The sequence below is a fragment of the Nothobranchius furzeri genome, chromosome 4 (assembly GCF_043380555.1).
Source record: "Nothobranchius furzeri strain GRZ-AD chromosome 4, NfurGRZ-RIMD1, whole genome shotgun sequence".
Taxonomy (NCBI): domain Eukaryota; kingdom Metazoa; phylum Chordata; class Actinopteri; order Cyprinodontiformes; family Nothobranchiidae; genus Nothobranchius; species Nothobranchius furzeri.
Window position 1 is genome coordinate 72929014 of NC_091744.1, and position 109789 is coordinate 73038802.

The 109789-nt window shown below is 41.7% G+C and overlaps 8 protein-coding genes and 1 long non-coding RNA gene across 13 annotated transcripts in view; 3 read left to right on the top strand and 6 right to left on the bottom strand.

Moving 5' to 3' along the window:
• The window catches only part of wwox (WW domain containing oxidoreductase), a 173700-nt gene extending 168134 nt beyond the window's left edge, over positions 1 to 5566 (bottom strand). The window contains exons 1-4 of the mRNA XM_015964707.3: positions 5336 to 5566; positions 2951 to 3015; positions 2467 to 2524; positions 2178 to 2347 (exon numbers count right to left, since the gene is read on the bottom strand). Of these exons, the coding sequence (XP_015820193.1) occupies positions 2178 to 2347; positions 2467 to 2524; positions 2951 to 3015; positions 5336 to 5442 (400 nt within the window). The 5' untranslated portion in view covers positions 5443 to 5566. The remainder of the gene's footprint in view (positions 1 to 2177; positions 2348 to 2466; positions 2525 to 2950; positions 3016 to 5335) is intronic.
• A 1046-nt stretch (positions 5567 to 6612) lies between these two features.
• On the bottom strand, positions 6613 to 17845 carry LOC139069767 (uncharacterized). Its single transcript, XR_011520471.1, has 3 exons — positions 17712 to 17845; positions 6844 to 6955; positions 6613 to 6751 (listed from the first exon to the last, which is right to left on the bottom strand). It is a non-coding gene; the product is annotated as an uncharacterized lncRNA (long non-coding RNA).
• Positions 11003 to 27753, top strand: nfat5a (nuclear factor of activated T cells 5a). Of its 2 annotated transcripts, XM_015964709.3 has the most exons (12): positions 11003 to 11292; positions 17724 to 17852; positions 20842 to 21463; positions 21550 to 21733; positions 21834 to 22024; positions 22129 to 22301; positions 22414 to 22548; positions 22630 to 22682; positions 22787 to 22919; positions 24500 to 24684; positions 24765 to 26844; positions 27169 to 27753. In XM_015964709.3, exons 1-12 carry the CDS (start codon positions 11220 to 11222, stop codon positions 27525 to 27527), a joined length of 4317 nt encoding a protein of 1438 aa, XP_015820195.1. In that variant the 5' UTR covers positions 11003 to 11219; the 3' UTR covers positions 27528 to 27753. The 2 variants fall into 2 exon arrangements, with proteins under 2 accessions (XP_015820195.1, XP_015820196.1); XM_015964710.3 differs by lacking the exons at positions 11003 to 11292; positions 17724 to 17852 and adding an exon at positions 20233 to 20295.
• Positions 27754 to 31159: 3406 nt separating this feature from the next.
• On the bottom strand, positions 31160 to 32261 carry nudt7 (nudix (nucleoside diphosphate linked moiety X)-type motif 7). The gene is made up of 3 exons (XM_015964713.3): positions 31962 to 32261; positions 31722 to 31880; positions 31160 to 31654 (listed from the first exon to the last, which is right to left on the bottom strand). Exons 1-3 carry the CDS (start codon positions 32115 to 32117, stop codon positions 31301 to 31303), a joined length of 669 nt encoding a protein of 222 aa, XP_015820199.1. The 5' UTR covers positions 32118 to 32261; the 3' UTR covers positions 31160 to 31300.
• Positions 32262 to 33478: 1217 nt separating this feature from the next.
• Positions 33479 to 38861, bottom strand: hprt1l (hypoxanthine phosphoribosyltransferase 1, like). Its single transcript, XM_015964712.3, has 9 exons — positions 38698 to 38861; positions 38307 to 38413; positions 37435 to 37618; positions 37182 to 37247; positions 37088 to 37105; positions 36802 to 36884; positions 36029 to 36075; positions 35611 to 35687; positions 33479 to 33980 (listed from the first exon to the last, which is right to left on the bottom strand). The coding sequence occupies exons 1-9, from the start codon at positions 38713 to 38715 to the stop codon at positions 33933 to 33935; spliced, it is 648 nt and encodes a 215-aa protein (XP_015820198.3). The 5' UTR covers positions 38716 to 38861; the 3' UTR covers positions 33479 to 33932.
• A 1244-nt stretch (positions 38862 to 40105) lies between these two features.
• On the bottom strand, positions 40106 to 43641 carry psmd7 (proteasome 26S subunit, non-ATPase 7). Its single transcript, XM_015964715.3, has 8 exons — positions 43484 to 43641; positions 43043 to 43134; positions 41657 to 41749; positions 41483 to 41580; positions 41295 to 41375; positions 41097 to 41188; positions 40802 to 41000; positions 40106 to 40714 (listed from the first exon to the last, which is right to left on the bottom strand). The coding sequence occupies exons 1-8, from the start codon at positions 43555 to 43557 to the stop codon at positions 40457 to 40459; spliced, it is 987 nt and encodes a 328-aa protein (XP_015820201.1). The 5' UTR covers positions 43558 to 43641; the 3' UTR covers positions 40106 to 40456.
• On the top strand, positions 43632 to 44444 carry LOC107388914 (dynein light chain roadblock-type 2). 2 transcript variants are annotated; one of them, XM_015964716.3, is made up of 4 exons: positions 43632 to 43745; positions 43821 to 43896; positions 43991 to 44167; positions 44252 to 44444. In XM_015964716.3, exons 1-4 carry the CDS (start codon positions 43743 to 43745, stop codon positions 44290 to 44292), a joined length of 297 nt encoding a protein of 98 aa, XP_015820202.3. In that variant the 5' UTR covers positions 43632 to 43742; the 3' UTR covers positions 44293 to 44444. The 2 variants fall into 2 exon arrangements, with proteins under 2 accessions (XP_015820202.3, XP_015820203.3); XM_015964717.3 differs by having other exon boundaries at positions 43991 to 44157.
• Positions 44445 to 44888: 444 nt separating this feature from the next.
• Positions 44889 to 104502, bottom strand: LOC107388524 (genetic suppressor element 1). Of its 3 annotated transcripts, none has more exons than XM_054733148.2 (16): positions 103858 to 104502; positions 56511 to 56690; positions 55284 to 55483; positions 53205 to 53368; positions 52920 to 53123; positions 51597 to 51752; positions 50317 to 50582; positions 49544 to 49856; positions 48870 to 49450; positions 48622 to 48734; positions 48261 to 48540; positions 47373 to 47486; positions 46937 to 47290; positions 46543 to 46800; positions 46054 to 46157; positions 44889 to 45947 (listed from the first exon to the last, which is right to left on the bottom strand). In XM_054733148.2, the coding sequence occupies exons 1-16, from the start codon at positions 103892 to 103894 to the stop codon at positions 45810 to 45812; spliced, it is 3462 nt and encodes a 1153-aa protein (XP_054589123.2). In that variant the 5' UTR covers positions 103895 to 104502; the 3' UTR covers positions 44889 to 45809. The 3 variants fall into 3 exon arrangements, with proteins under 3 accessions (XP_054589123.2, XP_054589124.2, XP_054589125.2); XM_054733149.2 differs by lacking the exon at positions 103858 to 104502 and adding an exon at positions 68923 to 69075; XM_054733150.2 differs by lacking the exon at positions 103858 to 104502 and adding an exon at positions 58225 to 58626.
• LOC139069725 (uncharacterized) lies at positions 84552 to 101176 on the top strand. The gene is made up of 17 exons (XM_070550611.1): positions 84552 to 84625; positions 85056 to 85228; positions 88008 to 88170; positions 88258 to 88450; positions 89044 to 89088; positions 89791 to 89835; positions 93162 to 93206; positions 93907 to 93951; positions 94634 to 94678; positions 95356 to 95400; positions 96103 to 96147; positions 96823 to 96867; positions 97545 to 97589; positions 98287 to 98331; positions 99034 to 99078; positions 100210 to 100410; positions 100981 to 101176. Exons 1-17 carry the CDS (start codon positions 84552 to 84554, stop codon positions 101050 to 101052), a joined length of 1371 nt encoding a protein of 456 aa, XP_070406712.1. The 3' UTR covers positions 101053 to 101176.
• Positions 104503 to 109789: the final 5287 nt, after the last annotated feature.

A 109789-nucleotide genomic window follows, 5' to 3' on the forward strand; every position in this document is an offset into this window, starting at 1 on the left:
TGTGGGGGCTGGGGGGTGCGTCGACATGGTCGGGACATAGAAGGGGGTGCGCGGCTAAATAAGTTTGGGAACCACTGTCCTACACCTATCTCCTGCATTCATTTTTATAGGAAATAAGTGGTGAAACTCTAAGATTTGAAAATCCTGACATCACACTGTCACTTAACATTCTTGGACTCGCCCATCTTGATTCACAATGGGAAAGGCTTGGTTTAGCGCCCAGGAAACAGCAGGGAACGTCTCTGCAGAAGCTAACCGTTAGCATCAGCAACTTCACCACACAGCAGAAGCTCTTCCAGGCTTGTGTTATTTATGGAAATAAAGCATCCACGTTGCAAAGCAAACAGAGTTGGTGGTAGAGTTGCATTGTAGTTAGCCAATCAGAGGCGAGATGTCCAAATACCAGGAAACAAGACGCCAAACCCTGCCATCTGAAGCTACTTTCTCCTCCAGCTGAATTATTTGTGCTGACACTGGCCCTTCTGGACTTTTTTACCCTGAGTTCGACTTACAAGGCCTTCATTCCAACTAGAGACCACTGCAAATGTAGTGGTTAAACGAGTGTTCAACACCTTTAAACAATCTTTGCAGGAATTATTCTGTGAATAATGTTTGTTCCGTGCTTCCAGACCGTGCCTTTAATTTATGGCGGACATACTTCCGGTTTAACGTTGTGTATGTTGTGCGTGACGGATATAAAAGTGAGTACTAAAGGCGAATATTGATGTTATATTTATGTTCGCTAGTTTGTTTCATGTTTGGTAGCCCATCAGCCGCAGTTGTTATTCGTTAGAATGTTTAATAGTGTTTAAATGACTGCCGTTAGTTGCTAATGCTAAAGCTAGCCTATGAGTTCCATGCTAAGTTGGTAACGTACCTTCAGTTACACAAGTATCGGTTTATAATTTTAGTTAGCAGTGGGTGTTGGCTATGTCTTTGTTACGGAAGTCACTTTGTTTCTTCCTAGAAACCACAAATATACATACATGTATCCAACTCCAGCCACAAGAGTCTGCTGTTTAATGTCAACGCCAGTAAATTCACTGAAGATACTTCTAGTCCGCCTGGTTCTCTGATCGGAACCTCCTGTCCATATCGACTGCCTCAACCAGTCTGTATCCCTTTACTAGTGTAGTGCTACTACACACACACAGACACAATCTCTCTCTTTCTCCACTCCCATCCCTCTATAAATAAATTCTGTGACCGGATGTTCAGTGCATTTTGCCACGTGCACCTTGCCACAGTTATAACTGTTTGACTTGTTGTTCATTGTCTCCCTTTTCTCTCCGACTATAGGAAATGGGTTATTGATAAACATATTGATAAAATCCAAGACAGGGATTATTACAGCAAGATCAGTTCTCTAACTGTTAACCAATAGGTTATAAAGGTATTTACAAAATAAGTAAATAAAACAATGACACAGTTTATTAAATTTAGAAATTGTGTTGCATCAGTTTAAAGTTTAAAAAGGGGGAAAAATAACAATGCTGCATCTTAAATAGTGTTTTTATCAATTTTTTTAAGACTGCAAACAAAGATAAAAATAGAGGAGCATCGAGTTTAAGACGGTATTAAAGTTCACAAGTTTCTTTGCTCCATCACGGTCCCTGGTCGGCTGTAAATCTATATATTATAGTTCTGCCTTGCATCATCCCATAATACCCCACACAGCAATTACACTGCAGTGACTTTCCTGGTGGCAAAGAATTTGAATATAAAGACAATTAACAATTTTATGTTTATTTGATTTTCCTCACGCTGTCATTATCTATCTTGAACAAAGAAGAGAGTCTGAACAAATGGCCAGTACTTGTGCTAATTTAAACTAAAGCAAAAAGGAAATACATTTGTTTCCAGACCATTATATAGTGAGCCGTGCATTTGCTGGGTACAAATGGACTCCATTCATTACGGTTAACAATGACATCCAATTCAGTCCTGCTAATGAACTTCAATACAGTCATGTTCTGTATTAAGGAGTGATTTGTTGTGTCTAAGTGTATCATTTTGGAGGCTAATGTTGATGAATGCCTGGTTGTGAAAGGATGGGGACATGCAGGGAGTAAGGACACTTAGGAGTGATGCTCTTCTACAAAAGAGCACTATCTCCACCTAGTGGCAATGAGGTGGAATCACACTTTTCAAGGTGTGAAACAGAAAGTCACGCTCACCAATACCAGAGTTTCCTCCAGTGATGAGGACAACCCTGTCAGAAAGATCTCGTCCCTGCAGAATCTCCAGAGCTGATGTGTTCCCGTCGTAGCGTTTGGGTTTCACCACCACATCCTCTACTGTAAACGCCTGGCGCGGGTCAAAATACGTGGTCCGCTTGTTGATGTGGCTGAAAGAAACACATTAAACAGGAACTACAATAAAACACCATTCCAGGATTTCATCATCTAAAATGTCCCACTAAAGAACAATAAAAATACCTAAATAAAAACAAATCAATCAACTTACTCAACATAAATTGTCTGTCCCTTTTCATCCGTCTCCTGCTCCCAACCGTATGGTAAATCTGTGAGAAAATACAGATGCTGTGATTCTTAGAGAGCAACAAACTAATGCATACATCTGCTACACTTAAACTTAAATCCCCAGATCATTTTTACCCAAAACAAAACGTAATGTTAAGAAAAGTAACAACTAGAGGCTGACCGATATTGGTTTTTCTATTGACGATACCGATGCCGATATGTAAGAGTTTAGAGTATTTATCATGCAGATGTTATTGGTGAACGTAAAAATACATTTAAATTAAATTCTGCAATGGCACCGGGCTGCCCAAGGATGTGCCTGACTTTGAAATGGTTTTACAAAAGACAAAAATCAGCCGATGCCGATAAAAAACAGTAAATATCGGCCCAATATATTGGTCTACCCTAATTAGGATCATACATTTAAATCTAAACTTCGAGCCACAAAGTGATGGTTTAAAGCAAACCTCCAGCACAACGTTTTTTCTTTCCAGTCTTGGGATGTTCCCACTGTGTTTTCATCTCTTCATGGCTGTCGGTACAAAGAGACAGATTCAGAGAGAAGAAATCAAAATGCATTTTGTCTTTGCATCATTTTTAATTTAAATGGGTCTAAAATAAGGCTGATTTTAATCAGAGGTTTATTTTTTGTAAATCTGATCATTAAAGAACGAATAACGGATAATGAAAATCCCACTCTATGTGTGTAATAAATCTGTTTATTGTGAGTAGGAAAATATTGAACTTTTTCATGATAATCTAATGTTTGATATATCTCCATATTTTCCTCATTTCTTCTCAATTCACAAAAACTGAAACCTGAATGAGGTGATTAATCTTCTGCGTGTTGCTTTACCAGAACTTCCCCAATGAGGGACAATAAAGGGCTTTATTATTATTAGTAGTAGTAGTAGTAGTAGTAGTAGTAGTAGTAGTAGTAGTAGTAGTAGTAGTAGTAGTAGAAGAAGAAGAAGAGGAGGAAGAAAATATCATTTCTATAGTGCTTCTCAAGATAAAAATCACGAGGCGCTTCACAAAAACAAAAAATGTAAAAATATAAAAAAGCATTTAGAACATGTTTAAAAATATATTTAAAAAATATTTAAATTAATTAATTTAATTAATTTAAACAATTTAATAAATTTATTATTATTATTATTATTTACGCCCGCATGTGAAAAAAAGTCTTTGTCTCCTTATAGAGTTCCCGAGTTTGAATTTCTCCCTTATTTTTTTACTTAAATGTTTCAGTAACACTTCCTTTTACAGTCCATTAATTACTAAGTACTTGCATGGTAATTACATAGTAAGTTAAAGTATATTATTGTGTGTGTGTGTGTGTGTGTGTGTGTGTGTGTGTGTGTGTGTGTGTGTGTGTGTGTGTGTGTGTAATTGTAATAAAGTGTAATTATTATGTAAAGCAGTATATACTGGGAATGATTAAGAAAAATAAAAACTAGAATTGAACCAGAGTTACATGGTAATAACTGTTTAAGAACTCAGAAATAATTTTACACTTTAATTTGCTATGTAATTACCATGTAGGTACATAGTAATTAGGGGACTGTAAAAGGAGGTGTTACCAATGTTTCAGATCTGCAAACAGATTTCTATAACAAAGATAACCTGAGTAAATACAAAATGCAGTTTACATTGGATGTTTTCATTCACTAAGAGGACAAAAATGATCCAAACCACCAAGGTCTTAGGTGTAAAAGCATCAGTCCACCAAACAAAGCAGCCCCGCACCAACACACTACCACCACCATGTTTGACTGTTGCTATGATGTTCAGCTTCTGAAACGTAGCGTTAACTTTACACCAAATGTAAGAGGACACACACCTTACAAAATGTTCTACAAAATTTCTTTAAAGCTTTTGGCAAATCATCAAGATGATTTTTGGTAAATGTCAAATGAGATGTTGTGTTTTTTATGATAAATTATATCAAAAATAGCAGGCCTGGTCTTCCTGTCATTGACTTCTTGGAAGTGATAACACAGGAAAAATGAAGGCCATCAGTCTTTTTCAAGATCAACAGGCAATATCCACACACACACACACACACACACAATAGGTTGCAGGTTCAAATCCTGATAGTGGCCTTTCTGCGTGGGGTTTGCATGTTTTCCACCTGCATGAGTGGGTTGTCTCCAGACTAAAGACCAGGGGTGTGAATCTCACAACTGATGATTCAATTATTGGCTTATCGGGGTGAAGAACTGATTCAGAATTGATACTCGATTCAAATGGATTCACAATCAATACTTCGAAACAAAGAGTAGCAACTCCAGGATTAACTGCTTTCTTCTGCAAGTTTTCTCATGGAAAGTGAATATTTTCTGAAAGTATTTGAGATTTTCACAATGATTTTCATTCAGCTTGGGACGGGCCTTTGTGTTCGTTTTGTCCAGCACAGGTTTTGGTCTATGAATGCTCCCATTTTAACCTCGGTTCCCTCAACTCTGAACCAAGTAATGACTGCAGTGCTTCTGATGTTGATCTGGGTTCTTATGAGAATTGTTTTTTTTTTAGCACTGAGCATGCTTTTTGAGATCTTTTAGCCTATCGTTTTTTCCCCTTTACTGACGTTATCATTCAAGAAATTAATTTTGCATTTACTCAAGTAGATGTTTGTATGGTTGTCTGCTGGTATTAGTTTCACTGAAACATTTAGGGACGTTTCAATGGCCAAGTACCTTTGATGAAATACAGAAGACATGCCACCATGAGTTTGCAGGACTGCACTCTATACCTCTAAAGTCTGAGTAAATATGTAGATGATGCGTTTTGTTTAAGAACATAAACTCATGCTGATAGAAAAACTGTTTAATTTTAGGATTTCTACTTACTTCGCATAATAAACCCAACCGTCCTTAGTAGATCTCTCCTCCCAGCCGGGTGGAAGCTCATCCTCGCTGTCTGTATCGTCCATGCCCGCGTACCTTAGAGCTGACATGGTTCACACGGAAAAAACACGATGCGCACAAACAAAATCACAAAATGTTATGCTATGAGATATGAACGCTGCTGTCAGACGCGTTCTCCCGGAACTTCCGCAACACGGTGACGACAGCCGAAATGCCCTATGGGAGACGTAGGCGGAAGTTAAGCGGTGGTTGGAGTATGGTTTTCTGTCACGTGCACAAATTTTCAAAATTATCATTTGAGTGAAAAATATTTGGCAAGGATGATCAGATTAATAAAGGTAATTAAAAACATTAATGATCAGATTATTGATCATAAATTCCAAATTTGTACCCACACAGTTAAGGCCAAGTTTAATATTATTTATGTCAAGGATGATTTAGAAGTAAGTAGATAATTTTTATTTATATAGCACTTATCACAGACCTATATATCACAAAGTGCTTCACATAGATCAAAACAAAATAAAACTAAGTCATAAAACCATAATGACCTCAAAACAGAATCAGATTATGAAATCTTATAATTTAATGACTTAATTTTTTCTGATAAACTGATTACAAGTTTGAGTTAAAAATAAGAAAATACAAGATTTAAGTAAAAGCAGCTTTAAATAAAAGGGTCTTTAGCTGTTCTTTTTTAAATGTGTCCAGACTGTCAATGCTACTTAAAAATTCTGTTATGAAACTCTAAAGTTTAAATTAAAAACTACCAATAAGAACTACCAATAAAAATAATAAATGATTATTTTTGTGATAGCAAAATTACAATATTTAAATTATTTAATTAATTACTTATTTACTTATTTACTTAATTACTTATTAAAACATTAATTACATAATTATATAATAGTGTTTAATTATTGCATTTCCCTCCTAGATTTCTAAAGTACCTTTGAACTGAATGGAATTTTAAATATTCCTTACATGTAGGCTACAGACGTCATGTTGTGTGATAGTTATCTAACCCACGACATACAGAATCAGTACGGAGGCGTTGGTAAGAGTTGTTAAACAATAATTTATTAAAAGGGGTAACCAAGGGAGCAGCATAAAACGTAGCTGAGATCGTCCAACAGGGATTAGGTGTGGGGAATAGTCTGGAGAGGGGGAAGAGCTCGGAGGGGAAGTGGTCCGGTCTGGGTTGAGAGGTATCCAGGGGCGGAGATCCGAGGGTGAGATGTGGAGGGAGCTGAGCTAGAGGAAGTGCAGATCCAGAAGAGCACAGGTGGGCTACCGGAGGTGGTATCTGACCAGGGAGGGACTGAGAGACGAGCAGGGTTGGAGATCAAGGGGGTAGGGGTTCCAAAGTACTGCCAGTCAGAGGTGATGGTGATTTGTCTGGGGAACAAGAAGCAAATATGTAAAATCATCAAATACTCAAAAGGTTCAGGAGCTCGAATATAATCCGCTAGGTGGCTGTTAGAAGGTACCCAGGTAGAGTAATCATCCAGTAAAGTGAAAGTGTCTCTCAGCTGCTTAAATTCTCCCTGGCCAGCTGATGAGCAGATAGACTGCAGCTTGGTGACCGCCGGACACGCCCACCTGCAGCAGGAGACAAACCCAAAAGTGGGAATGGTAGAAATAACCCAGACCGTGACAACAGATCTTAAATGCACATTTTAACACAGGAATTTTAAATGGCCTAACTGCATTTGATTTTCTTTCAAACACTAGAACAGAATTATTCAAGTCTTGAACGTAGTTGTGTCTGGAGTTATTTTGTATTTTCCAAATGGAAAATGCAGCAGATTTGCTCCTTTAAAAGCTGTAGGTATGTTGTCTCGGATCTCTGATTAAACACTATGAAAACATGTTGGAAATGCTCAAGTAAAATGCAAGCAGAAGTGGACTGACGTGTTGACAGTGTTTCAGAAAAATTGAGAAATTTGGGGGGGAAATTTGGAGAAAAATAATAATTAATATTATATATAATATTAAAGGAGGGTGTTGGTCAGGGTTAGGGTTAGACCAGTCTGTTGCGGTGAAGAGAGAGCTGACCCAGAAGGCAAAGTTCTCGATTTACGAGTTGATCTACATTCCAGCCCTCACTTGTGGTCAAAGCTTGCTTAGTATGGGGATTGCTGTAAAGTCACTGACAGTAGTCAGTGACTCGATGCAATTTGCTGGGTTCCTTATATAGGAAACTTTTTACTGACTGGCTTAATGAACTGACCTGTATTGGAATGTTTACTATGTCAAGTGCCTTGAGACGACTCTTGTCGTGATTTGGCGCTATATAAATAAACTTGAATTGAATTGATCGAAATAATTAGATTGCAGATACAAGTGGCCGAACAAGCGAGTTCACAAAGCTAACTCGGTTCTGAGCTGCCCACTGGATTCAGTTGAAGAGACGTGTGAAAGGAAGATACTGGGGAAGATGACCCCCATCAAAAAAAATAAACCATTGCATTCCACTGTGCAGACGATGGACAGCTCCTTCAGAGGCAGACTGAGACATCCCAGATGTAAAACTGAATGCTACTGTAGGTCATTCATCTCCTCTGCAGTAACAGTGTGTAACTCCTCAGTTTAAGCTGTACCGGCATTATCATGTTACACAATAACACCAATGCAATACTCAGTATGTGTTCAATACTCGTTCAATACCGGATTTCTATAGTATGCCGTTGTCTCTTGCAGTATGCTGCACAGTGTTGGAACCCAAGTTTTTTCCTTTTTTATTCAAGGTTTTTAGTGGTCGAAGGTTACAATTCTAAACTACTGCCTGTGTGTATACATGTACCGTTGCTATTATTTTTTCTTCAAATTATTCTCTTAAATATTGGTGCTGCTTTAACAAGCAAATGTCCCCACTGTGGGATCAATAAATATATTTTCCTGACGCCTCCCTGGTGAGGTTTTCCGGGAACGACCAACTGAGAACAGACCTAAAGGAGGACCCATGGATACGCTGGAGGGACTATGTTTCTCAGCTGGATTCTTCCAGAGGAGCTGGCCCAAGTGGCTGCGGAGAGGGAAGTCTGGAAATCCCAGGCTACCGCCCGACCACGGATAAGCAGACAAAACTGGACGAATCGATGCATAATGATTAATAAAAACCAGCAGCATCAACGTGAGTTATCTTACTGCTTACTAACCAATATATCGTTAAATCAAATACTTAAACTTACACAAAAACCATCATGGACCACTGGTTCATAAGACAACTACTAAAACACATTTAATTACCCAATAATCACAAATCCTCCAAACGAGGAAATAATCATGACACTGGGAAATCCATAAAGATTAACTTGAATGCATAACTAAATTAAACAAATCAAGGCTTCCTGCTTTGTGTGTCATTTTCCTCATCTTTGTGTTGCACGTCTGTGCCCTGCCCTGCCCTGCACTGACATTAGCTCAGGAGCTCTTTTGAATGCAAAACCTGCCATTAACCACACTGTTCTCCTGTTTCAAGAGTCCAGCTTGTCTGTGAAGTCTACAAAATACTAAAAAGGCTGCAAGAGACGAAAAACAAGGAGCATGGCCCAATCTTCATACAACAGGAGAATTATTGCAAATACGGCAGCAAATCTGCTACTGAATGACTGAAAATATAAAAATTCAAGGTGTCATAATAGCTCAGTCAAAGTCAACCAGATTAAAGTGGTGCAGCAGGAGTGTAGGAGATGTGGATACAGTTTTATTTTTATTTTTTTGACAGGCTAGTAAGTCATAAGGTCAGCTGAGCTTAGTATATTCACACACTGCTTTTGAATGCCATGTGTTCCAGGATTCATCAGGATGTATTCACCTCATTGTGTGCATGCATGAACGTGTGTCTGCTCTGTCTTCTCTAACACCCAGTGAGCAGCGGTGAATGGCTGCTCGTGCGGAGCAAGGTTCTGTAACTGAACAATAGAACTTCTGTTGGAGATTTTTTCCTGTTAAAGGGGAGTTTTCCTCTCCACTGGTATTACATGCTTGCTTAGAATGGTGGTCTCTGACACAACAAGTCAGTGACTCGATGCAATTTGCTGAGTTTCCCTACTTTTAACTAACTAGCATGATGAACTGAACTCAGTTTAATGTTTACTTTGTGAAGTGCCTTGGGACGCCTCTGGGCCTTTGGCATTATATAAATAAACTGAATTGAATTGTTTGTAATGTGCCCTGATGCTAAGAAAAAAAAGTATTTCTGTTGTGACTGTGTGAAGTGAATGCTTGAACAAAGAGTATTACTCCTATTCTGATGTATGTTTCTGATTGCAGATTAAAGCACCGTTTCTCTAATGTAGGGTCTTCATTCACATTTTGTAGAGTACAAAAAAAATGTGTCTTCAGATAAGTTAATTTTCACAATGAATCATTAAGTAGAAAAGTATCATAAAATACATTTTTGATGGCTAAAGTTCAACGATAGGCTCCTAATTATGAAGTATCATGCCTGTCATTAGCTAAAAAAAGGAAATAGGTGGAGGATAATGTGTTCATGTGTTTGTTTCCAAAATATCTCAAGAACTATTGAAGGATTGTAATGAGACCCAGAAGGCAATTATTGCCCATGCAATAATTAGGGTTACCCATTCAGGGCAAGCAACTAAAACACAAAACTGGCCAAAACTTGGTCATTTTTACAGATATTGAGCTAAACTTGAGTCACAAGGCGGCAGCCAAGAATCATTCACAACACATACACTAGATCGGGTGAGCTCTTGCAAAATTTGCATGAGGTAATAGTTTGTTTTGTTCAAGATGTAATCAAAACGACTCAATGACTTCTCTATGTGATATGATTGTAGTTTAAACCTATAGCATCAAAAGCAGCAGGTAATTTACATCCCTTTAAAAATGCTATGCCAAATTTGGAAGGAGTTAGAATATTTGACTTCCTTATTCAAATCATTTCCTTTTTTGTCTGACTAAATATTTGGATCAGAAGTAGTTAAAGGTGCATTGTGTAGATATGAAGTAAAAATGACATTCTGTGGTAAAATTTGGTTACTACAACCACTTAAACAACTCTGGAGCTTTTTGCCGGCCGTTGTCAAATTTCAATTGTCGGTGCTGCAGTATTAGCTCGCAGGACACACGACAACCCCACACTTACTGATGGTAAACAGTAGTTACGTCCCTCTTTCCTTTGTTTTGTAAGGAGAAAAACGGGATATGTTTCAGTGTAACCGTCCTTCCAAAACGACTGAAACAGTTGACTCTTTTGGGTTTTTCTCACTGTAAATTCTCACTATATTCTTACATACTGCACCTTTAAATTTCTTTCAGATGCTGCAAGTTCAGGAGGGCGAGATGTGCATGAGGACAAAGTGACTTTTGACATTTAATGACTAAAACCTTATTAGATCATCCTTGATGGAGCAAAATGCCAACGTGCAGAAATCCCCTCCAGGCTCTTTTAAAATGTCACATTTAGGGAAATAAATAAAATAAAGAGAACTAATGCAATAAATAATCTATTGGGCTGCCGGATGATTTGAAACGACAAATGATAGACCCATTTCCTTTCCACTGCTGTCTCGAGGTGCAGCTACTGCGCATGCGCCACGCTGTTTCGAAGGAGGTGGGCCTACCAACTGTATCCAAGTGGGTGCGTGTGTTTGTGTGTATTAGTGTGTGTGTGTTCGTCTCGACGTAGCTCGAAACGTGTCTGTCTGCAGACAAACACACACACACAAACGTCAGACGTGGTAGTTGACGGTTTTTGTTCAATTGAAAGTTTTTTTGTTGCCCTCAGACTGGTTCGATGCTGTACCACGCGCCACTCCGCGTAACGCAGGAGTTACTGATTCTGTTTTTACTAAAGACTGTCCGCTCCTCCTCGTCCTCTCGATGAAGCGCTGCGATGCCCTCTGATTTTATATCCCTCCTCACCTCGGAGATCGACCTCAATTCCCCTAAATCTCTCTACTCTAAAGGTAAGCTCCTACATCCAGTTAGGTCACCACTAATTCACCTTCCCGTTTTATTATTATTAACAGGAAACAGAATGAACGTTTGGATGGCTCACGTTAAGCTGCTAGCTAGCGATGGTTAGCTTCTTTTTTGCTCTTAGCAAGACTAGCTAGCTTAGTTAGTTGGGTTGCCTTCGTCGAGCGACTAACGGCATGCGAGCAAAATATATTTTTTCATCTAAAGTCATACTAGTGGGGTGCATTTTAAGATGCTAGCTCACTGCTTATATAATATTAATAGAAAAAATGCGAGTTAACCTAGTTGGAGCTAGGTGAGAGGTGGATTTACATTCCTGCTACCACATTTGTTCGTCGATGAGTCGTGCTCGGATTCTGCAGAGAGGGGTGTGTGTTTTGTGTGTAAATGCGGGCACGTGTACTAAAGGGTGGTTGTGCTCATTCACATCGCTTAAATGTGTTACCTTCACTTCAATTAGAATGACAGTCTTTTGTTTTGACTTGTTTAGTGGAGTCGAGCCAGATCTGCCCTTTCCACGTTCATTCCCTGGGAGTGTTCATTCACTGCTACTTCTAGAGGAAGTCTCTGGTTCTGAAATACACTCCTAATACTGTTGCACACGTGTCAACGGCGCTCTGTTATTATTAGGAGGGCGTTGCAGCATGAGCCAAGAGCATTTATCTTCATCTCATTGTGTGATTAGCTTGTTAAGTAGCTGAGCGTTGGCACTTGCTGGGTCTTCTTCTCAAGGTCATTTCACTTCCTGCAACCATTGTGTTATCTGTATCACGTCTAAATTTACCGTATCTGATGGTTATTTTGATCAGTGGCTCCTCCGCTCCTGCTGCATATTCATTTGGTAGACTTGCATGTAGTGGATTGGTCAGTTATAAACATTGAAATTAATATTAGTTATTTGTCATCGTTCAGATCAAGGAAGTGAAATGCTAAACTAAACCTTTAACTAACTGATGTCTCAATTCCGTCATTCATACATTTCCAAACAAAACTTGGAGGCACACATATTTTTGCTTATGTTTACATTGGATATTAGTCACTGCAATGTGGATTAATCCTTAAAGCATATCGTCCTTTGGAGCAACATTAACCTAGACTGCCTCTGGACAGGGATGCACAACAAAGTGTATTTTCATCTGTTTGGGTTTCAGATGTTTAATTGGCCTTTAGCTTTTTCCTATTATTATTTTATATAGATAATGACCTTTTTGCAAGTGCAGGGTTTCCCCCTGCGATTTATAAGCCTGGCAGCCCACCAGGCTAAGCGTCATGCCTTGCCCCCCTCCCCGACCCTACCGTGTCCGCTGACATGAATGGCGCAACGGAACTAGAGCCCTCCATCAGTTGATACTGGTAAGAAACAGCAGTGGAACGTGTGCAGAACGTGTGCAAACCCCCGCACTCACGGAGGAGCGCTGCGGGACGGAGTGCGCGACCCACCCACCCACCTGATGGCTGAATCCGACAGGCATAACTCAGTTTCTGGAGGAAACCCTGAAGTGGTAGGGAAGGATGAATATGCAATCAACATTGTGATCTTTTTAGGAAAAATCTTGTCTTAAAGATGCAACGTGTAAGAATGGCATCCTGTGGTCAAATTTGGTTACTGCAGGCCATTTTTCTAAGCAAAAAGTTCTCACTCCCGTTCTGTTGGTTGTCAGTTACGTCAGTTACGGATCAGCGCTAGAACATTCAAGATGATAGTAGGTAAATACATTTGTCATATTTTATGTTAGTACTCTTGGGTGTTGTTGTTTGCATCCTACTTTTAGCTTGCTGTTGTAGTTCTGAACAACTCAAAATGTCACAACGTCATTATTCACTTCAAATATACATTTCAGTTTAATGTTGAGTTTTTGGTTTTTGAATTAGTTTGAGATATTTTTAGAGCCGACTATTTGCTTCTAAATTGCCCATAGCATTGTTAACTTACAGTTAGCTTCTAGCCTGCTTTACCTATTATTAGAGTAAAGCAAAATGATGTTGTGACTTCTTAGGGGTACAAGAATTAACTTGTGGGTTGCTTCAGTTTACTGGTTTCAGTTTCTATAAACAACTTGTAAGTTTTTTGCCTGCTGGTGTTAAATTGCAAATGCACGGCACTGCAGCATTAGCTCGATGCAGACTCAACAACCCCACAGGCTCATAGATTGTAAACAGTAACTATGTCCCTCTTTCATTTTTAACGGAGAAAAACCGACTCTCCAGCTGGCTGAGAATGAAATCTGTTTCAATGTAACCTCCTTTTAACCATGACTAAAACATCAGACTGGTCATTATTTCCCCGTAGAATTCTTGCATATTACTCCTTTAAAATATTGACTCATTAGTTCTCAGGACAGAATTAACTACAACCTCTGGAAATAGGATGTAATCACCTTCTTGTTGATTCATTCCTTCATGTTTTGTCAACCTGATGTGATACAGAAATAATTCGTTATTAGCTGAAAATTCAGGCTTTGTAAAATGAACCTTACATAACTTACACATCTAAAGTATTATTTCCTAAGAGTCAAAACAAATGGATGGACATCACCAGAGGTTAGGTTTTGTTCTATGAAGTAAAATACAGGGACCTCATTTATCAAACCTACTTTCGTGCGTAGTAACAATTCTATGCATTTTGTGGTATTTATCATTTTGTACTTGTGTGTAGAAATGTTCCTGAATTTAAGAACATCTCTGACCATGCGTACGCACAGCATCTAGTGGCAGAACGGGGAAGCACAATACTGAATGTCTCTGTCATCCAATAGTTTCTCATCCACAAATTTTATTTTTCCAGTATGTAATTCTGTCAGTGGAAAATGGCTTTTTCGCACATTTGATGCTAAAACCAAAAAAGGACATCTGTGACAGATGGGAATCTGACATTATATCATGAATGTTCTGTGTTATTGGAGGATTTACCAGAACGTAAACACTGGAGGGAACGCGTTCTCAGTGAATGCACTGATCTCAAAGGAAATCCTTCTGCTATGCTGTGATTTGGGACCCTTTGTAGAGCAACAGATAAACCGCACAAATCCTATTCCAGTTCGTGTTTTATTTTACAACTACGAGAACCTCCTCTGCTCCCCGATCGTACACGCAACCAGCCTGAATGACAGCTCAGAAGAGGCCGAGGCTGCGCTCTCAGACAACATTTCCAAATAAAACTAGCTCAACGCAGAAAGACTCCTTAACAACCCGTTACTCTACGATTTATCATATTCATTTTTATTTATTTCTGACAGGAACCTCTCCTCTGTCCCAACTGCGTTTATAACCTCTGCAACTTGTTTGGTTCTTTTGCGCTTCGGCAGCCAGTGTTTCGATCTTGCTGTCAATAACGCTTTTCTTATTTTTTCGGGGGGGAAAACGGGGAATCCCCTCACGTGCTGAGGACATAGCATGACCAAATATGGTTAATTGGGGACGTTTCTTTATGTAAATGACGGACACAAGCACCTGGGTATGCACAGGTGGGATTTATCATCAGACGATTGCGGAGGAAAGTGCGTAGGAGAGGCCGCCGCATGTTTCATATATCAGTCTTTTGACTTCGTTCACACATTCTAAATTTCAATCGTAGGAGGGAATATAGGACAGTTTCTACGAACATTTGATAAATGAGGCCCCTGTTCTTAGAAACCCAGTGAAACTTTAGCCTGCTTGCTGTTACCACATCTGTCCTGACTGTAATGGGGATGCCAACAGAAAGCTTTGCTCTGTGACTCTGAAATGCTTAAGAGAGACTGCCATATGGTCACACTAGATAACATAGTTGTTTATTTATATCTCAGTAACTGGGTGTGAGTGTGTGCTGGAATCTAGGTAGCAAAAGTGTTCCTCGAAAATCTACGAGAAGTGACCACTAATGTACCTTTCAGTTAGTTGATAGGTCGGTGGTGCTTCTTGCTCAGAATTAGACAATCAAGGAATCTTAAAACCATTTACACGTACCTTCATGTTTTTTATTTTATTTTTTTGTATTTTACACATTTACAAGTTATCAGATCTGTCAACAGAGTAATACGATATTTGGATTCCATTGAATTTGACACTAGCCAATAAAAGTGAATGTGGGGACTAAAAAAGTGCATAGTGTTAAGTTTAAATTGGATACACACGTGTGTTGGCTGAATGTGTACTTAACCATAGAAACCACCAACACTGCACCAAAGTTTTAGACAGCGGGATTATTTTGATGCTCAGCTCTTAAGCTACACTTAAAACCTGAAACGGGAAGGAAAATAAACCGAAAGCCTTTGCTGGAGCATTGCAAAACATTTTTTCTTTTTGCTTCTTCTCATGAGTGTTGCTGTAGTTTAGCTTGGAGTGCAGTGTGTGGACTATTCAGAAAACTTGGCTGTGCTGGTTTGATGCTTCTCAGTGTGTAGAAACAAAACACCCATACTTCCTGTGCATAAGCACAAATCTCAGAGATTACCGTTTCAATAACCAAAAGATTTAATGTACAGCTACAAGGCAAATGTTAGGAAGTGTTTGTGACTCAGCCAAATAGAGGCAATTGTCTCTGTTGTTCTGGTCAACAGCATGTCCTTTGTTCCTCAAAACAATGACATTGAAATAAAACAATCTCACATGTGCAAGACATTTGTGTTGCTATTAAAGTAATCTGCAGAAAGAGGTGGAATGGGCCATGAAATAATTTCTATAAATAATTTAGTGTAAAGAACGAAAACTGTATTTTTCTGTGGTTTGACTGCAGTGAAAAGCTCTTTTGTCTGTAATCTGGTTCGAACATATTGTGTGTTCAAAACTGTAAATAAAGCCGCCATTGTTTCGCTCGGAGATAAATTCTTGGGATTCGTATGTTTTGGGATTTTGCAACAAAAAGTAGCACTCATAGATCGCTGTTCTTCTACCATCCCCCCGTGTTAGCCCTAATCCAGCTGCAGAGAATATAAAGGGACCAGTGCCCTTGTAACTTGGCATAACCTCTAAAGCATGTGTAACGTGAGCGGTGCATAACTGTAAGGTGATGTAATTTAATTGTTCTTAGTGTAAATTAAAGTCAGTCGTCCTCTCGGCTAACTTGTGTGTTGTAGGAGAGGGTTGTTAAAATTGTATATTCTGTATGTTTGGCTTCTGCACGGCAGATTGTGCACATCACCAAATTCATTGGCGTAGCATCATCACTCGTCAGCAATCATTGGTAACTGTTGATTTTTGTCATATGAGCCCCATCTGTGGTGCAACATTTAAAGGTGTGGTTCACTGAACAAATTTTTTTTATGATTATTTGTGATTAATCAGTCACTGTGAGTTTCATGCAGGCTGAACATGTAAATAGTCTCCTACACCTATCCTGCATTGGCTTCTGAGAGAAAATAGACAAAGAAAATCTTGGTTTGAAAAGCCTAACAGCCCTATGTCACACTAGCCTCTTTTAGAAAATAATGCCGACAATTTGTTGCAACACTGAGCCGGCATCTGGTAGTCATAGGTTGTTTATTAATGGTTAGACCGTAGCGGTAATGTGGCGCAACTGTGTCCTTTTTACAAAAGATTACGTGATAGCAGTATAAAGTGGTATGGGGTCGGTCTCTGCGCTGCCGCAAACTTCCGTTTAACTTACTTTGGTTTGCGCATTAAGGCTATTTTCAAGTTCCTTTCTACTCTAAAAAACTTTATTATTGACCTCTCTTTGTATTCGCTAGAACTGTGTACATTTTCATATTGTATGTTTATTAATAGCAATTCCAGATAACAAATTGTAAATCTATATTCTTAGTAAGAAAATGTTAATACATTTTCCTACTCCGAGCACCACATAATGAATGCCTTTCTGCTCTGCTATAATGAAAGCATCCGTGCACATGCATCCATGTTTCCTGTGATGTGATGAACTGTGTGGCTCTTTCCGTAAACTCTGGGGATGTGTTGTTGCTCCCTTGGCCGCATGGTTTACGTCACAAAAGTGCGAGATCATGTGTCCCGTCAGCTTTATCGCTCCTCTGGTGCCAAGTGTCAGATGACTACTACACATGCTGGTTGCTGCCAATAACAGCTGAAATATCCGTGTCAGAGTTTTGATAGGTGCTTGTTTCTTAGCAACCAACTTGCCTACTGATATGTTTATCAGCCATCAGATGTGGTTTATTCCAGTGTTGCTGCAGTGGTTACATATTTCAGCCAGGAATCATCTTACCACCAAACATCACCGTGCCTCTTAGGATTTCATTACATCAAACCCCATAGCAGGGGCTAGCTTAGTTTATTATAAAGACGCCTTTAGTGGTTAGGGTATTTATTTTCTAAGAAAACACACACACTCACCCATAATGAAATAGAGCAGTTTTGTTACTGCCAAGAAAATTAAATTCATGGAAGAGAAATGAACTGCTGAATGTTTCTCGGTTATTTACAGTTGGATTCTACTAATACGTCTTCTGCTCACCTTTTATGGCAGAGTCGGTATATGACCTCCTTCCCAAAGAGCTCCAGCTGCAGCCATCGTCCGCACAGACAGACCCACCCACCATGAGCCAGAAGAGTGGGGGAGAGGGGGGACCGCCCCCGTCTGACGCCTTGGCCTCAGGTGAGCCATCTATTCAGGGTATGAAAACAATGATCTGGGATCAGTTACCCTGTAACAAACTATCCCCCAGGTCAGCAGGGGGCAAAGAATCATGTATGGCCTTTTGATTGTCTGGGGGCAACTTCATCTGTTAATCGGTGTCTGAGCTAATACTTAATGATAACTAAGATAATTTGGGTTAAAACCAGGGACCTGCCAAAATTGAAGCCACCTGGAAGTGGCAAAATTGTAGTACCCCCCTCATCCACTAGGTCTCCAGAAAGGGCCGAGTTCCCATTAACTTCCATGTTAAAAATGCCAACTTCGCAGCAGAAATAAACATGTTTGCAGTCTTGTACAAAAAACTGTTTAATAGGTCAAGTTGGGGGTGAATTATTTTGTTACTCATCCATTTAGCTGTATTTAAAGCTCGAATCATGAATACTTTGGGGGGGGGGGGGGGTCTATTTGATTGACTGGTAGCAGGTTGGCTGTCAGCTTGCCCTCCTGCTTGCTCCAGGGAAGACCTCAGCTTCACGTTAAATGTGTTACAGCCTTGAAGGCAGAGGGTAGCAGGGTAGCTCAACCGCAGTTTTCTGGCTAAAAGCCGCCAACCTTCGATAGCTCAGTTAGCCTGTAGCTACATCTGCTCAGAGTTTGATGCATGTTAGTCAACTGCCTCCACCCTCACAGCCCCGCTCTCAACTCTGTTTCTGTATTTTAAAGAAAATGCGACCAAGGTGGGAACCGTCCGCTGCGCTTCAATTCAGCTCTTCCGAAACCTATGGGTGGCAGCGCGGAGGGCTTATCCGTCTTATATATATATGCAGTGAATGGTTAAAATGGCTTTTCCATTTGGACTCTGGTCTAAATTTGAAGATAATTTATTTAGTTTAATCAGTTTATTTTATTGCAATACAATTGTCGTTTAAAGAAATGTTTAATCCAGAATGACAGATGGGTTTCCTGTTCAAGCTCCACCTCCCCCTTGTGAAATAATTAAATGGGATTTTCTTGACTAAAACTAAAACTGGAAGTAGCTTTCCTGATATCATTCATGACGACACTTGCATAAGACAGTGAAGCCGTTTGGTGATGCTTATAACCTGACTGGACAGCTGTACTAGGTTTCTTCAAGGCTCATAATTCACCCATGTGTGTAATACATTTTAAATAACCACCAAAGTTAGAATCCTTTGACAGAAGTTGTTTCAGGAAGACCCCCACTTTGACAACCACCTAACCAATTAACTAAATAAAGCTCCCACTAAAAATAGTTCTTATTATTTTAAAAATAAATATATTTTTTTTATTTAACTAACTTGAGTCATAGCCGTTGCTTTAATATGCTGATGCCTACTGTGTAAGAAGTTCTAGACTATTGTTTTCACGAATTACAGCTCCAGAAGAGGCCGACTTTAACAGCATGCTAACAAACTTAACCTTTTTTTTTTCCAGCTGCATTTTTTGATGCTTTTGCTTCATGCTTTATGGTACCAAGCACGTTAGGCACTAGAATGAAGATAATCAAGAAATATTTTCCTAAAGATGCAGCTAAAGAAGTCACTTCTGACCATATTTATTATGACTTTATTTAGACTTGATATGTTTTCTGATCATATTAGCTTACTTTTTGAACAGGGTACTCACTAATGATGTTCTCTTCATTGTTTCTGCTTTTAAAATGTTATTTTGTTAAGCATCTAACACATTTTAGTATGATTAGACTATGAAGTTGCCCCGTAGCAATCATTTGAGTCTATTTTTAATGACTTTAGCACAATATTCCTCAGTCCTGGTCCTTGACACCACCTTCCTGCATATTTTAGATGCTTCACTGCTCTAACACTTCTGATTGAAACAACTTGAAACACCTACTAATATTAGAGCCCTGTTAATAGTGCATTTAGTAGTTTAAAGCAGGTGTGTTGATGTCAGGAAACCCCTAAAACATCGAGGCCAGCGAGTCCTGAGAACCAGGACTGGGGAGCAGACTTCGAATACAAAAAACATCTAGTCTGATCTTAGATCACGGTTTGGGGCTGCTGACATCAGCTGTATACACTGTTACAGTGAGGGGTCCTCTTCTATAGTTTGATCTAAAGAGCAAACTTACTGGTCAGCAGTCGTGTGGGGGTGGGGGCTGCTTTTGTTAACGCTACCGTTTCGTTGTCCCGTCTGACCCAGCTGGCCCTTAAGCAGTGCTGATCAAAGCATGATGGTCATAATGTTCTTCAGATCATCATTAATGCTTTAAAGTGTCTCTAAATGATGAACTTCCAACGTTACTCCTTCCTCCAGTGCATTAACTCATAACTCATCCAATTTACTGATTGACAGAAGTTGAGTCTTGAATGATCAGCTCTCTTGTTGCTCATTGGCTGTCTCGTTTTTATTGCAGGAAGTTCCCTCTGAGGCAGGGAGTGTCTGCATATAAAATGGTCTGCAGTTCACTGCTCCATAGGTCAGAGGCTTGTTTATTCTGTCTCCATGGCTACGCTCAGTCCCAGCCAAATCTTCCAATTGGCATGCGCAAACTACTGTTTTTCTACTGAATGCACATTGCACAAACTGTGATGTAACTCTGGCTACTTTAATTTGGCGCCACATTATCAGCTTGCAAAATTTGGCTGTAGAAGAAAGTTTGACCAGATTTTGTTATGTTTCTTTCTGGCAATGTGTATGTAACAATTTGTAGCTTGCTTTTGTTTTCGTAAACAAAGCATGTCAGTTTTGTCACATTAATTTTAATTGAGAGGTTTTGTAGGAATCAAACCTTTGTGGGACCTACAGTACCCTTCTCAACTTTAACTTCAGATTATTTGATCAATGCTTGAAAGCTCTCGCATGCCCAGTGAGAGTGTTTAACACACACCAGTCTATTGAAATTAGAGTTGGGAAGAGGGGAAATCAATCCAAATCATGCACAAATTCAGCTGCTTGAATGGGACTGCTAGCCTGCTCTGTGCTGAACATCCATTCTAACTCCTATCTATGTATGCTACTGCAGATGCCACCTCTTCCACCTCCAGTCCTTCTGCTTCTTCGTCCCTGGCCTTGGGACTTTCATCCAGCGGCGCCTCTACCTCATCATCAGACCATCTCAAGGTTGCTCCACATCTCCACTCCACTGGAGGGGATGGCGTTGGAGCTTCAGAGATGCAAGGTACGGAGGCTGCCGGGTCTGTCCCCAGCAGAGACAACAGTGGAGCAAACGCCACCACAGCGGGAGACATGGGGTCAGGAGTGCTGTTGGGGCTAGCTGTGCAGCAGCTTCAGAACACCCCGTCAAAACGAAGACCCGTGTTGAGCATATCCCCACCACCTGAGGACCTGTTTGACGACAGTCAAATGTCCTGCCAAGAGGAGCCTACCACGTCTGGTGCGCTAGGTCCAGACTCTGAGCACAGCAGCAGCATGTGGGCCGACGATTCCGTCTCCAACTTCAGCCTGGTCAGCACCGTTTCCTACAATGACAACACAGAAGTGCCACGCAAGTCCAGAAAACGCACCCCCCGCCAGCGACCTGGTCCCAAGCACACTCCGCCTGAGGACAGCATGGACGTCTTTGATGCCGACAGCGCCAAGGGTCCTCATTTTGTCCTGTCACAGCTTGGCACAGACAAGGCCAGGTGGGGGTAACTTTTGTTTAAACTTTATTACGCTGCTCTTTCTAATTTTGCACACTGTTACTATTGTTGTTTATGTTTTTGTGCAGCCCTCTGGATTCAGGGACTGCAGTGAAAGGAGGGTCACTGTCAGCTCAGTTCCCCCAGAGGAGTGATGGAAAGGAGCTGAAGATCCTGGTGCAGCCAGAGACCCAGCACAGAGCTCGCTATCTAACTGAGGGCAGCAGAGGTTCAGTTAAAGATCGCACCCAGCAGGGATTCCCCACTATCAAGGTCTGACCCTAAACGCCACCAATTCGCCGTTCATCTAGTAATGATTTATGAAGCTTTTGTATAACTGGGTTTGATGAGTAATTATATATTTTGCTCACAGTTGGAAGGCGTTCATGAATCAGTCGTGCTGCAGGTGTTTGTGGCAAATGATGCAGGCAGAGTGAAACCTCACGGTTTCTATCAGGCGTGCAGAGTGACGGGACGCAACACCACCGCCTGCAAGGAGGTGGACATAGAGGGAACCACGGTCATAGAGATCTCCCTGGAGCCCAGCAGCGACATGACACTCGCGTAAGAATCAGGTTTTCTGTTCTTATATCATGTGGATCAGAATGTGCTGTCGATGTTTCAGAAGTTTGTCGTGTTTTTTCATCCATCTTGTTTTGTGTCTGCAGGGTGGACTGTGTAGGGATTCTGAAGCTACGTAACGCGGACGTGGAGGCCCGTATTGGTGTGGCGGGATCTAAAAAGAAGAGTACACGCGCCAGACTGGCCTTCAGAGTCTGCATTCCCCAACCTGATGGATCCATGCTTACTTTACAGGTCCCCTCATCACCCATCCTTTGCAGTGAGTCATTCAGACTGTTTTAAGTGATTTTTGCTATATTTTGTCAGTTTGAAATGTTTGGTTTTGGTCCCGTTATGCTGAGGGTTTGTAACTTTTTACTGTCTTCCTGCAGCCCAGCCTGCTGGAGTGCCAGAGATCCTGAAGAAGAGTCTTCACAGCTGCTCAGTGAGAGGAGGAGAGGAGGTTTTTATTATTGGAAAGAATTTCCTTAAAGGAACCAAAGTCATATTTCAGGAAAACATTGCAGGTGAAGATAGTTTTGTGTTGCAGTATTTTTATTGGGTTTCTGCAAACGTAAGATGAAAAATATTTACTTTTGACTCTTCAGATGATAATTCCTGGCAAGCTGAGGCAAAGATTGATATGGACCTTTTTCATCAGGTAAGTTCAAATAAACATGCATCTCCATCTGGTTTTCCTTGAGCGGTAGAAGCTGTGCTACCTGACCTTCCTGCCTTTCACTTATTTCATGCTATCCTTTCCAGAATCATCTGGTTGTGACGGCCCCTCCGTTCCACAACCAGTCCATCACTTCTCCTGTGTCTGTGGCGATCTTTGTGATGACCAATGCTGGTAGATCTCATGAGCCTCAGCCGTTCATCTACACCCCTGAGTCAGGTACAGCAATGTTGCTTTGTATCTTAGTGGGTTTGTATCAGATTAAAGGTTCTGATGTTGCTGAAATAACAAAATTTGCCACTCACAATGTGTTAAAACTGGGGTCTGTTGCATGTTGCCACGTTGTCAAGGAAAGTAGGATGGGTTTTGAAATCTTGAGCGGCTACAGTTCCTGCCCCTGCTCCCCCCCTTCTAGGAGCTGAAAGCCATGCCCACACACAGCTTTTTAGTGCTAATGTTCGTTAGGTCCTGCTAAGGCACACCTGATTCTAACTGCTGAATTATCTCCTCAGCCTTCATCGTGTTCTGCAGGAGTGGCTAATAACTCAGTTTATTTCTATCTGCAGCATTCAAGCAGGGAAACTTCTAGAAACTGCAAGAATTTGGCACTCGTGATGGTAGTACACCCATGCTAACGCTACAACAGGCTAAAACAATATTGTGATATAGCATAAGGTTGAACGCTATGCCAATCACTTAGCTACGAGATGAATCTCTTTTTGTTCCCCTCACTTCCATAATTAACTTAAAGTTCACAGCAGTAGCTCAGGAGGAAGAGCAGGTTGTCCAGTTATCGGAAGGTTGCAGGTTTGATCCTGGCTCTGACCAGAAAATGCTGCTGTTGTGTCCTTGGGCAAGACACCCCTAACCACTTTGCCTGCTGATGGTGGTCGGAGGGACCTGTTGAGCCAGTGTTCATCAGGCCTTGCCTCTGTCAGTGCGCCCCAGGGCAGCTGTAGCTACATTGTAGCTCATCCTTACCAGTGTGTGAATGGGTGAATTACTGATGTGTTGTGAAGCGCCTTGGGGAGTTGTAGAACCAGAATGCAGGCCATTTACCATGTTACAGGTAGAGTTAGCATTCAAGCTAGGTTGGTGTGCTACGTTGACTGAGGCATTTGCGTCATCCCATAGTGCATGCTGGGAACTGGGGTGCATTTTTGTTGAGTCGTGGATTTGGAGTCGTATTTTTATTAATATTCATGATATGTGAACATCTCGTCTCTGATTGTCCCACAGCAATGCAACTCTACCGCTGCCTTCATTCGCTCTTTGAAATGTTAATTTTTTATCTCCACAAACAACAAAAGCTTGAACATTTTCTGCCATGTTGTGCAGTTGCAAATGCTAACAGTTAGCTTCTACTAGCCGAGACATGCTCTGCCCTCTCCTGACCACCAAATCAACACAGCCTTCCACAGTCGCTTGCCATGGCGGTTGAATTCATGAGTGCTAATTTTTCTTTGATGAATAGTTGACGGGCTTCTTCAGACCAGATCGTTTACTCGTTTACTTCCTTTCTGTGGCTAATGCAGGTTTTACGTGTTGGTGAGAATTTTCATGTTCAGCATGCACGTATTCGTTTCTCGCTAAACAAGCCATTTAAATACTGAAGTACTTACGCTTTTGGCTTGAGACTAAAAAAGAGGTACTAGTACAGACAAGTGTGTGAAGGTAAGGGAGATTGTAAAGGTGTTGACAGAGAAGCAGCTTGTACATGTGAGAGTGAGCTGTAGATTCTCACCTCAGCAGACATCAGATATGACTTAATACTTCTTGTTTTTACACTCGCACCCCAGCTGAGAATTCAACCATCCAGACCGTAAAAACAGAAGGGCCCTCTCTGGTCAACACCTGTGTGTATGATGGCCAGATCAAGTCTCTGTCCTCTGAGCAAACAGACTGTTCTGGCCAGCCCTCCAAACGCCAAGAGGACACACCTATGGAGGTGTCCAGCAATCCTCAACCCACAGATGTCTTTAAAGTAAGATTTTATTAAGTAATTCATTATATCTAGATTAGAAATGCTGTTCTTAACAACTTTGCTTGCTTCCTTCCTTCTAGCCAACCCCTGACCCCCTCATCTCGATGCAGCAAACCCTGGAGCTCAGCTCAAGTCCTCATCCGCGTGGAGATTCATTTGAGAGTCCGATGCCCTTGCAGCCTGAAGACGTGGAGCTTCCCCAAGCACCCCCTGTCTTCCCTAGCCTAGAGTCTCTCAACACCATACAAAAGCCAGACATTACTTCAACAACCACATTTCCCGTGTCTGGAGATACCACCATCCCCCCAGTAACGCCAGAAGTCCCTCAGCAGTTTCTACGAGACCCCCAGGAAAGCTTGTCACCTGAGAGTTCAGATAGCAGTGGAAGGATTGTGGTTGTTGCCATGCCTCAAATCAGCACTCCTTCTCAACCACAACAACAGCCACAGGTCCCGCTGTTTCCCCAAGAAGGTGTAACTCAGCTCGAGAGGGCAGTGAGAGAGCTCCAGGCTGGAGGTAACCCTACACTCCAGCAGGTGCTGGAGGCAGCTGTGGCGCAGCAGCAGCTGAACTCGGTGCTTTACAACCCCACGCCCTCAGCAGAAACCTTACAGCAGCATGTTCAAGAAAACATGAACAGTCTCAGGCTGGGAACCTCAGAAACGTCACTATCAGCCCAACAACGGCTGCAGATGCAACAGCAGCAGCAGCAACAAATGCAGCAGCAGTTCCAGCAACATCAGCAACTGCAGCAGCAGCAGCAAATCCTAGAAAACCTTCAACAGCAGCAGCATCTGCAGCAGCAGCAGCAGCAAGTCCTCAACAACATGCAGATCCAGCAGCAGCTCCTGTTAGAGTCACAAGATCAACAACTGCAGCAGCAACAAATCATTGAAAATATTCAGCAGCAGCAGCTGCAACAAAATCAACAAGTCATTAACAGTATCCAGCTTCAGGATCAGCAACAACAAAATCAAATTCTTTCCAATTTACAGCAACATCAACTACAACAACAGCAGCAAAATCAGGCACTGAGCAACTTACAACAACAGCAACAGCTGCAGGAACAACTGCAGGAGCAACAGGCCATAGAGAAGTTGCAGCAGCAGCTGCAAGCCGAGCTGCTCCAGCCTCAGATTCACGCCTCCACCCAAGGCCAGCAGCCTGTGTCCCTCCTGCAGCAGGCTGGAGAGCTGCTGACCATCCAGACCAGCTTTCCCACACCTCCTCCGTCACACACGTCTCCCCCACAACAACTCTTTCAGTCACCCAGACCTCTGGCTGAGACTCAGAGTTCCCAAGAGCAGGTCCAAGCGGCGCTGCTCCAGAATACACTGACTGTTCTCACTAGCGGGAGCCTCGGCTCAGAGCAGCAGTCCACCCCGTCAACTATATATCTGTCCACCAACCCTTCACCCCAGCAGCCGCCCCAGCAACAACAGCTAGCATTCATCTCTTCCATGGAGACGTCCACCAACCAGCCTCAGTCTGTTTCGATGTTTCAGAACCAACCCCAAGCCCAGTTGTCTCAGATGCAGCCACAGAGCACCCCAATGGAGCAGCAACAGTCTCCACAGCAGAACCAACAGCAACAACACCCACAGGGCTCCTTATTCCAAAACATCCCAAACCACTCACAGACAAACCCGGTTTCCCAGAATCAAATGTCACAGCCCCAACAAACGAGCCTGCTTCTGTGTACTACAGACCTTAGTAACCCACAGGCTATCCTCTTCAGCACTCAGTCCCAAGGAAGCATCAGTGTTGGACTCTCACAATCAGACTCTGAGCCCATGTCCTTCCAAGTTCAGAGCTCCTCAGGCACCAACCCAGCCTCCACTGTGAACCAACAGCAGAGCTTATTCCAGGAACAGCAGCCAATGCAAGTGACGCCCAGCTCCAGTCAGGTCTCCAACAGTCAGCCTGTGAAGCTCTTCATACCACAGACATCGCTATCCAGCCTGCAGGGCACTATTGGCTCACAAGAGCTGAAAAACGATGCTGCAGCTCCTGCTGCTACCATCTTCGTGGTCCAGGGCGGTGTGGGTGTGGTTGCCAGCCCAGGTCAACAGCCTCCAGAGCAGCTTTTCCAGACTGCAGTGGGCAGTGCTGTAGCTTCACAGGGACAGCCCAACCTGTTTGTTTTTGGCATCCAGAATGGTAAGATGATTTTAGATTTATCTACATGTTAAGGACATTTAATTTTTTTGAGGGGATAGAGAAGCGGGAAGCACTTGAAGTAAGAAGTATGTTGCCTACAGTCGGGTGAAGAGGCCACAGGACAAATATTTCTCTTGTAAAGCGATGCAAACCAGGTTTTATTTAAAGCAAATACCTTTTAGCTAAGCCAAACTGCAGTGTTTTTCACTCTAGTCTATTTTTTACATTCCTGACATACCTATTTGTTTGCAAGGATGCTAATGCATTCCTATCTTCTGTGTCAGCATTATTATTTTTTGTAGCAAATGTGTCTTTTCTTTCCAGATTCATCGCAGCTGCTCAGTTCTTCTGGACCAAGCTTACCTACCCCGAGCCAGGCCCAGAACCCCGGTCACATGCAGCCTCTGCTGGACCAGCCCATGGTCCCTGCAGCCTCCAGCGTGCACAGCAACTTGCAAAACACCCTTCAAGCTCAAATGCAAACCAGCCTTGAGAATGCAATGCAGTCAAACACCCAAACCGCTCCACAGTCTGGCTTACAGGTATCATTAGAAACAGGTCTGCACACTCCCATGCAGACCAGTCTACAAACACAGATGCAGAATCAGATGCAGACATCTTTATCTTCCGCATCTACTAGAAATAAATTTGAAGACCTACTGGAGAGTCTGCAGATGCCGTGACATTTTTGAAGAAGGTCGGCCCTGAGGAGAGGCAGCGTTGAAAGTTAAAAGGCGGCGCGTTGGTGTTTGTGCCAATGCCATCAACCCAGAGAAGAATCAAAAAAAGTTTTGAGAACAAAATTCTCTTTTACTGAAAACCTAAAATACAGTATGACTTTCTGTGACATTGTTTTAAAAATCATATTTATCCTTAATTATTCAAGCCTCCTCCCTCCGCCTTTGTAATTTCCCCTCTAGCCGATCGAAGAGTGGTAACTACTTATCCATTAATCTGAAAAATGCAGTGTTTTTGTTGTCAGTGTTTTAATATTGTGAGCCTAAGAGATGATATAAACATGTCGGTTCGGTGGAGAACACGAAGAGACGAAGAATGTCAGCAACATGGAAACGTAATGTAGAGTTTTAAAAAAGGAAAAAGTTACAGATTAAATATTAGATTTTCACAGATGTGCCAGAAAAAGGCCCAGTCTCATTTTGTGTGTGTGTAAACTCCACGCTTCATGGTCGGAACGGGAAATTGTAGGGATGACATTTTTATTATAATCACTTGATTGCAGCTCATTTTTTGCGCATAAAAATTGTCCAACCGTGTTTTTGCACATGAACGACTTCTGTAAAATCTACTCTAAGAGTACAGATTACTTAAAATATAGAATTCATTGTAGAATAACATAAGGGTGTTTTTGTAGAACATTTGCTGGTGGTCTGCACTTGGAGTCTCTCCCAGAGGGAGGATAGTAAACAACGCTATCAGCTCTGCTCCTCAAAAATAAAACGACACATCTCACCCAACGTGCGGCGTCTGAACAATCAAGTTGTTTGGAATTGCAGGAAAGGGCAGAAGGGATGTTACGCAATTGCAGATGAGGTTAGTGAATGATGTGGGTTCATGTTTAATCCTCATCCCTGGGTTTACAAAAGCTTTCTAGTGTTCATTTTATGTGTTCTCAGCGTTTTGATTTTAAGAAGTTGCCGTGGATAAAGATGCTTTCCGCTAGTCAGAAGTGTGTTGTGTGTGATTTTAGAAACATTTAATATAAAAGCACTTGTAACTGCTTTATATTCGTCCACGGCTCCGTAATGAACTCTTTAGAACGCAGGAAACTCCGTCCAGCATAGAAAAAAGTAAAAAGGTGTAAGCAGCTGTGTTTGTAATGATACAAGCGTCTTGTTCGAGCAGTTTTACATTTTATCATGAATTATTTTGTTTAGGCGTCAGACAGTTAAATCCCTCTTTGTATTCAGTCTCAGTGGTCCAGTGAAGCCCGTCCCAGAAAATAATTTTTTTTAAATAGCCATTCCCATTAAATCAGTTGTTTTTCAGTGTTTGTGTAGACCTACAAAAGACATAAAGGTACTTTCTATCGCAAGTCTCATTAACATTTCCACCAGTTTGACAAGTTACTTTTCTCTTTAATTTCGGCCAATTTGGCTCCATGAAAAAAGGCCAATTTTTAAGAAATCAATTGTTAGAATTGTGTTGGTCAGATGCATTTGTTTACATTTTCGTAGTCATGCTCTTGTCCTGCAGCTGTTAGTGATCCATTTTAAAGTAATTTATCTTTTTAAAAAGTTTGTACCATGTATCAAAATGTAGAGTATTTTTGTAAAAATACAAACTAAGCTTTTTTTTGTTCATGCTCATAGCACAGAGAATATCATTACAGGTGTTTTGTCTGGAGATGAGGCGCAGGTTTACTGTGAAGATAGAAATGGATTTAAGCAGACATTTATTGTTATTGCATTGAATTCATACAATCTGTAGAACATAATATGTGGGCTCAGCTTTATTTAACTTTTTTATTTTAACATCATGCATCTCAAATGGCACTTTGACTCATCCATTTACTGTAGATCAGGTTAGAGTGTGGTCGTGCCGTTTCCAAGCATTCCATATTCCCTCTTGGTTGAGGGGAGATGAAGAGCACATGATGTTTGTGGAAGCGCTGCAGAGAAAAGTCACGCCTCTTTAAGCCATACCAACACAGAAAGCCGACCTGTGACTTCGCTCTCATGAATGTAATTTGTACCTCATGGTGTGGACACATGGTTTGGTCTACATCCAACATCAGGCCAATTCCAGTTTTCAAGATCTTGTCTTTTGAGGCAGAGGGAATAAGTGGGCGTGGCAATGACTGCCACTTGTGTCAACTTGGATTGTGGTGAAAAATGAAGTCCAGACCTTTTTATTTTAGGTGAACCTCAATCTTTTAACTGCGACTTCCACCCCAAAAAAAAGTCAAAATAAAAGCGAGTGTTGATTTCATTGTGGTGAAACGAGCACACAAAACTACATCATTTGTGTTTGTCCTTGAGTCATGTAAATGAATATCCATGTATATTTAAATGTGAAATATACTGCAGGGGTATCTTGAATTTAAATTGTGATGCTTTCAACAGAACTTTGTGTGCCTTGATAACTGACCCGTTGCTCTGCTGTGTTTACTGGCGTGCCCTTTTTGTCTCATTTCTCCTTGGACCGTGTAACAAAACATCAGGAATTTGGTTGATTCCTCAACCGAAGCATCGCTCACGCTTGTGTTTTGTTTTCTCAACTCATTGCAGGATTTGTGCAGTTTTCAATCAAGTGAACTGTCACCTTGTTTGTAGTTTTCTATTAATGTTTTTTCACACCTCGTGAGATTGGTTCATGTGAGGTAAAGGGGAGGAGACCGTGGCGATTGCTTTATGACGAGCATTCTTGTGTTGATGTGCTTTTCAACATTGTTGCTGTGAAATAACTGATCAAAAGGGGCAACCATGATAAATTTACTGTTAACTGCCAATAGTGTGAGCTGTATCTTGAGCGTAATCAGTGTGCTCACTTCTAGTTTGCTTTCTATTTCTCATCCTTCCAACAGTTCTGTTGTATCGGTTTTGTGTAGCTTGAGCTTTAGTATCTAGCCTTAAAGATCCTGCAGTAGGGATAAAGGTCAACCCCTGCGTGTACATTTGATCTATTAACATGTACTTTGCCTTTGTCTGGACATTTGTATACTCTTCTGTTTATATCTGTAATCCTGCTGCTACATTAAATGAATTAATAAAAGTGTAAAACAAAGATCGGTGTCATTTGTTCCACCCTCCCCTGTTTCACTTCACATATGCTCATTTTAAAAGACTCAAGTTTATTAGTGGAAGCAAATGAAATCAGCATTATTTCAATCTTTACAACAAAATGTGTCCAGATGGCTAATTTTAATTTAATTTTAATTCTACTGACTCCAATCCAAACATGAAAAAAAAATGTCCATTCCTTTTGTCTGTGTTTGGTTGTTTTTTTGGAATTATGTGCCAAAAACAAGCCATTTCTAAAAGTCCCTGTGTGTGACATCACACCAGGGAAATTAGAAATAAATTAGGTGCAAGAGATGGTCCCTCCTTGATTTTAGAGCTTCTCATCTTATAGCAGCCAGTGTGTGGGGCAGCACATAGACGTTTTAGATCTAGATTCTAGATTTAAGGAAGTTTACACAAACATGTCAAAAAATGCACAGAAACAGAAAGATTGCATTTGTAAAGACTCCATTATACAGTTAATTAGCAAAAAAATGTTATTTTGGGGTTTAGTTACTCTTTAAATTGACATCCCTGAAACGGCTCATTCTGGAAGATACTGAAACTGTAGAGAGTAAAACTGGTGAAACTGCTTCATGAGAGATTTAGTGCAAAAAAACTTAACATGTTTATATCTACCATAGAACTTATAAGTCATATGTCAACCTTAAAGTGCACTCTAATGTGATTTTTTTTTCATAAACATCCAAGTCAGGTTATAGTTTACTCAATCTCAAATGTAGAATCTGATGGAAAAATGAAAAAGGATCCTCCAAATCAAAACCGGTGTCAAACTCAGGTTTTCTCTTCAGAGCCAGGACAGCGACCAGAACAGCTAACAAGGCAGTCAGTCCCCAAATGTGAAACTCCCTTCCTGAAACGGGGTCCTGGAAATAAAACGAGTGCAAAGGCCCCAACATCCCAGGAACACCGTGGGCAGCTGAGTGGTCTTTCTCACAGATGAAGAAGTCCAGTGGGACTGTAAACACAGCACTGACCTCCGCTGGGTTTGGGGTTGGGTGGAATGTTTCCTCGATGAAGCCCACGACTGGGGTCACCAACAGGCCCGTCTGTTGGAGAATAGTTAAGTGTTGCAACACAAAAATAGTCTACCGGCAGATGATGCTGTGTTTTTACCTTGCTGAAGACTGGGTACAGTGTGCAAACCACCTGCACATCATCAGGTTTTAGACTGATTTCCTCCATTGCTTCTCTCAGGGCTGTGTCCACGTCATCAAGGTCACTGGGGTCTCTCTTCCCACCTGGGAGACATACCTCACCTCCACCGGTCCTCAGCTACATGGACAAAACAAAAAGCAGGCTGTAGTGGATGAGAAAGGTATTACTCCAACTAACACCCATGTCTTTTTAAGTTACCTGTTGGGAACGCTGAGTCAGTACGACGTGCAGCTTCCCATCCCTCACAAACAGCGGGATCAGAACTGAGGCTTTTGGCAGGACCGGTAGAGAGTCGAATTTATCTCTGACGTCAAACTGCTTTAAAGCGGCTATTACCTGAGCTTTCGTCTGCATTATGATTCTACAGCATAAACTCTAGGCTACGACTGGTTTATACCTGATTATCTGCAAATTTTGTCAACCGATAAATTTGTGACGTGACTAAAATTGTTGATTTGTATCAAAACCATCTCATTTGAGCTGCTTTAGTTGAGCTAAACGTGCTAAAAAAACAAACAAACAGTGCAGTCAAAACAGGTACATTTACTTTTTAACATTAACTAAAGATGTTTAAAAAATGTTTTCCAGAAGTCCGCAGGTGAGTTGCGCGTGCACTTAACCTACCGGTTCTACTTCCTGATTAACGTAGCGAGAACACCGATTGGATAAACTGCCCGTCTCTCTTCCTTTCAACCAACCGTAACCTGGATTATCTCAAATAACCAATCACAGCAAAGTGCCTGCCCACTCCTTCCCGGAAGTTTTGTTCACTGTTGTTGACGATTGAGTTTAACCAACTAAAAACACCCTTTTATCAAGCTTTATCAAAAAAAAAACAGACACAATGGCATAATTAAAACATCAATATAATTAAATAAAAATAAATCTAAATATGAAATCCTATCAGACTAGAGACGTCGCAAGAAATTATAGGCTGCGCAGAGACGACCTATCCAATATGGCGGTGACTCTGCTACGCTCTCCAGCGCCCAATGGGGCGTCTACGTATTTATGTCTATGGACAAAATCATCTGAAGTAATTCATTATTCAGCATGTTCAGTCAACATGAATGCCAACACGAAACAGCTCCAGGAGTCAAAAATATGGAAGTCCTTATACAGAAATTTAAAAATAGACCAAAGAAACTAACATGAAACATACAGGCAAAATGACAGGCAGGATGGTCAGTGAAGAAAAACGCAAATATCAAATTCACAACGTTTACAAAAACTAAATATAACAAGACTGAGAGAAGACAATTGAAAAGTGAAGAAAATATATAGCTATCAAACAATTGTGCTAAATGACCAAGGACATAAATGAATATAACACATGTAACAAACAACCAAAAACTGGATGTAAAATAAAACACAAAAATATCACCTGTTTTCATATACAAGAACAGGCATCGCATATGTACAATTATATTTACAATTAAATTAAAAATAAATCATAAATGGGAGCAGAAATGTAAAATTACTAAAAAAAAAACAAAATAATGAAAAAAATAGGGAATTGAGTTCTTGAATTTGTGTAGAGCTGTGTCCTATTGTCATAGGCTACTCTAATAAAAAAGATACATTTACCTCCCAAAAATGACTGATCATAAAATAAAACATTAAGGGACAGTTTTGTTTTTAGATGGATATACATGCGTTATGTTAAGACACCTTCTTTTGGGAGAACAAAAAAGAACAACAGAAAACAGGATTGAGGGTTTAAATTGGATTTATATTGCTGTAAATAGGTCCTTAATGAAAACATCAATCTGTTAATAAAGCTTAAAATAAATTACATTTTAATTTCACTGGAGAGTCAGTGCACTTATATAAACCAAAATGTATGAAATCAGGATTTTACACAGCTTGAAACACGAGTATGCCACAGCAAATACATTCTTCTCTCCATTTTCTACAAATAACTTAAATATACAGTTAAAGACTATACTTATAAATTAAGTAATTAAAATTTACGTAACTAAATATTCTCCATTTACACTGTTAATCCTACTCAATAATAGGAGGGAAAATAAATGTTCTACTTAGAGACATTCTTGTGGATTCTTGTGCAAAAACTAACAAAGTTCCTAACAGAAAAAAAAAACTAAGAAGGATCATCACAGTGGTCCAAGTCTTTAGTGAATCAGATATCGTCTCTGCTTCGAACGCTCACATTTTGTACTTTTCCTTGGCCCGTTCATTCAGGATGCAGATGTGCTGTGGATCAGAAAATCAAAAGACAGACCTGGTAAAGTCCAACTTGGAAACCTGCTATATTAAAGATTCTTTATGGGAATGTTTGACAGCTCAGTAAGATTTTTCAGCGTTTTCCTTAGTAATTGTGGCAGTTGGCAATCGAACCAGTCAATCTACTGTGATGCTGACGGTTTTCAACTGCGCTGTCTAGAGTTGCAGCTTCGTCCTTGTTCTGCTCTGCAGCCTCAGTGAAATTAGAGATTAGAGCAGACCTCTATGTAGCAGCAAATTCCCCCAAAGACCTTTTAAAAGGATGACTTTTACCAGCTGCAAAGCAGGACAGAGGAGTTTGTCTTCATTTTTAGATTAAGAAGCAGCATCTGAAGAAATGTCAGGTTTTTAATTTTAAAAAGTACCGTTTTCTAACATCAGACATGAAAACAGCTTCAGCTGAATAAACTCATGAGTGGACTTACAATCATTTGAGAAGTTAATAAATGATAACTCATTTTGTCAGGTTTGGTTTTATTAAATCGCAAAAATCCTCAAAGACTTCTTTTTATTATCTTGATTAGAAGAGAAACTAGTAAACCATTTCTCTTGAAAGGGAGAGATAATTATATCCCATAATCCTTTGCAGCAGCAACAGCCAAAGTCAATATTATATTAAATAAAGCCTCAATAAAACAACACAATAAAAGCAGCTGACAAATAGGATTTTTGTAATTTAATGGGTATAATATACCCTCACCTGCCACTTAAATGGGCCCACCTGTTCAACTGCCTGTTAATTCTTAAAGAGCAAGTCACCCCTAAATCAACTTTTCTCTGATAAACTATTTAACCCTCCCACTGTCTTCATGGGTGACCCCGCGAGGAAAGTTGACCATTGAGCAGGATTGATGGTTTATCCCTTGAGGTCCATGTGGCAGGGGTGAGGTGGTGCTCACTCCTCACCCCTGCCACGTGGGCTCTCCCTTAGAGATAGGGTGAGGAGCTCGGTCATCCGGGAGGGGCTCGGAGTAGATCCGCTGCTCCTCCACATCGAGAGGAGCCAGTTGAGGTGGCTCGGGCATCTGGTCAGGATGCCTCCCTGGTGAGGTTTTCTGGGCACGTTCAACCGGAAGGAGACCTAAAGGTAGACCCAGGACACGGTGGAGGGACTATGTCTCTCACCAGGGAACGCCTTGGGATTCCCCCGGAGGAGCTGGCCCAAGTGGCTGGGGAGAGGGAAGTGTGGGCCTCTCGACTTAGGCTACTGCCCCCCCGACCCGACACCGGATAAGCGGATGAAATGGATGGATGGACACTGTCAGTGTCATGCCGTTGTCGGGTAAAAACTCTGCCCTGCATTTGAATTTAAATCTGCCATCGCTACTGGCTAAGAGGTACCCTAGGACGTTAGCTGGTACCTTATGATGTCACAATGTTGTTGTCAGCCTGTGTGTGTGTGTGTGTGTGTGTGTGTGATTTGTTAGCGGCTCCACCCTCTCGGTCTGCTAGGCAACAGCAATTGTTGCATTTTTCAAACGGAATGGGAGTGGAGTAATAATCTGGTAGGAGGTGACTTGCTCTTTAATTCTCAAAGTTGTGGAACACTTGTTTGCATTTGCAGTGATCTCTAGTAGGAATGACTTTTTCCAACACTTACACTGAGATCTCTGAAGTACTCATTGTGGTCCAAAGCGTAACCCACCAGGAAGGCATCCGGCACCTCAAAGCCAATGTCTAAAAGAAATAAAACACACCATCAAGGTGAGTTATCCAGAGAAAGCCACTACCTTTAAGACATCTACACTGAAAGACTAAGTCACAGTTGTGGGTCTTTTACAGTTCCTGTGAGGCTGTGATGAAGTTGTCAGCGTTAGTGGGAAGTCAAAACGCTTACAGTAACAGCTGTCTTTGAGGAGGTAATCTTTAAAGAGATTACCCAACTCAAACCTAAAAACCTTATATAATCAGAAACTGGGGATTGTGAGTCGTGTTATTAGTCCCATAAATGACAGACCACATGTACAGTGGACAAACATGAATGCTTTTTCCATCACTAGAGAGAGAAGGGTACTCACAGTCTGGTCTATATCCCGAACTCCTGGGAGTCCGTTTCACTAGAAGGCTGGGAAGAGATTAAAGAAAATGCACGAAATTTAAAAAGAGATGCAAAGAACTGCAACAGGTTTTTACACGTTTACATGCAGATGGCTGCAGCCTACTCAGACAAGAATCACATGTCAACATCAGTGCATAGATCAGAACAAAGACTCAGTAAAGGGGTTAAAAACAATGTGTTGAAGAGAAGCAACAATCTAAGTGTTAAATGTTGCTAAACCTCTGCAGGAACAGGAACTGCAGCTACAACCTTTAGTTTTTTTTTGGGGGGGGGGGGGGAGGGGGGTTAGCCCTCTGGAGGCAGGCGTTGCAGATTTGCAACAGTCAAAAACCTACGTACCTGGTTATTCTACAATTTCATGAGCATATTTTTACTCAGAAGTACCCCTGAAGGACTTAGTTTTTCGTCCTGTTACCAAAACTTTATTTGAGTCTGAGAGGGTTAATCAGCGCTTTAAATAAGTGGTGATTCCATGGTGGATATTAGCCGAATAACATCTTCGGTAAAAGCATTACAGAGAGCCTATATTGGTTCTGTTTGACATTAGGAAAAAAAAGACTTCTGCCTCCACAGTGCAATTTATAGTGCAGCAGATTAACTCTTAAGCTGCCCCCTCCCTCTGTCACATCTCTAATTCAGTCCTAAAGGAGCCTGTCCATTAGCTGAGAGCACACTGAGGACATATCAGCCAGTTAAAATTCAGCTCTCTGCATTATAAACTGCACATCTTACCTCACAACTTTGATCATCTTGGGATTGCATTTACTCAGCAGGGAAAGCAGCGCCTGCATCGTCCGCCCCGTCTCCACAATGTCCTTTCATCACAGCAGGAAGTGGACACGATGACAGAAAAAACACTGTTAAACCACAGGAATTTGCTATGGAAATCAGATGCATTGAAAAGAGCTGGGTTTTAGCAATCCGACTAGTGTAGAATAGTTCTTAGTGGTAATTTGCTGAGTCACCCCTCAGAAATTAAATAAAAAGTTGAGAAAAACAGCAGGAAAAAATCTCTTACCTCCACAATTAAAACATTCTGTTGAAAAAGAGAGATCATTCAAAATAAAGCTGACTAAAATAAATTGTTGAGCATGAGACTCCATGTGACTAACCTTGCCTGAGAGGTTGGACAGTTCGTCCCCTCCGATGACTTTGACACTATTTGTAGATTTATCATTCTAAAGAGACAAGAAAAACACAAACCCCATCACCTCAGCATTACCGCTTCAGTTTGGCTCTCCAAACTAGCTGCAGCAGCCAGCTGCTGATTTTAAAAGATTGCGTTTGTATATTTGCCAGCTCTGCGTTTTAAGCTTGACATCAGCAAAGGAAAGCTCCAGAGACGTAACAAGAAAGGTAGCTCACACAGTAGCTCTTGATTCTAATGAAATCCACCGTCAGCGGCACCGATTTATCACTGTTGTGGTTCAGAACTTTGATGTAGTCCAGGAGGTCTGCAAAGAACTTGTAGCCCCCTTTTAGGACACACAGAGCCACGATGTGGTGTCCCCCCATGTCCTGGATGATGTCACGAGCCAGGCGCTCTGTCCTGCAGCAGAGGGGAGAGCTGCATTAGCGACTGAGTCATTTTCATCCCACTTTTGAAGTTATGTGATATGATTAACCGTCATAGCAAAAATAAAAAACAAAAAATCTGATCAATTTCTGGGATTATTTGAATATAAAATTTGAATATTTTGCAAGAAATTAGTCTTTAAAATACTTCAGGCCTTTCTTTCTAGTTCTAATTGTTGCCATATTTTCGTAGATTGACTTATTTCAAATCATGTGTGATATAGGGCAGAAAAACAGGTCAACTTAAGCTGAAATGCGAGAATAAATAATTTCCATGTTATAGTTTTTAGTCAGCCTTGTGTTCACCATCATGAATTCATAATAAAACACTCTGCAGAGAAGGGAGGAAACAATACAAACAACTTATCCTGAAACAGATCCTTTTAATTTATTGGAACTGGAAATGCCTTGGAGAGTGAAAAAAAAATCAAGGCCATCATTGTCCAAACCTGGTGCCACCCTTCTGAAAATGTAGCCTCCCTGATTCAGTGACTAATTATCTTTTCAGGATGTCCTCACCTTCTATTAATCACTCACTGATTGAAATCAGATGTGTTGAAGCAGTGAGACCCCTGAAACATGCAGGATAATTGGGGTCCAGGGCAAGATGCTGCTGATGCAGGCAGAGAAGTAAGAAGGTGAGCGTGGATTGATTAACCCACCTGTCCATGATAAATCCATGGGGGATGATCACTTTGTCCAAATCATTCTCGTAATGTCTTGGAACACAGAAGAGGTCTAAATCATGTCCCTTCTCATCATCAGGAATCTGAAGGAAGAGGAAACGGTCATCATTAATGTTTGTAATAAAAACGTGACTCCTCCTTATTTTGTTTAAAGTGAGCCCCCAGACCTGAATGGCTGCAGCTCCTCTTCCTAACCACCTGTTTGTCCACCTTTCTACACTGATGCACATCACAGTAACCTGCTGTCTCACTAAAAAAAGGCCTACAGTAGACGAGGCGGCTCATCACCACACCCTGACAAATGAATAAGTTATCGGCGCTCCACGAGCCGACCTGCGGAGAGCAGCTGCGCGGCTGACCGCCTCACCTGCAGATAAGAAGCCATGTTTCCGCCCCCGGTCCTCCGTTCGGCTCAGTCGTAGCACGGATTTCTCTTCAAAGTCATGTTCGGGTCCTGGCTGGTGAAGAGGGCTGGGCTTTGATCACCGGAGGCTGCGGGAGCTGCGTCCGTCCTCTCCGATCGCTTCTCTCCCCTCCTCCGTGCAGCGCGCGTTTAAGTCCTTTACGTCAGAATCCAGTTTACCTGCCCAATAATCCTGATTCCTCCCACTCGAGACTCAGATTAAAGGTTCGGTTCTTCCGGTGGTACCGCAGGTTTAAGAAACTACCGGATGAGCAGCGAGAAGCTCGGTGGCGCAGTTTAAAAATGTATAAATACGAGTTCCTCTGTGCGCACCAGTGTCTCTTTGGAGATAATTGCTGACTTTTAATTAATACTTTAAATGATGATTAATAAAATGAATATAATTGTATTTATTGGTTGATAATATAGCAGTTAATTTGATTTGGCAAGATTTAAATTTGGCGCGTCTCACGTGCGGTACCGTAAATTTCCACTAGAGGGCGTGCATCTATACATCAGGATTTTAGGGAAAGCACTAATCCGGTTTAGTAAGGTAGAGATCTTTGAAGCAGGAAATTCTACACGATACATCAATAGTTCTGGGCTTAAAAGTGCCTGAAAAGTACACATTTGATCCATCTGTAATATCTGCAGTTGCATTAAAAAGTGCTTCACTGCAGTATGGTGCTGTGACTGTGTGCAGAGCTGCAGAAATGGAATGTAGCCATTTTAGCACACGTGATTTCCCCCCTTGGTAAAATAATCTATTGGGAAATGGATAATTTCAGTTAATTTCCATCCAAATTATATAACATTTTATTATTTACCCATCTTTGTGATTTAAGCATAGCAGGTCCCTGAGGTCCAGTGACCAAAGCCTACTGGTTGTGCAGCGCACCAGGCTAAAGACCAAAGGTGACAGATCATTTGCTGCTGTGGCCCCCAGACTCTGGAACCCTCTCCTCAGGCCTGAGATCAGTGGACTCCTTCAAAAAGCAGCTAAAAGCTCACCTGTTCAGGTTGACATTTGCATGACCTTTAATGCTACCCTCTTCTTGTTTTGCTTATTTCACCTTTCCCGGGATCCACTGATTTTCTCTCCCTCTCCTTACATTTTTTTATTCTCATTTTAAAAACTTGTAATAATTTTTTTTCAATTTAATTATACTTTAATTTTGTTTTTGTGAAGTGCCTCGTGAATTTTTATCTTAGGAGGCGCTATATGAATGACTGTTTTCTTTCTTATTCAATTGCACTTGTATGCATCATCATCTAATTTGCTAAAATGAACAAAGCAGAATTAAGTCTGCCAATAAGAAACTAAACAAAACATTCTGTGCTTTATTTTACATTTTAAATGACCAAATGGGAATACATTTTCAAAAAAACTTTTAATGTGATCCCGATTTATTGAGTGATACAGAAACAATAACATTTTTGCTCCATTTTACAAAAAAGCAACACCAAGAGCATGGCAACTATGAAAACAGCATAAACATGTCCTCACAGTTCAGAACACCGGAGAGCAAACGTCGTCATCATCTCTATATAATAAGTCTCTGAGTGTCACTTATCATGAGGTCAAATCTCAAATGACAAAATTCCTCATATAGAGTCCTACTTTTAGTCTGAGACCCACATACAGAGAAGCGGTGGGCAGAAAGTGGAACACCATCCAGGTGAAGAACGCGTGATGAGGGAGAAGACCCTAGAGGAAGAACACTTATTTTTTCTTCTTCTCATCTTTTTTGGCACCATCCGCCTTCTCCTTATCTTTGTCCTTGTCATCTTTTTTCTCTTTGTCATCTTTCTTTTCCTTTTTCCCCTCCTCCTTTTCCTGTCCTTCCTTCTTTTCTGCGTCTCGGTTGGAAATCTTGTTGTTGATCAAGTTGTGCAGAGCCACCACAGAGCGGATCAGGGAGGCCAAGTAGACCACCAACATCTGGTCGTTGGTCTTCAGGTAAAAGGCTTTAGTAAACTCCTGCAACAAAAACAACATTCAGTCACACTGAAAAGGTCATGTGGGGACACCTCAGTGTCCATTATGTTCCCCTTTAAACAGCCTTACCAGGAGATTTACGTCTGGCAGCAGGTTGAAGACATCCTGCAGCTGGTAGATGATCTGGTGGTTGATGGGAAGCTTCCCCGCAGCCACTCTCTCCAGATAGGAACGTATGTCCAGCAGCTTTGAGTTGAGCCCCTTTAGACCATGAACCTGGTTTGTGATGCGCTGAGACAAGGTACCCACTGTGGTATCCTTGATGTCTCTGTAAATAAATTACAACAAAGAAATTAGACAGGGAGGTTATTTATGGTTTACAATGTTCTGTAATCACAAACCCTTATTATTGTTGGTCTCATACCTCAGCAGGTGCTCCACACCCACTTCTTCTGCTTCCTCAGCTCCGATCTCACTGGTGACGTGTTCAAATGTCTTAGATGTTGGAGTGCCATCCTAAAAATAGCAAACAGCTCAAATGAACAAAAATAAAACTTCTGATCTGAAGGGAACTTTATTTTTAAACTTCGATGGGCCATCTTTAGGGTTATTTATGTCTCACGTCATGTATTTCTTCCACAGAGATGTAGGCTTCAGTGGGCAGACCGAGATCTTTAGGCTTCACATCTATAATCACCAACACCTGGTGAGATTTCAAAATAAGAATAGAAGAGAGTATTTAAAGATCGTGAATAGTTTCAAGACAAATTCATGCCCAGATGAATGCACGGAAAAACAACCACAGCATACCGAGTTGTTACAGTACCGCTTGACGAGTTCATTGATGGCTATGTCGTTCTTATGTAGCTTGGGTCCTGTGTGGTACCAACCCACTATTCTTTCCCTGGCTGGAAATCACAGAACAATTATTCAGATATGAATTTATAGTAACAGAACATAAAACAGCTCGAGTCACCACCATACCGTTAACTTTCTTGAACATGCCGTACATGTTTTCCAAGTAGTCGTGATCCAGGAACCACACAGAGTCATCCCTGTCATCTTCATCAAATGGCACTGAAAAGAAACGGATATTAAATCCGGCACCAAAACGACCTCAAGATAATCTGAAATTAAAGTCTGGATTAGAGCCAAAACTCGATCCCATTCTGAAGTCCCACATGTCCTGGTAAAAGCTGGCTGCATCATTGAGTGTTTAACAGAAGAATTTGCTTTATTCTGCAGAAAATAAATAAGAAATTTCTTTCTTAAAAAATAAATAAATAAATAACTAGGACACCCAGGACAAAAAATGCCTGTATCAACAAAAAGCAGATACAATTTAAACTTTTCAATTGTTTACGCTGACACTTTACCAATACCAAAAAATTATTGGAATTGTTAAATTTCTAATTGTTATTTTTTAGCAAACCAGTAGTCTTCAGTTTTATTTATGTCACAGTCACACATGCCTTATGAATAAAGGAAAATGTTATTTGTTTTTAACTGAAAATTTGAAATTCAAAGAATAAATCCCAAATGATAATGAAGATAAATCCTTAAAGGTGACTAATAAATTATGATTTAAATTATTAATTATTATTATTAGACTGATACCATAGGGGCTCTGCAGAGTTCAGCAATAGATGGCAATTAGAGCTTTATTCATATGAATGTGCTGAAGTTATTCCATCAGAATACAGTTTTATGCAGAAATTGATGCTCACTGAACATAGATATTCAATTCAAATTCAAATTCAAAGATACTTTATTAATCCCAGAGGGATTTTTACATGGAGATTTTTGCAGTGCTTATTAAGCAGTAAGGTAAAAATACAAGCAGAGTATTTCAGAAAACCACAAAAATGGAAGAAAATATGTTAAGAAGTTGACATTTTTTTAAAAAATACTTTAAAAAACATCAAACATCACCAGTTGGATAAAACTAACATTTCTCATATGCCCAGCTAATGGTGCCTATTCATATGTCAACAATCTGTGAATTCTGCTTCACTGAGAGTTCGAGATCCAAGGATATTTGCATTATTGATTTTAGTGTGTTTGTAACCGTTCCTAAAGAAAGTTAAACATTTAAGCACATGAACACAGTTATTCCAATTCATTTTACCAGTCCTGTTCAAGTGAGCACAAGTTTTCATGAGTCAAGTGGGAAAAATCCTAGAAGACAGAATAGAAAACAGGAAAACTAACTGAACTACATAATAAAAATAAAGTTAAAAAATGTACATCTTCTTATTACACTGATGTCACTTGACGATGTGACACCTGTCAACATAATGATAATAACTAATTCAGGTTAGATGCACATTTCTGTCATGCCCCTCCATCATTTTCACTAATAACACTCACCTGCAAAACTGTTGGAGACGTCCAGAACCTTTTTGTGCCATGATCCCAATAAGACACCAACCACACGCTTCTGATTTCCAACTTTTCCTATCCTGTAAATAAAATAATGTTTCATCTACATTATAACGCCAATAATTCGGCTTTTTGGACTACAACGTTTTTATACAGGACCATTGACTAAGTACCCTAATGTTATGTGATTTTATTACTTAGTCCTACGACGTTATGGCGATTTTTATTTGTTTATAAAAATAGATTACATTCATAATTCACGGATATCTTATCAAAGCTAACTAGCTTTGTCATGTCTCAATTCATTTTCAATGAGGCTCTGACTCAGCAGGGCTAACCTTAGCTTAGCCTAGCATCAACGCTACGTTTATTTGTAATTTCACGACCAATAATTAATTTAGAATACACACGAACATTGTGAGCACTTACCTGTTAAAATGGTCCACCACACTGAGCAGCACAAGTGGGTGAACAACCACATTTTCCACCGCTAACTCTGGCATTTTAGCAAAGAAGATAAACAGCACACAACACCTTAACACACTACTACGTGACGTCACTTCCGCCTCGCGTCCCCGACGTCTTTTCCGTTTCTCCGGGCAACAGAAACAACGAGCGAGAAAAAAAAACGCAACAGAAGGGATTATAAATTTTTTAAAAGTCTGGGGTTACTGGCATCTCATGTAAAATGGTAAGAATAAAGTTATTTAATCGATCACACGTTGGTTTTATCTCAGTTAAAAAAAATGTAACATTTGTCCAACAGGCTGAAGTCGAAGACACGTTAAAGAGAATTGAAGCCCGCGAAGATGTGGTTGGAATTATCATAGTGAACTTAGATGGTAAATAGATTTATACATTTATCATTCAGGTCATTTTTCTCCCTGATGCAACAGTTTACACTCTAAACAAGGTTTTACTGCGTCATCTTTTCAGGCGTTTACTTGAGATCAACTCTAGATGACGCATTGACTGCTCAGTACACAAAACATCTTGACAGACTCACAGTGATGGCCAGGAGTGTGGTCAGAAACATCGACCCTGAAGATGATCTCACCTCCCTCCGCTTACGTATCGAGAAGAATGATAAGCATGAGATCATGGTGGGTCTAGGTGGGTGTCTCATGATCCCTGGCACAAACATTTCATTCACTCAAAGCTTAACTTCCTGCTCATCTCTTTCTTTTGTCTTTGCAGAGAACGACTATTTGGTGATAGTCATCCAAAAAATACGTTAATAGCTGTGTGATTTTTTCTGATTCTTAAGTAAATTCCTTTAATTTATACACAACATGCTGTTTATTTTCATTTGTAGAAGGAATTTCTTCAATTTTTCACTTGCTGTGAAATGAATCTGAAATAAAAGAGGGGTTCAATGTGCAGTCTATAACAGATCATTTGTTTACTTTGTGTGTGTGTGATGTTTTTAATAGGTTGTACTTCCTTAAAAAGCAGCTTTTGCATTTGTAACATTAATTTTACATAATGATGGTTTTAATCTAAAATTCTCTCTAAAGGAAAGATGTTCAACATCTAACAGATGTAAAAACTTCACAAACACAAAATAGTTTTTTTTTACAAATATTTTAATGTAAATTTCCATCAGAATGTACATCAATATATGTCAATAAATAATTCATTGCAATTGTACAGCCCAGATAATACATCACATAACTGATTGAAGCAAATATTCAAGATTTCTCATCAGGCTTGAGGAGGCGACTGAGCAGGACGGTGTAGTGGACGGGAGAAACTGCTGCTGTATCTTGTGCTCAAGGAGATCTGAATAATTCTGGGACACTGATTTATCAGAATTGAACAAAAACAAAGAAAATAAACCAACAGTGGTGGGAGTTTATTGTCATATGAACAAAAAGATGGTGATATCCGATGTTTACATACAATTCAGTTTCAACAATATTACTTTTGTCCCTGAAACTAAACTTTTCTGTAAAAAAAAAGAGGTACAATACGTTTTCATCATCGTCAGATGTGTCTGACAGGGCTTTAGTTTGACATAAGTAATGGCAATTATCTAATAAAACTTGGAAATAATTGCAAAAGGCGTCATTACTTTTAATTTGATGAATGTGGAGATTCATATGACTTTGACTTTTAGACAAAAAACCTGGATGGTTGACACGTTTTTTAATCTTCCAACCCCAGTGCATCTCTTTCTGCTCCCAAACATTTTGACATCACACAACAATGTTCAAAACACAGCTGATCTACCTGTCGGTAATTTTGCTACAACGTTTTATTCTGACCCGCGGCGATCCCCGCAAAGCATATGGCTTGTCACAAGTTAAAGCAGTAAAACATACAAAACTCTTCTATCACAAGCAACGTTTATCAAACAAAAACCTTTTGTAGACTTTAGCTGCTCAGTTTGTCCTGCAGATCCTTCAAGAAAGCTGCTCTGTCTGTGAGATGCAGAACTCAGAAGGTCAAATTTAAGTGCATCCTGTCAATTTTAAGGCCTGAGGTGTGCTTTGATTCACTGACTTAAACTTGCTGCACTCTGTAGACTCAGGTAGTAGGAGAGGAGCAATGCTCAGACGCTTAGACACCATGGATTTTGGTTACATCAATAAACCGTCCCTGGGAACATTCAGATAACATCGATGACTGGCCAGAAAGGCAACAAGAGCACCACCGGCTCCTTCAAGTGCTTCAAGTGTGGCGAGCACCCTGGCTCCTGTTACGGTCCCCTCACTGTCAGAGGCGTGACCCCTCACACGACCTTTGTCAGAGGTCACCTCGGTGTGTACCCACTGACTTGGCTCCTGCCCCAGTGAATGTTAGGTAGTGTCAAACACCTCCTGAAGTGCTCCAGCTGAGCCTGCAGTCGGTCCCGCTCCTCCCTCACTTTCTGCCTCTGACTTACCAGCTCCTAAAGAATTACACGAGATGTTAAAGAGATGCGATCGTCGCCACGGAAAAACAAGACTATGCAAACAAAATAAAGCAGACATGCACTTTCAGACTGAGCGTCTCACCCCCATAGTGAGAGAAAGCTGCTCTGCAGTTCTGGTCAGATTGATATTCTGAGCTTCAAGTTTTTTACACTGACTGTGAAGAACGTGCCGCTCCACGGTCCATTCTGTAAAGAGAGGAGTGTTCATTAAAACCACACAGAGTCACCGTTCTCATTCACCCAACAACCCAACAGATCCTTTAGAAGTAGCACGACTGAAACGAACGTGAATCTAAAAGAAACAAGAAGAAATTCAAATAAAATCAACAAATGGAAACTACAGCTGGTAGATTTTATTTTGGAAGCATTAAACACACAGGTGGAGAAGTGTCTCTACTGGCAGTAAATTATGAGATTTTTTTCTTTTATTCTGATTTCTGTTCAAGGAATTTACTAAATGTGATCATTTCAGTTTTGATTTTAAAACCAGTGTCTCTAATTTTAGAAATTATTCATTTACCCCCCAAAAAGAAAGTAATAAGCAGGAAACTCCCAAACACCGTTCACTCACCGTCCACGTACTCCTGGTAGGCCTCAAAAACAGCTTCAATTCCTTGCCACTTCCTTGGAGCTTCCTCCATGTTTTCATCTTCATCTTCCTGACCTGACTCTTCCTCGTCTTCATCAGATAAATGTTCCTGAGGAGCTGGAGTACCCCGGCTCGCTGCGGATGAGTGGAAGTGGTGGCCATTGACGTGTGCGTGCTGAGGGGCATGGCTGAGATTTAATGATTTCAGCTGAGAGATGCAATCAGGTTTCCCCACAACCTCTGAGACACAAATTGAGAAGAATAAATAAAAAATATCAATAAAGGTGGTACTGATTCTGACCACTAGGTGGCAGAATAGTGTCATTTTAATCTTCAAAGTTGGGCTTTGCTGTGATTTCTGGAAGCATGGACCAACCTTTATTCTGGTGAGTGGACTGCAGCACAGCCTGGTGGAAATGCTGAGCGAAAGCCTCAGGGATGAACCTCTCCCAGGGCCGACTCCGCCCATTCGGCACGGAACCAGGTTCCTTTTTCTGAGGAGGAGCTGCAACACCATTCTGCAAGAGCTTCCTGTTCGACTTCGAGTCTATGGATTCAGACTTCTCATGATGGGAGGTCAACGGAGGAGGGATGCGAGCAACCTGGGAGTCCACGGAGGGTTTGATGTTGTCACTATGGTGGGGCTTCTGTTTGTGTAGGAAGGGAGGAGAGGGGCTGGGAGAGTCTGGGTACCGGTGTCCGTTTGGCTGAGACAGTTTGGAGGAGTCACCTAAAAGACGAGCACAGCTCATTAAAGAAAAAACGTCTTCTAACCTTACAAGTGTTTGACTTGACGTCTGTCTGAGGCGCACCAGTTGAAGGAATGGCTGGACTTCTGCACAACGGTAGAGGATTATATCTGAGTGTGTCTAACGTCACAGTCTTCCTCTGAATGGCCCTTAGCAGCTCCTCTGTCCTCTCCTTATCTACAGAAGAAAAGGCAGAATGAGAGCACCCGTCATTCATCCCCCCCCCCCCCCCCCACACACACACACACACACCCCACACCAAAAAAAAACTGAGGAGCTTAAAGAGCGGTCTGGGAAAGGCTGACAGGAAAATGTCACAGGGTGGATTATTTGAGTCAGAGCAGCAAATTCTGATTTAACCAAATCTCATCGTTTCCCTGTTTTTAACAGAAGAGATTCATTCTTAGCTAATAACAGATCGTTATATATTATTTTCATAAAAAAAATCCTATTTCATCAAAGCATCTTAGTTTAACATAATCATTCCATTATCATTGTCCTTCAGAGACTAAAAATGGAGGAAAATTTGAGACGCAATGAAACAAGAAGCAGTTTTTAAACAATCATTGTCCCTCCACACCAGGAATGAAACACAAACTCTATCATTTGTTGAAAACATCTCATAGATTAGTGAACGATCAACAAGAATTGTGTTCATCTTCACTATCAAATAGCATGGACCTCACAGAATATGCAAGTGTCACCCAAAAAAGCTTCCTCACATTTGTTTCCAGTGTTTTGTGTAGTTTTAAGGGACAAAATATTTGATTTACGATTCGGTAGAAGGATAACATTTTTACTTCAAACTCGTAACTTTATTGCCTTCTCACTCCTCCTACATCCTCTGTGCAATCACCAAACAGGAAAAAACAGTCAATGCTGCGATCTTTCCAAGAAAGAAAGCTGCAAAGTCGCACGTGGGATGCATGTAACTTCTAAGCAGGTCGTTACCTTTCCTCTGCTGAAGGCTGACATGGCTGAGGTTGAACTTAAGGAGGAAGTCTTTTTTCTTCTCCAGCTTGGGGGTGCTGTCCATCTGCTCAGCAGAGAACGAGGTGGTTAGGGAAGCCGTGGGCGTCGGAGGTGAACAGATCTTTCTTTTGCACTGCACTGCAGGTGGAGAGACGCTGCGCTCTCTCATCATCCTCCTCCTCTTCCTCCTCTTCTGAGCTAGAATTTCATCGCGGTGGGCCAAAGTGGTGAGGCCGCACGAACGCAAAAAATCCACTTTCTTTGAAAAGAGAAACACATTGGGTGGTGAACATAACAGAAAGAAATGCAAAAGCTGAAGGGAACATGTGCGTTTGTGCACCTCGGAGGACGCGTCCAGTTTGAGGGGAGGTTGTTCAGTCACCCTCCTCAGATGAGCTTTTACCTCCTCTTCATCGCTCTCATCGTACGACTCGTCCAGGTCATAGTAATAACCTGATAAAAGCGAGTGGGAGAGGAATTCATTAGTTATTATTAAAGAAATTGCAGCGTACGAGGCTTTTTAATGACACCATCAACAATTCCCCACAGTCATCCCTTGATGTCTGCAGCATCCGGCTCAACCCTCACCTCCCTCTCTGGCCTCCTTCCGTCTCTTCTCCTCCAGGTCCAGTTTACTGAGCAGCTGGCAGTGCTGCTGGAGAGCTTCGTCATACACCAGCATGCTGTCAGGCGCTTGCTCCCTCGTCAGGGATGGAGAGGACACTTGGAACCGGACCCCCGGTTCGGTCGGGGTAGTTGGGGGCACAAGGGGCCTGTGGGGGAGATTGTTCGTGTGATGTCGAGGGTACAGACTCTGAATGGCTCGCTCCTGCTCAGTCTTGGTCCACAAGTCCTGTAAGCCTGCTCCTCGCATTGAGGAGTACCTGTCAGGACTCTTTGAAGTCCTCTTGCTCCCATTTTCTATCCCCCAGCTGATCAGAGGCCGGTCAGCCCGGGTCAGTCCCGGCGGTGGGCGACTGGGCAGAGTGGGAGGGTTAACCCTTCTGCGGGAGTCTAGGGGAGGTGTGTCGACGAGGGAGGCTGGGTTCCACAGCGTAGTGGGAGGCACAGGGGGATGAGGGGGAACTTTAGGGGAAATAAGGGGAGGTGGGGCACCAAGATGGGGGTGTGTGTCTTTGCTGCTCAGGTTGTTATAGACTGAACTTGTTCTGTTAAGCCAAAAAAATTATAATAACAACATTTAGACAACTGGAGTTTTCCCTTTTCCCTTTCTGAAGCTAGTTTGTTTTCATTTTTTTCACCTGTGACTCTCTCTTCTTGGTTCCAAACCTTTCCCCGGTGACCTGAGGCCCACCTCTAGTGGACCCTCCCTCTCCTGTGCATGTGCCCGATGCCGTGCCAGCCACACTTCATCGCTGGTCCTCTGTGTCATCATGGCAGCTGCCAGAGCCCCATGAATCCCTGCAGAAGCAGCAGCACGGTGCTTCCCAAGGTGAGAAGGCAGCAGGCTGGTCACCGGGTGTGGGACAGAGGTCCTGGAGGTGTGAAGACCAGGCTGCAGGTGAACGGGTTTAGCTGCTGGGAAGCCTGGGTGGTCCGAGTCCTTGCTTTTTTCTGGAGAAAGACGACATTTTAAATACTAGATCATAAAAGCAACTATGTTCTTAAGTTGATGTCAGAATGATGCACACTTCTTCTACTTCTGAAGGTTAAACTCACTATTTTCCTTAAAATTGGCAGAATGAGAGCAAAACACACGTCATGTAGGGAACCAAATACAAACCTCTATTATGTTCAGTTATGACCCAATGCTCTATGGTGCAACAACCAACAATATTGTCATAGTAGATCAAAATTTTCTATCAGTGCCTTGTTGGACATCGGGCTCCTGTGGCAGCTCTTAGCTACTTTTATAGCAGCATTATCTGTTCCTGATAAGCTTAGGGACAAATCAATCAATTAGAAAATTTAGTTGGTGTTTTGCACAAATATTTTTAGATTCCTGTCTTTAAAAGTCTCTAAATTAGGCATTCTGTGAGTGTGTGTGCGTGCGTGCATGTTTGTGTGTAGGTACCCAGCCGGTTTGGGGTCAGCCTCTCTCCCGGTCGGGTTCTGTCCTCAGGCGCTGCCCTCCGAGCCTGAAGCTCAGCCAGGTAGTGACTCTCCGCCGCTCTGACCATCTGCTGCTGTCTGTCCCTCTGTCTCTCCTTCTGTCTGTCCAGCTCTCTCTCTCGCTCTTCCTCCCGTTCTCGCTCCAGCCCGGCCCCGCGCTCCCTTTCTTTCTCTCGTTCACGCTCCTGCTCTCTTTCACGCTGGCGGAGCTCATTCTCCATCTGTAGCCTGTGAGGGAGGTTGACAAGTACACACACACACACACACACACACACACACACACACACACACACACACACACACACACACACACACACACACACACACACAAAATGAGAAAATGTGAGAGATGCAACACTCAACATGAGGCAGATATTAGCCACACACTGGTGAAGACATTTCTGACATACTTACGGAAATCTGCACTGATGTGCTGACACACACACACACACACACACACACACACACACACACACACACACACACACACACACACACACACACACACACACACACACACACACACACACACACACACACACACACACACACACACACTTTTCCATTTACCACAAGGAAAATAATCCATACCCAGCATGACTGAGCAAGAGCAGATGAACACTTAATAGATATCCACAGGAGTATGACAAAAAAGAAAATGCATACGCGTGCACTCACATGCACACACACACACATACACACACACATATGCACACATGTTCACCAACAATCAATAGCACAGAAACAAACCTTCAAGATATGCAGGAGCTATTACAGAAGCAGATGATGAATACCATCCACTTCAAACACAAACATTGTGCATTATGGAAACAACGTGTTAAGTCTAACTGGAAAAGAAGCTCCAAACACTGAGAGAAAACGGCACAGAGGTGGAGAAAATGCTGCTCAACGTGTCAGAGAGTTTATGCACCTTTTGTAAATGCATATACGTATGAGTCCTGAGTGTGTGTGTGTGTGTGTGTGTGTGTGTGTGTGTGTGTGTGTGTGTGTGTGTGTGTGTGTGTGTGTGTGTGTGTGTGTGTGTGTGTGTGTGTGTGTGTGTGTGTGTGTGTGTAGGACAGTAAGTGTGATGAGTGTATAGAAGGATGGCACTGTGGGGTGTGTGCTAAAAATATCACACACACTCAGCAACCTGTGCTAACCCTGCAGAGAGAGAGATTACAAAGCCATGCAGACGACACAAGAAGGAAGAAAGGAAGGAAGGAAGGACGGAATGGTTACCTCTCCGAAAAAGCTGCGTGGTTCATTTCTCCAGGGTAGCGGCCTCCGGGTAAGTGCAACTGGAGGGCGGAGGGGTGGAGAGGAGGGAAGGCGCCTCCTGCAGGCACAGAGTAGAACTGCGACCGCAGTGCTGACAGACACATGGACTCGTCCATCCTGGTGACAGACAGAAGGAAACCAAGTCACACATGTACGATAATGTCACTGGCTTTTAGCATGGATGCTAGTTAAAACACGATGCATCTCCTCAGCAGCACAAGGAACAGCATGCCAGGTTTCTACACAATGGAATTTTGCCTCTTGAGATGCAAAAGAGAAGTTTTCTCTCTAGGTTCAAATTACATCAGTGCTTTGTTATAGGTGGTGGCTGCATTTCTGTGTGATGTTTTGATTTGTTTTGATTTGAATCGGTATTCAGACACAATAGCTGCTGTGCTTTGCTAATTTGTCTCTTTTCACATAACACCATTTTCTGTACCTCTGCAATTTGTTCCAAACATTCAGTTGAAACAAGATTCAAAACACCAAAGAAGACTTCCCTTTGAACATCCAGTATCATGTTTTGTGTTGTTTTCTGTTTAAATGTGTTACACACTGAGCTTCAGACAAGTGGCAATTTCTCAAAGATTTACAGCTTTTTTAATTTATTAATTCTTTTATTTGTTTATTGATGTAAAACACTTATTTTCTTTTAATCAATTTAGTAAATTCTAGTTCTAGATTTGGTGTCTTAAGTAACTATGTGTACTTCTTTTTAAACAAATGCAGCTAACACAGTTTGGAATTTATGGCAAAAATGACAATTAAGCTGAAGTTGAAATGGAAATGTAACCGTCTGCTTTGTGAAAAGAATCATGTAATAAATAACACAGATAATACTGATTGAATCTGATATTTGTCTCTAAGCAAAAAAATAAAATGAAATACTGTGATAAACGTTATTTGGATTTGGGAGCTTTAGACAACTGAGACCTTTTTTGGAGTTCTGCAAGGTTCTGTGCTTATTTTTTATTTTTCTATTGTTCCATGAGGTCAGTAATGTCCAATCCTGATCCTGCTATCCTGCATGTTTTAGACACTTCTCTGTACCAGCACACCTGATTTAAATGCATTAGTAATAAACAGACTTATTCAGAGTGTGAGGAGACACTAAACAGGTAGTTCAAACATTAAATCAGTTTTGGAAAAGGAAAACAACTACAGCCTGCAGGATAGTGGCTCAATAGGGCCTAAACTGGAGAATTACTTAATGCATTAACATTCACAATGAATCAAAATGTATTGGATTAAATTGGACTGTTTACTTAAATGTGAGCTCTTAACCTTTGCAAGGACAGAGGGTGGTGCAGGTAAGCAGGGTGATAGTAAGCAGCAGCGGCGGCAGCATGAGCAGCCACAGTGGGGTCGAGACTCAGAGGCAGAGAGGTCAGCCGGAGATCATCTGAGGTGGCGAAGGGTCGGAGGGCTCTCAGGTACTCCTCTGGAACAGCACTCGAAGGAACGACAGAGTGCATCTGTCCAGGTAAACTGCAGAAAAGGGACACAGAGTTAAAAAAGTTTCATGTAAGCACACGTCTATTCAGTCCACCTGTATGCACGTGTGTGTACCTTATGCTCTGTATGCGGGGGTCCTGCATGATACTGCTGGAAGTGTGTCCAAAGGCAGTCAGAGGGTGAGGTGAGGAGACGGGTGGGGTCCTCCTGTCCAGCTGCAACTGGCTGTTCTCAGCTGCTCCTCGCTCCCTACTTAGTCCCTGAGCGCTTGACTCAACCTGACACACACAGGAGGAGTGAGAGAGGTTGTTACCCTATATATTCATGAGGTCTGAGTGTGTGCTCGAGAGGAGAGGAGAGGAGAGGGAACCGAAGCACAGTGACTGAGTAAAAACCTTAAAGATGCACCAAGAGGCTCAGCGGAGCAGAAAAGTGGGTCTGATGTGTCACAAAAGGTCGAGATCTAAGGTCTCCATCCATCGCCCGCTCTGAAGAGAATTTCAACACGTATGTTGAGGCAGTTTGGATATTGTAACATGGTTTTTTGTATTTTATTAGATCTCAACTTACTTTATGTTTGCCTCATTTCTAACGTCACTTCTCAAAACGTTTTAATCCCGTACTTGATCTTCATGCGTGTGCCTGTCTTGTCTTTTGTTTTGTTCAATAAAGTTGTTCCCCTTCAGCTGTCAACTCCAAAGGCTCTGTTCACTTATAGATGGTTAAAACTGAAATCTTAAAATTGCTAAAAGATGTTTAAAGAAAATCTAAAATAAACAGATTTAAAGACAAACATAACGAGGCTTTTGAGTTGTAATGGTGCTGAAACGTGCTGGAAAATTTAAAGCAAGTTAAGGACTACAAGACACTAATTTCCCTCTGATGTGTCATTTGTTGTTGCTACAGCAACAGCCTGGGATAAAGGTTAGCCTGTCCACGGTCAAACCACAAGCAAATGACCTCTCAGGACAATACCTGATCAGCTACCTTCGTTTGTACATGTGATTTGCAGTAAAATACCAGCGCTTTGAATATCTTTGAATAGTTTTGGATATGTCATTCATGGAAAACAGATTCAAACCATCTCTGCCAGCATGTTCCTGCAACCTCCGCTGGTTGGAGATAACAGAGGAAGGCAGCGCAAGGCGAGTCTGGACAGCAGCCATCGCATTCCCTGACCTCTGATCGTGCAGGCAGCCAAATGGCCTTCATGAAGGCAGCAGTAAAACAAACACCGTCTGTTTCTTCTGCGCAAATCGTTTGAGTGTGTGCAGCGCAGTGATAATGAATTTACACTGAGCATTAAAGGTGTTTCTGGTGCTTTCCTGCTTGTTCTTCCCTCTCTAGGGTTCAATTCTCTTCTCTGTTTTCCTCTCTCCCTCCCCTGTTTCTTCTTTTTCTCTCTGAATGAGAGCCCCAGGCAGGCAGAGCCACAGAGTGCTCTTTGTGAAGGGGGGAGAAAGGCAGCTCTGATCCAGGGGAGAAGTGGCTACTGTGGGGGCTAACCTCAGCATTGTGTGTGAGGCCTGGTTGCTCGCTCCACACACACACAGACCCCCTCTTCATATCCTAAGTCTATTGCAGTGGAGGGTCAAGTACACACACAGACGCACACAAACATACACACACTTCAACGTGCATATATACACACAAACACCGCAGGAAGTGAATCACAATGGATGCCTGCCTCTGCAGCCTCCTGTGTTTCTTTATAAATCTCTCGTGAGCTACTGAGAAAGACACGGACTCATCTGTGTGTGTGTGTGTGTGTGTGTGTGTGGGGGGGGGGGGGGTTAAGGTGGAAAAGCCTGAAAAGCGAAAGACAAGATAGAGAGAGGCAGGAAGGGACACACAAAGAAGAAAAAATGGTGGGAAGGCTGGTTTTGATGGCTGGATGTTGACAAGCACTCTGACTATTTCTTTAATGGAAGGAGCAGCAGCTAAGATAAAAAAAGATGGGGGGGCAGAGGGAGGAAGGCCGGCCAACAAAGAGTACAATACACACACACACACACACACACACACACACACACACACACACACACACACACACACACACACACACACACACACACACACACACACACACACACACACACACACACACACACACACACATACACACACACACACACACACACACACACACAGTTCAACCCCGTCAGCAGGTGTTTAACAAACAGCTCCTCTTACCTGTCGGCCCTCAGGCCTCCACGGGCCGTTGCTGGTCTTGGTGGGGGCAATGGTGACCACGGGAGGGGTGCTAGGGACCCCACGGCCCCTATTCTGACTCAAAAGGGGGCCTAATGAGCCCCGCTTAGGAGTGGTGACTGGTGAGTTGTGGTTGGTGCCCGGAGAGGAGACCGGAGACGGTTCACCGTTGATGGCAGAACCTGACAGAAGGACAAAGCTAATCAGATTTAAAGAAATTTTCTGTGCAAATAGCTTTACTAGGTGCAATATGATACAAAAACAAGAGGGGGGAGGGCACATGTGATCACAAAACTCAGACTGAGAGAGAGAGAGAGAGAGAGAGAGAGAGAGAGAGAGAGAGAGAGAGAGAGAGAGAGAGAGAGAGAGAGAGAGAGAGAGAGAGAGAGCAAATGAAGGATGTTGTTTGAAGGAATGTGTTAAAAGGAGGATGGGGTGCGACACTGTGAAGGGAGGTGTTAAACGTGTGAATCGTGTGATGCGAGTAGCATTCACTGGTGTAACTCTGTTCCTGTAACACCACACACACACACACACACACACACACACACACACACACACACACACACACACACACACACACACTACGAGGCAGACGAGGAACTACTGAGACGGAGAGAAAGTTCGTGTAGGGCTTCAGAGAGAGGAGAGGGAAAGAGAGAAGACATGATGGAAAGCTTCCTATAATTGGCTGTAATTAGATTCTCATAATTGGGAGATAAATGGAAATGAAAGGAGGAGGAGACACAGAGGGAGAGGTCAAGTTAGCTTGGGCTATAAATGTTGAAGTGGATGGTATTTGTTAGTACTTAACACTTGTTTTTGTACCAATAAATTAATTCACTTTAGCTCTTTTCAAAAACCTTCATTAAGACAGCGGAGAGCAGAGTGAGGACACACACACACATAGATCTCTATAGGATTCACATTAAAGCACAACACACAACCTTGGTTTTGTGAGTAGATCTATTTTCAGGCTGCTTGATGGGATAGTTGGGAGAAACATGCTTATTTTCTTTGCAGAGTTAATAAAGAGGATTAACACTGTCATCGTGTCTGTGTTGAGCGGGTTTGCTCAGAAAGTGAAGAGCAGAAAGGTTACCTGTTAGACAAAACCCACCAACAGGTGGCTCTGTTTGGATTTGGCCAATCCAGAACCACGTTGGTCGCTGTTTAAAACTCAAAAAATGCGGCCAGAATGACGCTCACCTCTGGGATCCTCGACCTGTTTGGCCAGTTTACGCAAGGCAGCAGCGAATCCGGAGTTTGCAGACTGGGCAACCGCGTTCCCATTGGTTAGTGGGCTGAGGGGACTGACTGTGGCTGTGGTGCGAGTTGCCGTGGTGATCATTCCTAATGATGGAGATTTATTGGAGTCATGGTTCATACCTGGGAAGAGGATGGGGATAGAAAGGTTGTAAGTTAACTTAGTGGGCAGCTGGTGTTTTATATTGGAACTGATCTGACCTCTGTGTGTGTGTGTGTGTGTGTGTGTGTGTGTGTGTGTGTGCGTGCGTGCGTGCGTGCGTGCGTGCGTGTGTGCGTGCGTGCGTGTGTGTGTGTGTGTGTGTGTGTGATAAAGAGTGGGTCAGCTTCACCACAGAGTGGAGGGTGTGTAGAGCTGTGTCAAATAGAGTGCTGACCCTAATAGCAAATCACACACATGGGTGCACACGTGTCCGCTTCCTCAAGGGAGCCAGCCGACACATCTTAAGACCCCCGAAGCGTCCACACACCACTTTTATTAAGTATCGCTGTGTTTTTTTTTACACCCTTTACAGATGTCAGCACACACACACTCACAACTAACACCCATCAGCGTCCCGGAAGGTCAAAACAAAGAGGTGAATCAGTTGGAATGACCTTTGTTTTTGATCCTCCACCATCATTCTGGCCCGCTAATGTTAATTACAGCAGGATCCTATCCTCCCCTTCCTCTCCCCTTCCTCCCCCCTCCCCTGCCTGCTGCAGCCATGACCTCATTAACGCCACAACACGCGGTCACACAAACACCTTTAAAGCACACCAACCACAAGAAGAACAAACAAAGAGCAAAAGCAGCAAACACACTCATGAAAAATTCATAAACTGAACAGGATTATTGAGTGGTCCGCTCATCGCTCTGAAAACGCTGTTCAGCATAAAGGACAGTCAGGTGTCAGGGTCTGTTGGCCAGAGAGGACCACAGATCTGGTGTTTACACACGTCTAACTGGATCCGAGCCCCTAACCTGACACAAGCGTGACCCAAAACATGCCGCAGACTGATAGATGAGGAGTGTGTGTGCGTGTGTGTGTCAGATCTGGGCACTGATCTTTAACTAAAGTGGAGATTAGCAAAAGCTGCTGGAAGAGAAACTTCCTCTGTGAGTAAAACAGGAGGAATAATCAGAAGAAGCTCATGTCCGTGAGTCTTCTCTCACACCAAGTGATTCTCTATGATGTCACACATTTTGTTTATTCCAGTGGGTAAAGCGTGTTAAATAAAGGAAATCAGGAAGAGATGAAGAGAGTAAAAGCTCAGATCTGTGTGTGTGTGTGTGTGTGTGTGTGTGTGTGTGTGTGTGTGTGTGTGTGTGTGTGTGTGTGTGTGTGTGTGTGTGTGTGTGTGTGTGCTGAGCCCAGCAGTCAAGGGAGAGATGATAAGACAGTTTCTATCGACTCCTTCTCTTTCTCTCTCCTCTCTCTGCTCTCACTCTTCTCCTTTTGTCTCCTTCTTCGTTTTATCTCAGCATACTTCAGCTTATTTAACAAAAGCCACACACACACACACACACACACACTCTCTCTCTCTCTCCCCTCTTGTTGTCTCCCTCCCTTCTTTCTAGAGTCTCTCCTCTGATGTGTCGCCCCATCGTTTCTGAGCCCCATCAGCTCAGACTAAAGTGTGCATCTGAACGTAATTCAAAGATGCAAACACTCACCCTCCCGCTCTCTGGTCTCCTCCTGCTCGTCGTCTCTCTGCTCCTGTGTGAGACTCTTTCACTCTCCCCCTCTCAGCCTTGCAGCTGCTACGTGATCACGTGACCTTTTTTTTCTAGCTATCCCCCCTCCTCCTCTTCCTCCTCCTCCATGCTATCTCTACCACCTCCCCACCTCTCCGCTCTCCCTCTCAAACCTCTCCATCCTCCCTCCTATCCTCTGTCACTCGTTTCATCTTTCCATCCCTTCTCTCCTCAGCCGTCACCTCTGTGTCCCTCACACTGCCGTTTGTCTGACATTGTCTTTTTTATTTGCTTTCATTCTTCATCCTCTCCTCCTTTTGGCTCACACTCCAGGGAGAGTGGCGGTGGTGCTGGTGGTGGCTGTGCATGGGGGTGGGGGGTGATGACGGAGAGTGAGTGTGTGTGTGTGTGTGTGTGTGTGTGGGGGGGGGGGGGGGGGGGGCCGTTAACCCTCCATCCATCACTCTGTCTCTGGTTCAGTGAGGTCTGTCTGCTTTGGGACTATGGGGGTTCGAGGTGTGTGTGTGTGTGGGGGGGGGGTGCTACATTGACCTCTCACCCTTCACCTCTGACCATAGACCTCATTGGGGGCTGGCAGGGTGAAATCAGCCACAGATTAAGATATTTAACTCCCTCTAGGAATCTTTGAGAAGCGTCGAGGGAATGAATAAACACGTCGGAGAGCTGCAGGGCTGTGGAGCTCCGTGCATCAAAACACAACTGGAAGGAGAAAAGGAGGAGGAGAGGAGAGAAAACCTGGTGGTTCTCATAAATACTGGAGCAGAAAAATTACATCCAAATTCCCAGGGAGTAAAGAATACCGGTGTCACTGTTAATGACAAATGTAATAAAGTTTTACGTGTTCACAACAACAGAGGGAACTCAAAGCAGATAAAATAAATAAAAAGCTTGTGTAGCTGTGAGATTTCAAATGTTTAAAAAGGATCTGTTCTTAACGTTATTTCCTTTAATGGCCAGCAGGGGGAGCTCTGGATCCAAAACAACATTTTAGTGTTAAATCATAACTGAATTATTATCATTACCTTTGTCATGATACAGTAAAAAAATTATGTGTATTTTTTAAATAAAACAACTGCATTTTGATTAATTGATTGTTTAATTTAAGCCAACAGCCACATTTAAATATAAACTGTGTTACAAAAAGATTACTCTGAGTGGATTCCTGCAAACATATGTTAAGATTTTATACTCAAGTGGACAAAATTGGACAAGAGCGCCATTATCTACAAACATTTAGCCATTTATTAGCTTTTTAAAAGCTTCATTCAAAGATTCTGTCCATAGTAGGGATGTAAGAAAATACTGATGCACTGAATATTGAGATATTTTGTGTTCATAAACTGAATCAGGATTTAAAAGTGATGTAATGATTATGTACTGAGGTTTTCCATGTAAGCATTTACTGTCTTACTTTTGTGTGGTGCAAATCAAATTCTGACTGCTAGGTGGCAGCAGTTTCATAGCCTTCATTAAGACGGAACAGCGAAATCTTGCGATAGCACAGGATGTATCTTGGAAGCGTTTTCCATGAGTTTTCCAATTAAATTCAGTCTTAAAATGTGCACATATTATCTGACTTTAAGAGTCACAATATATCGTTTCATCAACCCTGTATATTGTGATATTCATCTTATCCCCAGATTCGTGCCAGTACACAACCCTAGTCCATTGATTCCCTAAAGAATAAACAGGGAGACTATAGATTCCTAAATGGTTTTATGTGGGGATGTTCGGTCGGGGATGTTTCATGAAAACTGCTGATAAACCCTTGAGTCTTGATGCAACACAAACATTTTACACCCAATCAATAGTTTTTAGAGCAGGAGAAGCATCACAGGGATGACCTGCATCCTCATAATCTTGTTATTTTTGACATTTTTCAAGTTTAAGTAGATTAATCATCCTGGATCTAGTTTGATAAGTAAACGTGTACTGCACTCACACGACTTAAGACTGAGTAACAACCGTCTGGTCGACTGTTCTGGGTCATCTGGGTTTAGAAAAGTTCAAGGTCAAGTTTATTTCTATAGCGCCAAATCACGACAAGAGTCGTCTCAAGGCACTTCACACACTAAACATTCCAATACAGGTCAGTTCATTAAGCCAATCAATTAAACGTTTCCTGTATAAGGAACCCATCAAGTCACTGACTAGTGTCAGAGTCTTTACAGCAAACCTCATACTAAGCAAGCAGTTAGCGACAGTGGAGAGGAAAACTCCCTTTTAACAGGAAGAAACCTCCAGAGGATCCTTGCTCAGTATAAGCAGCCATGACTGGGGATCAAGAAGACAGAGCAGACACACACACACCAACACCGATACACACACACACACACACACACACACACACACACACACACACACACACACACACACACACACACACACACACACACACATACACACACACACACACACACACACACACACACACAGTAAATATTCTATTTAGTGAGAGATAAACTTTATTGTACTTATCTTAGTGAATCTATACTTAAACAGGTAAACTAGTAGTAGCACATTTAATGTCAAAGAAAGTAAAAAGACATCTTCAGCATGGTTAAGGCTTGTTGAATCATCAAATGCAGGACTCATCTGTGGGAGAAACTAAATAAGAAAGTAATGTTTGTTTAAAGGAAGTTAAAACGTGTCTGAAACCTGCCATAAGAGGGATGATCCTTGCGTTTCCAGCTTCTGGGTTCCTAGTCTGATGATGATGAACACAAACCCGTTCTGATTTCAGCTGTACAACTGGATCTAGCTCTCTTAATGTGGCATCTGACTTGAATTAAAGAGATCTTTTTCATATTTGTCTGACTCACTGGGTTAATTATATGTTGTGTGTGGTAAGGAAGCTGAAACCACATGTTTTAGTTCAAACTGCTTTTAAAGCAGATTGATTTTAAAATGTCCAATCTATCAGAGACACTATGTAAGACCGGTTCTCCCTGCATTACCTCTGAACTATCATCCAAACATCCAACCAGTGACACTAAAGCTGCTGCCATGATTAAAACGAGTCCCAAACCGCAAACTAGTAAAACCTCCCTCAGCTTTTCCAAAATGAAAATGATATCCGGGTGTGCCTCGGTGCATCCGTACACAAACACGCCCACAATTACCATCGCATTCTGCTCAGTGTGATGTAAGCGATATCGGACGTGTCAGGGCCTGCGTCGTTAGCGCCTCTCTTTGAGCCTCTTTCACTCTCTCCTCTTTTACTTTTGCTCCTTTAAACAAAAACACACTCGACTCCGGGGGACCGTGAGGACAGCAGGAAAGGGCCTGCTCTGCTCTGTCAGCTCATTAAAAAAGCTGTGTGTGTGTGTGTGTGTGTGTGTGTGTGTGTGTGTGTGTGTGTGTGTGTGTGTGTGTGTGTGTGTGTGTGTGTGTGCGTGTGTGTGTGTATGTATGTGCGTGTGTGTGTATGTATGTGCGTGTGTGTGTGTGTGTAGGGATGGGTCATTAGGGTGGGAGAAGAGGTTGTAACACACCATCTACTCGTTAACTCTCATCACACTGGCATGTACCTGTGTGTGTGTGTGTGTGTGTGTGTGTGTGTGTGTGTGTGTGTGTGTGTGTGTGTGTGTGTGTGTGTGTGTGTGTGTGTGTGTGTGTGTGTGTGTGCGTGCTCATTACTGCTCAGACATTACTTTGCAAAGCTAAGTGAGCAAAATCAATTTAGTGTGGAAGTGTTGACATAGAAGAAATGCAGGAACACACACACACACACACACTTTAAAACAATATTATTTGTGTTTTTGGAGTTGATGTTATTCTCAACAATGGCTACTGTGGTTGTTCCAAGAGCTGGGAGACTTTTTCCAAGTTCCTTGGACAAGAACGCACACACAGAGGGAAGAGAGAACAAGAGAAAGAAAGAAAGAAAGAGAGAGAGAGAGAGAGAGAGAGAGAGAGAGAGAGAGAGAGGTAGCCAAATTTTTTACAGCCTCTTAAACTTGTCTGTAATAGCAGTCAGAGCGGCGTCAACGCAGCAGTCTCTAGGGTTACTCCAGGGGCTGCTAAATGGCTTTAGTAGCTCCAGTCGCTCTGCAGCTTGCACAAGAAACACTTAACACGTCCTTAAAATCCATAAACAACCAACACACACTCACCCTTGGAGCTTACACACTCATAGGAATGGTGCGCAGTTAAACATTTTTTTAAGTCAGAAAAACAACAAAGCCATGACATCAACCGAGTCCGGCTGCATGTGAACAATTAGCTGACTCGGGATTACAGAGTTGTGCGTCACTAAATGTATGCATGTGACACCCCCCCACCCCCCGGGACCAAACAGCCAGCATGCACTTATATACCAGAGGTAAATGGAGCAGAAAAACCACACACTGAAATAAGTAACACATCGGGTTGGAATAAATTGGTACAAATAAATAGAAAGCACCTCCAAAAGAAGACCCAGTAGTTACAACGGTGAGGGAGGACCTTTACAATCATAACTGAGTCAGAGTGTGACTGACGCTTCTATAAATGATCCCACCACAGCTTAGAGATGAAATGTGGCCTGTCAGCAAAAAACAAAAAAAAGCCACATTTGAGAAACACTTCATCCCTCCTTCTGGCTTCAGGGCAAACTTCCTCTTTCAGTGACCCCCTTCTCTCTCCATCTCTAATCAGTGTGCTTGTCTGTGAGCATCATGTCAGTGCCTTTTAGAGACAGAATGAGGGTATGAATAGCAATGGTTCTGGGATGCCTCACACTTTTCCTCTATCTGTCCGTGTCATCATTTCTTTGTCTCGTCACTTCCTCCCCATCATCTCTCTCTCTCCAACCAGTCTCTCCTATCACATCATATCCATTTTTCTCCTCCTCTCTGCACCATCGATCTCTGCTGCAATGAGCAGCTCGGACTCCCTTCTCTGATGGGAAGATGATGCAAAAAGATAAAAACGATCTTAACTCAACTCTCAGTCCGAGTTGTGCTGCCTGCAGGTTTTCATTTGGTGTGTGTGTGTGTGTGTGTGTGTGTGTGTGTGTGTGTGTGTGTGTGTGTGTGTGTGTGTGTGTGTGTGTGTGTGTGTGTGTGTGTGTGTGTGTGTGTTTAGTGCCGGTGTACACAGCCTCAGCTCGCCAGGTGCCAAAACCGCTGTGGCTAGACCTTGACCATCTGAGCAAACATGAGGTGTAGGTTGAAACGTAGGCCAGCAGATAGCAAATTTTCCTCTGAAGCAGGTGCTGTGTGAGTAAATGAGGAGGGAAGAGACCTAAACACTGAAAAAAATAACAAAAGATGTTGTAGTTTTGGTCAGTCTAACAGAGCAAAACACTAAGAGGAAAGGAAAAGTTTTTTTCAAACTAAAGTTTAATTTTATCCTGAAAAACCACAAGGTTGTTGCTGTATTTGTCAATCTTTCACTTGTTCTTTGAGGCAGCCTGGAAGTACTGTAGGTCGTTTAAGCTGCAGAACAATACCAGATGGTCTTTGAAATCAGATTACAGACTCAAATGCTGTTTTGGGGATTAAGAGTCATTTTCTCAATTAATCAAAAGAAAGACGGCTAAGAAAGTGAGCTGGTGATCAATTTGTTTTGGGATCTTTCTCTGCAAAAACTTCAGAAAGCTTTGTGAAATTCTACTTGTTATTTTTTGTCGTATTTTTGCAGAAAAAACATAATTCTCCTCATTTGCAGGAAGATGTTTAGGAACAGACTAATTCTACAAGCTGTTAGAACCTCAAATTGAATTTTAATTCCAGTCATTTAGGCAAAAAATTACATTGCTGAAGATAGTTTTCCTGTTTTTTTTTTCTAGTTATACTTCTTAGATATTTTTATATCTGGTTTTACACATTTAATGGAGAAATTAAAGTGATAGTTCAGGGCCATTTTGAGTGGGTTTTGGTGTTGGAAAAGAGCATGTTTTAGAAAGATGCTCTTTGAATGACCTCAATTTGGAGAAACCAACACTTGGTGTGTTTCTCAATGCCAAGGAACCTTGCTTTGATGTCTTGGTCCTGCCCCGGTTGCCTAGGAGATAAGTCATCAGGAACCACGAAGGCATGTTCCAATATTCATGTGCGAGGCGTCTGTTCTTCATTTGTTAGCCGTTTAGCTAGCTGAGCAAGGATGCACGGGAGATGCCTTGTAGCCTGGCCTTGGTCAAAAATTTCTCAGAATACAGCATGGTATTTTCAAAAGGATGGCGGCTCAGGAGCCAGTTGCTACTTTGGGGGCAAATTTAGAGACTAATGTTAAGTCAAATAATTGTAGCTATTGGGCTGATAGGCGCCTGGCCTCGCAAAACAGCGCCTAGCAAGGCCAGGCACCTTGACATTGAGAAACACCATAGTTCTGATCAGATTGATGAGCTAAAGTCTAGTCACATAAATGCTACCATAAAAAAAACCTCTTACAAGATTAAGAATGACTTTGCGACAATATAGACACAACTAATCGTGCTAATAAAACATTGTACAAAAACAGTTGCAAAACTTAAGCAATCATCATATTCACTTTGTTTTCATCAGTTAAATGTCGTGAAAAGTGGTTAAAGGTCCAATTTGTAAGAATGACATCCTGTGGTCAAATGTGGTTACTGCAGTCCATTTTTAAGTAAAAATATCGCTCTCCCACTCACGTTCCATAAGTTTCATGGCTGTTGCCAGGATCAGCACCAAAAAATTCCTGATGAAAAGCAACGACGAGTCAAACACAGTAAGTTGATAAGTAGGCAAATACTTTGTTATATCTGCTGTAAGCCCTCTTTTACAGTAGGGAGCATTTACTACACTTATTATGGTAGTTTGTCTCCGACATCATAGGAAGTGTGATTGAGAGCCGTTGTCGGTACAAGATCTGCTCGGGTGCAAGATCGGCTCGGGGTTCTTCGACTGCCGATGACATCAAAGTACGGCAAACCCACTCGGACAAAATACACTACACATCTATACTGTTGGAAAGAATTTTGCAGTTTCGTTATTAAAATAATGTTTTTTATGATGTAAGTTTGTGTTTATAATGGTATTTGTAAAATAAAACACTATGTTGTATTCATAATGTTGAACTCCTCTTTGAGCACATCCCTTGAAGGATCATAGGTATTAGCAACACCTGTGAAATTGTATTTGCAGGAAAGAAGTGTGTCCCGTTTATTGAAGTATTTCGTGTTTAGTTTTTGACGTCTTGTCCATGCGTAGTTCAGTTACGCTCATAGCTGCTAGCCAAAACTCTGGAGTTAAAAGTTTTCTGGCTTTACTAAAATACCTGTCTGTACTTATTTGATTGGTGGTAGTTTTACTTTGTATTAGACTCCAAATGTAATCATTTGGCACGTTTCTAATTCATAATTTGTAAGAATGTAATCGGTGATATTAGCATTAGCATTCCTATGGGTTTTTCCACGTATATTAGCATTGCGCTAACCACTCGCTGCCAAATTGCAGCCTTTGCGATTAGAAAATCTCCTTTTGTCACATTGCAATTTAATTGCACATGTAGTTAATCGTTCAGCCCTAATATACATGCAGCTCTATGCTAAAAGTGTATTTTCAAAGAGGTAATGATGGATTTCTTTGTAAAAGTTGTCCATCTTTCCAACAGAAAAATTTGCCTGGACCAACGTAACGTGATAACAACTTAACGTGATTACGTATCTTCCGTAAGAATCATGTACAGCCAATCAACTACTTTGACGTCACTGGCAGTCGATGGACCCCGAGCAGATCTTGTACCGACACCGTCTTGCCTTTAGCTCTGAAACACTCTAAATCAAGTAAAAAGCCACAATTGACTCTTCACTTCACACATACATTTCACTATAATATTGAGTTGTTGGTATTTGAAAAATTAGCTTGAGATATATTTAGAGCCTGCTATTAACTTCTAATTCACTGTTAGCGTTGCTAACGTTAACCTCTAACCTGCTTCACCCGATATTAGAATAAAACAAAATGATGCCGTGGCTTCTTAGGGTACGAAATAACTTCTGTGTTGTTTCTTTAGTGGCTTCAGTTCTTTTAAACAACTCTGGAGCCAGTGTTGAATTACAAATTCCTGCGCTGCTATGTTAGCTCGCTGCAGAGTTAGCAACATCACAACTCACAGAGTGTAAACAGTAACTACTTCCCACTTTTTTTTCTAAAGGAGAAAAACTGAACACCCCCCCCCCCCAGCTGACTGAGAAGGAAATGTGTTTCTGCCACATCGTGACAGTTTCAGTGTAATCGTCCTCACAGCATGATTGAGACATTAGACTGTTTTGTGATTATTTCACAGCAGAATTTTTACAAACTGCACCTTTAATGATCATAATTGTCAAAGATCTGTAATATTTTGGGTCAGATACTGATATTTCTACTAGAATTATTGTGTAATGTGAAATCTATTTTACAAACATATCCGCAGAGCATTTTGTAACAGCTAGGATGTTGGTTGTTCAAACAGAGCCACTTCCAAAGATTTAGGGGAGCTTCCATCGGAATGTAGCCTTTTAGCCGTCTGAAGTACCACTTTGTCTGTCATTTGTAATTCCAAGTCCAGCACTATTGGTGTTAATGAGCAAAAGAGGAATATAGTGTGAAATCCTGTGAAAAGATGTTGGACTATTACTTGGCCAATCTATAAATATTGTGGCCTATTGATAGCCCCATACTCAAAAAAGTCCCAGAAACAAGCTGTTTCACAAAATCCCTGTTTATGACATCACAAACAGAAAATTTTGCATAGTATCACCTCTAGCATAGAGAGCTTCTAGAGGAGGAGTAAGGATAGAGCTGCTGCTTCTCCTGGATATCTGAGGTTCTCAGCTTGCAGCCTGAGCAGAAGAGGGGTGAGTGTGGCCAGCTCCAGCTTGTTTTCTTAAAGAGCACGTCATCCCCAAATAAACTTTTTTTTTTGCTGATAAACTAAATAAACGAGTGTCTAATCGTGCTGCAAACACATGTAGTCAATAATTTGGCACTTCAATGCATCTTAGTTAAAATTTAAATATTCTGCCTAAAACTGGCAGTGTTGTGCCATTGTCGGGTAAAAACTCTGCACTGTAGATTTAATTTAAATCTGCCACCGCTATTGGCTAAGAGGTATGCTATGATGTAAACTGGTACATTAAGATGTCACAATGCTGTCGTGAGCCTGTGTGTGTGTGTGTATTTGTTAGCAGCTCCGCCTTCTCGGTCTGCAGGCAACAGCATTTGTTGCATTTTTCAAACATGAAGTGAGAGTGGAGTTAGACTCTGGTAGGGGTTGACTTGCTCTTTAAAGTCACAGAGCAATGAGAGGCTCATTCTGGAAGGTACTGAAATTGCCAAGAACAAAACTGCTGAAACCACTATGGATTTAGTGCAAAGAATTTCATGAACGTCTTTTGTATCAACCACAAAACTATCCTAATACGGCATCTTTAATAGTTTTATCATATGGGTCAAAATTTCTATCTGCTGTAAGTTTTGAATATTTATTTATTTATTGACCCTGAGGAGAGGAGAGGAAATAAAATGACTGGAGGTGAATCTGAAGCCATGCTTGTCTGCAGCTTCTTTATATGAGAAGGAGGTAATTAAAGAGATTGGAGGTTTACTCAGTAACCCCTGCTGAGCAGCTGGTCTATGGCAGGTCAGAAGCAGCACATGGTGCATGTAGTGTGTGTGTGTGTGTGTGTGTGTGTGTGTGTGTGTGTGTGTGTGTGTGTGTGTGTGTGTGTGTGTGTGTGTGTGTGTGTGTGTGTGTGTGTGTGTGTGTGTGTGTGTGTGTGTTGAAGTCCACCTGCGGACTGTGTACACACACAAAAGCGACGGGATCCGCTTGACTGCTGGTAATGCGCCCAGCGGCATCTATCTCAACCCAAACAATACAGTCGCTGTTAAAGGTCCCCGATTAAAGAGCGACTCCTCTGTCTCCCGTGAGCGCTTGGAGACAAACCAGGAAGCCACAGGACGCAAGCACACACACACACACACACACACACACACACACACACACTTTGTTGTTTCAAGTCCAAGCTATAAAGTTTACCTAGACCAAACAGGAGCGGTGTGTTTGATCACTGACAAGTTTGACTAGAAAAAACAACAAAAAAATTTTTGAAAAAAATAAAAATAAAACCCACACAACTTGGAACCGCAAACACCTTTCCGAGCCTCCCCTTCCCCCTCAAGTCAATTAATTTAACTGAACCGGAAGTTCCTGATCCACACTACAAAATAAAAGTCCACAATTGATCCGTTTAATATTCGAACGTCACATTTTTACATCACAAATCACAAATTTAGATTTTAAATGGTCTTCAACAAAACGTCACCATGTCGCCAGTTAGTGACGTTTTATTTTGAAGCCCGGAAACTGCTCACTACTTTTGCATTCACTCTGTAGGTGAAGTTGAACCAGTTTGATTACATATTCAATCACACGCCTTCAACATTACAGTAAAGCTTTCTGCTTTCAGATTAAAAAATTTTAAATTCACTTCAAACAATCCGAAAAAAAGATCAAAGACATAAACACACACACACACACACACACACACACACACACACACACACACACACACACACTGGAATGAGTTTTGACCGGAACAAACAAAAAGCCATTATCATTTCACCACTCAGCACTTATTCAAATAGTATGAATGACAGACCTCATCGGACACTGACTGCGCTAATATATTTGTCATAAAAGAATAAAAGAAACGCAACTCACCGCCTCACCGGAAAGAAAAAGGAACACACGGTGTTTTGCGCATCCTCACGCAAATAAACACCTCTCCGTGCACAACTACGCACAGTGTTAGATCTCTGCGATGGCGGTGCAGCACACACGGTGTGGAGATGTGGGAAGGAGAAGGGCAACTCATTAACTGTCCTCCGAGAGACACAGAGAGGGGGAGGCGGAGTATGAAAGGGGAGGGGAATGAGATTAGAGGAGGAGGAGAGTGAGCACCTGCTCCACTGATGCTCCCTGGAGAGATGGAGGGATGCAGGGAAGGAAGATGTGAGCCCAAACTGCAGACCCCTCACAGCCTGGACATGTTTACTGTCCGCTGGAGACAATCAGATATGTAGGAGTCAGCTCCTGGTGCCTCACAGAGAACATACCGGACTGTTTAACTGATTAACTATCAGCAATGCTGCTGCTGCTGCCGGATTAATAATAATAAATACCTTCATCAACAGTACAAGAGGCTATTTTAGTTGCACTAAAGTAAAAACAACAAGCAGCAGTGATTAACAGGTATGCCTCCATATTTGTCATTGTTTAATATAGCAATAAACTTGTACGACCTGTTGTGTCAAAGAATATTTACCAGAACACACTTTAAAATATTTTAAAATTGACTTTGGTTAACTTTAATGATGATGAGTTTGGGGGCAGGACTTGTACTGCAACCAGCCTCTAGGGGGTGCTGTTTCCCCTCAGCTTTAGCTCCTGTGTTACATTACTGCAACTACTATAAACAGTCAACGTGGAACAGAGCTGGTGATATCTGTTTTGCTAAAATAAAAGTCTCTTCATCGAACTTCTGAAATAAAGCTACTAGTTGTAGGTAGCTACAGGGGCAGTTCTAGTAAGTGTCCTGGTTGGGCCAGTGGCACCCTGACCCCCTTGTGATCCCCTGCTGAGGGTGGCGCCTAAACATTAAAAGGTACAGATTTCTAATAATTTGGCCTAATCTAAGATGTGGAACCAAAGTATGATAGTTAATTAATCTGAAATTTAAAAGAGAAGCTTAAACAGATGATTTGATATTGTAACTAAGATAAAAATGTATTTATTTCGAAAATAGTTACATTTTAAAATATAATGAAATGCTGTTGTATGTAAAACCTCTGTAACTGAATTGTTATAATTGTTGTTGCAAATAGTCACAAAAAATTGAAATACTTAAAGCAGGAGTGTCAAACATGCGGCCCGCGGGCCGGATCCGGCCCGCAAGCGGGTTGAATCCGGCCCACGAGATGGTTGTGTAAACTTTATTTTCATACTTTACAATGTAGAGTTAAAATAAACATCTTTGTGAGCAAGTTTTCTCTGTAACGAGTATAAATAAAACAAAGCTGCGCTCAAGGCTCACACAAGAACTTGAATCACATCCTGAAGTTGGCCGCCACTCAGGATGTGACTTCTGATGTTGATGTGCTGGTGAAAGCTAAAAGATGTTAAGTAAAACGAGTCAAATATACTTTAAGTGCTGCATAGAACTGATCTAGCCATGTTATCTGTAAGCTCTAAGGAATGTTTTTTTTTATTGATTTATTTATTTATTTATTTCAAATTTTCAAGTACACTTCAGGTGTTGTACTTGTACTATTTTGGATACGCTGTCCTCAGGCTCCAGCCTTGTTTTATACTTATCATATTAAAACAAAGAAAACAATCTGAAGTTGTTTTTAATTTACCGGTCCGGCCCACTTGGGAGTAGATTTCCCTCAGTGTGGCCCCTGAGCTAAAATGAGTTTGACACCCCTGACTTAAAGGCAATAATTTAAATATTTTCCTAAATGTGATTCTCTAAAGCCTTTTTGACAAGACACACCGTTCCAGCAAATCGGTGTAATATTATTGCAACGGTGGGTCTTATAAACGCACCATGCTGAAACTTTGCAGCATTCGTTCCGCCTCGCTTAGTGATATTGCAATAATTGTCCGACTCATAAATGACGATTGCGCCTTGACGCAACAGAGGGAGGTGTTATGATGACGTTAATGCTGAGCTCCGGCCGACAACTGTATTGAAAATGAAAGTAAACACGGGCTGTAAGTTTTGCTTTTTGAACAACATCAGCTGAAACGGCAAACTGGAGAACTGCAGCACTCCTGGAGCTTCTCTCCGTTAGAGCTACAGCTCAGATCACCAGAGACTGCATGGGGACGGATGGAGACATACACCTTTAGGAGCGGCTTGTTATCGGCTTCAATCACAATAAAAACAAGTTGTTTCCAAGATAAACAGAAGTCTGACACCATCCCCATACCCCTTTTATACCGCTATCATCTAATCTTTTACAAAAAAGGACATGATTGAGCCACATTACTGCCACGGTCTGACCACTTACAAACGACCTAAAGCTCCCTGATGTTGCCTCGACGTTGCGACAAATTGACGACATTGTTTTGTAAAAACGGCTTAACAGAGCAGCTGCCCCCCTCCCACCATTTTAGTAGGTCCTCCCCTGGGTGGCTATAAAGGTACATTTTTATTTTTTAACTTCATCATGTGAAAAAACTTTTAATATAAACAACAAATTTCATTTGTATTTTTAAAGGACATTTTCAAGACTCTAAATTTTCATCTTGCAGTCATCAAGCATTATATTGTTGTATGTTTTTGCAGCTAATATTTGGGAAATGAAAAAATGTGCATAATACAAATCTGGTTTATGTAATTCAGATGAAAGCACAAGTTTAATAAGTTCTGATCTCCCAATTGAGACAATAAAACAGATTAGAATCACCTTTGACTTGTTGAGATTACATTCAGTACAGTTCCTTTTATGTTTTTATTTAAAAAAAAAACCTAATCATCTTTTCAAATCTTCCAAACATTCCCATGTTGTCTTCTGTTGTCTCTCTTTGCTGTTATGTAACAAACATCCGTATCAGAGCTGCTTGAGTCTAAGCAGCGGCTCACTGGGTTTCCTGGGTTAGCCTGTTGGTTAGATTACTGCCTAACTGAAGCACTCGTGGCCTTTCATGTCTTCCTTATCTGTATCTCAATACTAACTGTCAAATTAAGAACAAGAAAGGGAAAACAAAAGCTGGTTTCTTCAGCTGGAGACAAGCTTGATAAAAGCAGCACTGTGAGCTGTAAAAAAAAATATATATATATACCAAAACAATAACCTGAGAGGAGTGCTCAGCAGATCTGAGAGCAGCTGTGATCATGCTCTGTGTAAAGCAGGTGCTTTATGGATGCCAGAGAAACAAAAATGTCTAAAGGACATTAATCGGTCACAGTTGGATTCATTGTTGATATAAGAAAAAAATAATATATTAAAGAGAATTTTAGAAGCGGCGTCTTTGACCAGAGCTGCAGCTCATCGATTACGCTAATTCATTTGATAAGTTGTTTTCATTTTAAGATCTTTCATGGACGTAAAAACAAAGAGTCGGAGTACAGGGCACCGGAGGGCTACCGGGGTCCCACCCTGGAGCCAGGCCTGGGGTTGGGGCTCGTGAGCGAGCGCCTGGTGGCCGGGCTTTCGCCCATGGGGCCCGGCCGGGCCCAGCCCGAACCGGATACATGGGCTCATCCAACTGTGGAGCCACCACCTGCAGGAGGAACATGAAGGGTCCGGTGCAGTGTGGATCGGGTGGCAGACCGAGGCGGGAGCCTTGGCGGTCCGATCCCCGGACAAGGAAACTGGTTATTGGGACATGAAACGTCACCCCGCTGGCGGGGAAGGAGCAGGGGATTGTGGCAGAGGTTGAGCGGAACTGGCTAGATATAGTCGGACTCACCTCGACACATAGCATTGGCTCTGGAACCCAAGTCTTTGAGAGGGGTTGGACACTCTCCTTTGCTGGAGTTGCTCCAGGTGAGAGGCGGAGGGCTGGGGTTGGCTTTTTGTTAGCCCCAAGACTCTCTGCCTGTGTGTTGGGGTTTACCCCGGGGGACGAGAGGGTAGCTTCCCTGCGCCTTCGGGTCGGGGAACGGGTCCTGACTGTTGTTTGTGCTTATGCGCCAAATGTCAGTTCAGATTACCCACCCTTTTTGGAGTCCCTGGGACGAGTGCTAGATAGTGCTCCGTCAATTTCCATAATTTCCCTCTGGGATTAATAAAGTATCTTTGATTGATTGATCAGGGGACTCCATTGTCCTGCTGGGGGACTCCAATGCTCACGTGGGCAATGACAGCTTGACCTGGAGGGGTGTGATTTGGAGGAACAGCCCGACTGATCTGAACTCGAGTGGTGTTTCGTTATTGGACTTCTGTGCAAGCCGCAGTTTGACCATAACAAACACCATGTTCGAACACAAGGATGCCGATCTGTACACTTGGTACCAGGGCAGCCTAGGTTGCAGGTCGATGATAGACTTTGTAGTCGTATCATCTGACCTGCGGCCGTATGTTTTGGACACCCGAGTGAAGAGAGGAGCGGAGCTGTCAACTGATCACCACCTGGTGGTGAGTTGGATCAGATTGCAGGGGAAGATGCCGCGTAGACCTGGCAGACCCAAATGCATAGTGAGGGTCTGCTGGGAATGCCTGGCAGAAGAACCTGTCAAGACGGTCTTCAACTCCCATCTCCAGCAGAGCTTTGACCGCGCCCCAAGAGCAGTGGGGGACATCGATTCTGAGTGGGCCTTGTTCCACTCTGCCATTGTTGAGGCGGCTGTTGGTAGCTGTGGTCGCAAGGTGGCCGGTGCCAGTCGTGGTGGCAACCCCCGTACCCGCTGGTGGACACCAGAGGTTCGGGGAGCCGTCAGGCTGAAGAAGGAGGCCCACAGGGCGTGGCTGGTCTGTGGGTCTCCGGAGGCAGCAGACGGGTACCGGAGAGCAGCAGTGTCAGTTGCTGAGGCAAAATCTCGGGTGTGGGAGGAGTTTGGTGAGGCCATGGAGAAAAACTGTCGATCGGCGCCAAAGAGGTTCTGGCAAACTGTCCGGCGCCTCAGGAGAGGGAGGCAGCAACTCGCTCACACTGTTTACCATGGGGATGGGGAGCTGCTGACATCAACTGGGGCTATAGTCGGGCGGTGGAAGGAATACTTTGAGGACCTCCTCGATCCCACCTACGCGCATTCCGTGGAGGAGCCACAGCCGGGAGACCTGGGGATGGACCAGCTCTATACCCTGGTAAGGGTGATAGAGGGGGCATGGGAGTTTGCCCATCCAATCCACATGTGTTTTGTGGATTTGGAGAAGGCTTATGGCCGTGTCCCCAGGGGCACCCTGTGGGGGACGCTCCAGGAGTATGGGGTGGGTGGTCGGCTTTCTGTTAAGGGCCATTCAGTCCCTTTACCAGAGGAGCGTGAGTTTGGTCCGCATAGCCGGTAGTAAGTCGGACCTGTTCCCGGTGAGGGTTGGACTCCGCCAGGGCTGCCCTTTGTCACCGGTTCTGTTCATTACCTTCATGGACAGAATTTCTAGGCGCAGCCGTGGTGTGGAGTGTGTCGAGTTTGGTGGCAGGAGAATCTCGTCTCTGCTTTTTGCGGATGATGCGGTCCTCCTAGCTTCATCCAGCTCTGACCTTCAGCTCTTGCTGGGTAGGTTCGCAGCCGAGTGTGAAGTGGCTGGGATGAGGATCAGCACCTCCAAATCTGAGACCATGTTTCTCGACCGAAAAAGGGTGGCTATCCAACTCCGGGTCGGGAGAGAGGTCCTACCTCAAGTGGAGGAGTTAAAGTATCTTGGGGTCTTGTTCACGAGTGAGGGTAGGAGGGATCGGGAGATCGACAGGCGGATTGGTTCGGCGTCTGCAGTGATGCGGACGCTGAGCCGATCTGTCGTGGTGAAGAGGGAGCTGAGCCAGAAAGCCAGGCTCTCGATTTACCGGTCGCTCTACGTCCCAATCCTCACCTCTGGTCATGAGCTTTGGGTAATGACCGAAAGAACGAGATCGCGGATACAAGCGGCCGAAATGAGTTTCCTCCGTAGGGTGGCCGGGCTCAGCCTTACCCCGGCTTTCCACCGGAGCCGTCAGCAGCACGTTACTGCAGCAGCACGTCATAGCTGCTGATAGGAACCGCTGTGGTCAACAGAACCTTTTCCACCGGAGCAGTCAGCAGCGCGAGTCGGCCGCGTCTCAGGGGCAGCATGTTGCGGCCCTTACGCGCCGGTTCTATTTTCTACACGCAACGCCTCTGAAATGGGTCAAGTTCGACATTTTTGGGGAAGGAAAGACAGGAAATCGGACGTGGAAACGAAGCGAAGCTCCCAAGATTTTCAGAATAAAGAAACGTACTGCCTTCTGGTTGCTTTACTTAAAAAAAGTTACTAACTGTGCGGCCCCGTGAGAAGTTATCACCTAGCTAGCGGTCTCCTTTGTTTTTCAGGTCCATAATGGCGATTATAAAATGGACAGAACATAAAACACAAACCTTTTGGAGCCATGTTGTAATTTTCTCCTGCTTGTTGTTGTGTTTACTGACGAAGTCACTCGTGTGACTTCATGCTGTGTCGGTGACAGCTGCTCCCCTGCTACTTCGCGTCTCGTGGGAAGGGCCAATCAGCAGCTTACACGAGCAAGACATGCTGCTGCAGTAACGTGCTGCTGACGGCTCCGGTGGAAAGAAGGGGTTAGAGATTGGGCGAGGAGCTCGGACATTCGGGAGGGACTTGGAGTAGAACCACTTCTCCTTCGGATCGAAAGGAGTCAGTTGAGGTGGTTTGGGCATCTGGTCAGGATGCCTCCTGGACGCCTCCCTGGGGAGGTATTTCGGGCATGTCCAGGAGGCCCCCGGGTCGACCCAGGACACGTTGGAGAGGTTACATCTCCAATCTGGTCCTGGAACGCCTTGGGGTCCTGCCGGAGGAGCTGGTGGAGGTGGCTGGGGAGAGGACGGTCTGGAGCTCCCTTGTTGGGATGCTGCCCCCGCGACCCGGACCCGGATAAGCGGAGGAAGACGACGACGACGTTTTCATTTTAAAACATAACAGTTAACTGAGTTTTATTACATTAGATCCCTCCTGAAATTTGCTATATTTAGAAGCATCTTCAAGCAGAATGAAGCCTTGAACATGTTCAGTACCTTCATCTGTCTTCCTGTGCTCTAAGTTCCCTCAGCCTGCCTTCATTTACTCTAATATTTCAACATCTCCCCTGAGCCTCCCTGTCTCTCTTTCTTGATTGTTCATCCCTTCATCTCCCAAGCAGCTGCTGCTTCACATTGCAGCTATTTAACAGCTGTTTTGCATCAATTTGTGCTTCATAATGTGGATTTCTACCTTGTCCTTACTCCTCCTTCTCCCTAATTTTCCTCCCCTCTCTCCTTTTCTGTTTTCTGCTTGCTTTTCGTGGGGTGACAGATACACCACAGCATCAAACAGTCTTGAATTTTTTTTCCTCAATGAATACACTGCCTCCTTCCAGCCTCTTCCTCAGATATATTCATTGATGAAAGCAGCGAACACAAGCCTGCATGATTGTCACATTTCTGCACATCAACACAGATTAGCAGCCTGCTACTTTCCTTCTTTTCTCCCAGTGGAAACAACAAGTTCTGAAGGAGGCAATTGCAAAGAACAGAAAGAAACGAGAGTCTCCTATAATCCCCAGATCCCTCTTTCTTGTAGTCAGACCCACACAAGAGAGAAAGAGAGAGAGGAAATAAAAGGCAGAGTGAGCATGTGTGTTTGTGTCTGCAGAGACTCGTGTAGCCTGACATGATTTATGGTTTTGCTGTGCACCGCAGGCAGACACTCTCATTTTTCTCCAAGGTGGGTGTCTCACCTCCATCCTTTGTGACCTATACAGGTTGTATATCTGTGCATGTGTGTGTGAGAGAGAGAGGGAGTGGGAGAAAAAAAAGGGGAAGATAAAGTGTAATATGTGCACATGCAGGTGCATAAAAGAGAAACTGAACCTACTGATCGATAATGTGCTGTTTGCTTGTTTTTATGTGTTTGCGTGTAGAAGGGAGGGGGGGGTCAAAGCTCACAGCGATGTGTATTCTCCGGGTGGGTTACACTTGGCATGTAGGCTGTTGGATCCCCCATTAAGCAGCGTGTAAAAGAGACCAAGCACAGAGGCCATTATGAACTCCAGCCATAATAGCTTCAGGAATCTTCCTGCCTCTGGAGACCCGGTCATTAGCCTATTCCTCTCTCATAAAGCCCTCTATCCATCACACATGCAAGCATACACACATTTGTATGCAGACACTGGCACGCAAGCACACATGCATGCTCACACACACATGCACACCTTTATTCATCTCTGCCAAAAAAGGGAATGATGCTGCGGATGCTGCAAGAACAATTCATCAGGACATCCACAGATGTCTTTGAAAGGGGATCCAGTCATTTAGGCATAAACACACACACACACACACACACACACACACACACAGATGCTCATTTACAAAAGCAGCGAAGCATAATATTAGCCATGAACCCAAACCTCTGATTATTTAAATGTATTCCTACTTCCCTATAGTCGCCTGTTAGCTGTGGTCAGGTAGGAGATTACAAACAGAAACACCGTCACTTACAATGACACTACGTGGCTGGACGAGCAATAAAACAGAAACTAAATCTACCTCCTCTCTCACTTTCTCTCTCTCGCAAACACACACACACACACACACACACACACACACACACACACATTAACAGGTGAACACACTCTGTGGTGTTTTCATTCAGGAAGTGAAGAGAGACCATAAAGGCAACAAGAAGATGAGTGCGCTTCTTATCCTCAGGCAGCTGCACAAACATACATGTGCACAAAGGCATGTTCTCCATCTCTATATGCACACACACACACATACACACATGTGCGTGCACACACACACATTTGCATCCTTGTGTGCAAACTAAAATGGAGAAATTGTGGCTGTAATTTAAGTCCCCGCGCCAAAGCCAACACAAACACAGTGTGTAAACACACACACACACACACATACACATACACACAGACACATGAAGTCGAGGGAGTCCTAAGAGGAGAGATACCTAGGGATCGAGAGACTCCCTAAAAGGTTATTCTGGATTATTTTTGTCCTAAAGCAACACACACACACACACACACACACACATACATAAATATATATATATAAATGTATGCACACAAACACACTCACACATAGCACTGAAAAGATAAGCACTAATCCTGTTTATTACCTCCCCCTCTCTGTGCTCTCCCTCTCTTTCATTTCATCCCTCCCTCCTTTTGTCCCTCTCTTTTCTCATTTTCTCTCCTCTTCAAGCTTGTTTTAGCTGCACACAACATTAGTGCAAATGCACACACACACACACACACACACACACACACACACACACACACACACACACACACACACACACACACACACACACACACACAGTCAGTTTGCCCCTGTGTGATGTTTGCTGGCCTGAGGCTGAGATGAGGAAGCAGGGAGGGGAGTGTTGATGTGTGCGGCTCTTTTCCAGCTCCGGCTCTGTTCACGTCCTGCAGAGAGAATTACCTTTCCTTTGTTTGTATGAAGGGGCTGCTGCCTTCACCATCTGTGCAGTGGATACAGTGGCAGGCATGTGTATGTGGGTAAATGTGTGTGTGCTGCTACATTTGTGTAATCTTTCAAAATAAAGACATCTTGCTAGATTTGATGCATTGCAAAAGCCGGGTCAGAGTATTAATGCCCTGGCAGTTTCAGTAACTGAGATGTTTGGCTCAAGGTTTATTTAGTCACTGCTCCGGAGCTCCAATCAGACATCATATCGTTGTCTGTCTTAACTATTTCTACCTTTCCTTCTCTCCTTTGCTGCCTTGTTTATCTCTCCCCCTCTTTTCTCACCCATCTACCCTCCTGCCTCCCTCCAGATGGGTGGCAGAGAGCAGCAGCTTGCTGTGGTCAGGCCAATTATTTACATAATTATGATCTCCCACTTAACCACATGATCCCTTACCTGGGTGTGGGCAATTAAAGCTGCCATCATTATGCAGATTATGTAAATGCAGTCAGAGGCGGAACAAGACTGCATATGGGCAAACACGTGCCCTGCAAACATGCATGTGTGTGTGTGTGTGTGTGTGTGTGTGTGTGTGTGTGTGTGTGTGTGTGTGTGTGTGTGTGTGTGTGTGTGTGTGTGTGTTTTATTGAAATTCACATAACCCTTTGATGCATGAATTATGAAATCTTCAACCATGATTTTTTTAACAAATTTTTCATTCATCTTTAGGTGTGAATGAAACAAATTTCACCAAATGTTTTTTGTAATATTTAATAATTTACAGATAATTTATTACATGTCCACCTCAGTGGACAGCGTGTGTTCTGAACATGAAATATGTTTTGGCTTGACTTACTGAAGTCCAAATGGAGGGGCTCAAATGCAATCAAGTCTTCAACAGCTGTGCTTAATAGCCAAAAAAACAAAACAATTTGGAGTACCTGTCCACTGTAGTGACCATTATGCATCAAAGGAATAAAGTGATCATCAAATGGACATCTGCATCTGAGAAACTTCTGGATTCAGCCCAGTTCAAGTTGGTCACCAGAGCTAATTGAAAGGAGCAAACACAGAAATGGATATAACTCAGTCTGATATTGAGATAACCATAAACCCTGAGTGCCGTCAGACTGTATAAGATCTTGCACTACTGAGTGAGGTTGCACATAACCCTTCATTCAAGATCAAATCACAAATACCGAAAAAATGCTGGTGATGCAGCATTTTTTTTCTGATTTTAACAAAAATGTTCATGGTTTATTATATTATAAAAATATATTATAGGTTTATTTTATTTATATTATCATGCTTCTGAGCATTTTTAAAGGTTTTATGTTATTTTTTTCAAAAATTTCAGCCTCGACATTAAAAGACTAGTCAATAATGGAGATTGTATGTGTACATGAGTGTCTATCTGTGTTTCTATGTGTGTTTCTGTGTCCATGTGTGCATTCATGCACGCATTTGTGTGTGTGTGTGTGTGTGTGTGTGTGTGTGTGTGTGTGTGTGTGTGTGTGTGTGTGTGTGTGTGTGTGTGTGTGTGTGTGCAGTCAAACGTGCAGGTTAGCTGGAACTTGCTAACATGCTGCTGCCAGGTGGCAGACAGAGCCATGCCCGTGGGTAATCAACAGGCTCCTCAGTGGAGCGGCATCATTGATTGTGCATGTGTGTTAGTGTGTAAGTGTGTGTATGGTGGAAAAGACACCCTCTCTTTCTGGCTACTTGGAGCCTTGTGAACTTCACAAAAGAGGCACGTAGCAAAAGACATCTGCTGCATCATGAAACACTTGTGTGTTTTCTGAAGGTAGCTGCTTTTAAGGCTCCTCCACACACAGGCATGCATCAAACACACACATTCAGTCCTGATGCAATCCTGCAGAAGTCTCTGTGTTTTACTTAGAAGTTTAAATGTTGTGTGTGTTATTGACTCCACTGTCCTGTTAATGCAGCAAATTTTTGCTGCTGTATTTTCATCTGACTAATCTTGCCACCATCTGCTCATTACTGCACACGCTGCTTTTTGCAGTCTTACCCTGTGTGTGTGCGTGTGTGTGCGTGTGTGTGTGTGTGTGTGTGTGTGTGTGTGTGTGTGTGTGTGTGTGTGTGTGTGTGTGTGTGTGTGTGTGTGTGTGTGTGTGTGTGTGTGTGTGTGTGTGTGCAGTAGAGGGAGAGAGCTATCAGGAGTTGTTGTTATCACCTCAGGTCAAAATCTGCTGGCATTTATCCATATTATCTCCCCAGCTCAGTGAGCAGACAGGCTGCATTTGTGTGTGAGCATTTTTGTTTGAGATCGAAAGCTCTTTTTTTTTTGCATGCTCCAAATTAATGCAAACATCACAGAGCATGCATGATTCTGTGTGTGTGTGTGTGTGTGTGTGTGTGTGTGTGTGTGTGTGTGTGTGTGTGTGTGTGTGTGTGTGTGTGTGTGTGTGTCTGGGCCCCACACACACTTTGAGTGAATCCTCTGTTAATTAAGAGCTCATTAGTGACACCAGCTCTTTTACCAATTAGGGTGGCTTGCTTTCTTGCTCATTTGCTTGTTTTCTGGTTGAGAAATTACGCAAACCTTCTGCTTTATTCATTTCTTTTCTTTTGCACGTCTTTGTTGGGTTGGTTTTCAACCATATTTGGAGATTCCAAAATACAAAAAAATAAACTGAGTATTATTTTTTAATAGTTGATTTTCTAAGACTTTTGTCTCGGCTAGAAACACATTGCTCACACAACCTGTGTGTGTGTGTGTGTGTGTGTGTGTGTGTGTGTGTGTGTGTGTGTGTGTGTGTGTGTGTGTGTGTGTGTGTGTTTTATATTCTTCATGTTATCAAGCTGTTGTCATGGTCTTTTATTCATCTCATTAACAACAGTACCCTTGAGGTGGAGCACCATGACCCTGTTTTCATCTAGAGTGCACAAACATGCTCACGCTTCAACACAAGCATACACACACACACACACATACCCACACACACACACACACAATTATAGTAACAACACAAAATCTCCTGACAGCAGCCTCCTTTGAGGCACCTCGGCCTCCAGCACGATCACACAGACACCCCACACACATGCACACTGAAGAATTATGGCCAAAGCATACAGATGTGGGTCCATGCCAACAACCAACAAATCCTGTTATTTTAAAAACAAAACAAATCAAATTAGAGCAGGACTCTGGCTGCACTGCAGCTCATATGCTTTTGTCTCAACAACCTCTGTCAGTTTTTGCTTTAGCTATGAAAGTTCTACAGTCACCTGCACCAATGGAGGGTATGTCATTTTTAGAGATTTGAGCAATTTTTAGAGAAACTGAAACTTTTGTTTTGGTAGCACTCAGACAAGCAGTTAGCTCATCAGTCCTGTTAAATGTAAACTGTATGTCTCAAAACAGATGACATTCAGAATTATTTAAACTACATCTTTAGGAGATTCTGATTTATTATTTTCACGCTGATTTTGGTTGAACATTTTTTTTCTGCTTTTCTCTGGATCTCTGGAGTTGGCTGCATCATTCACAGCTGGTCCAAGCCTCAGCTTCCTGAATGAGGGGCGATGTTTAACTCTAATGTAATGTTCAAGTCTGTTTAAGTCGTTTTCTGCTGCAGCGCGAGAAATCCGCTGCTGCTGCTGCTGCAGCAACTATTTAGAGTGAAATTGTCAAAAGCTGCGCTCACAGATTGTGGCCTGAGGCTGCATCACGACTGTGTGTGTGTGTGTGTGTGTGTGTGTGTGTATGTGTGTGTGTGTGTGTGTGTGTGTGTGTGTGTGTGTGTGTGTGTGTGTGTGTGTGTGTGTGTGTGTGTGTGTGTGTGTGTATGTGTGTGTGTGTGCGTGCGTGCGTGTGTGTGTGTGTGCAACATCTGCCATAAATCACATGCCATTGTGTCCTTGTAATTCTAACACTTATCATGAAAATCAATGCAGGGGTCAAGTTGAACAGAACTACTCTGCCCTCGAAAATACCACAGCAGCCAATATGTGAGTCAGGCTAATACACACAGCACCAGTCTGAATTTTACTGCAATGATGTGTGTGTGTTTGTTTGTGGGTGCGTGCATGCGTGCGTACGTGCGTGCTTGCAAGTGTGCATGCGTGAGTGTGTGTGTGGCAGGATTACCTGGTGAAGTTGTGATAAAGTCTGGCAGTGATTCAGAATTAATTCTACTTTTAATGAATCTCACAAACAGAGTAAGAATTTATCAGTGAATAATTAATGATTGTGTTTTCAGAACAAAGAACATTTTTTTAAATTATTCTTGATAAACATACCATTGTCACCATGAAATTCAGCTTGCTTTTGTTAAAAATCATTCCTATACTGATTTCTTTAAAATCTTGGGATGAAATAGAGAGATAACATTTTAATAGTTAAATCTGCTTTGCCTCAAAACTACAGTTCTAAAGTGAGGATCAGTCCAATGTGTCTGATCACTGATGGCGACAAAAAGGATCAGAGAAAGAAAACAGGATGTTGAAACGGGATTTCTTTCAATGATGTTTATTCATCATTGAAATTATGAAAATTAATTTACTGTTGTGCATTTATCATAAGACCAGAGAAAACAACGTCCAAACACTCCATTAAAAACTATTATCATCCACAAAAATACTACCAGACAGATTAACAATATATAAACTCAGTCATGTTGGGCAAAATTTCATGTTGCTGATGATTTTGTAGAAATTTTAAACCATATAAAGGTCAAACAGGTCAAAGTGAAAAAGGATTTAAAAATATACATTTTCATGCTTTTTGAACATAAAAGTTCAAGTCTTCTCTCCTATCGAGGCTGATAAAACTACTGAAAATCATCTTAACAACAGCTGTGTGTGTGTGTGTGTGTGTGTGTGTGTGCACTTGTTTTCATGACATCTGAGGACAATTTTATGATAACACACTCACAAAATGAGGACGCTCGGAAAAATGAGGACATTTTTGAGGTCCTCATTTTTCTGAGCCTTCTAAAGTGTTCTAGAGGCCCCCAACATGCTCCCAAACCAAAAATCTCGAATGTCCTGAAATATCACAATTTTTTGAAAAAGTGTGTTTAAGTGTGTTTAGCGTTTTTGCTCACTTTCAGTTTCGCCGCCTACTGGCCAGTTTTGGAACAAAACACACTTTAAACACACTTTCAGTGACGTCACTCTGCGAGTCCTCATTTTGTATGTGTGTCAGACACAATAACACATTTGACCCAGGTTATACCCTTCTTGGGGCTTAAGCAAGGGTAACAACAATTAAATCAAGCAAATCTTGACAAAAATGAAGATTCAGTTTAGATTCACTTTAGATTCAGTTATCAGTGCCTGCACATCTTGGGTTTTTTTTTTGTTGTTGTTGACAAAATGTCTCAAAATATAAAGTTTCAACATTTGTCAAATTATATTACTATTATTTAATGAGTCTTACTTCTCAAGATCAATGCACAAATTGTCTGATCTTCACTATGCAGAATGATGTGTGTGCAGATTTTGATCCTTGAAGAGTTTATATTCATCTGTATTAATATAAATGCATCTGCAATCTACAGTTGAACTTAGAGATTCCTGCCGCTGTCATGTGATTCAGTATGATCATCAAGCTCAGTCTCGACTCAGTGAATTCCTAGAGAGTATTCTAAAGTATTCTGTAAATTCATTGGGAAATGTTTTTTTGGGGACCTATGCTACTACCAGAAGTTGTCTGCACCAGACCAGGGCCTGTGCTGCTAGCATAAACCAACTGAGCCTCACCAGGGCCTGCACTGCTGGCTGGACCCATAGGCATCACATAAGGGCCTGTACTGCCGGCTGGACCCATAGGCACCACACCAGGGCATGTGCTGCTGGCTGGACCCATAGGCATCACATCAGGGCCTGTACTGCTGGCTGGGGCAGTCTGCATCACACCAGGGCCTTTGCTGCCGGCTAAACCAACTGCATCTGTGTTGCTAGTGGAAGACATCAGCACCACACCAAGGCCTGTGTTTCTAGAAAAGCTCATCTGCAATACATCGGGTACTGTGCTGTTGATTGAAGCCGTCTACACCACATTGGTAAATGTGCTAGCAGAAGCCCACTGCTAGCAAGCCACCAGAACCTGAACTTCTGGCTGGAGCCTTACTTGCCATCCTAGGTTTGTGCAGCCTATTTAATTCAGCATCAACAATCATTGTGTGTTTTGGATAATGGCTTTTTAAAATAACTTTACTTTGCTTATTGGCTGTGGGGGGCCTTTGGACACTCAAATTCTCTAAGATGAGAACATTAAACAGTGTCCCCACTCTGCGAGACATGGCAGATCTACATGCGTCACTGCTGCTATACATCCTGTACAATTTCCAATGTATTTGAAACAGGACATTAATTTATCATTTGAACTACAGAAAGATTTACCTCATCTTCAAAACCTTCTTGCTTTGTAAAATTACAAAATTAATTATGAAAAATCCTGCTTTGTTTCAACATTTCACAAGTCAAAATCAATAAGTAATCTTACAAATCATAGACTTCTGATCGTCTTACTACTGCTCTAATCTGGTAATGTACAACCTAACCCAGGCCCTGAGCTGCAATGTAGTCAGACACCATCTGAATTTAAATCCTAAATTGAGCTGAAGATAGTTCATCTTAATGTGCGCAGCTTGTTATCCAAGGTGGATATTATCAACCACTTCTATTTATCATTTACGTAAACAATCTTAGTCTAAATGTGCCAGATGCAAACTTGCACTTCTATGCTGATGATACTGTTATTTACAGCTGTGGTTCAACTCTTGTCCAAGCCATTGACTCCTTGCAGAAAGCCTTTTTTGCTGTCCAGCACTCATTACTTCTGCTTAAACTTGTTCTCAACGCAGACAAAACAAAGCTCATGCTGTTTTCTAAATCAAGGAATTTGGCCCAAATAATCCCATCAGTAACCACTCTTGAAGGTAATAAAACAAGAGATGGTTCACATATATAAATATCTGGGGATTTTAATTGATGACTTGCTCACCTTCAAACCACATGTAGAGAATCTTGTGGAAAAACCTGAAGTTAAAACTGAGATTTTACTTTCAAAATAAGTTGTGTTTCTCTTTTAATACAAAGAAGCTGCTTGTTGCTGCAACATTCTTGCCTGTGCTGGATTATGGTGATATTCTATATATGAATGCTTCTGCTCAATGTCTTTGAATGGTTGATTCTGTGTATCATGCTTCTCTGAGGTTCATCACTAACCATAAATTTCAGACTCACCATTGTGAGTTATACTCTCAGGTAGGATGACCTGCTTTGTTAAGTCGGAGGAACTCTCATTTATACAGTTTTATATATAAGGCAATACTTGGGTTGCTGCCTTCTTATATATGTTCCCTGCTTGCAATGAAACATGCTGGTCGGTATTCTCTTTGTGCGCATGGTTACTTGTTGCTTTCTGCTCTATTTGCCCGAACTGAACTTGGTAAAAAAGCTTTTGTCCATTTAGCACCCTTGGCTTGGAACAAACTGCAGAAGGACTGGAAGATGACTGAATTCATTGCATTTAGTGCTTTTAAATCTAAACTACGAATCATTGAGCCCAAGTCCATAACATGAAACTGTTTCAATTAGATTGACTGTCATTTTAACTGACTTTTTATTTTTTTAATTGAATTTTATTTTATTTGTAGTCTTTCACTTATTGTTGCATGTGTTTGAGTAACCTCTGTAAATGTGAGACACCTGCTGCTGCCTATCTTGGCCAGGTCTCCCTTGAAAAAGAGGTTTTTAACCTCAATGGGATCTTCCTGGTTAAATAAAGGTTAATAAATAAATTGATGAAAAAAGTCAACTCTTCATTAATTATATTTTAAATTCAACTTACCTTATACTTTTTACAATATAGTATAAAATGCATATTGTTTCTTTAAACACTAATACACTATTAAAACTGCAGAATGCACAATTCCAGCTTCATTTAGTAATTCAATTAGTAGATAAAAGTGAGTAATTAAGTCATTTAATTAACTAAGCAACTGTAAATATCACAGTATGCAGCAGTACAATTCAATTTCAATTCAATTTTATTTATATAGCGCCAAATAACAAACAAAGTCACCTCAAGGCGCTTAATAGGTACCGAGAAAAACCCAATCATGTGACCACCTATGAGCAAGCACTTTGGCGACAGTGGGAAGGAAAAACTCCCTTTTAACAGGAAGTATATATATACAGGAGCTGTTTTACCTATTACAAATTGTAAACTATATATATATATATATATATATATATAATAGTAATACAAACTGTATTAAAAAACTGTGTTACATGTGGAAGTATAAAGTATAATAGTAATACAAACTGTATTAAAAACTGTGTTACATGTGCAAGCAAAGTATAATAGTAATACAAACTGTATAAAAAACTGTTACATGTGCAAGTATAAAGTATAATAGTAATACATAAAGTATAATAGTAATACAAACTGTATAAAAACTGTGTTACATGTGCAAGTATAAAGTATAATAGTAATACATAAAGTATAATAGTAATACAAACTGTATAAAAACTGTGTTACATGTGCAAGTATAAAGTATAATAGTAATACAAACTGTATAAAAAAATGGTTTGTTGCATGTGCAAGCAAAGTATAAAGTACAATAATAGTAATGCAAACAGTATTAAAAAACTGTTACCAGACTGTAATTTATGTTATAAAGATGAATGCTGGTCAGCGGGTTGAATTTCTTGTATACAACTACGTCGCCTTGAGCAGTCTCGATCTGCTGCCAAGTTAAACCAGCGGATAGCATGTTTACATATGTCGTGGTCAGTGGAACTGCGGGAGATGGGATTTTTTTTCTCATAGAATCTGCAATCACAAAAGCAGATTTACATTTTAATCATCATCCATCACCACAATTTACTATTGTAACAGGCCACAATCTCCACTAATATCTTTCTGTAAGCAGAAAATAATTTGTCAACTAAAGCTCTGAATAATATTTCTTCTTTTATTAGACCAGCTTAAGAAGTAGCTCTACAAGTTTATATTGACGCTGTGTAGCGTTTATAAAAAGTGAAACGCTGGAAACAATACCTCAGTGTGTGAATAGCAAAGGTATGAACTGGCTGGTGGCAAGAGCTGTCGTAGTGGAGCACATATTGTTGACCCAGAAAAATGTGTGAACATTTTAAAATGGGTACTTACGCAGGAGCAGTGTTTTTGATGACATCTGGTTGAAAGACTTCTTCCCATTGACACCTTTCTGAAGCAGAGGCTGCTCACTTTATTTTATCTGGAAGTGACAAGCCTTGTTTAAAGGCCCAATGGATCAATGACTATAAAGGTATGTTATATGTTGTTCCTTATGGCTGCTGCATGAATATTACCGGAGCTGCAACTAATGTTTATTATAATATTTAGTAATATATAACAATTGTTTCAGTTTCCCTGAGGGAACCTCCCAAATTGATCAATAAAGTTATCTATCTAGATTAAAACTGTTTTACATTTCCATGTATTTGAAATTTATTGCAAAATATTTTAAATTTTTTTTTATTATTGGTATTTATTTATTGTTTCAACTCATTTGTTGAATCCATGAACGTAAGCATCTAGATAATCCCCTCACAATTAAAACATTTTATGATTGTTTGTTCTGCATGTTTTGTCAGTGGCTGATCAGCTGCAGTAAACCTGATTTGGATTGTATTACTTAACACTACTTATTGAACATCTTGTATTAGGACATGGTGTATTTGCCTCTGAACCAATTGAAAAGGGATCCTTTGTGGTCGAGTACAGTGGGGAGCTTATCTCAGAACATGAACGGGACAAGCGGCAGAAAAAGTACACAGAAAAGCAAACTGCTTTCCTATTTGATTTTAAATGGAAAAATAACACATGGTGGTAAGTAAAGGCATATACAATATCAGTTGTTCTTCACAACATTATGTTTTTAGTGAAGAAATCATATGTTCTTTTCTTCACTTTTAGCATTGATGCCTCCCGTGAAGACGACTCACTTGGCCGGCTGGTTACTGATGACCACAAGTACCCAAACTGCAAGATGAAAGAGCTGGCAGTCCAGGATAAACCTCATCTCTGCTTGTTTGCTATTGACAATATCCAAGCAGAGAGTGAAATCACCCATGACTATGGAGAATCTATGTGGCCATGGCGAGCTCTGGTAAGCAAATCCTCTTTACAGATTGTGCAGTACAAGAAATGTTAAATATTAGTAGATGAAAACATAGATGGTTATTCTAGTTATGAAGACCAGAGTAGATCAGTGCTGGGTTTAGAGCTTTTATTAACAAAATTTGACATTTTTGTCCCTTTACACATGTTTTTGTCCATTTAACCTGAAGCTGATCAGTTTACATGATCGGATTTCTGGGGAAATAGATGGCTTTACATCAGTGTTGGGTTTAGAACTTTTATTGACAACAGCAGGAGAAGCTAGAAGTCAGGAACATGAACTCTACATGTGTTCAGTCATCATGTCCTCATATTGTTTCAAGCTGTGAAGGAGATGTGTGTGTTTCAGAATACGTTCTCATATGGTTGGACCAACAACTGTAGTGTGTGTGTGTTACACTGTCCTCATATTGTTGGGTAGCAGAACTGTACAGTGTTAATAGTTTCTATACAGTCTGATATAAGGAACTCAGATTCTTCTGTGAATAATATTCACTGAAACAAGTATGATCTGTAGTTAATTAACTAGTCAGGATTCATAGTACAGAATGTTTGACATTATATTGTTGTCTTTTGTTTCAGACGCCAAGTGTTGAGACCATGTCCCAACCTCCTACAGACCAAGAAGTGAGTGAAAAATTCATTTCATTCTTCCAACAGGTCACACATTATTTTTTGTATTTGAAATCAAGTATATGAGTCAGTTGGGCCTAGTGCATAAATGTAATGCACTTTGATTGTTTTAAAACAATCAGTATGAGTGAAAGTTTCCCCAAATCAACATTTGCATTAGGAGAAAGAAATTGTCTATACCATTTGTTAGTCCAAGCTTTCCCTTTAAGCATTTGCTTGATCTTTATTCTGACTAAATTTAATATTTTTGTCCTTTTACACATTTTTGTCCATTTAACCTGAAGCTGATCAGTTAATATGATTGGATTTCTGGGGAATTAGATGGCTTTACATCAGTGTTGGGTTTAGAGCTTTTATTGACAACAGCAGGAGAAGCTAGAAGTCAGGAACATGAACTCTACATGTGTTCAGTCGTCATGTCCTCATATTGTTTCAAGCTGTGAAGGAGATGTGTGTGTTTCAGAATACGTCCTCATATGGTTGGACCAACAACTGTAGTGTGTGTGTTACACTGTCCTCATAGTGTTGGGTAGCAGAACTGTACAGTGTTAATAGTTTCTATACAGTCTGATATAAGGAACTCAGATTCTTCTGTGAATAATATTCACTGAAACAAGTATGATCTGTAGTTAATGAACTAGACAGGATTCATAGTACAGAATGTTTCTGACATTATATTGTTGTCTTTTGTTGCAGACACCAAGTGTTGAGACATTGTCCCAAACTCCTACAGACCAAGAAGTGAGTGAAAAATTGGAAGAAAAGTTATGAGCCACCAAAGCTGTTTTTGGAAACCGGCCTTCAAGTGAAACCACGCCCGGTGACCTTTGGGACATGGTTTGACCCCCTTAGGAATGTGCTATCATCATGAAACGTTCAGATCACTTACAACTCCATAGATTATACTTTCACGTGATGTTTCAGCCTGATTGGACCTTGTTTTCACACAAATGGACCCAGAAGTATGTGAAATTGGGCTTTGTGCGACATAATTCTGGGTGCCATTTAAAAACCAGATCTGAGCTCTCTAGGACATTCAGAAGAAAAGTTATAAGCCCGCAAATGTGTGTTAGGAACCACGCCTTTAAAGAACAAGTGATCCGATGACCTTTGTGACATCATTTGACCACATTAGGAATGAGCTATCATCATGAACCGTTGGAATCACTTATAACTCAATAGATTCTACCTTCCTGTGATGTTTCAGCCTGATTGAAGCTTTGTCAGAGAACTGAACCCTGAAATATGTGAATTTGTGCTTTGTGCGACATAATTCTGGGTGCCATTTAAAACCCATAAGTGGTAATGACTCCATTCCTTCTGTTCCAGATATAGACCATTACTTGGAGTATTTTAAAATCAACCTGACCTCTCTAGGATATTCTGAAGCCAAGTTATAAGCCCACAAAGGTGTAACCGGACACTACCTGACTATATCCAATTGGACACGCGTCCCGAAAGGGCCCTCGAAAAGGTCCGACGGCCGCAATTTCGACGTGCTTCGATGAGATGGTAGCCGGGATGCACCACAAACAATTTCGTGCGGCTACGCCTGACTGAATTCAAACGGCGGCCCGAAAGTGTGAAAATTTAGCTCAGGCTTTGTTTGCGGCCTTCTGTCACTTGAGACCCTTTTCGTCTGCCGTTCAGCCCACGTTGGTCCGAGGCGCCCGAAAATTCTTCTGGTGCATCCCACCACTGGCCCGAACCACAGAATTTGAATTTGTGCCGGTCGCATCGTGTAAAGCGTCCGTTTGGGGCCGGACGGCAGTGTTCCCTCCTTTTTTGCCATGTGCTCGGCAAAGTGGCATTTCTCAACCGATTTTAACAAAACAAACATTGATTTGGCATGCCGCCGTCACCCCGAACTAGCCCAGGCAGTTTGGTAGCCGTAGCTCGTTGTTCCGGTGCTTTTCTGAACCCTAGGTCGCCAGAGGTCACGCTCTTTTTTGGCCACAGCTCCTCAAGCAAACGCCCGATCCGTCCCGTTTTTGGAGAGGTGGTCCCCGTGGTGCCAAGCAATCATAATCCGCTGTCAAAATTGAAAAGAAAAAAAAAGTCGCTTCCGAGTTAGGCCAAAAAATGTCCTCTGAGACGTAATGCCTCAAAGAGGACTTGTGTTTTGCTGTTACAAAGTGGAAAAAAAAAGTTCTGCTGGTGCCAGCGGCGCCATCTTCGGATATGTGGTTCGGGGGCCAAGCACTAGTCCACCCGAGGTGGTTTGGTGGCAAAATATTTTGTGGTTCCGGAGATATAGCCCCCCCAAAGCGCGCGATTTTTGCAAGTTTGCAATGGCGCAATTCTAGCGCCGTGAGGGCTATCAAAAAGGCGAGTAGATTTTTGCTCTCGTACCGGACTTCCGAACCAGAGAGTGAATTTTTTTTGACTGCGCCCCCTAGTGGCCGAACTCGGTCAGTGAGCGACGTAGCGTGACGCATCTTAGAAATTATGATTCGGCATGTGCTTATTTACAACATATGTGAATTTCATGTCCCTACGTAGAATTTAACTATTTTTAATTAATTAAAAGCAACGGACAAAACCCTAGGCCCCAAATGAAGCCTGGCCAAGATTTGAGCCCCTTTTTGGCTGCCGTTCGGCCATCGTTGATCCGAGGCTCACGAACATTTTTTTGTTTTACCCCAGTGCTGGTCCGAACCATAGATTTCAAATTTGTGTCGGTCGCATCGTGTTAAGTGTCCGTTTGGGGCCGGATGGCACTTTTCTCGCCTTTTTTGCCGTGCTCGGCAAAGTGGCATTTCTCAACCGATTTTCACCAAACAAACGTCGATTTGGCACGCCGCCGTCACCCCGAGCTAGCCCAGGCAGTTTGGTAGCCGTAGCTCATTGTTCTGGTGCTGTTCTGGGTCAGAGGTCAGAAAAAATGATGGATTTCAGCTGAAAAACAGGGTTCTCTTCAACCTACAGACTTGCAACTGATATGCTCCTTGACCTCACATGTCCAACATATGTTAATTTCAGACAGATTGGAGCTTGTATCACAGATATGCAACCAGAAATATGTGAAATTGTGCTTGGTGCAACATAATTCTGTGTCCCATTTTAAAACCATAAGAGCTAATAGGGGCTGTTAATTGGAGTAATTTAAAACCAAGCTGATCTCTCTAGGACATTCAGAAGCCAAGTTATAAGCCCCCAAAGCTGTTTTTGTAAGCAGGCCTTTAAGGCATAAGTGATCCGGTGACCTTTGTGACATCATTTGACCCCATTAGGACTGAGCTATCATCATGAAACGTTGGAATCGCTTATAACTCAATAGATTCTACTTTCCTGTGATTTTTCAGCCTGATTGAAGATTTTTTCAGTGAACTGGACCCAGAATAATGTGAAATTGTGCTTGGGGCTATCATCATGAAACGTTCAGATCACTTACAACTCAATAGATCTTCATTCTTCCAACAGGTCACACATTATTTTTTGTATTTGGAATCAAGTATATGAGTCAGTTGGGCCTAGTGCATGAATGAAATGCACGTTGATTGTATTAAAACAATCAGTTTGAGTGAAAGTTTCCCCAAATCAACAAACGCATTAAGAGAAAGAAATTGTCTATACCATTTGTTAGTCCAAACTTCCCCTTTAAGCATTTGCTTGATCTTTATTCTGTCTAAATTTAATATTTTTGCCCTTTTACACATGTTTTTGTCCATTTAACCTGAAGCTGATCAGTTTACATGATTGGATTTCTGGGGAAATAGATGGCTTTACATCAGTGTTGGGTTTAGAGCTTTTATTGACAACAGCAGATGTTAGAAGTCAGGAACATGAACTTTACATGTGTTCAGTCGTCATGTCCTCGTATTGTTTCAAGCTGTGAAGGAGATGTGTGTGTTTCAGAATACGTCCTCATATGGTTGGACCAACAACTGTAGTGTGTGTGTTACACTGTCCTCATATTTTTGGGTAGCAGAACTGTACAGTGTTAATAGTTTCTATACAGTCTGATATAAGGAACTCAGATTCTTCTGTGAATTATATTCACTGAAATAAGAATGATCTGTAGCTAATGAACTAGTCAGGATTTACATTGTTGTCTTTTGTTTCAGACACCAAGTGTTGAGACCATGTCCCAAACTCCTACAGACCAAGAAGTGAGTGAAAAATCCACTTCATTCTTCCAACAGGTCACACATTAATTTTTGTGTTTGGAATCAAGTATATGAGTCAGTTGGGCCTAGTGCATAAATGAAATGCACTTTGATTGTGTTAAAACAATCAGTTTGAGTGAAAGTTTCCCCAAATCAACATTAGCATTAGGAGAAAGAAATTGTCTATACCATTTGTTAGTCCAAACTTTCCCTTTAAGCATTTGCTTGATCTTTATTCTAACTAAATTTAATATTTTTGTCCTTTTACACATGTTTTTCTCCATTTAACCTGAAGCTGATCAGTTAATATGATTGGATTTCTGGGGAAATAGATAGCTTTACGTCAGTGTTGGGTTTAGAGCTTTTATTGACAACAGCAGGAGAAGCTAGAAGTCAGGAACATGAACTCTACATGTGTTCAGTCGTCATGTCCTCATATTGTTTCAAGCTGTGAAGGAGATGTGTGTTTCAGAATAGGTCCTCATATGGTTGGACCAACAACTGTAGTGTGTGTGTTACACTGTCCTCATATTGTTGGGTAGCAGAACTGTACAGTGTTAATAGTTTCTATACAGTCTGATATAAGGAACTCAGATTCTTCTGTGAATAATATTCACTGAAACAAGTATGATCTGTAGTTAATGAACTAGTCAGGATTTATAGTACAGAATGTTTGACATTATATTGTTGTCTTTTGTTTCAGACGCCAAGTGTTGAGACCATGTCCCAACCTCCTACAGACCAAGAAGTGAGTGAAAAATTCATTTCATTCTTCCAACAGGTCACACATTATTTTTTGTATTTGAAATCAAGTATATGAGTCAGTTGGGCCTAGTGCATAAATGAAATGCACTTTGATTGTTTTAAAACAATCTGTTTGAGTGAAAGTTTCCCCAAATCAACACTAGCATTAGGAGAAAGAAATTGTCTATACCATTTGTTAGTCCAAGCTTTCCCTGTAAGCATTTGCTTGATCTTTATTCTGACTAAATTTAATATTTTTGTCCTTTTACACATGTTTTAGTCCATTTAACCTGAAGCTGATCAGTTAATATGATTGGATTTCTGGGGAAATAGATGGCTTTACATCAGTGTTGGGTTTAGAGCTTTTATTGACAACAGCAGGAGGAGCTAGAAGTCAGGAACATGAACTCTACATGTGTTCAGTCGTCATGTCCTCATATTGATTCAAGCTGTAAAGGAGATGTGTGTGTTTCAGAAAACATCCTCATATGGTTGGACCAACAACTGTAGTGTGTGTGTGTTACACTGTCCTCATATTGTTGGGTAGCAGAACTGTACAGTGTTATTAGTTTCTATACAGTCTGATATGAGGAACTCAGATTCTTCTGTGAATAATGTTCACTGAAACAAGTATGATCTGTAGCTAATGAACTAGTCAGGATTTACATTGTTGTCTTTTGTTTCAGACACCAAGTGTTGAGACCACGTCCCAACCTCCTACAGACCAAGAAGTGAGTGAAAATTCACTTCATTCTTCCAACAGGTCACACATTATTTTTCGTATTTGAAATCAGGTATATGAGTCAGTTGGGCCTAGTGCATAAATGAAATGCACTTTGATTGTTTTAAAACAATCAGTTTGAGTGAAAGTTTCCCCAAATCAACATTAGCATTAGGAGAAAGAAATTGTCTATACCATTTGTTAGTCCAAACTTTCCCTTTAAGCATTTGCTTGATATTTGTTCTGACTAAGTTTAATATTTTTGTCCTTTTACACATGTTTTTGTCCATTTAACCTGAAGCTGATCAGTTAATATGATTGGATTGCTGGGGAAATAGATGGCTTTACATCAGTGTTGGGTTTAGAGCTTTTATTGACAACAACAGGAGAAGCTAGAAGTCAGGAACATGAACTCTACATGTGTTCAGTCGTCATGTCCTCATATTGTTTCAAGCTGTGATGGAGATGTGTGTTTCAGAATACGTCCTCATATGGTTGGACCAACAACTGTAGTGTGTGTGTTACACTGTCCTCATATTGTTGGGTAGCAGAACTGTACAGTGTTAATAGTTTCTATACAGTCTGATATGAGGAACTCAGATTCTTCTGTGAATTATATTCACTGAAACAAGTATGATCTGTAGTTAATGAACTAGTCAGGATTTACATTGTTGTCTTTTGTTTCAGACACCAAGTGTTGAGACCATGTCCCAACCTCCTACAGACCAAGAAGTGAGTGAAAAATCCACTTCATTCTTCCAACAGGTCACACATTATTTTTTGTATTTGAAATCAAGTATATGAGTCAGTTGGGCCTAGTGCATAAATGAAATGCACTTTGATTGTTTTAAAACAATCAGTTTGATTGAAAGTTTCCCCAAATCAACATTTGCATTAGGAGAAAGAAATTATCTATACCATTTTTTAGTTCAAACTTTCCCTTTAAGCGTTTGCTTGATCTTTATTCTGACTAAATTTAATATTTTTGTCTTTTTACACATGTTTTTGTCCATTTAACCTGAAGCTGATCAGTTAACATGATTGGATTTCTGGGGAAATAGATGGCTTTACATCAGTGTTGGGTTTAGAGCTTTTATTGACAACAGCAGGAGAAGCTAGAAGTCAGGAACATGAACTCTACATGTGTTCAGTCGTCATGTCCTCATATGGTTTCAAGCTGTGAAGGAGATGTGTGTTTCAGAATACGTCCTCATATGGTTGGACCAACAACTGTAGTGTGTGTGTTACACTGTCCTCATATTGTTAGGTATCAGAAATGTACAGTGTTAATAGTTTCTATACAGTCTGATATAAGGAACTCAGATTCTTCTGTGAATAATATTCACTGAAACAAGTATGATCTGTAGTTAATGAACTAGTCAGGATTCATAGTACACAATGTTTCTGACATTATATTGTTGTCTTTTGTTTCAGACACCAAGTGTTGAGACCATGTCCCAAACTCCTACAGACCAAGAAGTGAGTGAAAAATCCACTTCATTCTCCCAACAGGTCACACATTAATTTTTGTGTTTGGAATCAAGTATATGAGTCAGTTGGGCCTAGTGCATAAATGAAATGCACTTTGATTGTATTAAAACAATCAGTTTGATTGAAAGTTTCCCCAAATCAATATTTGCATTAGGAGAAAGAAATTATCTATACAATTTGTTAGTCCAAACTTTCCCTTTAAGCATTTGCTTGATCTTTATTCTGACTAAATTTAATATTTTTGTCTTTTTACACATGTTTTTGTCCATTTAACCTGAAGCTGATCAGTTAATATGATTGGATTTCTGGGGAAATAGATGGCTTTACATCAGTGTTGGGTTTAGAGCTTTTATTGACAACAGCAGAAGCTAGAAGTCAGGAACATGAACTCTACATGTGTTCAGTCGTCATGTCCTCATATTGTTTCAAGCTGTGAAGGAGATGTGTGTTTCAGAATATGTCCTCATATGGTTGGACCAACAACTGTAGTGTGTGTGTTACACTGTCCTCATATTGTTGGGTAGAAGAACTGTACAGTGTTAATAGTTTCTATACAGTCTGATATAAGGAACTCAGATTCTTCTTTGAATTATATTCACTGAAACAAGTATGATCTGTAGTTAGTGAACTAGTCAGGATTTACATTGTTGTCTTTTGTTTCAGACACCAAGTGTTGAGACCATGTCCCAACCTCCTACAGACCAAGAAGTGAGTGAAAATTCACTCCATTCTTCCAACAGGTCACACATTATTTTTTGTATTTGAAATCAAGTATATGAGTCAGTTGGGCCTAGTGCATAAATGAAATGCACTTTGATTGTTTTAAAACAATCAGTTTCAGTGAAAGTTTCCCCAAATCAACATTAGCATTAGGAGAAAGAAATTGTCTATACCATTTGTTAGTCCAAACTTTCCCTTTAAGCATTTGCTTGATATTTGTTCAGACTAAGTTTAATATTTTTGTCCTTTTACACATGTTTTTGTCCATTTAACCTGAAGCTGATCAGTTAATATGATTGGATTTCTGGGGAAATAGATGGCTTTACATCAATGTTGGGTTTAGAGCTTTTATTGACAACAACAGGAGAAGCTAGAAGTCAGGAACATGAACTCTACATGTGTTCAGTCGTCATGTCCTCATATTGTTTCAAGCTGTGAAGGAGATGTGTGTTTCAGAATACGTCCTCATATGGTTGGACCAACAACTGTAGTGTGTGTGTTACACTGTCCTCATATTGTTGGGTAGCAGAACTGTACAGTGTTAATAGTTTCTATACAGTCTGATATAAGGAACTCAGATTCTTCTGTGAATTATATTCACTGAAACAAGTATGATCTGTAGTTTATGAAATAGTCAGGATTTACATTGTTGTCTTTTGTTTCAGACACCAAGTGTTGAGACCATGTCCCAACCTCCTACAGACCAAGAAGTGAGTGAAAATTCACTTCATTCTTCCAACAGGTCACACATTATTTTTTGTATTTGAAATCAAGTATATGAGTCAGTTGGGCCTAGTGCATAAATGAAATGCACTTTGATTGTTTTAAAACAATCAGTTTGAGTGAAAGTTTCCCCAAATCAACATTAGCATTAGGAGAAAGAAATAGTCTATACCATTTGTTAGTCCAAACTTTCCCTTTAAGCATTTGCTTGATATTTGTTCTAAGTTAAATATTTTTATCCTTTTGCACATGTTTTTGTCCATTTAACCTGAAGCTGATCAGTTAATATGATTGGATTTCTGGGGAAATAGATGGCTTTACATCAGTGTTGGGTTTAGAGCTTTTATTGACAACAACAGGAGAAGCTAGAAGTCAGGAACATGAACTCTACATGTGTTCAGTCGTCATGTCCTCATATTGTTTCAAGCTGTGAAGGAGATGTGTGTTTCAGAATACGTCCTCATATGGTTGGACCAACAACTGTAGTGTGTGTGTTACACTGTCCTCATATTGTTGGGTAGCAGAACTGTACAGTGTTAATAGTTTCTATGCAGTCTGATATAAGGAACTCAGATTCTTCTGTGAATAATATTCACTGAAACAAGTATGATCTGTAGTTAATGAACTAGTCAGGATTCATAGTACAGAATGTTTCTGACATTATATTGTTGTCTTTTGTTGCAGACACCAAGTGTTGAGACCATGTCCCAAACTCCTACAGACCAAGAAGTGAGTGAAAAATCCACTTCATTCTTCCAACAGGTCACACATTAATTTTTGTGTTTGGAATCAATTAGATGAGTCAGTTGGGCCTAGTGCATAAATGAAATGCACTTTGATTGTATTAAAACAATCAGTTTGATTGAAAGTTTCCCCACATCAACATTTGCATTAGGAGAAAGAAATTATCTATACCATTTGTTAGTCCAAACTTTCCCTTTAAGCATTTGCTTGATCTTTATTCTGACTAAATTTAATATTTTTGTCTTTTTACACATGTTTTTGTCCATTTAACCTGAAGCTGATCAGTTAATATGATTGGATTTCTGGGGAAATAGATGGCTTTACATCAGTGTTGGGTTTAGAGCTTTTATTGACAACAGCAGGAGAAGCTAGAAGTCAGGAACATGAACTCTACATGTGTTCAGTCGTCATGTCCTCATATGGTTTCAAGCTGTGAAGGAGATGTGTGTTTCAGAATACGTCCTCATATGGTTGGACCAACAACTGTAGTGTGTGTGTTACACTGTTCTCATATTGTTGGGTAGCAGAACTGTACAGTGTTAATAGTTTCTATACAGTCTGATATAAGGAGCTCAGATTCTTCTGTGAATAATATTCACTGAAACAAGTATGATCTGTCGTTAATGAACTAGTCAGGATTCATAGTACAGAATGTTTCTGACATTATATTGTTGTCTTTTGTTGCAGACACCAAGTGTTGAGACCATGTCCCAAACTCCTACAGACCAAGAAGTGAGTGAAAAATCCACTTCATTCTTCCAACAGGTCACACATTAATTTTTGTGTTTGGAATCAAGTGCATGAGTCAGTTGGGCCTAGTGCATAAATGAAATGCACTTTGATTGTTTTAAAACAATCAGTTTGAGTGAAGGTTTCCCCAAATCAACAAAAGCATTAAGAGAAAGAAATTGTCTATACCATTTGTTAGTCCAAACTTTCCCTTTAAGCATTTGCTTGATCTTTATTCTGACTAAATTTAATATTTTTGTCCTTTTACACATGTTTTTGTCCATTTAACCTGAAGCTGATCTGTTTACATGATTGGATTTCTGGGGAAATAGATGGCTTTACATCAGTGTTGGGTTTAGAGCTTTTATTGACAACAGCAGGAGATGTTAGAAGTCAGGAACATGAACTCTACATGTATTCAGTCGTCATGTCCTCATATTGTTTCAAGCTGTGAAGGAGATGTGTGTGTTTCAGAATACATCCTCATATGGTTGGACCAACAACTGTAGTGTGTGTGTTACACTGTCCTCATATTGTTGAGTAGCAGAACTGTACAGTGTAAATAGTTTCTATACAGTCTGATATAAGGAACTCAGATTCTTCTGTGAATAATATTCACTGAAACAAGTATGATCTGTAGTGAATGACCCTCAACAACACAAAGGTATCTTGACTTGCCCAGTGTGTGATAATTTCTTTAAGTTTTGAGACTGGAGACAGTTATTAGGTTCCTGATAGTCATGTTAGATGGGCTTAAGGGACAGCAGTGTATAAAATAGAAAGAATGGTAGACACCATTCATTAATATGGTACTAAGAGATCTAGATACATTGAAGTCTGGCAAAATGCATAAATAATTAATATAAAGGCAAATATTAAATACAAGGATTAGGAGGTCCACTTCTGTGAGATTAGGCACACAATTTGAGAGGTAGTGCATGCAAGTAATGTGTTCGTAGGGAGATGCCTGAGTATTGATGAGTATTATTAGTAGATTATGTTCACATGTAAAATATTCATATCAAATGTAAAATTACACACTGCCCACTTCTGACTTTCCCTACAATGCAAACAAAAAAGCAAACAAACCTATTGCATGCATTAATTCTCATATTTCACTGTTACTTTTCAAAGGCTCAAGAACCAAGAAATCTGGGAACCAAAGCCAGACACTTTACTCAGCTTCCCTGGACATTATGGAGGGCACTTCTGCCTCAACCACCCTGGACAATATGGAGGGCACTTCTGCCTCAACCACCCTGGACAATATGGAAGGCACTTCTGCCTCAACCACCCTGGACCGCAAAAACATCAGCAACACTGCACCAAGAAAGGGTAAAGTTACCCATATACAAAATGTTTTAAGTGAATATACTTGTTATCAATAGATATATTTATTCTTTTCAGGCATGACACTATTAAGAGCTTTTATCATAATCCGTTTCATCTTCTTTGATTCCCAGCAGAACACAGCACTTCAAATGGTTTATCCCAAGCATCCTTAAAGGAGCATTAAGCAATATCTTTTCACTGCTTTTTTAGGTTTAACTCTGTGCAGTGCTTTGGTCAGCTGACATGCTGTTTTTAAATGCGCTCTATAAATAAAATTGGATTGGATTGGATTGCTAGGTGTGCTGTTGTGCACTGCCTCTAAACCAAACCGAAGTCTATGGCTGGAGATCAACACAGAGAGGGGGATTGTGACTTCATGCTGTACTCCAGATGAAATTACATCTCTAATTCTTCACTTAGCCATTTTGTGATGAATTGTTGTTATTGCTCCTTTAAAGTGCTCCATTAGAAACTAAGGTTTAAGAACATTTTGTATTCACATTATAGACTAGAATATTTTCTCTTTTATATTACATTCGCATTAAGATATTTTTTTGTTTCCATTTATGACAGCTGGGAAGGCGAGGTGCAAGTGGACAGATGATGAAGTCAAGGCTGTTGAGCGGCACTTGCTTCATTTCATAACAAGCTGCAAAGTACCTGACAAAAAGGAATGTGACTCCTGCATCCAAGCAGAGCCGGCAGCTCTGAAAGGCAGAGACCGGGTTGCCGTAAAGTATTACATCCACAACAGGATCATAACATTAAAACGAAAGATGAATAAATAAAATTATAAAATGCAGGTTCAGGAATGCTGCATCAGTTAAAATTAACTTTATTTTCATTTTATTTTTTTACATTTTTGACTTTGTCTTTTGGGTTACTAATGACCAAGTTACTCAGTCCTTTCTCCTGGTTTTTGCCATCATAAGTTCATGCGGTTTTCAGTTTAAACAAGCAAAGGATATAGTTTGTTACTCTCACAGTTATTTCAGTATTGCAGGTCTCCGCATTGCGTTGTTCTTACTCATAAATCTGTTTATGGGTGCATTTTGTAATAAAAATTAGAGAGGCAGATAATGTTCCATGTTTTTATTCACATAAACATTCACCGCAAAATGAGTTAATGCAATACAATATTAAGACTTAAAAAGTAGACTGACCACATTTTTGAGCTATGTCTCTTTTTAAGTCTCTATACAGCTCAGATTTACTGTGTTGTATTAACCCATGAATGTCTGATATTTCAGTCAGAAGTTACCTGACTGGTCATCGTTACTATTGTACATCTATGCCTATTATATTGTAATTTCAAAAACCTGTAACAAGAGCCAAGCTGAAAATACAGATGCTAGCCTTACCAGGTCCTTATAAGTCATGTATACCTGAAAATTGTGTGTGTAGCCATGGGCTTCAAAATTCACCTAAACATGAAATATCAGTGTGTGACCTTATGGTACTCATAAGTCACATAAACCTGACAGTGTCCTCACAAGTAGCATTAAATTCAGGTTTGACCAAAATTTTGCCCTAGCCAAAATCTCAACAGATGGGCGTGTTCCTGGAAGCATGGGTCAAACTTTTTGTGATTCCCATGCCTCTAGGCCCTTCGGAAAGGCACGTTCCCATTTGTCACCTTTTTGTCATAGGTACTGATATGTCATGAAAACACGTATGTGTGAGTGTGTGTGTGTGTGTGTGTGTGTGTGTGTGTGTGTGTGTGTGTGTGTGTGTGTGTGTGTGTGTGTGCATTTCAGCAGGAGGTCCAAAAAGTGGAGGAGTGCAAAATGCCTCTCTTTCTTTTTGTGTGATACCGTCATGTTAAGGTCATGGTGTGCTCAGAGTAACAATGGATTAAATGTAGCACACACACACACACACACATGCACACACACACATGCACACACACACAACAAATAGACACATTTAGACTCATCATCAAGACAATTATGCAGATTACACGAACCCCTTTCTTGATTTTTTTATTGTTCATTCAATCTCTTTTCTTCATTCATTCTCACTCTGAAATACTTCTCCCACCTTGACTAATCACACAGTAATCACTACACACACACACACACACACACACACACACACACACACACACACACACACACCCCTCACCCTCTACATTGTCAGATGATCATTGAAGAGCGAGTGTGGGGCTGACACAGTCTCCACAGCAACGGCAGTTAGGACCAGGAGGGGGGCTGGGGCATCTTCAAATGTGCCAGTGATGAGAGCGCGCACACACACACACACACACACACACACACACACACACACACACACACAATGAACACCTACAGAAATGCAACAGAAACAGGTGCACACAGCCACTCACAGAGGTGCCAGCTTGGACAGAAACCCATTAACACACACACACACACACACACACACACACACACACACAGAGAGACAGTGAGTGAGACCTGGGAAGCTGAGAAAGGAGGATGAAGGGGGGTTCTGTAGCTTCCAGAAGAGATTTTTCTTCTTCCTGTCTTGTTCACATGTACACACAAACATGTACACACAAACATGTACACACAAACATGTACACACAGGCATGAACACACAAACATGTACACACAAACATGTACACACAGGCATGTATGCACGAACATGTACACACAGAGGAATATACAAACAACACAACAAAGCAACACAAAATCACACCAATTCAATCATTCATGAAAGCAGATGCATAATTCAAAAACCAGCATGAAAGTTTCACCAGGAAAACAACTTTGTTGAATCTGCCCCCTAATTGCCCCCATCAAGCCCCCCACCCCCCACCCCGCCATCACGTATTGCACCCACCATTCTTAAATCACTGACCCAAGTCTGGCTGTGGCATCTAAAAGGTCAGAGGTCAGAGATCAGAGTTCACAGGAAAGACATGTCTGGCTTCGTGCTGTCGCTCTGCTGTTTCCACACATTTTCACTCCTATTAAATGGGAGAATCCCCATTTGCACACCTTTACCTGCCCTTTCTTCAGCTTGTCATTTCCCTGACCCCCACCCTCCCAGCATCACTCTGTCACACAGCTCTCAGGCATGTTCAGGCACCTTTCTGAGGTAACCTCACACCTGCTTCCACACTGACACCAGCCAGTCTCAGGTGTGTGTCACACAAATGAGAACAAATACTGAGACAGTAATGGCTCACAAACAACCTCACTTCCTCTTCAAGGATCATCAAGAACTTTCAAGTTGTGGAAAATCCTAAAAGAGGAGCTCGAACTTTGCATTTTTTAATTAAAATGACATCACCAGAATATTTACTTTGTCATTAGCTGACAGCTTTCTTTTGCTTATTTCAACAATTTTACACTTTTAAAATCATCAGGCATTATGAAAAGTGGTTAAATTCCTAATGTATCACTCAAGCCATTAGGTATTTAGGGAAAGCTGGCACATGATGTAGATTCTGAATAAAAGTGGTCCTACCTGGGAGGTAGAAGTGAGGAGACTTTAATCCAAACATGTTTGTGAGTCCCTGCTGCGGTGAGTGAGAGTCCAGGTCAGAGGAAGCTGAGGGATCAAGCTGTGGTCGGTCGGGTTAAGAAGCCTGTTGTAGGTGAAAGTCATCAAACAGCTCCTCTAGGCCCTGCAGGGGAGTGAGGATGTCTCTACTCCTACCCCTCACCTCCTGGTATGAACTCGTGCAGGAATCAGAGAAGATTTAAGAGGAAAAGGAAGGAGGAGGCAGAGAGGAAGAGGGAAAAGAGAAATGAGCTGCGTGAAGCTGAGGATGGGTCACAGTGTGCTCATGCCATCTTTCACTGGGAGGTACAGCTTCTGAGAGAGTTGGGAGGGTGACAGGAAGGGTAGAAAGGGGGAGGAGTGAGAAAAAGAGAGAAAGTCTTCAGTCGGCGTCCTCCTCTCTTTTTTGCTCTGGTCCTGCGCTTTGTAATCCCTTCCTTGTTATTCATTCAGTGGCTTCTTGCTCGTCTGCTGTATAATGAACTGTTTTTGTGCTCCTCTGTCCTCCTTTCTTCCTGTTTTCTCCTCCCTCCTTTGCCTCGGTCCCACCACTGACTGCTCTGCTCTGCTCAGCGAGGAGGAGGAGATAGGGAAAAAAGAGGGAGAAAGGGAGGGAGGAAGAAAATAAAGAGGGGAGGAGAATCATCAGATGTGAGTAAGGGAGGGATGAATGATTTGGTGTTATGCACACATGGCTGTGAGTGTGTGTGTGTGTGTGTGTGTGTGTGTGTGTGTGTGTGTGTGTGTGTGTGTGTGTGTGTGTGTGTGTGTGTGTGTGTGTGTGTGTGTGTGTGTGTGTGTGTGTGTGTGAGAGAGAGAGAGAGCGGTGTGTGTGTGAGAGAGCGAGAGGGAGAGAGAGAGAGAAAGAGAGAGAGAGCGAGAGAGGGAGAGGGAGAGAGAGAGAGAGAGAGAGAGAGAGAGAGAGAGGGGGAGAGAGAGAGAGAGAGAGAGAGAGAGAAAGGAAGAGCGGGTGTTGATGCAGTTCTCATTATCAGTAGATTGGACTTGTGCCTGAGTGACAGCTGATTCATCATGGGAGTGAGAGAAGGGGGGAGATGGGGGACGAAAGGAGTGTGTGTGTGTGTGTGTGTGTGTGTGTGTGTGTGTGTGTGTGTGTGTGTGTGTGTGTGTGTGTGTGTGTGTGTGTGTGTGTGTGTGTGTGTGTGTGTGTGTAGTGTGTAGGAAGGAGGATCTTCAAGCCAGCCCTTGAGCATCTGCTTCATTCAGATCTCCTCTTTTTTCAGCCTCCAGTTGTTAAAATCAACAGTCTGCTGCTTTTGATCACTGACATAGAGCATTCTCAGACACACACTTTCGCACACACCCTTATGTTCCATCCTTCCTGTTCCCTCGTTTGTCCTCTGGTGAGGCCCGATCATGTCATCTTCGTCTGTTTGGTGGTCATCTTTGTGTCTGGAGGAACCTCTCCATCATCATATCTCTGTCTCCACAGAGGAGCCGTCATTTCCCTCTGTCACTTCCTCTCGTGCACATATGGTGCAGGCAGCCATGCAGTCACTCTCTCCCCTTGCTTCAGCGCACGTACACACACTTTCATGAGAGATCTATGAATGTGCAGCTTTTCAAAAAGAAAAAGAATATTTCCTGTTTTTATCATTTTTTTGTCACTACCAGCCTCGCTTCCTCGTGAGAGACGGAGCAGGAAGTGTGCTTGTGACAAGATTGATCTTGATGATCTCAAAGAGCTGTCTATAACCCGTATTTGTCACAGACGGATCGATGAGGACAGACAGCGGAGGGGTGCACTGTACACACCACAGGCATGTAAACTTTAAAAAAAATACACATGAATGCGAACGTTCTCTACAGGCTAATAGAGTTGTTGTGAAACACCAACCAACCACAAGCGGACAGAGGATGCAGACTGGAGAGGTGAGATAAAGAGAGGAGGAGAAAAATGGTTGAAACAAAAGAGAAGTGATCTTTCATTGTCAGTTTCTCTTAATCAGATTACATATTTTTGTTCTGATCCTTTGCATCAATCCACACACAGCAAAATGTAAACACTCATGACCTGTGTGTTGAAACAGTCACGACCCTTTGACCCCTGGGAGGTCACGCTCTGCTGCACGTAGCACGGTTGTCGGGGTCAAAAGAAAGGGGAGGACGAGGACGAGGGAGGCCAATAAACACGCAGCGCAAACCCTGTGATGATTACAGACAAAAGCCAATAACGAGTGCCCACCTTTGACCCCATCGCCGTGGAAACGTGAGGGAATGCCTGTCACCAAGGGAGCAGTACGGCTCAATCAATCACTGAATGAAGGAGGAGGAAACAAGGAAGCAGAGGAGGTGAAGAGGAAGAAGGAGACAGCTGAGAGATGTGGTCCAGCCTCACCCATCTCTCTGCCTTCCCTTTTTCTTGTTGAGCACTTGTTCTGCCTTCAAAAGAGAAGTCATCACAAGCACACACAAACAAAAGACCCCCCCCCCCCCATCCTTGTCTTCTTCCTCTCCTCTCTTCCTTCTCTATCATTTTCCTGTCACGCTGTGGCAGAATGGGAGCTGACACCTCAGTCCCAGCAGCAACCAGGGTCTGCCATCAGCACTTAAACATTTTCTCTCTCCACTTCCCTCCTCACTCCCCCGTGTCCACGCAGCGCCGTAACTGCTGACAGGGATCACAGAGAGGATGACAAATAACGGCAGAGGAATGATGACGGGAAAAAAAGGAAACTCCTTCTTGCTGTTATTCCTGCCCTCCTTTCCCTTCATGTTTTCTCCCAGCACAAACCCTCGTCCTGATCTGAGCCCCGGTGAGGTCGCTGACCCCGAATGAGTGAGCCTCATTACTCACCCGCTCTGAATCTACTCACCTAGCAGTGTTGGGGGGGAGGGAGGGAGGTAGGAGGGTCTGGGCGTGCTGAATTTTGAGGAGCTATAATGTGTTTCCAGGAGTCACTCGAGCAGTGTCAGACGAGGCGTTTAAAGACACTCTGATGACGGATGGAGGGTGGGTGGAGGGGAGGGAAACAGTGGTGGATGGGGGACTGGATCAAAGATAATTGTCAGTGAAAGTCATTATGCACATAATCCACACAGCTTCTCTCCAACAGTCCTCATTGCGTCTGCCGTCCTAATCAGCTTCTCCGTGTCCTCCGTACCATCAGGGATTTAATTGGACACTGATGAGTGACCTCAGGTTGCAAAGACAAAAGGATAAAACTGAATCTGTTTCATAAATCTGATTCTTCATAACTCTCTTGGACTGCGTCTGCGTGGTTCACCCTTCTACACACACACACACACACACACACACACACACACACACACACACACACACACACACACACACACACACACACACACACACAATGAGGGACTGATTTTTGTGCTTTTCTATCCTCGTTTCCACCTCCTCAGCTGAACTCTGGGACTCGGGCTTTCTGGTGCCGCTCTGGCTGTGAAACTATCCTAAACACTCCATGCATGTGTTTGCTTACACAGACATAAGAGCTGCTGAGGGTCTGAATCAGCACACACACACACACACACACACACACACGGCTGTCAGCGTCCCACCACAGCATGCAGAGCAGCGTAAATCAAGACTGTTAACACGCCCGAGCCACAGGACTCCACTGTACTCGCCTCTCCCTCTCTCCTCCCCTCCATCTGTCCTTTTGCAAGTGTGAGTCGAACACAGAGACATGCTGAGTGGGAAATTTGCCTCCCAGCCATGGAGCGATTGTGATCATGTGGGACGTCTGTGTCCATGCCATGGTCCATGCACAAACCCTTAAGAGTGTGTGAATGCATCATCAAGGCTCCACCATCCTCTGTGTCACCGTGATAACGCTCCCCTAGGAAACGAGCAGCAGAGTCCACGGGAGTCTCTCTCTGCACATTTCCCTGCCCTGACCTTCCCACTGAGCGGTGACCTCTGGCCTTGCTCTCTGAACTTTAAATTTGTGTCTGTTCCTTCTGATGCTTTCTGACCTCTAAGGATCATAAATCATTTCCACCGACACTGGCTGGCTCTGAAGCTTTTTTCTCTGATCTCTTGTGGTGAGAGGTTTCTCCTTTGGCATAAAAACCCAGCAAAGATTTGTGGTACTGTCAGCACAAGGCTGCAACATGATCTCAAAACAAAACATGCATTATTTATCCTCAATGAATGTTACGTTTTATACTTTACAGCTGAAAACACTTCATGGATTTAACGTCATTCTGATAAATAAAGAGATACAAATGGAAGTAGAACATTTTCACCAGAATATGTATTTTTTAGACGTAAAATTTTTGACAAACTTATTTAATTAAACTTATTCTTTGAATTAATGTATTTGAATTTTTTTTGCTCAAAATACACCAGCAAAAATGTAATCTCCTAAAATTCATCTGCAGATTTTCATCTTTAAAAATTCAACAACAGAAGATTTTCAACAGCAGAAATGAGGTGACCTCCTGGTTCTCAGCGGGAGTCACGAGATCAAAAGAGTGTGATTTGATTGGCTAAGAGCCAATCAACTCAATTGACTGGCGATTGCTTTGGCTTTGGTCACCTAATTTCTGCTATTGAAATTAGGTGAAATTAGTTTATATTGATGCTGAATATAAGCTGATGAAAATCTTCTGTTGAAGTTTTCCTGTAGACATCAATTGATCAACACTTTCTAACATTTTCATGTCCAGATTTTTACTAACATTCCTATAGACTAAGTACCAATTTCAAAAAGTGATCGTGAAATGCATTTAGAATATTTTTTATTTTTAAAAATTACATTTTTATTGCCTGCGAAAACCATTAACTTGCTGATTTTGGCCCTTGTCTTGAAAAGTTTGTACACCCCTGCCTTCATGGACAGATAAATAGACACATGGGGACAGCAGTAGCTCAGGAGGTGAAGCGAGTTGTCCAGTAATTGGAAGGTTGCAAGTTCGATCCCGGCTCCCACCAGAGAATGCTGCCATTGTGTCTTTGGGCAAGACACATAACCCATGCCTGCTGGTGGTACTTAACTGGCAGCGGCAGTGTATGGCAAGTCTCGCCTCTGTCCGTGCGCCCCAGGGCAGCTGTGGCTACATTGTAGCTCATCATCACTAGTGTGTGAATGGATGAGTGAATAATTGATGTGTGTTATGAAGTGCCTTGGGGGGTTGTAGAACCCTAGGCCATTTTACATCTCAATCAACCTAAATATAGCAGTAAAATCTGGAGTGTCTGTAGCTGAGAGCTGCTGACACCACACCCTCCGAGTGCTGAAAGACTGCATGATTTAACGAAAAATAGCCGTAGCGCCATCATTCCTCAACATCCGACGACCTCAGTGTGAAACTCTGGGATGAGAGGTGGCGACCTGTAATTTGATGCATTGATGAAATTTGTAGAAAACAAAAAGATTCTGTAAAAGACACACACATACTGTCACGATGAGAGGATGGTTTGGACCCAATATTCAGATACCCAGGATGACACGAGGCAGGAGTTGATATAAAGAAAATCCTTTTATTTTAGGATGAGTCCAAAATAAAAATAAATTCAAAAAGGCAGGGAGCCAAAAACAAAAGATCCAGGAACAGGAGAAAAAAGCTCTCTTAGAGCACAGACTGGGAACGAGACTGGAAACTTACACAGAACACCAAAACACAGCTGACAAACAACAATGGACCGACAAGACACAGAGACAAGACAGGGCTTAAATACACTGGGGCATAATGGGAGGCAGATGAGCTGCAGGTGTGTGGAGTGTGGGGGGAGGACCAGGTGAAAGCAATGACTAATCAGGGAAGAAACTAACATGACCTAAGAGTGAACCTAAAAACAGAAAAGCAACCATATAACTAAAATTCTAAAGGGAAGGAGTATTACAAAAACTGAGACAAAACATATTAAAGAGACTAAAAAATGAAAAGCTGAAACTACAAACACTGC

Coding starts and splice junctions, on each gene's coding strand:
- LOC107388524 (XM_054733148.2), bottom strand. CDS start 103,894: ATGTTTGGATTAAAGTCTCCTCACTTCTACCTCCCAG. Junction 49,451..49,543: donor CCAAGAAGAGAGAGTCACAG/GTGAAAAAAATG, acceptor TTGGCTTAACAG/AACAAGTTCAGTCTATAACA. Junction 46,158..46,542: donor CTACCAGGAGTACGTGGACG/GTGAGTGAACGG, acceptor CTCTCTTTACAG/AATGGACCGTGGAGCGGCAC.
- psmd7 (XM_015964715.3), bottom strand. CDS start 43,557: ATGCCAGAGTTAGCGGTGGAAAATGTGGTTGTTCACCCACTTGTGCTG. Junction 43,135..43,483: donor GTGGTGGACCATTTTAACAG/GTAAGTGCTCAC, acceptor TTTTATTTACAG/GATAGGAAAAGTTGGAAATC. Junction 41,750..43,042: donor CGTCTCCAACAGTTTTGCAG/GTGAGTGTTATT, acceptor GTTTCTTTTCAG/TGCCATTTGATGAAGATGAC.
- LOC139069725 (XM_070550611.1), top strand. CDS start 84,552: ATGAGAACATTAAACAGTGTCCCCACTCTGCGAGACATGGCAGATCTA. Junction 89,089..89,790: donor AACCTCCTACAGACCAAGAA/GTGAGTGAAAAA, acceptor CTTTTGTTGCAG/ACACCAAGTGTTGAGACATT. Junction 97,590..98,286: donor AACCTCCTACAGACCAAGAA/GTGAGTGAAAAT, acceptor CTTTTGTTGCAG/ACACCAAGTGTTGAGACCAT.
- nudt7 (XM_015964713.3), bottom strand. CDS start 32,117: ATGCAGACGAAAGCTCAGGTAATAGCCGCTTTAAAGCAGTTTGACGTC. Junction 31,881..31,961: donor TGACTCAGCGTTCCCAACAG/GTAACTTAAAAA, acceptor TTGTCCATGTAG/CTGAGGACCGGTGGAGGTGA. Junction 31,655..31,721: donor TGTACCCAGTCTTCAGCAAG/GTAAAAACACAG, acceptor ATTCTCCAACAG/ACGGGCCTGTTGGTGACCCC.
- LOC107388914 (XM_015964716.3), top strand. Junction 43,897..43,990: donor TATCATAGTGAACTTAGATG/GTAAATAGATTT, acceptor TCATCTTTTCAG/GCGTTTACTTGAGATCAACT. Junction 44,168..44,251: donor TGAGATCATGGTGGGTCTAG/GTGGGTGTCTCA, acceptor TTGTCTTTGCAG/AGAACGACTATTTGGTGATA.
- nfat5a (XM_015964709.3), top strand. CDS start 11,220: ATGCCCTCTGATTTTATATCCCTCCTCACCTCGGAGATCGACCTCAAT. Junction 22,025..22,128: donor AGCAGCGACATGACACTCGC/GTAAGAATCAGG, acceptor TTGTGTCTGCAG/GGTGGACTGTGTAGGGATTC. Junction 24,685..24,764: donor AACCCACAGATGTCTTTAAA/GTAAGATTTTAT, acceptor CCTTCCTTCTAG/CCAACCCCTGACCCCCTCAT.
- hprt1l (XM_015964712.3), bottom strand. Junction 37,619..38,306: donor CATGGATTTATCATGGACAG/GTGGGTTAATCA, acceptor CCTCTGCTGCAG/GACAGAGCGCCTGGCTCGTG. Junction 37,248..37,434: donor TTAGAATCAAGAGCTACTGT/GTGAGCTACCTT, acceptor TTGTCTCTTTAG/AATGATAAATCTACAAATAG.